The 100943-nt window shown below is 38.2% G+C and overlaps 3 protein-coding genes and 1 long non-coding RNA gene across 12 annotated transcripts; 1 reads left to right on the forward strand and 3 right to left on the reverse strand.

The window, feature by feature from the left end:
* Window positions 1-1368: 1368 nt before the first annotated feature.
* LOC136693842 (uncharacterized) lies at window positions 1369-4886 on the reverse strand. 3 transcript variants are annotated; one of them, XR_010802115.1, is made up of 3 exons: window positions 4639-4886; window positions 2228-2403; window positions 1369-2137 (listed from the first exon to the last, which is right to left on the reverse strand). It is a non-coding gene; the product is annotated as an uncharacterized lncRNA (long non-coding RNA). The 3 variants fall into 3 exon arrangements; XR_010802117.1 differs by lacking the exon at window positions 4639-4886 and adding an exon at window positions 2572-3179; XR_010802116.1 differs by lacking the exon at window positions 4639-4886 and adding an exon at window positions 2483-3177.
* An 87-nt stretch (window positions 4887-4973) lies between these two features.
* Window positions 4974-29181, forward strand: impdh1b (IMP (inosine 5'-monophosphate) dehydrogenase 1b). Of its 7 annotated transcripts, none has more exons than XM_066667037.1 (17): window positions 4974-5110; window positions 5214-5468; window positions 14483-14581; window positions 14660-14737; window positions 20146-20194; window positions 22154-22255; window positions 22365-22439; window positions 23056-23262; window positions 23361-23448; window positions 23737-23936; window positions 24628-24718; window positions 24795-24890; window positions 25291-25434; window positions 26147-26291; window positions 26419-26562; window positions 26822-26905; window positions 27569-29181. In XM_066667037.1, the coding sequence occupies exons 2-17, from the start codon at window positions 5290-5292 to the stop codon at window positions 27588-27590; spliced, it is 1803 nt and encodes a 600-aa protein (XP_066523134.1). In that variant the 5' UTR covers window positions 4974-5110; window positions 5214-5289; the 3' UTR covers window positions 27591-29181. The 7 variants fall into 7 exon arrangements, with proteins under 7 accessions (XP_066523134.1, XP_066523135.1, XP_066523136.1 ...); XM_066667038.1 differs by having other exon boundaries at window positions 14663-14737; XM_066667039.1 differs by lacking the exon at window positions 14660-14737.
* Window positions 29182-29263: 82 nt separating this feature from the next.
* Window positions 29264-68409, reverse strand: prrt4b (proline rich transmembrane protein 4b). The gene is made up of 5 exons (XM_066667035.1): window positions 68282-68409; window positions 68074-68181; window positions 60528-61890; window positions 42353-42466; window positions 29264-32178 (listed from the first exon to the last, which is right to left on the reverse strand). Exons 3-5 carry the CDS (start codon window positions 61813-61815, stop codon window positions 30155-30157), a joined length of 3426 nt encoding a protein of 1141 aa, XP_066523132.1. The 5' UTR covers window positions 61816-61890; window positions 68074-68181; window positions 68282-68409; the 3' UTR covers window positions 29264-30154.
* A 12884-nt stretch (window positions 68410-81293) lies between these two features.
* On the reverse strand, window positions 81294-82929 carry lepb (leptin b). Its single transcript, XM_066669941.1, has 2 exons — window positions 82783-82929; window positions 81294-81759 (listed from the first exon to the last, which is right to left on the reverse strand). Exons 1-2 carry the CDS (start codon window positions 82927-82929, stop codon window positions 81424-81426), a joined length of 483 nt encoding a protein of 160 aa, XP_066526038.1. The 3' UTR covers window positions 81294-81423.
* Window positions 82930-100943: the final 18014 nt, after the last annotated feature.

Here is a 100943-nt window from a genome sequence, read left to right on the forward strand (position 1 = left end):
GTGCAAGGTGCAAAAAGGCAAACCATCTCTAAAGACTGTAGATGCAGATATTGAACACAATATCCAATATTCAGACCGTGACAAAGACTAAAGAAAAATAAACACCTGTATAACTGTATTGTTCAACAGTGTCTGTGAGTGAAAGTCTGTTGAGCAGACAATTGGGGCAGTTAGACACTTTATTGGGGCCCTTGGTGTATATGATTCAAAACAGTTGTGGCTCTGAGGAAGAAGCTATTACTGGAGGAAAAAGCATATATAGCCTTATATCATCTGTTGTATATAAGGAGTTCAAAGAGATAAAGTGTGTGGAGTCCTTACCAATGTTGGCAACTTTTCTGAACCTTTCATTTTATATCAGCTTAGAACCAATGCTATATTTAAGCCAGTTTTTCAATCTTCAAAGGACCTGGAAACGTTTATCCATGCCTCTTGGCTGGAAAATTGTAATTCTTTATATTTGGGATTGACCTGTTCAACCTCCTTGACTATGAATGATTCAAAATATAGCTGCTAGAGTTAAGTGGAACTAAGTACAAACAATACATCCAGTTCCAGCTCAGTTCCATTGGTTACAAGTCGATAACAGAATTGATTTCAGGATTGTTATATTTGTTATATGTAATATCTTAATGGTTCAGCTTCACAATATATTACTGATCTGATTATTCCACATTTACGCCATAAGTCAGTTAAGGTCATCCTCAAACCAGCTTCTGTCAATGTGCCTAAGGTTGCCTCATGGTTTTTAGTCCAGTCATTTATTTAATTGATTTTTAAAATCTTACTCTTTAAATTTGCCATTTTTTCATTTCCATCCTTGTGGATATTTTTTTCTGAAGTGCTTTTCTTTTAATTTTCATTTGAGTTGTTATCTTTTAAATTTTCTCAAATTTCCAGTCTCAACTGGATAGCACTTTGGATCAACAACTGGTTTTTAATGTCCTTTACATATAAAGGTTATAAAGGTGACTTGACTTGAGGCACTGAGCTGTAGAAGAATGATCTTTTCTGCTGGACATGACACACTAAAGAGCTTTCCTATCAGCCGCTGTGATAATAAAATACTATACAGAGATAAAGTGTGTGATGCACTAGGTTACAGTCTTAGAAGCTCTAGGGGCAGCTTTCGGGGCAGACCAGCTTTTCTCAACATCTTTAAGATACACTTGCATTTTTTCAGATTTGGTATTTGAGTCTGAATGATTGCCTTAATTTAAACATTGCTCTTTAAAATGCAACTGATTATAATAGGATAAGACTTTTGAGTTATACATTTTTTTCATATTCTCTATATGTTTATAAGTCATTTTATCATCTCTGGGTTTAATTTCCGTTAGTCAGTCCAGATATGACTGACAATTTACATTAGATATATCACTGCTCTTATTGTTTTAAGTCACCTAAAAGTAGGTTGTTTTGTGAAGTTTAAAATAATACTGTTGTAACCATATAAAAAAGACACAGTTTAAATTCGTGACTGTCAAAAAACATGATGTTGGTTGTACAGCATTTATTTCAGTGGTGAAATGTTTTTAAACAAAATAACAGGCCCATAGTTATTTTCAACATGTAAGATGACCTGAACATCACATATATGCTAATCGTATTTACAGCAATGCAGCAACACTATGGATTGTGTACATTTTAAAATTCATGTTTAAAAAAAATCTGTAAGGGACTTTTTTGAATGTTGTAAAGACAACTTAAAAAGAGCTCATTTTGTTCAGAAAAATATAAAGATTATAGCAAATCTGCAACACAGAGACAGGCCAAAAAACAAAAAAGTGGTCGTCTAAGACCCTGCAGACAACACAGCAACAGTTCTGTAGACAATGCCGCTGACAATGTCAGCTCGTCCAGTGCAAATTTGAGTAAGAGTTTTAGTGTTCCTCAAAGGCGGAAGAACAGCGAGGGGAAATGTATCATCTCAGTCCGATGTGTTTTTTAGGCGAGCTCCTGGTCTGAATGGTAGAGAAATCGCCAACAGTGCATTTTTCCCCCGTGTAATGCGTGGGGGCAAACATGAGGCCACCGACCGAGTCCACCAGTCCGAACAGTGCCACCAAGGCAGAAACAGCAGTGCCGATGAAGTATATCTTCAACAGACTAGTAGAGGCCATTCTTGAGGTTTAAGCTGAGAGACACAAGACACAGAGAAACAAGCGTTAATGACGATAAAACTGCGCTCGCTCCAAAACACAAAAAGGTTAAAACATCGATTTACCAGTGTTCTTCTGAAATGTGGTTCTGCTGAGTGTTGTAGAGCCCGAAGAAAGCGGATTAGTAGGTCCGGAGAACAGCCAGTGCTCAGTTCCTCAGTCGGCGCTGAAATGAGTAGGGATTGTGCACACTTTCGATTTTATCACACTCTGTGGCGGTGGGAATTTCCAGACTAGACAGCTGTAAGAAAACACGCGTTGTTTTAAGAGTTTAGCTTCAAGAAAGGGACTTTTGAATAGGAAATGACTTCATAACATGCCTGAAATCCCAACGTTTTAGAAACAGATTAATTGAGACGAGTAGTTAAATATACTATTGCTGTGAGTTTGAAAAAATGCTAACACTAACGGTCCTTTCCGCCGTTAGCTCTCTATCTCTGGGAGATACGCTGGGAGTGATTAGTGTGGCGGGGGGTTTATTCCTCATGCTCTTATAATTTCAACACGAGGTCATTTTCATTCGTAAGTTTAATTCAAGCCTCATTCTCTTTAAATTGCGACTTCAGTTTCCATAATTATCGTTTCATGGTGCTGGAATGTCCAAGCAGTTACGGGTCAAAAAAAAAAAAATCTTACCAAACAAACCTTAATGAGAAGGGTACAGGTAAATAAATAATCATTTAATCAGTTTCCGAAATATGAAACAAACGAAATATAAAAACAAAACCCGATTTTTAAAATATCTTTTCACACATGGCAAGCACACTCCACAGTAGTGCAATAATACTACTTTTCACTACAGTTGAGTGGTGAAAGTCCGGTTGAGTTCACTAAGTTTTATTGTTATGTTCATAGTCAGTACTGTATTGAAAAGTCCCCGAGTCAGAGTATGTATTTATCAAGTACACGCCACCGCTAGATGGAGACAACTGCTGAATCTTCGTTGGCTTCCAATAACGTGAACTACAATATACTGGAATACGGTTTTCTTCTGTTGAAAAGGTGGTTTACAAACATTTTCTGCAGTGCCCACTTTTATAGATGAAGATATTTTCGAACCCCCACCATTTCAAAACTGGAGTCTTTTGCTTCCAGACTCCAGATAGAATTGATTTTAAACATTGTAATTCACACAAAACTGCAACCTCTTATTGAGCAAAACAAAATAAAGTGACTATTTACTTTAACATTGGAGTTTCTCAATCATTATTCTTGCTGTGACACCTACTTCGGGAACCACTGTATTATACAATGAAAAAAAATCCAACTCAGTAATGAAAAACAGTGGTCTCAGGTCAAGACAAGTGTCTAAAGACTAGTTAAGACAAGTGTCTTATTATTTTTTATTTTTTTTTGGTGCATTAAACTTTCAGAAAAATTTTATTTTCATTTAATTTAATGTTGGACAAATGTATGATATAAGTAGTATAATCTTGAAAAACAATCTAAGCTTGTGGATCAGATTGGCTGAAGTAAGACAGTACTGCAAATGGCAGAGCGTGGAACATATCCAATCCAGGCAGATAAAAGTGACTTGTGTTGTAAGTGTAATTTGTGGGACTTAATTATACTAAGTCTGAGCATAATGTTCTAATTTAAGGACAAGTAAATCAAGAAAAACCAGTAATACCTGACCATACAGCTGCTACAGTGTGCTGTGTGAACATGTAACATAAAAGGTCTCACAGGTCTTATTCTCATGAATAAACATGACATGTCAAATCCTGAGTTGCCAGATTGTTCTCATCAAGAGATGTTCTTTTCTGCAGTTCTGTTTATTTGTTTACTTATAATAATAAGTTGCCATGTAACTACTTGCTTTTCTGACAGAGCAGGAAAAATTAGTGTAGAAAAAAAACAATACAGCCTTCCTTTCAGATTTCTTAAGTTTGGTTGTGGTTAAGTGTGAAATTTGGTGGTGCAATCAGCTGATTAAATACACACAGGCAATCATAATACACAGTAATACCTACTCAGCCTCAGTTCCTTCTTCTTTGACATTAAGTGAAGACCTCTGTGTCACATGGCTGCATATGACAGACTCCATTAACAGAAAACCCATTTTCCACGTGAGACTAATTCTCTTTACCATGACCACATGAGGAATGAAGTGTAAAGGAATAGTGAACCAGACATGAATCAAACTCTTTCAGGTGGTCCTTTAAACACAATTTTGTGGTCCTCAGTTTCTGGAAGTATAACCGCTCTAGCCTGCTTTTACTAACTTAGATTAGATAGGAGAACAGTAGCAGTACGGAGAGAGATGTTAATCAAAGTCATGTTTTCATAAGTGAGAGCTGTATTTTGTAGCCACAAGCTTAACACTATTTGGGGAAGTTCAAACCTTATACAGCCAGCCATTCCCTCCTGGAAATGGTCTCTGTTTTGTTTAAATCTTTTCTAAATCCACAAACCCCTAGGTGTGTGTACACACACACACAATTAAAGGATATATAGAGTGAATGTATTTAAATACCTTTTCTAGGTTCACTGTACTTTAATTCTCCAATCCTCTTTGTGAGAATGACGTGTGCTCCTGACATAACAGCTGAAAGAGAGAGAGCACGCCTGTGATTGAGCACTCAGCGGGACAGAAACATTCAGTCTCCTCCTTTCTCTTGCTCCGTGTCCTACTCTTCAGCTCCCTCAGGGTCTTTTGCTATTTTTCTTTCTTTCCTCTATTTCCTTTCATTGGCCCAGCCATAAGCATTTGCTCCCACACCGACCAGAGGCTCGTGGAGGTGGAACTGTCTCCACGGTGACTTCCTCCTCCCTCGTATCCGTGTGAACAGGTGCACAGGGCAGGGATCCTTGCTTGTGAAACTCATTCTGACTGGCTGAGCTTGTTCAACATACAGGAGAAATGGGTCATGAATAACTGCTGTGTGGCTCTGGATTCAAAGGCAGTGATCCTGCTTCTCTTTTGGTGCATCGGCAGTGGCTCAGCTGTGAGTTTTATTATGTGTCTTTTTTCCCCCCTTTTTTGTTTCTCTCCATGGGCTGATTTGAATTATATTCATAGAGCTTTTAACATTTGCATTCTCTAACCAGACAGGCTCAGTCAAGCCGGGGGTGAAGAGACAGTGCAATTCAGTGGGGGTTGTGATCCAAGAGTATCCCAAGAAGCATGACCGATGTGGACAGTGTGTTCGTAGTACCAGAAGTGGGTCTCAAACCAGTGAACTGTCATGACATGGTGGACACCACAGAGCATGTCCTGGACCAAAAGTTTTACTATGGGAGACATGAGACTGTGGCCCAGCGCTACACAGCCACACGCATACAGGCCGGCTTCCCACCCAACAGGTGCGTCAAAGGGTCATGGGGTCTCATATACTCAGAGTTGCCTCTTTACTGTGTACATCCACAATCAATAGACTCATTAATCAGTTACACCTTTATTTACAGCTAATGACTAGCCAGGGCAACCTTTCTTTCACCCTGTAACTCATTCATCAAGGCGAAGGGACCACCTCCTTTTTGATCAGATATTATTTACACAAAGATCCTTTCTGCGATGAAAGTGGCTTGGTAGCATGTTTATGGTGTAAACAGATACAGTAGCATTGCTAACACCACAGCATGACAGCTTGGTTAAGAATTTTCTGAAATGTAGCTGGCAAAACTGGAAAACATTTTGAGCCGTACACACCTGTATGGTGCGTCAACAAAGTATGTTTTTCCAAATAAATGGCCTGTACATTCTTGTATTTAAGTATCACTGCAATATACTTTATTACTTATAGTAATACTTTGCAATAGCAGCTGGTGAAAATATTTCTAGGTGGGGCTGTGTGACACATTGTCAGTTTCAAGAGCATTCCAAGTACAGTTTAAATGTTATGTGCATGATTAAATAAAAAAAATCATTTTATACAATTCAGAGGATGTTTCCTCACTATGTGCTAGCTCTCTAGTCTGTGTTTGTGCTGGAAACCTGTCTAATGAGTTGACGAAGTCCAAGAGTCAGTAAATGGTTAAAAAAAACAAAGGGGCTCTGTCTGATATGTTAGGATTCTCTCCTTCCACTCACATTATAGTAATGGCTGAAAAGCATAAAAAAGATGAGGATGTTGCTCTGTTCATGCTCCATAGGTAGGTAAAAAGGTGGGACTGGCTTTTCAACTCCGCTGAGGCCACTAACTCTATGAAAGTATACACAGAAAGAAAATGCTATAAAACTAAACAGTTCGAGTTACAGATGGGTTTCAGTGGTAATTCAAACTGTGAATAAAAACATACAGACGAGGTAAACTTCAGACACCTACAAACAAGTCATTTTGTCCTCAAACATAGCATTCCACCTTAAAAAATGCTGAGCTTCTGAATGTAAACAAACGAGAGCCCAACATTTCCCTACAATTGTAGACAATTTACAATTTACAATTTAACACATGTTCTAGGACACCAAAGCTCTGTGAAAATAAGTAATTTTAAATTGATATAAAAATATCAGCAGGCTAATAGTAATCAAAATAATTGCAGCTCTAATGTGCACAGATACAATGTACATTATATGAATCATTACATTACAGACTGTTGGCAAAAACCAACAGATGTATTAGCCAAAACACTAATAAGGCCATGTATTCCCGGATCATATTGTGTCTATATACAGAGAAAATTGGGTTGTGTGTGTGTGTGTGTGTTTATCTGGACCATAGGTTCTTCATCAACATTCCTCTCAAATGGATTTTGGGGAAGAGAGAGATCTTTGTGAATCTTGTGCCCTAATTAATCACCATTAACCATCAGGTCTTTACTCCATCACTGACTGACTCTACTTATGGTGATAGACAGAGAGCCCCTGAGGTGTCAAATTCGAGGACACCGATTGGCTAAATATATAATGTGACATTGTGATGTGATATTTTCTTCTCAGCAATGGCTCTTGATTCGCTGTGCTTCTGTACTGACTTGGCTCTGAGCAGGCACCTGAAAGATCATTCAGTAGCGCAGCCAATAGAAACATTGTCCATTGGCAACATGAATGAAAAGGAAGCTTCTTTTTCTTAACATATTATGATACACATTGTTTTGTAACACTCATATCTCAGATAAGTAGTTAGTAATTATATAAAATTGTTTTTAAAAAAGGTAAAAAAAAAATAAAAATAAATAAAAACAACAAAAAACTTATGGCCAACATGGACTGCCCTAGCGCTCTCTATTGGCCAGCTACAACTGCTGCTGTGCTTAGTAAATGTTTTCTCATTGTTCTTGACATGATATCACATCTAGTCTGTAGAAGCAATGCTCAAGGTTGCCTTGTGACCTCTAAGATAAATGTTTTGTACACATTCAGTAACTTGTTGAGACTCACAAATCATGACTGATTCAAAACACTAATGAAGATTGCCAGTTCATTCATAGCCTGGCACTACAGCATAAAGGAAAAAAGAGTCATGCATAAATGAGTGACTTCAAATCTAATGCTAGGACAACAGAGTTGGCCTTTATGAAGCCTCTGAGCTATTTTTATCACCTCCCCCCATTAGTGTACACTCAGTAGTAGACAGTAGCTTACAAAGCCTGGGCAGGCAAAAACCAATTGGGTCAGAATCAATACCTAAAAATTTCTGACCCATTTATTTACTGACCCACATGTATAGTGAGACACACAAACAACTAGCATGCGTCGAGTCATCTTGCAGGGATGATAGTACAGTTTAAAAGGCAACTGAGGCAGTCAGCACTTTATTACCAGTTTTTTTACTACTAAGTGCGTCTTCGTCTCCTTTCATTGTATGCCCACCAGCAATATGCATCTGAACTGATGTCCCTGTACAGACCTTCTTTGAGAGCATTTCACAAAGTAAATAATTGACGTGATGTTGTAGAGACAGTGTTCTTCATGTTTTTGAAACCTTTTCACATTACAGCCACAAGAACAGATTTCTGATACTTACCATATCTCCTAAATGTCCCGCTGCAGTGTGTGTTATCTGTTGCTGACTAAGACATTGCTTAATCGGTTATTATCACAGATGCATATGGCCACCACTCTCGTTAAAGACAAAAGATTTAAAACCACTCAGTGTGTGTGCATGCACGTAAATAAATGACTACATCATATGCATTTTTGTCTGTTTTGGCACCAGTTACTGCAATAGCTAAATTAACTTATTTACCCAATGTGTTTCATTTCATTTCAATATGCTCTGATTTTGTGCTGCTTCATATATGTGGAGATTTAAGAAGTGTGTAATGTTCAAATGCCATGAAACAAAACTGGTGCAGAAAATAAGTGAACTGATTAAATATAAAGAAAAATAAAGAAAACAAAGTGAAAATTGCTTTTTAAAAATAAGCTTCTGCTTCTCACACTTTAGTACACACTCTGAAGCAGTGGCTTATTCTCACTTAAAGGAACCAGTGCTGAAACGAGCTGATCTGGACAGTCCTGCTGAGACAGAATGGTGCTTTGTTTTTTGGTACTTGTGGTATTTTTATGAAAGCATTTTCACAGGCATTTTATTAAGAGCCCATGATGCTGTGTTAATTTGTTTAAAATTGGTATATGATATTTATGCATACTATTTATACATACAATTACAAAAATATGTATAAATACAATTTATACATAAATTACCTTCTAAAGATAGTTACCTATATTGTAAACTCTGACACCAGAATTTCACATTATCATGTGATATGTAACTCAAAACATACAATAATAATAAAAAATATTAAAAATTGGAATTTTATTGTCATAAACCTTTACAGAAACATTGGGGAAAAAACACTGGATTTTGGTGCATCTTTCTCTTTTATACCTAAATACTGTGGTCCTGTGGTACCATCCTTTCCAGCTATCAATTACCCTACAAATATTTGCAGGAAGGTACAAGATCTTATTTGGGCTTACACCATCATAATCATACCACATGACATCAAAACTAAAAAGACTGGTTTCTAGGACAGAGATTAAACTCTCAGCAATCCAGCAAACATTCAATACAATGTTAAAATTAAGCCTATTAGACCAATTGTTTAAATGAAGTGTGACATGGCAAAAAATTTATTAATTATTAATTGAAATTTGATCATTATTTAACTGGAAAAAGACCTACATTAATCAGGTTCATTATACAAAATAAAAAAATGAATTACTGCAGCAAATAACGGCACTGACATAGATCTCAATGTAAATGTGAAATTGAGAACTGAAACTGACAAAAACAGAGAAGAGTAAGTATATTTTAGAATACACTACACTGTACTAACTTGGTTTATTAAGTGCATTAGAGCTTTAAAGCAGGAACTGATCTGGAACTGCTGTTTCAGAGGCCTTTACCTAAGGATTAATCTGAGGGAATGCAGTCTGGCAGGCTCTGCGACATAGTTCCTCATCTCTGGGTAAAGCAAACAGTTCAAATTTAATTGTTTACCCATACTTAATGCCTACTGACTTCTTACAAATGTTCCCTATGATCATATATATCGCAGTATAAAATGTGCCAATAACAATTATATGATTTTTAAACACATTTTCAATATCTTAATACGCAATATTCTTAGCATCTGTCACTGACTGACTTTAATTACAGGATGCTATCATCGGTTCATTGCTGTCGATTTTAAATTTAGTTTAAAAATTTTAATATTTACAAAGCAAAGAAGTTTGTTTCACTGTGATGTCATGTTACTTGTTAGTTCTTGGCTGTTTTTCTGTGGCTTTTATATTTTTCATATTGATATTGTTATTATATCGTATTGAGCAAAATTTGAAATATATATTGTGACGCAAATTTTGACCATATTGTCCAGCCCTATAATCATATATGAAACAACTCTGGCACTTCATGATATGCTATTGGAGATAGATCTGGACAGCAGACAGGCCAGTCAAGCACATTTCTATGAAGCCATACTGTTGTAGCACATAAAGAATGACGCTTGGCATTGTCTTGCTGAAATAAATATGGACCTCCTAGGAAAAGATGCTGTCTTGTTGGCCGCTTATGTGCCTTTAATACCCCATTATACACCAGTCATCCATAACATTATGAGCACGTTCTTGTTTCTACACTCGCTCTACTTCCTCCATCCTTACTATACAGGAGCACTTGGTATTTCTACAATTACAGAGTGTAGTCCACCTGTTTTGCCCACTTTCCCACCCATTACTCAATGGTTATTGCTACTATAACTGTCGACAGCGGTGAGACCCTGTGGCCTTTCAGAATTAAGAAGCTCTGGTGTGACCAGGCAAATGACTGCGAACTGGCCCATGTTCGCTGCTGGTGAGAGGCAAAGACGCTGCCTTTGATATACCCCAGGAACTTTATAGGCCCTTTCACACATGTATGGTTGCCCAGAAGTTTTTTTTTGGACTTTAGCTGGAGGAGTTATATGCATGAACACACCGCTCTGTCCCAATTCTTGTTCTAAGCCTCAAGACCTTCCTGGAAGTATGCACTTTGATGACACTCTCTAAGGGTGAACAAAAGGGGTGTGACGGTTCAAAGGGTCAGAGCAGAATGGAACATTCACACTTCTCAGGTGTTTACATACGTGTTAAACGCAAAACACTGAGGCTTAAAACCAAACTGGGCTCACCAGTACACGTTTTAAGTTGTTGAGACATTTTATTAGAGCATCTTATGAGTGTTTGCAGGCTGTGACCCACAAGCATTTACCTTTCTGCCTTTTTTTTTGGCCAATTCACCAATTCACTGGACACAGCTATTAATGCATTTCTGGCGAGTTCACCACATAATTTCTGTAAAACTTTATACAAAGTGCATTATTAAATCCACAATAAAAGAGAGAGAGTTGCTCAGTACATTTAGATGATTCTGTGACCTCCATAGAGCACCATATATCGATCAGACTTTTACATAGAAATGTACATATTTCTGCATAAATACCAGCTATGTCCTGTTCCTTTATAACATATATATTACTTCTGGATAATAAAATGGGGGGAAAAAACAACCACACACAAACCTTAATAAAATATTCTAGTTACACTTAAAGGGTTAATGTTTATAAATTTTGCAAGGAACATTGTTATTGGTTTCTGTGAAGAACGTAACAGGCTCACAGTAGAACAAGGTAATTCCCTTCACAGATGTGCTGTCGGATGTAGACTTATGAGATCAAGTATGCTCATGAGCACACTTGTTGAGGAAAATAAAAGAATTGGGACACCCTAAATCCTTGCATACACAAATGAGGGCTGAAAGGGCACAAGTGTGAGTATTGGAACAGGGTCCAGACTTTATCCTCTTAGTGACCTAGTAGAAACTCTGGGTAAAATACAGGTTGATCTATGTGTGAACATATTCACAAATCTTTCTGAACATCAGCAGTATTTTTACCGTTGGCTGTGTTGCCTCTAATATTTGTTCCATGTTTGGTGCGATGCTGGGAGGCAGGGCTACACAGAAGAATTCCCAGCATGCACTGCAGCCTCCTCTGTTAAGGGACTTTGTTGTTGTTTCTGTATCATTTGTAGTATGCGGTTAGTTTATGGTTTGTGTTTATGGGTGTTTAAGAGGTTGGTTTTATTGGAAGTGATTGTTCAATTTCCTTGTGTGTAGCCTCTCACTGTTACCCCTCCCTGGGTTTGTTTTTCGGCAAAACTGCAAGACTATTCTGAGCCTTTTTATATAAGCTGTTGTGAATTTACTGTTCAGAAAAGCATTTTTCCTGATCATGTATCCTCTTTGTCCGAACACTACACTTCAAGTAAATCCCCTAAACTTTCTGGGGAGAGTTTAGACTACATTTATGAACATTAAAAATGTGATTATATTCAAGAACAAGAACATAAATTAGATTCAGCGTTGATGTTAGTTCTCTTCATTTCAACCCATGTTGCCAGTTCTGAATGTTCTGAAGCAGTTCTGCTGCACCGTAGCCGAATTCTGTGGACTTTTAAGCCCGTCTGAAGGAGACATGGTATTTGGCATGCTGCCCTAAAGGCTCATGTGCAGGCACTTCAGAGCTGTGCAGGTTAAGCTACAAACGTTTAGGCATGACATGCTTGTGGACGTCTTCCGTGTTTTGTGTAAGAAATTCTCGCTTTACGCCATGAATTTGACGCAAATTATGCGGCTGCTTCTGGCGCCGAATACTTACCAAACATCTGATAAATAAGTCAGAAGTGTATGAAGTGCTATGGCTGCGTAAGGGTTAAGGTCTGCACCACGTGGATGCTAGTGCAATGTTAGCAGGCGGAGGATGTGACGCGACACAATCCCCCCAAACCGCCTTTGCACATAAAACCCATCTCACACACGGCACGGAAAACTAGCTTAAAGCGCTGAATCCGAGAGACCGCCAGGAGAGGAACAAAGAGACACTTACAGAAGGCTTCAGTCTAATTCCGTTTAGATATATCTGTATCAGTAATTGCATTTCCTCTCTCCTGAGCGCCCACCGCACAGGTTCAGTCCAGAGCAGCGTGCAGGACACCGTGCTCATCTTCACAGTCAGGTTGGAACTTCTATCTCATAATGTTACTTAAAGTCACTGTGACTTAAAATTGAGTTTAGTGCCGTTTGTATTGTGCTTTTTATTGGAACAGATAAACCCAGACTGACATGTTATTACCCAGGGTTTGAAGTAGTGGTTCGTAGTGTGTAGTGAACTAAAACAAATCTGGTGTAAAATGACTGGCTTATACTCAGTGCTGTTTTTTTATGTATTTACTTATTTTTTTACTTCTTTTTAAACACAAATTCAGTTTAAAAAAAGTCCTTCACCTCATGTGAGGTGCACTAGTTCTGAAAATTCAGGTTTCATTCAAACAGCATGGGGACGTGGACGTTTCACGTTCAGTGTTGTCTTTCCTGAGTGTTCTCTCTCGGTGTGAGCCCAAGGAAAAAAATAAAGAAAGCTAAAGTGTAAATATAGTGATGAATGTCTGAAAACATGCCGGCGGCGTTTCCAGTTTTTCACATTTATGTTTTCCTGTTCGGCGTCATGCTTTACTCGGGCAACGTCTCATATGGACTCTCGCTCCCTATTAGTGCCCTACGTAGGTCCTAAAGTAACGTCTTCGGTACACAAACAGTGCAATATATTTCCAAGCTGAAGCTAGTTATGATCAGTCATAAGCTGCACAACTTCCTAAATGTGGTATAAAATAACATTTAAGTGAGCTGCCTGCCCTAGTTTCATGACCGTACAGTGCACTAGATAGGGAGTAGGGGGCATTTTTAGAGGTCCAACTCAATAACTAGCGACACAGGGAAGCTAGTTTTGCTTGTAGCCAAGTTTTAAACCCAGTGTTGTTGTAACCACTTTAATGATATATTAAGCGCGGTGCGTTTAAACGAGCTTGTGTCTTTAGTTTGACTCCTGATATTGAAGAAGTGTATGTCTGTCAGCGATGCTGCTCCTAGATTAAGGCATTGACTCCAGTCCAGTAAAAGGGATTTCAGTTATTTTTATGGGCTGTAGAACGGTTTTAATATTTAATATCTGATCAATTTAATATTACCTTATGGCAGCAGACAGTGGTGAGACTGCTGTCTCCGGGGTGAGCTGCTGCTTCTCTTATGTTGTCAACACAGTCGACGTGTGTTAGCTACTGTGTACATCCCTGTGTGTTTACAATATGTAGGTCACCGGGCCAGATGGATTTTACAGGAGGAAATGCGTCATTTTGTGAAATAGCGTTTTCGTTTCGATTTTAACTGATGCGCGGTCAGACGACCCTCACATTTCAGTGAGTAAGGACCTGGTTTAAGGTGGGTGTGATCCTGAGCTCCATAACGAGATCTCGGGGAATGGATGAATAGTGGGTCATGGCATAGAATATATTTCTCTTTCAGTGAGATGGGGGTAGGTTGTATTCTACAAGGCAGGATGTCTCAGTTTAGTCACATAGTCGAATGTGTTCAGTATGAAAAGAGCTAAGGGACATGATTACTCAACAGTATTCAAGAGGAATTAGCAAAAAACACACCAAGTAATTTCAAGGCTTCAAGGCTAATTTTGAAGAACCAGTACCTCTTCAAATGCTAAATGCTTCAAATGATGGTTAGGATAAGAACTCCATATAGTTTATATCAGTATTTCAGTAGCCACCTACACATGGGACATGTTCATCTTTAAAATATTATGGGAATTCAGTTCAGTGCACAGTGGCTTTAAGTGTTCACTAGTAATCATTTGCAATTTTGGGAGTTATAATGCTCTTCTAATACAACGCAGTTGGGGTATTGAACGCCTATAATCTCCAAAATGCTCATAGTTGCAGTTTTGCATTGTGTAATTAAGTCTAAATGAATTGTTACTACTTTATTCTCATTAAAATCTTATTAAAAATGGTTTCACTGTTTATGTATTTAATTTTTTTTCAGCATGGCAGATTATCTGATAAGTGGAGGAACAGGGTATGTCCCGGAGGATGGGTTGTCTGCCCAGCAGCTTTTTTCAGTTGGAGATGGACTCACGTACAAGTAAGTGTGGTCTGTCTCCATATAGTGAGTTTCTGTTGCGCCTCGGCGCGTGTAATGGGCTGCAACGTTACATTTCAGCAGATCAGACCAGCAGTCTGTCCAAGACGGACTCACAGCGGAAGAGCTATGCTCTAAAGGGGACGGTTTGACTTACAAGTGAGTAAAATAGCACTTTATTTGATTAAGTCATCACAGTGAAATTCTGCTGTGTCATATGGGGATGTAAATAGCTCTTGCCTCAGCACAGATGATCCCCGCAGTCGCCTTGATTATAAAGAATATTTATCAAGCAAGCTATTTTGGTCTTGGGGATTTGTTTAAATAATTTCTTACATCTACAAATGGAGAAACAGCTGTCCACCAATATCAGATACTGACTCATTCTCCATGTCATTTTTGCATTAGGTCTCTGGACTTGTTCAAAATCATTATAGCTGTGTGTGTGTGTTTTTTTTTTTAAACAGTTAATGCCATAGTGCAATTGAATACTCTAAAACTTTTGTATTGTGTTACTAGATATTTCTAACTATTCTTACATCTCATAGACCTGTACATTTGTCTTTTTTCCCCCCAATTGAATTTGGTTCACTACATTATGAACAAAACAAATCATTCACCGCCAGTATCTATGAATGGTATTTTCTTCAAAAATAAATATGGCTTTCCTGATTTCTGAGAAGAAATGTTATGCATGAAACACTCCTGGACACTTCTCAGTGATTCTGTAAGTTGAACATTGTCTTTCTTTTAGATCTCATGCTGTCACTGATCACAATCTAAACCATTTACTGAACCATTTGGGTTGACTAGTTGTTAGTAGTTTTTATTCATTAATATCTATTAACTTTGTACAATGTACTAACATGTTAACAAACATTTTAAAAAAATGAAGTCAGTTGCAGATACTGAATGAAAAACAGTTAGTCCTGTTTGTGCTACACAAACTTTGTCAGCTTAGTAGATGGAGTTGGGCTTGGCAGAGAATGACAAGCTGCTTTTCGTGTAGCCTCATTAAAGGACTAGTGTTTCAGTTTGGCAGGGTTTCTGCATCACATCACATGATATGATTTGTGTGATGTGAACAGTTAACACCTTTTTCCAAACAGGTAGAATCTTTCTTGGTAAAAGTGGAAGTTTTAACAGGATCATTTGAAGACCCCAGTAAATATTTGCTTTACAAGAAAACTCCTCTTATCTGACTAAAGTTAGTTTTAATTTTCTGTTATTAAACAAGCATCAGCATGTGATTAGTGGGTCTATTTAGTATATAATGTGCTAAATCAGAAATTTTCATAGCATTAAGGTTTAGCATGCATTGAAATGGTGGTAGGCCATGTAAGTATATCCACATCAAGAGAGTGCAAAGGGTCAGTGTAAGTTTATGGAGATAATTGAATATTGAAGGCAGGAGTTGATGCGTTTGGCTTGGTTTATAATGAAATGCATGCAGGGACACAGTGTGGGCCTCATGACTCTCCTCAGTCTGGGTCATGTGAGAATTTTGAGAGTTGTGGGGGTGGGGTGTTAATGTACATTCAAGCGTATGTCTATACATGTGTAGAGTTGAAAAACATCATATATATTTTTTGTTCTTATGATAAGTAGTTTTCTTCTCTGAGCATGTTGTGGATAGCATCAGTACTTAAGGAATGTGGACCAGCTCTGTGTGTCATTACAAAGAGAATATTGTCTGTTTAAACACACGACTGGTCACACTATCTTGTGTATTATATGTATTATATCTGCCCCTTTTTTATTTATTTATTAATTTACACAGTGAGGGAAATTTATCAGGAACAACTGTCGTGCTCATAATAGTGTTATAATACATATTTGGAGCACAATTACAACTTTTTACCAGGTTACTATATGGTATGTATACTCCACACTGTTTGAGGTGTGGGGTGTGTTTTTTTTGTATGGTAGGTGATCATGTTAAATGTCTCACATGGGTGTGATGTCCATGGTCATGTGACACTGCTTTTTTTTTTTTTCCTTGAAGTTTTTAAAAATGATCGTTTCAATTTTAATAGACTTTTTCTCTTGTAGACAAAAACTTTTAGAAATAGACTTTTAATAGAGTTTTCTCTTGTCGTTTCAATATATTTCAATAATTGATGGACATAATTTATTTATAGCTTATGTTTTAGTAAGCTGACTCACTGTGTTCCCCTCAAAGTATTTGAATGCTTAATAATGCAAAACACCCTGAGGCAAACTTTGTATGTGCTGACAGAGAGGTTTTTTTCTTTTCTTTTCCTTTTTTTTAATATGTAAAAGCAGACAGGTTGGTTAGAACCATAACTGATTTTAGCTTTCATAAATGTTCTGTTTACTGAAGACTAAACAACACTTAACTCAAATGTGAGCACATAAACCAACTAGGCCAGCTACATGGCCAAGTGCAAACATACTCCTCCCATTAGTCTGGGAGTCCCAATGAGTCTTGCATGCTAGACGAGGAATTATGTAAATGTACAGCACGTTCTTGTGGCATTGATTCTATAACTACAGGCAACCCATATGTAAATTAAATTAATCATTGTTAAACTTGAATGATATCTACTGTCATTATTATGTATTGTGATGTTAATCATGAAGAAAATCTTAAACAATTTCAACAAGCCTGCACTAAGTTTTCTAGAGCACAGGATAAGGATATGTCAAGGTTTGTAGTTGCTGCAGTGGTGTTGGTACTTTTCTGTTGATTTATGAGCTCTGTATATTAACCAGAGTTTAGCCTCTCTCTCACCAATCCCACTTTATCATGAAACAGTCAGACAGCTAACTCAGAAACACTTCCTAATAAACATCTTTAATAAGTCTGGATTTCACTTTCATTTGTAGGCTAATCACAACAGCTATTATTTAACTTCAAAAAATGTAAAGCTTGCTTAGAAATTGTAATTGCTCTATTCAGCTGTGAGAGAGTTGTGGTGTTAAGAAATATGAGAAAAACAGATAACAGCCACCACAATAACTGGAAATATGGTCACTTAACACATTACGCTGGCTCACTGATTGACTCTTCTTATTACACCATTTTAAATTCATAATGGCCTTCTCTGTCACTGGGCCTTTTTTTGCCACTCTGTGACAAGCTCCGTAATAAAGGGTGAAAAGGCTGAAACAGTGGGTGGAATATTACATTTGCAGAAGGGGTATATTTTAAAGAAACTGAGCTGCAAATGAACATATTTGGACTTGGAGCACTTTCTGCTGTCTGGTGTTTTCTTGAAAGGCATCTTAATTATTGAACTCCCTGATGTGTGTTGTTTTTAAATTAATACTTTATAAAATCTCCAAGGGTATTGGAGAGCTGGAACTTCTTAAAACAGTTCTAAGATTTATGACTGGTCCTCAGTAGACATAACAGACTGGATGATGCTATATTTATAAAGACTTGCTCCTCCAGACAGACCAACGATAACCCACGCTTGTTTAGATTTGCTTGTATAGTATTTTAATGTTTCAGGACAGCACCTGCTTTTTTTTGTTGCCACTGAATTTTTAGAAAACAGCCACCTGTAATGGGTAAATAAGCCCTTTCTTGTGCTGTCAGTGGCGTATTAACACTTACATTTCCCCTCAAGGTGTTATGCAAGGCCTGTGTTGAAGGTTGAGTGTTGTTCTCTCACAGCTACTGGGTCCTGGAGTTGTGGGTTCAAACTCAACCTTGTGTGACTTACTGACTGTGAGGAGTGTGATTCTCCCTGTGTCTGTGTGATTTTCCAGCCTCAGTCCAAAAATAAATGGTTGTTGGTGGAATGCTATTTAGCCATGTCTATAGGTTTGAGTGAAATCATTGGCATATCATGCCCTGTGATGGACTGGCCCCCTGTTCAGGGTGTGTTCCTGCCTTGCACCCCTCCCAATGTTCCTGGGTAGGCTCCTGACCCACTGCACACAGAAGTGAGATGAAATAAATGAATGTTCTAGTTTTTTAAATATTTGATAGAATAATTGTACATGGCAATATTCTATAGTTTTAGTCCTAATGCTGTTTCCCATCCTTATTTGCTATAGTCTCAGTGTTTTAGGAAATCTGAGACACTGTTTTATTTTTACTTTGGACACTGTTTTTCTGAGACGTGAGTTTTAGTCTGTGGTCAGTATATTTGTTTGTAGACACACTCCTCCCTTTTCCCCTGTGGGAGCCCAGGCTCCCAATTGGGCCTCAGTCTGCTTCACCGCAAGTGTTGGAGGAGAAGGGAAGTCAATGAGATGAGTGTATAATGTCAGACAGGGCCGGTTCTTTCCAACATTTGCGCAAATGAGACAAAAGCATGCTTATTCTCGTTTTACTCCTCTTGCTGTGTTCTGCACTCGTCTGCCAAAAAGCTTTTCCTTTGTGTAATGAAAACAGTTTCTCTCTAAATTTCTCTCTTGCTTGTCTCTGTCTGTTCTGCCCTTGCGCAGGCAACTATTTTGTTTATAGAAACTGCTTACTAAGGTCTGCTGAATTTATACTGGACATTCCTGTGGGTTTCAGGAGGCTGGTGAAGTTAGGTCTCCCATTTTATGGCAAATGTACCAAAAGCCATGGCAGGTCCTGAAAGACTGTGAACATGGCCTGGAACATGTGACACCATCACTGTCCTCAACCTTCTATAATCAGGGCCATGTGCATTTATTCAAGGGCTGTTGTCCAAGGTCAATTAAATCATACAGCAAGAGCCAGGTTGCCACTTGTCTTTTTGCTGTGCTCTTTCAAACTTCAAGGAACATAAGAATTCTGCACTAGTCTTGGCTGATGTTTTATGTATGTCTATGTAGTAGCTGTACACTACATAGTTTTAACCATGCTGATAGATACACATGCATACCATTTGAGCAAATTAGCCAAATAATTGTGGACAAAAAATAGTACAGACCATTTTTGCCCTATTTAATGTTTTCATTCAGTTGAGAAACAATGTCTAAATCTTATTCACATTCATTGTAAGACAGCTGTTGTGTTACAGATTTTAAGTGTTGGAGCATTGTTTTCTTTACATTTTTGAGGTTATTTTCTCATCTGTGATCACTCCTCAGTACCACCTGTAAGAAAAACGCCCCAGATTTGTGCTGTGCAGAAAACGTAATGCGGTCTGTGTGGCATTAATCTCTGAGTTTTCTTCACCAAGTCTTCCTTATGTTTGATGCTTTGCCTAAAATGATTTTCACTCTCAGACCAGTAACAATAAACATATTATGAAGTATCTTTAAGAACCTTCCCTGTGGTTGATATTTAATTTTATCAGGCCACTGTGAAGTAATATATTGAAAGGTTCTCTTCTGGTTTGTCAGGTTAATATTTAAAATATGATATTTTTGTGTAGTTAAAGACGAGCAGGACAAGGTAATATGACATTTTATTTTTTAGCACGAACTGGTTCTTTAACTAATTAATGCACACTTAAATAGCATCTGATATTTTAATATGAATATGTTTTAATCATTAATTTATAATTATATAATACATTATTTAAATATATGAATTATCTGATGGCTTTTATTAATATCATAAGTTTTGAATGTGATGTAATGTGATCTCTCCCTGCCTCTGTGTCTTGCTCTCGCAGTGACTTCCTGATTTTGCCTGGCTTCATTGACTTCACCTCAGACGAAGTGGTGAGTCCCTCCTCCTCCAGTCTGCTCACATTATTTTTGTATTGGCTGTATTCAGTTAAACACCCACCAGTGTTTGTGCACTGTATATTTAACTTTGTGTATACTTCATGTGGTCCTGCAGAGTTTATATTTATGGCTGCCATAGAATAAGGATTTTACTGTGTAAATTATTCCCTACTGCATTCTTCTACATTTCTCAGAGAGCTGCTACTGAATATAGAGGATGATTAGTAAAAAAAAAAATATTAAAGACTGGGTTGAAGCCCTGCTCCGGGGGACTGTCTGTGAGGAGTTTGGTGTGTTCTCCATGTGTCTACGTGGGTCTCCTCTGGGTGTTCCTGTTTCCTCCCATGGTCCAAAAAAAAAAAAAAAACACACGTTGGTAGGTGGATTGGTGACTCAAAAGTGTCTGTAGGTGTGAGTGAATGTGTGTCACCCTGTGAAGGACTGGCCCCCCTCCAGGGTGAGTTCCTGCCTTGTGCCCAATGATTCCTGGTAGGCTCCGGACGCACCGCAACCCTGAATTGGAAAAGCGGTTACAGACAATGAATGAATGAATGAATGAATGAATACATTTTTATTCTGTTATGTCCCCACTGTGTGTTCATGTACTGTCCTTTTAATACAACACGATTCTGTCCCTCTCTGCCACATGGAAGCAACCTAAATGCTGAGGCTGACCAAGCCACTCGAGTGGCTAGTACCAAAGAAAAATGGTGTCTGTGATTTGGACGTGCTGTCTTTTGATTATAATTAAGATGACAGTGCTCAAAAAACAAGATCGGAACTAGCTCCCAGCAACATTATAAAATTATCCCATATTTAATACCGGAGCAAATTCACAATACAAGCCTTGTCACTGAAAACTCAAAAATACAAAAACAAAATAATGTTCATTAATTGTAATCATGGTAAAATGTACAATTAATCATGATATTGATTTGCACTCATATTGCCCAGCACTAGTAGTCAATTTTTTAAATTCACCCTCTGGTACTAGGTTTTGCTTTTATATTGAAGGCAATTTCTTGAGGAATGACATTAACTTTAAAATATGTATTGCCTTGTGAAAATTTCAGTAGTCAAGTCACTTTAGTTAAAGCGTCCATATGTGTGGGGGCAACATGGGTTGACTGTTTGTTTGTGGAGGAGTTTGAGAATTGTCATGTTTTGGGAAGCATTGATGGAAATGTGAGAAGCAGGTGGTCATGAGAGGAATGTTATCTGAGTGAGAAACACTTCTCAGGCCTGACAGTGTCTCTCTGAAGGTCATTAGGAGATCCAGCGGGGTGTTTGTCTTTAGTTTTTAAACAGAAGGTTCAGTCAAGCAACAAGCGTTTCATTTATTTCCTTTCAAACTGAATATGTATTTAACACAAGTCTTGTGTATTTAATTTCAGGATCTCTGTCAAAAAATAAGGTCATCTCTCTACAAATAATATGTGGTTACAGACTTGCCAAATACGATTAGGAGAGGCATTTGACGTCAGAGAACCATCTGCTGTTGTCAATTAGAATGCAATTTCCTACACCTTTTGTGAATGCCAGGTCATTTAGGAGCCCCCTGAAGACGAAAGACAGTGAATCTAATAGGGTTCAATAATGGTACCATGTCTTTGTTGAGAAAAATCACACAATACCTTTTTGTCATGTAGTATGCTAATCGTCCATTGAAGTTATTTAATCTTATTGTCCAGCTATTGAAAATCTGCCAGTGGAGGCATGAATGCACACCTGTGTATGCAAGTTAATGTCAGCTTAAATTTCAGTCTTGTTTATTGCTTTGTTGCTTAAACTCCATGTTGTCTACAGTTTCTTTGAGTCAGTACTACCCTCTTGTGGATAAAATTTAGTACTGCTCTCATGCCTAAACTTTTATTTATTTTATTGGGGTGCATTTTTATCAGTCTATGCCGATGTTAAAATGTTCTAATTCATTTATAATTCTTTTGACTGCAGGATTTGACATCAGCCCTGACCAGAAAGATTACACTGAAGACACCTCTTATATCCTCCCCCATGGACACCGTTACAGAGTCATCAATGGCCATAGCCATGGCAGTAAGTTCCGCCTTGTTCATGCATTTTATCTTCAGAAATTGATCATTTGAAATTCGTTTAAACTATATTGCTGTGATTTTTATTTTATTATATATTTTTTTTTGTCCAGTTAATGGGTGGAATTGGCATCATGCATCACAACTGCACTCCAGAGTTTCAGGCCAACGAAGTTCGCAAAGTAAAGGTACGGATTCTTAACCCAAAAAACAGGGGGAAAAAAAACCCAATTTTTTTTCCTCGTTTATAATGATCTAAAAATCTGATTGTCACTTATTTTATGTGGTCAAACGCTAAACTCTGTAATTGTGTAACAATTAAGTGCTAGTTTCTGTTAAATGGTGTCAGGTTTCTTTGTTAACCTAGTGATAATATGAACTGGTTTGGTGTTTTAGGCTAAAGTTGAGCTTGTGTTGTTTACATGTTGTTTACATCATTTACATCAGCATAATGATCCTTTGATGCCTTAATACATAGACACCCTTGTACATGACAAACATATTTTGACCAATTAAATCATCTCATACTATGTTAAAGAGATCAGATATCTACTGATGTGTTGGACCAAGGCTCATATTAACTTTCGTATTAAGTAAATATCAGGATATTTAATTATCACAATGTATATATTACAAGGTAGGGGCCTATAATTGATCTCTATGAAATAATATTAATAAATGTGTTGGTTCTAATCAAATTTGTTTTATTCTCATGATTAATGATTGTGAATATAGTTAATGTCTAATGCAGCTCTAACCTGTTGAGCTAATGCAAATAGAGGTGTGTGTGTGTGTGTTGTATAGAGGTTTGAACAAGGCTTCATCACAGATCCAGTAGTAATGAGCCCGCGCCACACAGTTGGAGATGTGATTGAAGCAAAGGTACGACATGGCTTTTCAGGAATCCCCATCACTGAGACTGGCAAGATGGGCAGTAAACTGGTGGGCATTGTCACTTCACGAGATATCGATTTCCTCTCTGAAAAGGACCACAACAAACCCCTGGAAGAGGTGTGTTGCTCACTGTGTGTGGACATTGGGGGTGTGTGTGTGTGGGGGGGGCTTAGAAGTCAGAAACATGAAACATGCTGTATTGTGTTTATCCACAGGCCATGACAAAAAGAGAAGATTTGGTGGTCGCTCCTGCTGGTGTTACTCTGAAAGAGGCCAATGACATTCTGCAACGCAGCAAAAAAGGTCAGAGCTCTGGAGATCCTAATAGAAACCAAGGCCACACAGACATACATAAACTGTTGGATGTGAAACATCATAATTTCATGCATTTGTTGCAGTTTTGTAGCAGAAATATGGCTTTAATAGTTCCAGGGAAGGGTACATGAAGTACCAAAACACAAAGAACCTCATATAATGGATAAACGCCATTATCTGCCTGAACACAAGAGTTGTTTGTATTGCTTAGATGCACACATAAATTAAAAGTAAAAATCCAGTCTAACATAACATGCCTGTTCCACGCTGTCTTAGGTAAGCTACCCATAGTCAATGACAACGACGAGTTGGTGGCCATTATTGCACGAACTGACCTGAAGAAAAACAGAGACTACCCCCTGGCTTCCAAAGACTCTCGAAAGCAGCTGCTTTGTGGCGCTGCGATTGGCACCCGTGAGGATGACAAATACAGATTGGACCTGCTCACGCAAGCTGGTGTAGATGTGGTAGTGCTGGTGAGTTCTACAGCTGAGCTATTATGCAAAATATACCTCATAGCACTTGCATTCAACTAGTTTTACACTCAATGTGCTTTCAACACATGATCAACAGTCCTGGCCCAATGCTGCATAGGGTAGTTCATGTGTAGAATATCTACATAACCTTGGGTGACATTGTCTTTTAGACTGAGGCATGTGTTAAACAGGCACACCTACATCCTCTTCTGGAAAGCTTTTAAACAAGATGTGGTAAAATTTCTGTGAGGAATTGATTGCATTCAGCAATTAGAACATAACTGAATTCAGGTGCTGATGCTGGATGATTAGTTCTGGACCACAAACAACACAACAAAGATCTCGAAGGTATTAGATGGAAATCCATAGCTGTATGCTTGGGGACCTAGCATTGTGGCTTTAGCTGCTTTAGTGTGCTATTCTTTTGCCAATGCTTTGCTAAGGAGATTGTGTGTGTGTGTGTGTGTACACCTCTGCAATGGGTGCAGTGACTGAATTCACAATGCCCACATGGTATTGCTGCCTGATTAAAATTGCTAATGAATGTAAATGCAAAGTTTGCTTTATGTAAAGTTACCCCAAGAACTCCCTGTAATGGCTTGGTTTATGTGAGGAAAGGTGCATGAGTGTGTGTCAAATGTTTTCTGCTTAAGTGTAATTTTAATAAGTGTAATCTTACTTCTCTTCTCAGGATTCATCACAAGGCAACTCTGTATATCAGATCAACATGATCCACTACATAAAGCAGAAATATCCTGATCTGCAGGTGGTGGGAGGCAATGGTGTGTCACTCTATCCTTCATTCTATCCTGCTAGTGCCTTATTTGCTTACATTAAAGGGATCTTTTTTTTGTGCAGTGGTGACGGCAGCACAGGCAAAGAATCTAATTGATGCTGGAGTGGACGCCTTGAGAGTGGGCATGGGCTGCGGCTCCATCTGCATTACTCAGGAAGGTCAGTGTGAAGCTTTTTACAGAACCGAAATGATCATTCTTTTATACTGTTTGTTGAGCCCTGTGTAATGCAGCTGTAAACTGCCAGCATTGGCTGGGTATTGTGCACCACATTTTACATTGCAGGGATCCTTAAAGGTCCATTAAAAAAAAATATATATATATATATAATAAATAACAAAAAAAAAACAAAAAACACATTGCTTTAAGTACAGTTTTTTTTAGCATAGATCTGGGCAAATTCATATTGGTTTACATAGCTAGTAGATAATTTTTCTGTTGTGTCAAGAAAGGACTATGAAATATGCACACTCACTATGTGCCCTTGACCATGAGGTTTATAAGGTGCTTGTATTTGGGGGTGTCTTTATGTTTGCTTGTCTTTCTTTCTCCATTTGCAGTCATGGCATGTGGAAGGCCTCAGGGGACATCTGTGTACAAGGTGGCAGAGTATGCGCGGCGATTTGGAGTGCCAGTTATTGCTGATGGAGGAATTCAGACTGTAGGCCACATTGTGAAGGCTCTGTCATTGGGAGCATCCACAGGTGTGCTTTGCTGTTTTTAGAGCGGTATTCACAATGCAGGGTTAAAGAGGCAAATATGTGCTTCAGAGATTAATATATATTTTAAACTCAAACTCTTGCCACACCAGTCCACATTCTCAATACCAGATTGAAGGTGCACAGATGATTTTCATAGCTGTGTGCACTTGTGTCTGTAGGGACCTCTTATAATTAGTGAATTTAGCTACTTATTTGGGGTTCACACGTTGTAGATAAAGGTGTGTACAAATTATTTAATCTGCACATGAGATTAGGGTGACCGTGCTCAATACCAAGTAACGTTTAGAGGATTATTTCCTAACCTGAGGCTTTGGAATGGTGGGAGTTTTGTTCTCTGGAATGATGGAACACCATCCAAAATCAGTGTACATGATCTCACTAATGCTCTCATGGATGAAGCCCATAAAATCTCACAGATGCCACCATCATAGTGGGACAAATATTTGATTGCGGAAGAAATCAAGCTGGATCAATGTGTCCATTCTATTTAATCTTTAGGATCAGATTTGAACCAATTTTTTATATGGTCCATAATTGGATCCAAACAATAAATGGAAATGCAATCATAATGGGAATGGTGAAAATTAGAATTGTATTTCTGTATAATTTATACCTAATATGATACTAGTTAAATGATGTCTCATATAAAAATTACCATCTCTCGAAATAATTCTTATTGTTAACTCCTCCACAGTTATGATGGGATCATTGCTGGCAGCAACAACGGAAGCTCCTGGTGAATACTTCTTCTCTGATGGTGTGAGGCTAAAGAAGTACAGAGGGATGGGCTCTCTTGACGCCATGGAGAAGAGCACCAGCAGCCAGAAACGCTACTTCAGGTATGTTTTTGTGTATACACTGACGCGTGTAGATATTATTTAGAGGATTACGACACTGATAAGCAGAGAAAATATCTTTCATACCTTTCTGAGACATCTTTTCTTTGGCAATTGTTTTGGTTGACAGTGAGGGAGATACAGTGAAGGTGGCTCAGGGAGTGTCAGGCTCTGTGCAGGACAAAGGCTCCATCCATAAGTTTTTGCCATATCTCATCGCTGGAATCCAGCATGGGTGCCAGGACATTGGATCCAAGAGCCTATCCATGCTGCGGTGAGTTCGCTAGCAAGTTCTAAAATTAATAAACCAAATGAGGGAATATATAAATATTATGCAAAATTAAAAAAATAATATGTAAATTTATGGTAAATTATATGTAGATTCTAATGATTTCATCTTGAAATATTGTTTCATCTAAAACGCAAGCCCCATTTCTAGTGAATCTGCTGTGTGAGTATTGCTAAATAGCAAACCTGGTCTTTAAGGTGCCACCCCACCCCCCCTCTTTTTTGTGTGTGTTTGTGTCTTTTAGTTCAATGATGTACTCTGGAGAATTGAAATTTGAGAAGAGGACCATGTCAGCACAAGTGGAGGGAGGAGTGCATGGTCTACACTCGTGAGTGAAATGACATCTCAACTATTGAGACAAAACCTTGTATCTTGTATGTTTTTTACTTTTGCAGAATTGGAATATTTTCAATGTGTAAATATTTTGTCATGAATAGACCAATTGAAACAGCCTTATGGATTCTGTTAACTTTCATTCAAATTTATGAAGAGACCAATTTATTGTGAGGTTTACAATTTTGGAGATGTTTTTCGAGGACAGTGGCAAAATTCTTGAAATATTAACTAAAATAATCAGCTTAGAAATCCATTCTAACACTGATTTCTAAAAGAAGATAAATGTAAAGAAAAATATTTAAAACATTTTTTTGTGATGTTGACATGGAGAATTTTTTTTCAGAATTAAATACATTATTTCTTTTTAAATGAAGTTAATGTAATGTAGTTTGTGAAATGCTTAACAGAAACAATTCAATTTCATTTGTAACATATACACTACTATTTTGTCATATTGCCCACTTATACATAATAATACTACTTACTTTTTTTTAGCGAGGGCGGTATTAAGAACATTACTGACCTGTCCAGGCTACCTCTTTGTAACCTGATTTATTTATTTATTTATTATAATTTTTTTTTTTGTGTGTGTGTATTTGACTCTCTCTCTCTTTAATTTGTCATGTCTGATGGAGCATTTCTTTGGTGTTTACAGTTATGAGAAACGGCTTTACTGAAGAAGGACAAGCATGTACAAGTGCAGGCTGGATGTTCTGACCCTGGCAGTGACCAAACACTTTTGACCCAACTGACAGCCCTAAACTAACACTGTTTTCCAGCCCAACTCTGCCCTGCCGTCCTGCACTGTCCCTCACATACAGAGAGAGGAGGAGGAAGAAGTGGAAAGGGGGCACTTAAACACAACTGGCCCTTACGAAATTTTGAAAAACAAAAACATGACATTTGCACTCATGGGGCATCAGGGTTTACCAAAAAGGCCTGACACAGCATCTCTTCAACCTGCGTGAGTGTGTGAGACGTGTGTGGGTGTATGTGTATGCAGTGGAGGTATAGGGTGAGACTCTCCCTGACTCTCATGTCTCAGCAGTGATTATATTATTCTATCTCCATTTACTCCACTGCAGACCCATCCTTAGCAAATCAAAGACAAAATCCTTTACTATACTCCCTGTGAAAAGACCTCCAAACAAAACAAGTGCGCTAGAACTATCGAGCCAAATATTGTCTAGTTTAATTTGGTAGTTTAAAACGTTTTTTTAAAGAATCAGTGATATTTTAGATTCCAGTATTTGTGCCCATTAAATTAGTATCTCTACCATGTGAAGAAACTACTGTACTTTTGTTTACCAGCCAGTGTTCCCAAGATAGGAACTATACATGATGGATGTCATTTAGTGTGGTTCTCTGTCGTTGTCATCTAACATTAACTAAGGCTATTACATGTTGCTGTTGAAGTACCTTAGCATTTTGCTTGACCATAATTTGGACCAAAAAGTGGAACTGGTGTGGAGCAGTGAGGTCAGTTACTAAATACTGATCTTTCTTGACTGGAATGAGCTAATGAATTGATTGGTTTTGTACAGAATGCAAGTGCGACTGGGTGCTAAGCTTGCATGAAGGGTTTTGATATGCATGCTTTTTTTTAAGCCATAATATGGCTGTATTTATACTTCTTTTTACAATATATGTACTGCCAAGTGCATTCGCATTTCCCTCCTTATATTATCTACCCCTTTACTAAAGCCAAAATAAATGTTTTCAGCACTGTTTGTGTGATCAGGGCCCCATACAAACTATGTATTTTCCTGCTTCGACTGAATCTCACCAACTTCTTTGTTTCTCTGTAAAACAAACGATGATGATGATGGAGAATACTAATCCATAAGCTCGATCCAAAAAGCACCAGTTGTTAGATCCACTTGCTCTGTTTGTTTATAGCTTCATGGTTCTATCAGATACACATGGGATTCAAATGTCTGATATTGTAATATGTGTTATTTACTGTGTACTTTGGCATCTGGGTTCTTGTCTTTGTAGACTACCATTGGAGGTATCTGGCTCTACACGTACAATACTGTAAATCACCGGCATACATATACACAACCATGATGTAAGTGAAATTCACTCTGTACAAAGACAAAATCTGCATCTTTCAGTTAACTGGACATTGCTTGCTAGTCTCTTGGACCACTGTTGGAGCCCTTACACCTGAAGTCAGCTTTGTTTACTGCAGTATACTCAACTGAGGTTGCTTATACCGTTGTTGAAGAAATAAATAAACAGAAACAGTAATTAACAAAAGCTTCTTTCTTCACTTGTGTTTGAAAAATATTCCTCAACAAATGACAAACATTAAGATGCAGGAAATGTATAAAAATTTATTTGCCTTTATTTTAAAATGCATGTAAGTGATGGCTTAAGACTCCACGGATAAATAAATTATTTAACTGTTGTTCTTATCAAACATCTTAAACATGGAAGATGGATGTCAGTCACTCAAGTGCTTGCATTTAATTGATGCTACAAAAAAAGAGCTTAATGTTTTTACTTAAATCTACCACCAGAGGGTGCTGCATTGACAAACGAATCCTCTAAGGGGCGTCGGTCACCCTCTGTAATCGTAAAAACGTGGTGATTAAATCACAGACGTCTCCCTCAGTAGAGTTAAAAGAAGCTGTAGAAGTGAAAGCCTAAAGCAAGAATATAATTTCTAAGGATATCAACTGTTATTGACACATTAAAAATATTTAAATGTTTAACATCTGTAGTGCTATTACAGTTAAAATACGTGAATTACAGTATGGTAGTCAGTAGTTTAATTTCACTCACAGTAGTAGCCATATTGACAAAGATTTGTGTATAGTACAGACCTGTACACACACAACACTTTTAAATTACTTGAGAAAATCCATAAAAGCTTTACAAATTTTCTGGACCCATAATAATCTTGAGAAATATTCTACGAAAAAAAAAAACCTTTCATAGCTTTTGGCAGCTGATGGCACTTAGATATTCAGAATGGAATAGTCCCACAAAAAAGGTTGTTTATCCCCTTATTGATAAATTCTTTCTTATCAAACATATCAAACATTTGGCACATTTTCATCTCACTAGACAACATTTGCTTTTAGGCCACAATCTGGAGCAGGCGAGATCAGCTATAGCACCTTAGTAACAGACAATCATCAACTCACTTCTTCACACAAACTTTTTTATAGACTTTTAGTCCTTTGCCTTCATTCAGTTTTGTACTCTTAGGCGCTCTATAAGAGGACTTTCTTTACAAATCAATAGTCTCACTGCAGACGCTGAGAGCATCTATCTGTCTGCACACACTGATGAACTCATCTTGCACTGACTGATTAAGCTCAGATTGCTGTTCTACATTTTCCTGGGAACTGGGAGTCCTGCATTGTCTTTGCTGGCTTGTGGCAGTGCATCCAGAGCTACCGCTGACAGTCGAAAGGGGTGGGTTGCGTCCCTCTGGGCTTGAGCAAAGCCCCAGGGAAGAGCCTGCCAGTGATGGCCTGTAGAGGGAGCAAGAGCTGGAGCTGCCTCTCCAACGCTCTGGAGAAGAACAGCAGGAAGAAGACAGAGAGGGAGATGGAGATGGAGAGGGAGGGAATCCCACAGAAGGGGCACTCTCCTGGGCTTGAACAGGGAGAGGAGGTTGGGGCAGCATCTCCACACAGGAGGAGCTCCGGTACAAGCCTGGATCGGATGGATCGGTGTCTCTGAGGGTTTGGCCACTGCTAGAACCCGTGTCCCTGCCTTCCAGTGAGTGGTCACTAGAAGTGAAAGGTCTCATAGTGCTGAAGAGACTCATTGGGAAAAGTGCTTCGCTGAACAGTGCTTCGTCAATACTGCGGCGCAAGTTGATCGGCGATGGAGGCCTCAGGTCTGCCGTTGAGTCACTGGTGCATGAGGAGCCCACTGAAGGGGCTCCGGTATTTACCAAAGTTTCAGGCAGGTCTAGGTCCAAGTCCCGATATGCAAGAGCTCGATTACTGTGGTATAGGAGGTCCAGTCCGTTCAGGCTGCCCATGCGATCATCCACAAGCGTGTAGAGGGGCAGACATTCTGTCTCACCATGCCCGATCGGGTCGCAGATTGCCAGCTTCTCCTGCTGTGTCAGGGTCCACTGATAGCTCCCAGGAATGATAGGGGACTTGGCCGCTAAGAGTTCCATCCAGCAGCTTCCAGGCTGCGGGAGGTGCTCAGAGCAGTAAACGGGTTGGGACACCACCAAAGCAAGTGTGAGGCAGATGACAGCCTCACATACTCGGCAGCTCAGCTGGAAGGCCCACCATGGCCAGGGCCGGAAGAGCTCAGCACCCCCAGCAACTCCCAATGCATGCAGCATGGCATAGAGCTGGAGGCCGGCACATGCGAGACAGAAGATGGCTGACAGGAACACGGCAACTGCGGCTCTGTCCCAGTCCTGGCTCTCTGCGAAGGGGCAGCGGTTGTAGCGCTCAGCTGGTGTCGGTGATGTGTTGTTTAGATGGTAAATATGCTTGGAGTCAGCACGGACGTAGCAGTAGAACACAAAGTAGGCAATAGATAAGAAAGTCGCTAGAGCCACAAAGGCACCTCTGGAGATCAGAGACAGGAAGAGGCAGAGCGGGGCTCCCTGCTGGTCAACCCGGAGGAGTGTGACGGGACCAAATGCTGCAGCAAAGTGCATCAGAACCAGACAGGCTAAGAAGCAGGGCCTCTGGAAAGCAGAGTATGACAGCTGCATGCGGGAGCGCATGGACAGGAGGAGGAAAACCAGGCCAAATGCTGCAGTCATACAAGGGAATGGAGCCTCGTATAACAGCAATATTGCCTCGGTGGAGGCCATGCGGTCCTGGTGTCCGTAAGCGTCATAGAGCAGAGCAAAAGCTCTGGTGCAGCCAGCTGCCAGCAGGAAAAGGCTGACCAGAGCAAAATAGCCACAGCCTGATGGGCAGCACAAAGGCAGACAGAGAAGGTTAAGGGCGGAGGCCAGCGAGATCAGACAGAACACAGAGCCCAAGCCATAAATGTGTGCCTCCCACGCCAAACCCCAGTCTGCCATGGCACTGTTCCAGTCAGAATACAGCGGTACAAACATGGGCAGAGATGGGAACAGAATGGGGGTCTGTGATTTGTTGGTGGAGCTGATGGTTATGCTATCATTGCTGCTGATAACTGTAGGGTAGGATGGGGCCCAAGGTTCACTGGTGTTGCAGATTCCAGAATGCTCTGCATTGCAGTCTGGGAGAGCAGACTCTTGGGTGAAATCTGACAGCCAGTCATCAGACACTGTGGTGGGCATCTCTGGAAAAGAAAAAAAAAAGACATAAAAACATTTAACGTTACATAAATGTATAAAACCATGTTTACATTCTGATAAAATTTATTCTACATACATTTACACTTAGTCAAGTCTCTGGGCAATTCATCTGAAATCTGAAGCTGTGTGGCACATAATATACCTCCTTGTTGTCATGAAACTGTGGACAAAAATGATTCACCCAAGCAGTAAAGGCTGAGATGATTTCATGATGCTACACAAACAAACAAACAAAATGTAACCCCTAACTGCCCCCATAAAAACCCCTATGAAAACCCTTATTTTTCAACATGATTAATATGTTTAAAATTACGTAAACCATGTGAAGGACTGGCGCCCCCTCCAGGGTGTAATCCCACCTTGCGCCCAATGATTCCATGTAGTCTCTGGACACAACGCGACCCTGAACTGGATAAGCGCTTACAGATGAATGAATGAATGAATGAATGAATGAATGAATGAAAAATTACATCATTTATTAGAATAAAAGTCTTTGTTTAAACTACGCTGAATATTTTTGTTTACATGAATTATGTTAAAATGTAAATGAAAATGCTTGATTCTCCCTTTTATAACAGTAGCCTGGTTTCAGCAATCAAACAATGTACCATTAGAGGGCAGTGCTGAAGCAATAATTCACATGAGGATACAAACTAAGGTTTGCTGTAAGATTGTTGTAAGTGGAAACTGTAAGCACTTAGAAGAGTCATAACATCTGCTCTTTCTATTTAAATGTAATTGAAATTGTATAGGGACAAAGTGGTGTGGGAAGAGGTTGTTTTGGATTTGGTGGCAGGCAAGAGGAGTGCTATGTATGCTCACAAATGCTTTCAGCTCAGTGTGATGAGTTGCCATTTTGAAGTCCAAAAAAATTCTCCCTGGAGCACATTTAGAACAAAAAATAAATAAATAAATAAAAAATAAAATTCTAGGAGCAAAACAGTACACTTAAATTCAAATGCCTGAAATAAATTGAATATTTTCTAAATTACTAAAATTAACACTTCCATAGTGATTTTTATTTAACTGAACTACAACATTCAGTTCTTATAACATTGGGATATCAATTATTAATTAGTTATTAAAGGGGCACTCTACAGATTTTCTTTAAAAATAACTTTCTTTTAAGTAAATTTATTCAGCATACTCAGATTTAAACATTTCTAAGTACAGAAGATACTTTTTTATTCTGCAGAGGCAGCTACTTTATTTATTACACATAATGAGGATCATTTTAAACGTACTATCTTCTCTAGAATGTATAATTTCCCGTTAAACCCGTCTGCTTTGCTTACTGTGTAATTATGCACATATTTGGAACAATCAGTGAAATTCTGCTCATACAACTGGTGCCTTTCATCTGTTTGTGACAACCACTTATGAGCTGTGTGAATGAAGCATGAACAAATGTAAGAACAAATATGGAACAAACATGTACAATCCACAGCACACAATGTGCTGTGTCCGTGAGTAATTTATATTAAATAATGAATGTTTGGACTTGTGCAATGGTGAGACACTATCTCAATGTAATGTTTTTGTTTTTTTAGCACACATCCATTAGCAAGCCACTTCCTGCTGCACCCACTGAGAAATGCATTGCTTTGTTTATGACGTTCCTCTTTTTTTTTTAAAAAAAAGGGAGCCGTCTGCACACAGCCCCTCCCAGAGGTGGGTTTGTTATTTTTTGCCCTGGCTTTAGCCTCCCTCGCTGATGACCACCACTTTCCCCAAAATAACCAGCATGCCTAGTCAGTGGTGAAAAGTGGCATCCATTAGAATGCAGTGTGGGCTGCTTTGAGGAGAAATGCATGTGCCACGCTAAGAGAGCAGAGTGGGGATAATCAAGCCTGCCCATTCCTGTGTGATTAATGGCTAGTCTGTGGCTGGCTTGTGTCTTTGAACTACCTCCAAATCTGGCCTGACAGCATCTATTCTTTAATCAAGAACACCATAACAGTACTCACTGAGAAAGCATATCAGATCTTTAAGTTAGTGTCAGGATGGTCATTCCTCAGTAAGTTAAATATCAGTTTCCACAGAGTCCTCTCATCTGCAGGTCTCATTAACCGGTGCCATGTAAACGTCGTCGAATGTCTTGAGTGTTTGTGTGCCTTTGATTCTGTGACTTCTTTAATAAAACTGTCAACTCACTGAGGTAACAGCACTCATATAGCGCCAGTGGGAGAATTCCTACTAACTTAGATATTCTGCCATTTTTATTTTTTCAATCATACTGGAGTGGAGCTTGTCTGTCTCCTGTGAGGTCCTTACTGATGGCGTCTGAGATGTGTTTCATGTTTTGTGTGCCTGCTGTATTTTTAATGATCACAAATGAGAGTTAAGTCAGTCCCCCGCAGTGTGGCAGCAGCATTACTACACTGTGCTGAAATGATTGATGATGAAATGATCTTAAGAAGCAGCTTGAGATAATTATTTTACCCAAAGGATCTGCAAAGAGGTCTGTCATTATTCAGAAATGGGTGATTGTTGAAACTAAGAAACTACAAAGACACTGATTTTAAAAATTATGTGTTTAATTTTTTTTGGTATCTGATTACCAAAGCATAATCTGACTTAGCATTAGATAATCATATTAGTGTAATGTAGGAAAAAGCTGTTTTATTCAGCAGTCAAAATGATGAATAATTACTCTCTGCATGCTTTGTCCTGTATGATTAACCAAGGCCTGGGAGTAATTAAAAACAAAGCACCATATTAGTCTGAGGAATGAGGACATGAAGCAGGCACTGACAAAGTGCAGCATGAAGGCCTGGCACCGATAAGAGGGAGTACAAACTGTGGCCTTCCTTATAGTTTACTTTCATCTGCTGATGGCCTTCATCCATGATGATGTGGAAACCATGACCTGCCTCTGGACACAGGCCAGAGATTCAGCCTAACAATCAATCAACTGCTTACAGAGATGAGAGTAAACTACATTTACTGTGTTCTGGTCACCCAATTTAACTCTCTATCGCAAAACACAACTGAGGATGAAATGCCTTGGGCACCAATCAAACCAATCACATTATCACAAGTCACAAGAATCACATGAACTATGTTTTCTTTCCCACCAACATTATTTTAAAATGACTCTACAGAGCCAGGGTGGGCAGGACATAGTAGGGGAGTGGACAGGAAAGTGTCTCGACTTATCCACAGGGGGTTCTATGAATTTCTTTCCATGGAATGTATATATAGACACTATTGTAGTCAGTGTTGCCCTGGTAGGGTCTTTCTGTATGTTTTGGTATGGATAGTTTCAGTGCATGTGTAAATATATCATTTACTATAGTTAAGGAAATATCGTATTTACACAGTTTTATCCTCCCCACCAATTCTTGATTTGAGGATACTAAGGGATGCCATTCCCTCTGTAAAAACACAAGTGATTCCTTTTGAAAAACAGGTCTAATACATATATATATATAGGCATCCCTGTCATTATATTTATATTGCCATCATATTTAAGATCATAGGGATCAGATTATTTCCAGTGCTTAAATAGGCAGAAATGTGTTTCTATTTCCCCAAACCAAATCCATCTTCACTGATTTGTCTTTACCTTTACAATTCAGCATCTGTTTGTGCCAATTAAAGTCACTAAGCCAAGATGTCCAAATTTGCATTAAAATTGTTGTCTGTACATTGTTACATAGCTAAAATTGAAGCCTACATTTTGTCCTTAGTTTTTGTTATTTTAATGAAAATCAGTATGTCTTACAGTGTCAAAAACCACATCAACAACCTGGGGTTTGAGAGCAGTGGTGAATTAGCACCACTAACCTAGTTGCCAATACTTCTATTACTTCACTGTAAGAAAAAAAAAACAAAACAAAACAAAAAACAGCAAAACTATGCTGTGTTTTTGATACTGATATGTTTAACTACCAGCAAGGGGAGCTGACATGCTGGCCACCAGCAAAACTAGTAATTGGATGTAGGTACTCCTGGCCAGACCAGATTAAACTAGCTTTTACCACAAGGCACTTAATTTTTGCTAGTTCTTGGGATGTGATAAGTTCCATATACAGGCTAGGAAAAACCTTTATTGAGTAAGAAACTGTGCTAATAGTTACACACAATAATTCCGTAGGATTTGAAACATTTTAAACACACTCTCCACATACTCCAAACAATGACAGGGCTGGTTTCATAATGTGTTCTTCTTGGAAGTACCTCTGTCCAAACTGCCCTTGGAGACTTAGCATAGAGAGCCAAACCATTACCTAATGCTACATAACCATGTTTTTTTTTTTTTTTTTGAAAAAAGCAAGTTTCATAAGACACTGCATTACATGGCCACATTACATAACCACACCATGCTTTTCCACTTCTCCCAGAAGCATGTTCTTATGAAGCCAGAGAAGGGCTGTGGGTAAAAACAAAAAGTCAGCTCAAGTGAATGTTTTCCAATTCTTGGAAAGTGCATGTTTTAATTAATTAGAGAGAATGTTTACAATTCATGCACGTGATATAATACATTCAACACTTCCTTATACTTCCTTTTTTGAGGGTCCTATTCCTAGTGGAAGCAACTGGTGTTGCTGTGCCCAGCTCACGCTTAGCTGGATATCTTTAAAACTAAACCATGACACCAAAACTGTGGATTTGATATCAGTTTGTCAATCTGCAGTGTATTCTGGCTCTTTAATAGCTTCAGCTAAAGCAGACCTCACTTTCAAGTTTCATCAAGATCGGTTTGTAGCTTGGTGTTGCTAATGGGAATGGCAGAGAGTTTCTGAAAAAAATGATCCTATGCCCAAATGGCCTTACCATGTGAGGCATGTGTGCGGAAAAAAGTGCTGACTGCTTTAGGCTATATTCACATTACCAGGCTGGACTGATTCAAATCTTGTTTTTTTAATCCCCTTAATGTGACACAGATCTGACTTTATTCAGGGCTGTGTGGACATGTTAAATCAAATCTTTCCAAATCAGATTTGAGGCACTTTTATACTGCATGAGATCCTAAAGCAAAGCCGATTGGATAGGTATCAGCATGCGCATGCATACTGTTCAGGGACAGATTCATACATGGGGAGAGGAATACAGTTGTCCTGTCTTGCTGATGTTATATTGACAGTATTCCCTCCTGCTGTGACAGATTTTGTCAGTGCAGCTTCACTTTCAACTTCCCCTCTTTATAATGAATGAATTGACAGTGTAACAGCTTCATACATATTGAGGAGGTCTTTGCTTTGTTAGCGCTTTTTTTTGACAGAAACGATATGCATCTATGAAATCTACATGCAGAATCAGAGAGTTGTGTTTGTCTGTCTATTAATGGAATTTAGGTTAGCCCGTTGAATGTGGGAAGGAGAAAGTGGGTTAGGTGTCTACACACTAACTGGGTCTGAGAGGCACCTCAGGAGGAGGCATGTAAAGGCAACACACTTCTGTCCGTACACTCAGTGGTGCTTTGAGCAACGCTTCACTCCTTGCTTTGGTTAACTGGGATGCCCTCAACAAGGGTTTGCCTCTGCTCCCTTTGGAAGCAATTACAGCCAGGCAAGAAAAGACAAAATTGGATTCAGTCAGCCTTATCACAGATAGATAGCAGGTAGAGGTGCTGGAAACTTATATTTAAATGTTACAGATGGGTAAAAGGGTAAGTGCATAACTGATGCTTGGTTTAGTACACCACATGCTGTAGACTATTGTGCATCATCAAATGCCAGTCAGTGTTTCATTGATAACACACACAATCTCCCAAATATAGCTGGCCATCCAGAATCACACCAAGGCTCCTTGCATCTCCAGATGGAACAATTGAGGAGTTGTATCTCATTTGCAACCCATATCATGAACCTGACTCGGTCATGCAGATTGCTACTGTACGACATCTGGCGAATCCAACCCTTTCTTTCTCCGGAGGCTGCCCAGGTGCATGTCCAGTCTCTAGTCATTTCAATGCTTGACTACTGCAACTCCCTGCTGGCTAGTCCTCCTCTGCAGGCCACCATGCCCCTTCAGATGATCCAGAATGCAGCTGCACGGCTTGTCTTCAGTCTATCAAAGTTCATCCAGGTCACTCCACTGCTGCGCTCTCTTCACTGGCTTCCTGTAGTTGTCCGCATCAGGTTTAAAACTCTCATCTTCCTACCAAGACAGGAACGGACCAGCCCCTCCCTACCTTATGGCAATAGTCTAGAGTCGGACTGCACCTTTGAGCTTCTAATACAGCTCGACTTGACCTGTCATCCTTAAAGTCACATAGAGGACTAGTGTCAACACTCTTCTCAGTACTGGCACCCAGATGATGGGTTAGGGTTAGCCTGTTCGAAAAGTGGACTCTCTTGCCATCTTCAAACGCAGACTGAAGACCTTTCTCTTTGTGACCCACTTAGGTGAGCACTAGTGATCACCGTAACAGACTGTAACAGCACTTATACTGCTTCTAAATCATTTCTTACCTTCTTTCTTTCTAGGTTTGAGCACTGACTAGATTCTCCTTCTAGGTTTGAGCACTGACTAGATTGTATTGTATATTGCACTTACTATGTTTTGTTCTTTCTAGGTATCAGCATCAGCCCTTGTTCTGACAAGCGTCTGAGCTCAGAGGGAATATGGACCCTAACCTATTTATACCAACACTAAGATAGTGAGTTCTCTGGATAAGAGGGTCTGCTAAATGCAGTAAATATAAATGTAAATGTAAAAATGAGAAGACAGCCATGGCATGTTTATGAATGCAACATCACCAGAGAGCCCAACACACAGAGTTTGGGAGAGAAGAAAGGCCATCCAACTCCCCCTTAGAAAGCAAAGCCGATTGGTTGTGGAGCTTTACAGGTTGTCACAGCCTAACTCAGTGCTGACTTAAATTGTGCATACAACTGACCTCTCCATCCTCTACCCACGAATGCATTCTTTTATAAGCAATGAGATTGGACAAGCTTCAAAATACAATGGAAGCAACATTCAACCTAATGAAAAACTGTAGCACACATTTTTTTTGGTCACGCATTCTAGTTGAAATTTGCATGGTGGCTAATACATCATTGCTTCCAGACAGCCAAGTTTCTGTTGCAGTAGCACAGCTTGGTCTGGTTTGGCATTATATAACTTTATACCAGGAATCCAACAGTGTGCTTCTCTGTGAATAATTATGCTATTTTTTTTATAATTCATTTTGGTTAGTGTTCTGTTAATTCAATTAGCTGTTTTAACACAGTATCTATAATCACAATGTTTCAAAGGTCTGATACTCTCCATTGCTTTAATTAGGTGATTCACATTCTGAGGCTGAAGCTTGATTGACTAGAGCAGTGTTTCGTAATCCTACTCCTGTGGACCCGCTGCCCTGAACTTCTTCAATATTCTATGCCACAGCACACTTGATCCAGCTCATCAGCTGATTATCAAAGCCTTCATTAAGGTGTGATGAGACAGGGAATAGTGGAAAGTGTGCAGAGAAGAGAACTGAATTTGTCTTGTAAGGAGTGGAAGTCTTGTTTAACAACGTGTAGAGTACCACATATAGAGCACCATGACATGTGCTAGGTGGTAACAGGGTAGATGTGTAGTGGATAATGTAAAATATGATCAAAATCAAGAAGCTCAATAAGTATAGCTGTTATTTTTTAAATATTATGGTTTTGTCTGGGCAAGTCTAAAATGTCTGAATGATCAGTGTGATCTGAGTCTTAATGGGGACATATTGTGAATTAAACACTTTTTTAATGAACATTAATTTGGGGATCTGGAGCTCTTACCAACCCACAAAATGTGAAATAAATCAACCCAGTCACAAATAAGAAGTAATAATGACTAAAATCCAGAGCTTCAGGGGTTGCACAAAACACCTTTAGTTAAGATTTTGCTTAACGTCCAAGTTAAGGTTTCCTTAAAAATATATCGGTTACACAAAATTCTCCTCAAGGTTTCCTTAAAATGTTCATTTATGTATTTAAGGTTTTTTTCCCCTTATCTTTGTCTTATCCCTTAATGAATCCCTGAAAATTCGTTAAACTGTTGCACAAAGCCCCTTAGCAACCAAATTTAGGAAAACAAATTAAAGGTACCTCTGATACTGTCTTAACCGCAACATGGCAGAGTTTATGGTGATAAATGATGGTATTCCGAGGAGAGTGTTCCGCGAACGGGAGAACCCACTGGATATGCTTAATGATGAGCAGTTGATTTTAAATGATAAATTTGATCGGCAGTCAATCCACGATTTGTCCAACCGTCTTGACTTGGATCACGCTACTTTCCGCAGATGTGCTCTTCCTGCTGCAGTGCAGTTAATGATTGCTTTTTGTTTTTATGCTACAGGATCCTTCCAATCAGTAAAAGGCAAGGAATTCATGTGAATAAATCAACGGTGTGCCACAAATGCCCTCGCCCGACTGCTTTTATTGTATTCCTCTAGAAGTATTATCTTTTCCCCCGCTAACCAATTTGGTTTTCTTGTTTTCTTGTTTCCATTTTTTTCTGAAAAGTTTGTGAGCTGGTGCAAGTGAGGCGATAAAGGGTATCACAGCGAGTGCAGGTAAACAATGGTTTCCATGGAAAAAATCTCCTGTAAAATCAGTTATTGCAGTAAATCCCTTACTACACTTCCTTACATAAGGAAAACTTTTAAGGGATACTTCACAACACCCTTAAGTAAATCCCTCAGCTAAGCCTTTTTAAGAAGAGTGTCATATGTAAGGGGAAAACTTTAGGTGTTTTGTGCAACCAGCCCCTACTCCTTACTACTTACTCCTAGGCTCTTGCACTGAACTGAGCTGTGGATTATTCAAATTTAAAAGTGCTAAAACAAGCTGATCTAAATATGGCTATTTAGAGGGGGGAGAACGGTGCTGTGTTGTTTGGTACTTGTGGTATTTTGACACAGATGTTTCTTTAAGAGCCCAGAGAACTGTGTTAAGTTGTGGAAAAGGGGTACAATATGTTCCCTTTAAAATGGATTATATGGTGTGCTCATGTAGTGACTTCTGTAGTACATACAGTCCCAAAATGAACAGCTGTTCTGAATCTCGAGTGTTTGTCGACTTGCCTGACTGCCATTTTATGACGGCACTTTCTGACATCACTAAATCAGCCTATATGCCTTTGAAGTTTTGTTGTCGTTTTCTAGTCGATGTTGAGCCCATATTAGAAATGCTGCCCCTAAGCCTATTCTCCCTAAGGAAAACATGAAAGCTGTTTTCAGAAATCACTGCTATTGTGCCCTGTGGTAAACAAAACACTTTAAAGCTGACATGTTTTGCCCTATTTACATTTTTCCTTACATGACCTACTTGCATCTTTCTTTACGCTGGATCCTATTAATTATGAGGTTGTTAAGGAGTCAAAACACAAATGCTGCTGCATGCCAGCTAACACTGCTGGGCACTGAATTAACATCGGAAAACTGGCAACTCCACCAAAATACTCCACACAATCCAGCAAGATTTTTCCCCTGTGCTAGGTGAGCCACATTAGCTGTAGTAGCTTACTGCTGAGCATGCTTATAGTTTATTTGTATCATGATTCTGTTATAACCCTATAATACAGAAAAGACCTTCTGAAGGAAAGTATACACCGGAAAAAATATAACTACTTTGGACAATTTTTGTTTAACCCAGGGTGATATAGCAGCAATTTCCTAAAAGGCTATTCATTTTCCCCATAGACAAAACCATAGACTTATGGGCTTCAGAGAGGTAGGAATTTGTACAGGCTTGCTGTGAAGAGTTACTAATCATGGTGTATACCCAAGCACTACCTACAGCAGCACCTAATTCCATTTCTAGTGTCTTTACAAAGAGTCATTCTCCAATAGGTTCAAACACTCATTATTGTGGCCTAGATGATTGTCACATTTAGGAACCATACATACAGCTGTCTAGATCATTCAGACTTGTTCACAGAGATCTTCTTTTGGCTGTAAATTGTCACATGTATCTCAAAAATAGTTACTTTACGGGAGAAAGTAAAAATAAAAAAAAAACCTTAACTTTCAATGGAAGTCAATGTAAAAATTAGATTCCAATGTAATTTTGGGGCATTTCTATTAGTCCATTCATCATGAAATGTTTATACAATGCGTAGGACAGCTGCTGTGTTCAAATGATGTATTAAACCCAAAATCGACAAAGATTAAGATACATGTGTTTTTTTTTTCGGTAGCGACAATATATTACATGAGAAAAGTGGAATCACCTGTAGTCTTCAGAGTTGTTCTGATGGTGGGTTTGTACTTTTCTATGCCTCTCTCGGTTGCTGTGAGTTCAGTGGTCTTTCCTGCAGTCTCTTCTGTCCTTTCTTTTTCTAAACCTGCAGAGAAAACCAGAGACATATGGCTTGAGACATGCAGAGTTAATCTCTTTAGGAAAGCTGATTCTTAACATGCATTATAGTTTGTAAGATGTAATGAGAAGAGGATGTTTTCTAACCCAGTTCTGTCAGGGACATCTCTCTCATGCACTTTAACAGATCCAGCCATCCATAGAACTGGAGCGTTTTCACGACCTTATTACATTGACTGTTTTGTTCTTGTGCCCGTGTGTGTGTGAAGCTGTGCACTACAAGTAGACATCCTTATGTATTTGTAACTTCAGCATCCTCACAATATGGGAGATTTGAACGGTTACAAATGACTACAAAATATGTGCCTGTAGCACACTGGAACATACAAAGATGCAGGGGTGTTAAATGTGTTTGTTTTTTATGTTCCACTAACTAGCAAAACGTATACTACATGGACAAAAGTATGTGGACAACTGCTCATCTGACATTTCTTCTTGAATTAGGGGTACTACTAGATAACTTGCCCTGCCATTGAACATTCTAGGAAGGCTTTGGAACATTGCTGTGAGAATAGGATGGCATTCAGATATGAGAACATTAGTGAGGTCAGGTACGGATTTTGGATTAAATGTACCATCACAGGGAGATCATTGCTAATGCACATACAGTCCGCTGCAGTTCTTATAAGTTGTTTTACATACTGTGTACATATTACACATCAGTCGAATGGGCGGACTCTCAGGACACCGATAATGTAAGTCACTACTCTAAAATGTACAACTACTGAATTAAAACCAAAATAATTTACATGAAACCTCTTCTTTGCAAAAAAAAAAAAATGTGGCACCACAAAGCCTGAAACACACAAAAAGGATACTAGCGCTTATGTAGATTTTCCCCTTCAAAACAAGACCAAATTGGAGTCAACCCACTCGTTAGTAGTCCTCATGTTTGTGTAAAGATGACTTGCAAAAATAAAGAAAAACAACAGTTCAAAATAAAGTACAACTTTTGGGGCAGCATGGTGGTGCAACAGGTAGTGTCGCAGTCTTCAATGGAGGTTGTGGGTTCGAGTTCAGCTCCAGGTGACTGTCTGTGAGGAGTTTGGTGTGTTCTCCCTGTGTCCGCGTGGGTTTCCTCCAGGTGCTCCGGTTTCCTCCCACGGTCCAAAAAACATCTGTTGGTAGGTGGATTGGCGACTCAAAAGTGTCCGTAGGTGTGAGTGAATGCGTGTTGCCCTGTGAAGGACTGGCGCCCCCTCCAGGTTGTATTCCCGCCTTGCGCCCAATGATTCCAGGTAGGCTCTGGACCCATCGCGACCACGAACTGGATAAGTGATTACAGATAATGAATGAATGAATGTTCCCCATGGATCTCCGCTATGGCCGCGTAGCTTGGGGTCTCAGCTTTAACGACACGTCCATCAAGTTAAGCTTAGATATTTTTTTTTTGCAGTAAAATTAATCATTTTCCTTATGGAGAGGTTGGTTTCTTTGAAGATTCCAAAGAAATATTTCAAAGAAGATTTCACATTAAATTTAGAAAACTGCCTAAAATATTTTGTTGTTTTGAGCATATTTTGACCACTAAAGATTCATTTCAGTATATTTAACACTTCATAAAATTGCCTCTAGTTTATTCACTGCCTCAAGATTTGAGTAGGTAATTTTAGGCGAGAAAAACAGGATCGAGATCATGATCCTGCGAAAAAAAAATGTGATAATGTATTTTTGCCATATCGCCCACCCCTATTCATCACTCACCAACTCATCCCAGAAACATTGATTGGAAGACCATCACCCAGTTCCACTGCCCCAAAGCTCAGTGCTGAGGGACATTTTACTCGACTTTCATGGCATTAAGAAGGGTGGCCATAAAGTCATGTGCAGCTGCTTCAGACTGTAATTCTATTTCATCAATTTTATTGCAGATAATACAGGCTGTCTGTGCACAATTTACCTTATGTTACCACAGTGGCTGGGCGAAGAAGGTGAATTAACTAACAATGTGTCTACTACTGGACATGTAGTGTATTTCAATAATGACAAGTGCACCACATTTTTTGAAAAACAGCCTAATGTCAATCACCCCACAGCTAAATAACAAAGTCTGCCTATGTTATTTCAAATTTGCTGCTACGTTTTCCCATGATTTTCCGATGAAATAAGTGGAAAGTTTTGCTTCAGCAAAGATATTCAATTATTAGTTGAGAGCAACATGACAGTGCCCTCAAAACTGGATGACTTCAGCCACACAGAAGAGAAGGCTGATACAATCATGACATAATATTGAATAAGTTACCACCTGCTGGCCACTGACCTCCAGAGACGTGGCTCTATTAAGGTGACTGCTGTACTGAGTCGTATACACAAGCACACACAGACACACAAATATTGCATTGCACAGTACTGTGCAAAAGTCTACTGAGGTATCTGAGAAAATGTTTTTTTTGGGCAATTGACATTAATTTATCTCAGAATAGACCTACTAAATTTAGAACAATATATATATTGCTTTGTGATATAATTTTGTATATATGTTAGTTCCAAACTCTCTTCAAGGAATTTTACAGTTATCATTTACAGTTACAACCCAATAAATGAGCAAGTTCATTATTCATTCATTCATTCATTGTCTGTAACTGCTTATCAAGTTCAGGGTTGCGGTGGGTCCGGAGCCCACCCAGAATCGCTGGGTGCAAGGCAGGAATACACCTTGGGGCACCAGTCCTTCACAGAGCAACACACACACATTCACTCACACCTTTGAACACCTACCATCGTGTGTTTTTGCACCCGGAGGAAACTCACATAGACACTGAGAGAACGTATGGAGGTATATTTGGTGCAAAACCCCTGAACACCCGTGACAGTGAAATTTGTAGTTGTAGAAAATAGTCACAGTGAAAATCTCTTCAGGAGTTGCAAACCTGTAGATTTTTTTCCTCTCCCACAAATACAACTTAACAGTTACACCTTTACGAATTCTTCATTACAGGAGCAAAAATCCAATTCCAAACACAAATCAATGATTACACCTGCTCGAATCGGCTACGAGTCATAAATGCTGTCTTTTTCGCTCACACTTCTGCGTGCTTTTACTTTTTTGCGGCAAATATCTCAGTCAGTGTGGTGCAAAAGTAAGTTGTGCATCTGTAGAGCCAGGGATGGAGGACTCGTTAGGCACGTGTCGAATGCTATTGGCTGAGGTCTCCTGGTTCTGTGACTGAGTGCCTCCTACGAAAAGCCTTCTCCAGAAAACAAACATTGTGGACCAAGGGTCCATGTAGAAAATGGAATGGAAAATGGGATTTTTTTCCAAGACAAAAACATTCTTATAGCTGAGTTAACGGTTTGAAATATTGTTATGGGAACTAAGGCTTTATTACAACAGTGCATATCAGAATGCATATCCCACCTTGTGCAATAGTTTGAGCACCCCACATCCCATTGCCTTCTATTGATTTTCTCTTTGAGTGAAAATTAGTCAACAAATGCACTGTGATGGACTGTGAAGTGTGTGATGCATTTATATGATGAGGTCTGATTTTGGATGTTACTCTCTCAGCTCTCATTTGCATGAGCATCAAGCTCTGCACCAAGTCAGACCAACAGCTAATGAGGTACTCCTGCTGGTGTGTGTGAATGTGTGCGCCTATCTAGTTTTCTCTGCTCATCCCTTCCTGGCAGAGTTCCATGCTACAGCAGCTAAACTGTCAAACAACACAACCCTCCCACTATAACCTGAAGGCTGTTCTCTCTCTCTCTCTCTTGCTCTCATATATGTGTGTGTGTGTGTGTGTGTGTGTGTGTGTGTGTGTGTGTGTATGTGTGTGTGTGTGTGTGTGTGTTCCTGCCTTGCCCACAATGATTCTTGTACGGGATAAAGCAGTTATAGAAAATAAATGAATGAATAAATCGGTTCAATTTGAGATATATTCACATGGAACTTTTAGCTATTTTTTAGTATTTCATAATAGTGATATTTGTTGTCACTTAATATGTACAATTTTTTGTGTCTTTGAAGCTATGAGCTTGTATTGGTATTATAGGCTAGGTACAGTAATTAGTAGAAATAGTTAAGCCAGAATAAATGATTGCTAAGATTTACCTCCGCAGAAAATGGGACATCCTGACACTGGGGCAAAATGCATTGGTTTTTTTTTGTTGTTTTTTTTAATTAAATGATTAAACCTATGTTCATCCTATGTTTAGCATGCTAAATCTATGCACACATGATTGATATTTTGTGTTCTAAATTCTACCCTATTCATCAATGGCACCACCACTGATCAGATATTATATGAGCAGTGCACTGTTCTCCACCTGCTGCTAATGAGACCTCAAAAACTGTACAGCAGTTGATGCAATCAAATGTATCCAATATACATTACCACCCCACGAACATGTTAAATTCCCTGCTGTTGTGAGTGTGGTCCAACATATAACATGGTCCTATGGTGGTTTCATTTTATTGTTGGATGTGGTGCAGCAAAAGCAATAGCCAATAACTTTAAACCTACGTAACGGTAGATTTTAATGCATGTCATTTAATGCATGGTGGCAACAGTATGGAAGCAAATCTGTGTCATCAGACTTTGAAATATTATCACCTTTGAATCTGTAGCACTGATTTTTTTGCACTGAAATTATGCATCTGAATATAATTGCTCTTGAATAGAACTCATGAATTTTCAAGAACACAATTTTTCACTGTCATTATTACAGTTAATAAATTCAGATAAAAAATTCAAGCTCAAAAAAATTCAAACAATATATTTCGAAGTTTCTCAAATTCAGTAGACGAAATTCAGATACCAAAATACGAGTTACAAAAAACTCAGATACACATCACCAAGGATGAGCAATCGATTCATTTGGATTTTCTCTTTCACCTTAAATGCTGCAATAGTTGCATTCTGTCTCCGCTATGTGGCGAAATACGAACACAACTTCCATACCGTGGAAAAAACTACACGTGTAGCTTCCTTCCGCGGATATTAGCTCTTTATTTTCAAAGTGTCTCAAAAATCTGAAAGGCTCACTAAAGACACAATAACAGACTATTGATATTCTGAAGATGAAGAAATTTTTCTGTGGAAATTTTTTGTAATGGCCCTCTGAATATAGTTAGGGCTATATGTTTAAATATTAGGAAAGGGGAAATTCTAAGAGAGCTATTCAGCAACGTTTTTCAAAGTTTTTGCCAAAAATGCTCGCAAAACTCAGGGATCAGACGCACATAACTCGGAGTGCTCCTGCACAGAACTCTGCAGCTTGCACACAAAACCGAGAGAGCACGTGCAAAAGTCATGGAGCACAAACGTCAGAGCTGGATATTTTGTTTGCAAGTTATAAGTTTTATGTTTGTGATGATTTTTTTTGTGCGATTCTTTTCGGCACAAATCTGATTCCATATTTTTCCGCCACTGAGACGGTGACTCATCAAGTCCTCAATCAGAGCTTTGTACTCGCGAGTCGAATTTGTCAAGTTTGTACAACTAAGTACGGCAGTTTATCTTCAAGTATTTTGTATTGAGAAACAGCAAAAACGGGGAAATGCAAAACCCTAGTGTGACCGGGGTTTAACGTTGCCAAAAAGAAAAAAGCAAGCCAATCAATGGGCACCGCCCCAATTTCAGGTCTCTTCTTTCAACCCACTGATTACCGCAATAAAAATTCTTGTCCCGTACTATATGAAATAGAATGAGAATGACACACTGGCTCATGTCTTTGCGATGTTGGTTGGATATGGCCCTTCAGACCCACCAACATAATGTTGAAGCTAAGGGCTAACAAGGGCACTGCTCTGTTGTTGAATGCATAGACCAGCACAAATTGCTACATCAAGCCCCAGGCTCAGAGACAGAACAGCTGACGGGATAAATCAGATAGATTTGTTTGGAGGATGGAGAAAGCTGTCACAGTGTTTGGTCCAATTCTCTAAAAAACGTATTGATACATCTAAATATCACATTTTGAACTTTTAAAATGCCAAATAATTACTGACAAACCACAATATTTCTAAGCTAAAAATGCAGAATTAGATTTTAAAAATTCCTGCTCCAACTTAAAGGACAGCGTAGAATTCACTTTCTCTTCAGAATTTCTGGTTCATTGTAAATGGTTCAGCAGTTAACATTACATTTAATTACTCCTTATTCAAAGTGCATGTCCAACCTTATAATAGTTACAATTTTGCAGTGGTTACACTCAGTCAAACACAATGTTATCTTTGTAATTTAATCAACCCTGAGAACAGTCATGCTAAACAGTGCTCTTTAGATATGGGAGAATGAGTATGTGTTTTTTGATCCTTGTGGTATTTTGACTGAAGCATGTAACAGACGTCTCATTAAGACCCCAGGGAACTGTGTAAACTTATGGAAAAAATATGTCTCACTGTAATGCTTGGTGTCGAAACAGCTCTTAGGACTGACTGTAAAACCTTTAAAAGTCTTCTGTGGATAAACCAGTCAGCAATATGCTATAAGCTCATATTTTTGGGCAACGTTTTAAAAGCACATTCTGAAGTGCTCTGTCACACATATGAGGGATTAAGTGTGTTAGTGAAGCGAGACAAGTGTTCCCTTCACTGCAATCCTTCAAGTCATGTGTGGTGGACTGTATGCTGATATTTATGAATGTGCATACAAAATATATGTCTTTGTTCATAGAAAGGTCTTCAATGTGAATAATTTGAGTGGAACACGCTCTTCTTCAGCAGGCTGTAAATGGGGCCCTGGGGGACAGTGAAAGGACACAGATCAGCAGTTTATCCTCACGCGGTGAGTTCCCATTAGTGATGAAAACAGAGATACTGAGAGAATCTGTATTCATGGTGGAAAACATCCCATTATCCTTTTATTTCTGTTGGATGTGACAGCACACGCCCAGGGCAATGCTGGTACTGAGCACACCATGTTAAAGATTGCCTCTAGAGTCTAAGGCAGGGGTCAGTCAATAGATATGATCCTTGCAGAACAAATGACCATTACCATATCACCATACTCCCATGTGCCCCTGACCTATTTGTTATATATGTGCATCAAATACACTGTACACCAACTGTCCAAATATTCTATACACTGCCTGCTGTGTCTGATCCACTGGTTCCAGCACAACACACACTGACGAATCACCACCATGTCAGTGTGACTGCAGCAGTGAGATTGATCCATTTGCTCTGTGGAGGCCTTACCATTGACGACCAGAATAAAAAAGTGGTAACAAATTATTGCAGCACAGCAGATGGAGAAACAAGCAATAGAATAAAAAGAAAGAACTGGTTTTAATGCTTTAATGCATCTTTAGCTACTTTGAGTGGCACCTATGTTCAATAAAGTATTGCACACTTTGTAAGATTTCCACAGAAAAGCAACATAGTATCACCATTCCAAGTGAGAACCAGCGGGGTATAAATCCTTGTAGCTGTGGGCTGTGCAACAGAATTGGAGTTGTTCCACAAAGTAGGTTTTATGAGTTTATAAGATATCTTAAGCCCAGAGTTGCAGACTGCCCAATAGAAATGTCCCTCAGCACCTTTCCTATTGGACACATTTGGCTAAACTGAGAAATCCTACTTTGTGGAATACCCGACTGGTCTTGTGATGCCAAATGTGATTTCGTAACAAGACCATCTGCAGACAGCCATAACAAATGTGACTAAATATGAAATCTCTGAACCAGTGTGATGCCTTGTAAAAGCAATGCTCAAAGTAGAGGTGCAAGGTGTATTTTTAAATGTATGTTGCTTATGCAGAGAACACATGACTTGGAATGAAAATATGCATAATGTCTTGCAGGAAAAAATATGAACTTGAAAAATATGAATATGAACACGACTAGAGACAAAGGTTGGGGGCAGGTTTTGGGGTGTGCACGGGTGGCCACAAAAATGTCACCATGGCTAATGCCAAGCATAAGCTTGAGGGATATAAGCCCCCAGCATTGGGCTCAGGAGCAGTGGAAGTGTGTTCTCTAGAGCAGACTTTCTCAACCCGGGTGCCATCAGGGTTTGTCAGGGTGCCATCAAATATATTTTGACATTGCTGATGGTAGCTAGGGCGGCACGGTGGCGCAGCAGGTAGTGTCGTAGTCACACAGCTCCTGGAGGTTGTGGGTTCGATTCCCGCTCAGGGTGACTGTCTGTGAGGAGTTGGTGTGTTCTCCCCCTGTCCGCGTGGGTTTCCTCTGGGTGCTCCGGTTTCCTCCCACAGTCCAAAAACACATGTTGAAGGTGGATTGGCGACTCAAAAGTATGTGTGTGTGTGTGTCTATGTTGCCCTGTGAAGGACTGGCACCCCCTCCAGAGTGTATTCCCGCCTTGCGCCCAGTGATTCCAGGTAGGCTCTGGACCCACCGCGACCCTGAATTGGATAAGCGGTTACAGATAATGAATGATGGTAGCTACAAAACTTATCATGAAAATGCAGCTATGACAGCTTCCATATTAAAGTTAGAATATTTAGAGAAAAGAGTCACAATATTCTGAATTTCATCTAAAAATTCTCAATGAGACATGTAAACTGTTGGCAGAGCTGGATGGTGGCTTCACGATGCGAGTGGACAGAGCAGATGCAGCCAAAAAAAGCAAGCAAATCATTCATAAAAAGAAATCCAATACGCTGTTGTCACAATTTTAATTTTAAGAAAGAACATTTAACAAAACTATAGGCACTGCATGTGACATAAAAAGTGTTTCTGTGTGAATGTGCATTTTGGCTGTAAAATGGGTATAGACAACGGTTTTTAGATTGGGGTGACTTGACATTTTACATACTTTTAAAGGGTGCTGTGATAAAAAAAAATGTTGGAAAACACTGCTCTAGAGTGATATTGATGAATTACATTTGTGATCTAAAACTAACTAATCATGCAAAAACCTGAACTCCCTAAAGCTCTTGTGGCTGAACACTGAATGTAATCAAACCCTCAGAGCAGAGTTCCTACCCTTCCTGCAGCAAAGGAGGAAAAACTCCTTAATATACTTGACTTAAGAAGAAATACTGATCAAGAAGGTGTTTTCTGTCCAGTGGTTTTTGCTCAGTGCTTATGTGAAGCTTGTTCTGAGACAATAAATGTTCTGCTCTGTGTCAATCAACATTTTGTGGTAGTCACTCATATAACACAAATGAGGAAGATAGGGGTTAGGTTGAAAAATGTCAGAGAGCTGTAACTCTTCTGTCTCCTAGCTATTTTAAATTACAAATTAGTTTCATTAATGTTACTGAATAATAACCCTGAAGATTAATAACCGAATAATAAACCTGTATGTGAAGAGGTTAAAGAATGACACAGCCTTAAAAGGTTTTCACTGCTAGGTCACTTCAGGCCATTTCCTATTCAGAAATATCTTCTGCTAATGGCATAGTGAATATGAACAGCCTCCATAAGAGGCATTATCTTCCGCCATGTGGCAACACAATATATGCAGCAGAATGTCATTAGATGATGAAGAATGTGTTCAGAGCACTCGTTTGTCATTCCTGTTCCTCTATTCTCATTTCTCTTTCTTTCCTCCCCCCACTTCCTATCTTCTCTCTTCATCAGCCTTTCCTCTTTCCCCTCTCCATCTTGTCTTTCCTGTCCTCTCTCTTCCCTCTTCATTAATAAAGTGGGGATTAGATCAGAATGTGTAATTACCTCCTCTGTACTGCACAAGATGCACCGTGTAATGGCTCTGTCTGTCCTTCATGTTCAAAAACACTGTGATATGGAGTATGCTGGTGATCTGGGCGAGCTGGATGGCAGAGACTGATATTCATAATCTGTACTTTATTAATATTAGATATGGGTTATATTACTGTAAGTTACCTTATTGAAAATTTCCTCTCACTTCAGCTTGATGGGGCCAAACAAACCCCTTCTGGCTTGATTTAGGTAGTAGTGTAGTTTTCTGGAACATCTTAAAGCATACAAATATTAACCTATTATGGTGAATATAAAATGCATACCATGCACAACTGATAACTCCTTTTGCTCCTGGTGACTGCATGGATTTCCTCCATGTTCATTCTCCCTCTCACACTCTGAGTGACTGGATGATTGTGAGCCTGGCGCCCCCGTCCAGGGTGTGTTCCTTGCTTGGGCCCAGTGATTCCAAGTTGGCTCAGAACCCACCACAAACCTGGGCTGGGTTTCCCAAATATATCTCAGAACAAAGGAGATTCTCTCTCTCTCTCTCTGTTAAGATGGTCTTAACATTGAGATGTTTTTGGGAAACTGGGCCCTTATTAGGATAGTTTGTTGTTAGGATGGGCGGCACGGTGGCGCAGCAGGTAGTGTCGCAGTCACACAGCTCCAGGGGCCTGGAGGTTGTGAGTTCGATTCCCGCTCCGGGTGACTGTCTGTGAGGAGATGGTGTGTTCTCCCCGTGTCCGCGTGGGTTTCCTCCGGGTGCTCCGGTTTCCTCCCACAGTCCAAAAACACACGTTGCAGGTGGATTGGCGACTCGAAAGTGTCCGTGAGTGTGTGAGTGAATGTGTGTGTCTGTGTTGCCCTGTGAAGGACTGGCGTCCCCTCCAGGGTGTATTCCCGCCTTGCGCCCAATGATTCCAGGTAGGATCTGGACCCCCCGCAACCCTACAATTGGATAAGCGGTTACAGATAATGGATGGATGTTGTTAGGATTAGGATGTTGTTGTTGATATTTTGCACTAGACTGAGGGGGATAAAATGGTACATTGACAGTTTAAACAAAGCAGGCAAGACACTAGAATTAAGAAAACTGATGGCACAGAGAACAAGATCAACGAACCGCAAGGCCATACCAAACTGACCAATCTTAAATAACAAAACCTAAAGGGATACACCCATGGGCTGTAGTCACATGACAAACTAACAGCCCACGGGTGTAGGGCATAGTTACAAGGGAGCAGGATATATCAATACAATACTATACGCTGATGTCTGAAAGCTACATAAGGCAGTTATTTTTGTGCATGAAATAAAGATGCACAATAATTCATTTGAACCTATGAGCCCCTTAGCCAAACACAGTGTTTTACTGTGTGCTGACAGTGTCTAGACAAATCCTTGATGTTTCAGTGGATCAGTTGATGAGTCAATATATTCATGAAATCCAGACTGGTTTTGATCAAAAGCAACAGGTTTTTATCTAAATTTTTAAACATATTGTCGCTGTCCATTGAAAAACACATATCTCCCATAACAGTAAATTAACATGTTTGGAGCATTTTTATTGGTCTATTTATCATAAAATTGCCACACAGTATGAAGGTCAGCTGCTGTGTTCAAAAGATGTAGTAAATTAAATTCAACAAAAATGGAGACACATGTTTTCAATTGGATAGCGCCAATATGCTATTTATTGCAGGGCATATTGCCCTTGCAGTATGTGGTAATAGAATAGTAGTATTGGTATTTTCTCCATACTGTGCAGAGCATGGGTTAGCGTGTAAAACAGAACAAGCATTGCTCTGTCTTCAGCCTCACTCTCCGAATAACATTGTTGCTAACATCACAGCAGCCACTCAGCTGTACCTCTAAATCCCTGGCACTTCAACTGCTTCATCCATTCATCTGTTTCATGTCTGAAGTTTCTGAAGTGGTCAGGTCATATTTGATCATTTAATGAAAGAAAGTGTGTAAATTTAATTCAGCCGTAAGGTCACATGGTCATAGATAAAGCTACCATTTAGAGGGGTGCTGAAATGTGCCATGACTGTTGTAACTAATAATATAATTCCATAATTTTTAGTATTATTATAGTAATTTAATAATAATGCACACATTTTATATTACCTGCATTACTTGTATATGATAATGTAGCAATAAATCCAATTTATGCAGTTGTGTTCTTTAAATATACATCTAGAGAATCTGTAAATTTGCAGCAGCTTTAAACTTTAACTTTTATTAGTTTTTATTTGTTTGGTGTCTATACGTGGAGTTAATTTCTTATGAAATGTATTGTTTTGACAGTTTATTTCCTACCTCAATGATACATTTACATAGATTTGTTCTGGTATTCCCACAATGATTATGTTCTATTATTCATTTATTCATTCATTGTCTGTAACCGCTTATTCAATTCAGGGTCACGGTGGGTCCGGAGCCTACCTGAAATCATTGGGCACAAGGAGGGAACACACCCTGGAGGGGGCGCCCCTTCCTTCGTAGGGTGACACACATTCACACATTCACTCACACCTATGGACACTGCTGAGTAACCAATCCATGCAACCTACGTGGGTTTTTTGGATCGTGGGAGGAAACCGGAGCACCCGGAGGAAGGAAACCCACATGGACACAGGGAGAACACACCAAACTCCTCATAGACAGGCACCTGGAGCTGTGCTCAAACCTGCAACCTCCAGGTCCCTGCAGCTCTGTGAGAGTTAACTTATCTTATCCAATAATTCAGAGGTATTAGGTCACTTGTATCAGTGTACCTACAGTGAAAGGTCTAAATAAATGTAGAAGAAATCTGAAAATATGTTACAAGCACAGTTATAAAAAAAAAAAAAAAAAGAACCCTAAATTACTGGAGAACTCACTGCCAGTGAATTACTGTGTTTACTATTAACATGTTTTAGCTTTTCTTTAGTTATTCACTGGAGCAAACAGGTAACATGACCACCATCTTACCACGGACTACTGCTGTGGAATCAGCACTTCTAAATAATTACACACATTTGGGCATGAAGGTATTGAGCTCCATCATTTGAGAGAACAACTTCCACTGTTCCATAGCCTAGTGCTGCAGGGCTTTAAACCCCTCTTACACTATGGCCTTACGCCCATGCTGTTGGCATAGCTGTTCTGTGGAGATTATACAAACTGTTTGTGTAATAAAACACTTGTGTCACCAAATGCATTTTACTTGATTGTCTGCATTAGGATTAAGAGGGAATTTATAAACATGAATTGTGCTGGAACCGTCACTTTAAACTCAGATATTTGCAGTCTAATTATATTGCATATGGATTTTCATCGAAGTAGGAAAGAGGGTGACACTAGTCTAACTCCTCATTTCCCTCTCTCCTTTTTTTCACCTCCCCCTTCTCTGCTCCCTCTCCTCTATCGTCCTCCATCTTTCTCCTCCAGATGTCGTTCGTTTTGCCAGTGTTCTTTCTCCCCTCCTCCACGGAGATAATTGACCTTGCTCAGACTGGGCATTGGAGGAGGGGGATATTCATCGTGCACCTTTGAGGTACAAGGTGACTCATGTAGCAGTCAATAATTTACTGTTCCACAGATAGAGACATAAACATAAAGACACACACTGCTTAAGAACACAATCGTGCAAATGTTTAGGCTTCAAAAAATGTTCAAATTTTAAAATTGGAAGATGCAAGTTTATCTCAAACAAACCATTAAATCTTACACACGCACAGCTTGTACAGTCTCCATAGAAAAACATTTCTAATAGACTAGGGTGGTTTGGAGCAGCTGAAGGTCACTACACTCAATGCCAAACATTGACTACAGACGTGTTATGCCCTCCAGCATAGAGCTGTAAAGCAGTGGAACTGTGCTCTCTGGAGAGATGGGGTGCCATCCAATATCTTAGGGGGGAAAAATGATCATCCAGCTTCAGCACCTTACCTCAGCAATATTTACGTGGATGAAAGCAATAAAAACCCCAAAGCAAGGAGATGGTTACTGCACGTTACTTGCTACTATTCATTAAAACCCTTGATTTTAGGCAAAATATCAGTATATTATTATATTATGCATTTCCTAAATATGAGAAAGCATCTTTTCGATCTGTGTTTCTATATGTACTACTATAAATAGTAAAAGCAGAAGAGCATCTCTTCAGTTTCAATACCACTTATTTCTCCTTAATATGTTTTTACACAAACACACACACACACACACATATAGAGAGAAAGAGAGAAAAATATTATCCTGTACATTATTCTGAGGACTAGAAAGTGGTATTGGAGTGAAAGAATTGTAGTAATAAAAAAGAGAAGAGGAAATAAATTCAAGAAAGTAGCAGAGAATGGGTTGTGATTTTAAAAATAGGTAGCTATGCTTGAAAGAGAAATAACAACGCAGGAGGGCTAGCCAAGGCTTACAGCCATACAGCCAGGAATGAAAGATAGTAACTAAATCACAAGAAGGGTATATTACTGAGAGAGTGAGGATGTGAGAACATCAGAGAGGAAGAGAGAACGAGATAGAGAGCGAGCGAGAGAAACTAAATGGCGAGAGCAGCATGTTCAGCATGTATGAACAGGCTTGAGGGAAACTGATCGTCCCCCAGGAATCATTGTTGTATGGCTGACTCTGCCATCTGAATACTGATAACAGGCCTTTTGCTGAGCTATCCACAGATCCACACTCCAAAGCACGGATACAAGCATAACAAAGAGGACGACTGCTCTTCAGTCCAGCTACTTCCATAAAACCATCCCCCGTATTCTCAGCAAATCCAACTACTCAAATCACATTTTCACCAAAATGTTCTGCAGCCTAAATGCTCAATCCTGCTCACATAAAAATTAGAAACTATCAAGAAGTACTTCTGAATAAATTTTGGTGTGACATTTTGACATTGGTTAAAATGTGAAATTAAGGCTTCAAAGAGGGATGCTACTGTTTATACCAGTGCTACTTACTTTGGCCCATTTGTTTATTTAATTTTAACATTATTGGATTAACATACATTGGATTTCATAAACTACAGTGAAATGTTTTATATATTTGTACAATTCTGTTTTTTTAATTCAGTGGTTTGAGGTTTAAAAAAAGTCATTCAGGGTGGTATGATACTAGCTATTTTCTTTACAGTGGTGACAATGGGAACCAGGAGTCTCAATGCCTACAACACAAATACAGAGATTTATTGTCTGTTCAATATGAGTAGTGACTCTAAGTGTGTTTTGTTGTGTTTATTTAAAGTTAATAAAAGTAAAACATGGTAAATCTGAGAAAATATGCTTTGTAAACATCTTAAAATTCTGTTCATGCACTTCTTGTCATGAAGGTATTTTAAATGATATACTTTAGTAAAACAGTGTTTCAGGCCTTAGGCAGTGCACTCAAGTCCATTTCATGTAATACATTTCTGTGATGTAGCTTTTAACAGCAATACTTCAGATTTATGGTTACTACCACTGCCATTGTATATGGAGCCTGTAACACCAAACCACATAAAAAAAAACTTCTGTTTGATTAACCAATCAAATGTTTATGAACATTTAGGCACTGCTTATTGAGGAGTTATAAGTATCCAGAAGCATAGATGTTAGCTACATTAGCCTTATACAAGAGACAGACATTTAACAGCAGCTTTTGGCTGATCAAATGTATTTTTTTGGAAAAATGTTTTCAATTAGATTTTTTGGAAACTGAAAACATGACACTGATCCTGGCCCTTTGGTAAATCTGTCTGAGATAAACCTGACAGACTATTTCAACATTTTGCAATGTATGTTTTTCCTCTGTTGGGGGGAGGTGTATTCCCACATTCATTATGCACACCCACATCAGATGAATTACAGAGCAGTAGAACAGGGGATAAAGTCACATAAATTATGCATTTTGCTGGGATTGCTTTAATCATGCTTTATGCATCAATTTATTGATTGAATGATCCCAGCTTGACATGATTATGGATATCTAAGCAGTCCAGACAATATAACATTAAGGAGCAGCCAGGTATTTTTACCACCAAAAATGAGCAAAACATAATGAAACAATAATAATGAAAATACTAATAATATATTTTCTATACATTGCAAATCACATGAGATGAAGAATCGCTTCATGATTTCTAAATAAAGAAGCTCATGCTACATAGTGTGTGTACCCCTAGCCATGGTTAAAATTAGTTTAGTAAGTCATTTCTAATATACATCCAGCTAAAAAATTGATTACTTGGAGAATTATTGCTCCTTTTAGTGTTAAGACTGATGGTGTTAAAGGGTGTTCAATTCTCAGCATTCATATCATGAAAATTACATTAAAATGAATATGTTTCTTTTTTAATGAAGACATATTATAAAAAAAATCTCTTAATCGGTGCATATTAATTGGCAGATGTAGAACATCTCCCAAATCACAAGCCAAAACAAGAAAACCCAGGCAGCTTTTTGTGTGTCTGGAAAACTGAACAAAAGTCTCTCTAATCACAATACCTGCATTTATGTGAGAGCACAAATAAAAGGTTAAACAGAGCCATCACTCTCAGAGCCAGGACTCTTGAGCTGAACTGAGCTGTGGATTATTTTCATTCAGTCATTCTAAAGAGGGCTGTTTAGACAGTGTGAAGATGATGCTGTGGTATTTTTGGCCAAAACCTGTCACAGACATTTCATTAAAGAAAATGTTCATGATTATAATAAAATTATAAAATTCTGAGGATATTTCCTCAACATTTGTAGCTCTCCTGACCTTCTGCATGCTGGAAACCTGTATAACGTGTTTACGAGGGCCCGATGTCTGTAAACGGGTAAAAAATACAAAGGGTCTCTGGCCAAAATGCTAGCCATTCTCTCTCTTTTTTATGCATAGAACTTCACATGTTGAAAATCTTGAATAGAGATGAGGATATTGCTCTATTCCTGCTCCATAGGTAGTTAATATTGACTAAGGCTAAGCTTAAACATCCTGAGTTCTAGAAACTGACAAGGTGCTTGCAATAGCAGTTACTAAACAACAGACAATTCAGATTCCTAGGCTCCAAAGTCTCTCCTTTATCAACAGAGATTTAAAGTGAACAGAATGAGGAAAGCAGTCTGAATGTCCTGCAGTCCCAGTAGCCCATACAGTGGCTTCTGACAAGACGCCAAGTGGCGCCACCAACACCGAATTCCAGTCACCTGGTCTTCCCTTCACTGAGGTACAATGTGTAGCCCCATAAAACTGGAAAACAACAGATGAGAAGGGCAGCTGTTGAATTCAAAAACTTCATTCCAGCGAATCTTCCCCAGCTCCTGCAAAACTACACACAGCCAGCTGCAGAGCCTCAGAGCTCTATTAGCCATCAGAGTATTAGCCATTCCTCATCCACAGCAAGATCCGATCCATGTTCATGAGGAAAAAATAGTAAGCAGAGAAGAGCTGCCGTAGCGAAAAAAGTGCTCTATATATCGACTCTGGAGTGTCCACTGCAAGTTAACTCACCGCCATCTTGGAAAAATTAAGGTGGAACTGTTGGCAAATTCTGTTAAATTAACTGCATGAAAGTAAACGCAGAATGAAAGTGCTGCAAAACTTAACAACTTGAGTTTCAAATGAGTTTCCATTTTCAGTGGATAACAATTTACAGACAAATTAAACTTCAGCCATGTACAGACAATAGTCATTAACAAATCTTGTATTTATGTTTGACTGCATTTTTCAAACTGTACCAACATATATTATTTTTAAGCTGATGTACAATGGAAAAAAATAGAGAGCAGCAGTTTCCCAGTGTTAACTTACAGAAATGGAATGTATGTCACCTTTAATGACTTAAAATGCATCTTATATCATTAACTTGCTTCTCAGATTACTGAAAAACGTAACCTCCCAACCTAACATGCTAACTTTGATTAGCAATTGTCTACAAACATTAGCATGCTAGGTGAACTTGTCTTCCATTAAACACACAATAAGAGGCATCATTTAGGGCAGTCAAATTCAAATTAACTACATTAGTAATGACTATGATTTCTGCCTATTGCAAACTCAATATCATAAACAATCACAAATTGATATTCATGTAATATTATGTGATACATAATGCAATTATGTGCTCCAAAAGGGTTGTAATTTGGTGCTTTGCATCAATGGCATTGTGTGTCACAATTGCAATATGTAGTAAAATAATCTCTACTAGCATTCTATCTATAGAATCAATCCAATAATATGATGACAATTAAAATGATGCACAAGAAAGGAAAATCAACTCTCAGATGCACCTCCCACCCAAGAATCCTTTAAAGTAGCCAAACAATAACCAAAAATTGTCATAATTCAGCACCATCAGCAATCAATAAATTCTCACATCAAACTCCCAGAGATAATTTCATGGCTCATTACTGTATTGATTTTATTGTCACTTCTCAAGTCTGTATCTGTCTGTATCTCAATATAAGTGAGGGCAGGGGTGGATTATCTTGGCTTACCTTCTGCTGATGAGACTGTGTTTAAGGGAGAGTGAGTTAAATCCAGGATGCTGCCCAGGCTTCCTCTCTCTTCCTCGTGTGTAGTCAGCACCACCCTTCTATCAGGAGGTCCGTTAGTTGTCTCAGTCCCAAGAGACATATTAGGCACAGTGACTATGTCTGGAATCACATTTGAAACTTGCTTGGTGACAATGGGAGCTTTTGAAGTTGTAATGTCTCCACGAAGAGATGAAGTAGATACAGTTGGCTGTAGGTGGGTAGTTGTTGACTGAATCCCTGTTGGTAGCGTAGTCAATAGCCTGGGCTCTGAATATGGTGATGGTGGTAAACCAGGGGTTGTAATACTGTTGCTTTTGGTGCTTTTAGTTTTAGAGTTTTGAAATTCAGCAGACTTTGTTGTCTCAGTCCACCTGTTTTCTTCTGTAGAGGAGGTTAGTATCTCCTCTGGAGTTGATGTTACAATAATATATCCATCAGTTTCCTGTGTAGTGACTGGAGGAGAAGTTGTCTGTGGAAATGTTTCTGTTTGTCGGCCTCCTGAAGGCCAGAACTCAAGGTCATAGTTTGGGTCAGGCTCAGACAAGGGCTTAACCTTCTCTGTTTGTCGACTTGCACTCAGCTGATTATCATGGGGTGGTTTGGTACCCCTGTGTGGAAGCAGAGTGCCTATCGGTGCTGGGGTAGTTGAGCTTTTATCAGACTGGGTTGTAATCTGGTAGGTGGAATTAGTGTGTGCTTCCTCAGATGTTGTATAGCCTTGTGTGGTGATGTTTGAAGTTCTTGTTGGCCTTTCTGTTGCTGGATTCGACATGGTTGTGGCAAGCTGCACCTGCACAGACACTGTGTAATCTTGTTTGGTGATACCTGATGTTGGTTGACTTAAATTTGTTTGATTTCTCATGGCTGTGGCAACCTTCACAGAGTCTGGGAAATCTTGTCCAGTGATAATGTTTTTTTGAATGCTTGTGGCAACCGGTGCTCCTACAGATACTGTGTAATCCTGTGCAGTGATGATGTTGGAACTTGTTGCTGGCCTTTCTGATGTTTGAGTTTGTAAGGCTGTGGCAACCTGTGGCACCACATCTCCCCCCAAGAAGTCCAATGGCAGTTTCCAAGCTTGAAATTTCATATCCGGCACCCATTGTGCCAAATAGGATACTCCCCATGTGTTTGAGGCTCCTTTTGATTGAGCTGTGGGCTGTGGTTTGATTCTGCCAAATAACCCACCTTTGACAGAGCTGAGGAATGAGAGTAAGTAGCAAACAAATGTCCTCTGCAGAAGAAGCATGCTGCCTGCCTTTTTCTGGTTGTATGGAGTGTCACATGGTGTCCTTCATCCAGCAGCCCTGCAGATTAAAGTGATCTAAGAGACAGATATAGAAAATATGTGAAGTGTCAGTTAAAAATGCTGTTTTATTCCCATGCAGTAAAAAAACTGAGGTAAAACTGCTTATTATCCAGTTCAGGGTTGCGGTGGGTCAGGAGCCTACCCGGAATCTCTGGGTGCAAGAAGGGAACACACCCTGGAGGGGGCGTCAGTCCTTCGCAGGGTGACACACACTCACACCTACGGACACTTTTGAGTCACCAATCCACCTACCAACATGTGTTTTTGGAACGTGGAGCAGGACCTGAACCCGCAACCTCTAGGTCTCTGGAGCTGTGTAACTGTGACACTACCGTGCCGCCCTATTTTGAGTTTATGTAGGTGCAAAATTGTACTAGTAGCAGTAGCATTAGCTACAGGTACACGAAAAACAAGTGGTTGGCAACAGCTCAGCTCACCTAAACAAATCATAATAACCTGCGGAAAGTTGTAAGAACACAACTCAGCGAACCTGATTGTTCAGAGCTGTTGTTAAAATTGTAAAATAACATTGATATTTCTTGTATTTTTGAAAATGGTCTGGAGTGCACCTGGAAATAAACATCTCATATAATGTCATGTTCAGTGCATGGCTTGTCTTTGTGTGATGCACACTTTGAAATTGTCAGTTAGATTTCTAAACAACTTGAATGGCAATCCAGGAAATTAGTACTATGTTCTATAAACGGACTGCTCAGCTCTCTTCTCTGCATTTCCTAAGTATAAATGCTGAAAATCTACACTTTATGCTTGTTTACCTACTATTTGGCCTGTCATTTTAAAATCATATATCCTTTTTTGTTCATGTTATGAAGAAAACTGTTGACCAGAGGCTTTTTGTAAGTTGTAATCAGTAGCTTTAAGGGTTCCAGTTAGAAGTTTGTGGCCCCATATCTCCTTTACTACTTTGTATTAACAAAAAGGCAGCCTTACAACCCTATTGTAGTTCCGGTTTTAGGGAGCTCTTTGAGAATATGAATGGGGGAGTGGAGTTCCTATGTGCATTTGGCTGGGTTGGGTGGATGGGCTTTTATTGGAGTGACGGGGGTAATTTAGGGGTTCAAAGCCAATGGGCTGTTGCCTCAGTGAAGTGAATGGGACACCCATGGAATTTCTCTCAGAACCTTCTCTCAGAAACCTGGGTGCTGGGCTTCCAACTTTTCAAAATGACCTCTTCCATCCATCCTCTTTTTTCTTTTTCTATTTCTCTCTCTCTCCCCCACTCCCTCTTCCTCTCTTTCTCACGATTGATTTCTTCTTTAATCTAGGATAAACTGTCTGAACCCTCACACTGGGAACCACATCATTTTTTGCAGAGTGTGCCAATAGAGGAGAAGCCATTTTAAAGCTTCTGCTCCATACATTCGCTCTCTCCACCTGACACGTTCTCATTCTGTTTCCCTTGGTGGCCTCACTAATAGAAATGCAGCCAGCACCATTAGCCTTAATTCTAGTCACTTTGTAGCAAAGATGTTTAATCTAGCCCCTTATCATTCTCATCTATGAGATGACCTTCCTCAAGGGCCTTGATGAAAAGTCATCTTTCTGATATGTGTCCTTTAGTTTGCAGTATATATAAATATACTTAAATGAAAGTGTTTATAATTAACAATTAATTAACAGTGGTAGTCCTTGTACAAAGCCAAGTTAGCATTATTAGGCAGCTTGAACTATGTTGGAATTTTTAGTAAAACACTTCAGAATATCAAATAACTTGCAAGGGGGAAAAGAGAAATTATCCTGTTTTTTTTAAAAGACCCTTTCTAGTGATAATCAAGTTTTCACCTTGTTAACATATCCATGTGGTGTTGTTGATATGCCAGAAGTCGTATTATGATGCACAAAATGGCTGAACTTTTCTCAAATGGACAAATTCAGCCAGCCAAGATTTTACACATTATAAGCCCAAAGAACCAATCCCGTAAACTTGTGAGATGGGGTTTTCAAGTGATGGGGGTGGGGGGGGGGGTTATATGTGTCTATAGGTCTATGTGTTATATCGAAACAACTTTAAAAGCTGTACGGGATTACTTGGAACTTCTAAATATGTCATTTTTATGAACAGAGATGACTTTTTAGGGGTATAATTGATGACAGCATATAATTAAAATAAAGTATCCATTTTCAGTAATGGTTAAAGTACAATTCTTTTTTAATAATAATTAATATATATATAACAATCTAGAGAAGGCATCGGTATTGATGGCTATCAGTATCAGCCAGTCAGCTTAATCAAATTCCATCTAGTTTTCCCTACTATATCTGATTTAGCATTTTCTAATAATATTGGTATAATATTGATACCCACTGATGATGACAGGTCATATTTGTTAATCAGTAAAGTAGGCCATCTAGCACTATACCCCATAGAGATATTGTGTGGTGTTGCACGGTTATTGTCATATTTGTCCCGGTGTGGTAGTAAAGTGTTTAAGTTTAATCATGCCTATATTTAGCTAGTTTGTTAATTCATTGATTTATTTATTTGTTTGTGCAGGAATGCTGTTAATAATAGCCTTTGACATTTTTTTCTCTTGAGCTACATGCCCCTGGACCCACACTAAAGGTTCCACTCAGGGTTCAGTGTTGTGTTGTATCTTTGAAAACAGGAGACTGTCCTCCACTGCCAGACTGAGTGAGTCAGAGTCAGATGCTCGCTGTAGCACTCACTGAAATGCACAGTATTGCAGGGAGCTCAAGAGTCAAACAGTTGTTCTTCACTGCAGGAAGTGTCATATTTGTGTAGTATGCGTCAGGAAATGTATGAATGGTGCGTGTGACACTTTAGAAATCTATGGAAGCCTACATGATATTGCCTGTAGTCAATAGGAAACGAAGAGGAGTGTTTATAATATTTACTACTTTCTCTCTCTCTTTCTCATTTTATTCTGTCATTGTCATTTTGTTTGACTGTGACAGGCCCAATCATAATGAGCTGTGTTCATTCAAGTGGAACAAGAGGCCAAATCGAAGAAGAACAAGATGAGGAGAGAGAGAGAGAGAGAGAGGTCAAAAAATGTACTGTAGAGGTATGTTTCTGTTTTTCAAGGTATAACAATGTCTGGGGAAATAGGTGTATATGTCCTCCCCTTCACAACATTTATATATATTAATATATATATATTTTAAATATTTAAAAAATATTTTTAAAAATGTAACAAAATTGAGTTTAAAAACAATCATATTTAATGCAGACACATGTATATGTGACCTAATGTAGTGCAAACTCTCCTTCTGTCTCTGGACAGGCACCTATGGCTTTCCACAACAAATCGTTTTCCTATCCAATCAAAATGCTTCATTTCTGTTTTGCAGACATCACAGTACTGAGATACATTGATTTGGTAGACTTTAAAACCAGTTTTCATTTACTTTTAAGGCATTTAGCAGATGTTCTTATCCAGAATGACTTACAATATATATTTCTACAGTCTACCTAGACATCTATACATCTAACAACATGTAAGAAATACCATGTGATATTTGATATCCTAACATAGACAGTCAGGCTACAATAACAGTATTCATTTGTCATTCAAGGTATTCATGTGTCAATGTTTTATAAGACAGAGTTTTATGCCTTAAAATGGTATGGTGCTGGTAATATTAATAATGTTTATAACATGCCTGGTTTAAAACACATAAACAACCTGGGAATAAATGCAGCTCAAAAAATACCTACAAAATAACATGGTGCAATTATGTTCCCTAACTAAATGTAGTCTAGATTGAGGGACCACCCCAGTGAAAAGACCTACCCCAGTGAAAGTTTAGCATGTAAAGTAGTAAGAAAGAGAGCTACTTTAATTAATTTCTTGAACTCTTAGATGTAAATCCCTCTCTCTGTTGCTTTATGTTGAAGAGTTTTGTATCTCTGTCTCCAGACAATGTTCATCCTTTGATTTTCTTTCTCTTTGTTTTCTAAGATTCTTTTTTAACTCTATTAATCTTCTTGTAGTATGGATCAGCAGCACTTACAGCCTTGCAATATTTCTCTCAGATACATTAAAGGACTCTTCTACAGTGACTTTAGTGCTTGATCTCATTGTCTTGCCGCACAATTTATTATTGTGCATTGAATTCTACATTCATCCCTTCACCGTTGTGGCTGGATTGCATTTTAAATGCTGAACAACGAGGGTCAATCAATGATTATAGGGTTTGAGAGAATCGTTAATGGGTCTGAAGCAATCGATAATGATTAAAATAAAAGAAGGAAAATCACACAGCAAAGAACTATTAGAGGATTGTAATGAGGTAATCTTGGAGAATTCAAGGACTGACCTCCACTACATGGAGTGTTTTTGATTAATTTCTAGCACTGAGGTTTGTCTTAAATGTTGATGGATTGACTTGTCATGACACCGCTTACTTCTAGCACATCTCGATAAGTGCACGGAGGCGTTTGGAATCAATTGCTTACCCTTCTCAGTAATAGCTAGATTTATGGGCTTCATGTCTTTCTCCGTGTGTGGATTCTCGTTCGTAATTGCAGACACAGGTGACCCTAAAACAATGTCAGTGTAAGATGGCCTCTGTGTTACCTTGTGCCCAGTGTTTTGACCAAATCCTAAAATGAAATATATTTTAGACCCCAACAAAGCACACTTGTTAAATAAAGCATGGCCTGGTGACTGGTAGTGCTGAAGCCTCTTGACATGATATGGGATCCATGATCCATGTGAAATTCTGTGTTGAGCTGCTACCATGCAACGAAGAATGGAAGAGGAGTGAGAACCACCTGCTGTGAAAATTATTCATGTCTTTCCACAAAGATGGCAATGCTGGTTTAAAAAAGAAGACAGCACAACAAATCCTGCTCAAGTCCCACAATAAGAAATAGCATTTAGACCAAATAAAAACATCTAAATGTTAACTTGCTTTCAGACCTGACATATTTAGAATTAGAAAATTATACACATTTACAGATATAGTTCAACTGGGGGTCCAGAAAAGAAAACAAAAACAGACAGAAATAGCATTTTAAGCCTATTTATTTTTATTTTACTCTGAAAAGGCTTTGAATATATCTGATCATTTGTGTGTTTTATATATTTCTGTAGGCATGTTGCTGAATGCAGCATATTGCAGTGTGTGCAGGACTATCTCCTGTCATCGACTGATGCTGGTTGTTCTTGTTTATCTCCTGCTGGGCTCTGCAGCGTCACAGTGAATAGAGAGACCCCGAAGGTCACAGCTACACTGATACCAAATGCATCCGTCAAAACACCCACCACTGACTTTAAAGCATCAATATTTTAAAGGTCCAGTGCAACCTGTTGATTGGGCGACTGCAGACAGTGTTTACATGCAGCATCCCTCCAGCCTTTAGTTAAGCCTCTACCCTGTACTCATGGAGCGTTCTCTGTAGCAAACATACGCGTGCACAAACACACACACCCACACGCACACAGAGTGCCACACCACAGCAAAGCAAGTTCATTATGCCTAGCTGTGAAAGTGTGATTAATGAACTGCCACATTAATGTTTTTATTGGGCGTTCTCTTGATGCAGCTGGATCACCTGATTTTTCTAAAGCCTGCCTACTCCACTGGCTGCCTTCACCATGGTTACCGGCAGAGCTGAATATGTCTGACTAAGGCATCCGACCGGGTCTCCTGAAAGCATATCGTTGCTGTCAGAAAATAACCATGTATCTCCAAATTGGTAACTTTAAAGAAGATACATGACCTTAGACACACACCTTTAATGGACATCAATTGAAAAACATGATATTCCAAGTCATTTTGGAGAATTTCATGCATTATTTTGACACAATGTAAAGGACTGTTGCAATTTTCAAATCATGTTGAAAAGTAGAAAATGACATAAATGGAGATACACATTTTTTACACAACAGTGTCTATATATGTAGATCTACATATATAGGGGTCACAGGAATTATAGTTTATAGCAGACATAAAATTCTTAGAGATGTCAAAAGACAGTAATTTACAGGTACCTGTAATAGCCCATGCTCCTTACACACACTGCTGGCTGGGCATATTTCTATCTGCAGATTTAACCCATACCTGATCATTCTGAGTGGAGAAACATGTTAGCTGTCTGTACTCTCATGTTATCTCACTCTCTCTCTCCTCCCTCCCTTGTGTTGCCTTCCCCAATAATGAGATTCTTAGCAGTCGTGTCTGAGCAGAGAAATAGTGTTGGCCACTCACCCTTTCCAGGCTGAGTAGAAGGAGGAAAGAAGGTAATATGGAGTCCTGCACTATAAGCAGTAGCAGCAGCAGTGCTCAGCTGCAGGAGGACAGATCAGTCGCCTGTGCCTGTGGGAGAGAAACTGAGCTTTAGTCCTGCTCTCTCTCTCTGTATCTCCCTCCCGCCCTCCCTCATTTTCACTGCCTGTTCCTCCCTCCCTCTCTCTACCTCCGTTTTTCTCTCCTCCACTCTGCCGCTGTTTCTCTCTCTGCTTGTGTCTCTCTCCCTCTTTCCATTGCCGGTGCATCTCTCACTCTCTCTCTCTCTATAGTTAAGTTCTGTTTTTCTTCCTAGTCATCACACACACACACGCACACACCACAACAACAATTTTAATACTTGTAATATTATATGATTTCTTTTGGTGTATTCATCATGGAATTTAATGTAAAATGTAGATGTTGTTTTCAGTTGGTGATTCTTAAAATTACATATTTAAATCTATAGAGAAATAATCGTAAATAAAAATCGTAGTATTTGAACCTGTGAAGGACTGGCGCCCCCTCCAGGGTGTGTTCCTGCCTTGCGCTCGGTGACTCCAGGTGGGCTCCAGCCCCACCACGACCCTGAACCGAACAAATTGTTACAGACAGTGAATTAATGAATGCATATTTATTATTATTATTATTATTTGATCAATTGTCTTATTTATTTGTCTATAATTTATTGATTGGTAAATCCCCTCAAGTTTAAACAAGAATAAACCTGCCATAAGATGATTTTTAAAGATACAATAACTTGAATGTCTAGAAATCAGTTTAAAGATTATCAGTATTATATCAATCATGTTGAGAATTATTAGACAGATTTTATCTCAGCAAGAATAGATGGACATATACATAATTCTGTGTTTTTGTAAGAATATTGCACTTCAATAAATGCCAATATGCAAATAAACTGGTTTAAAGAATATAGTTAGGAGATCACAAGTACTGTTCCTAACATTTTACAGCTGTACACTCATAAAATGGATCATCACCAGTACTGAAAAAGCGTAGGTAACTGAAAAAACTATGTTTATTTTTTTATGAGTGTGCCTTTGTAATCTTTGAAATATTTTCTTTTCAACTAATGTGTTGGCCAATATTCTGTGCCACCACCCCCACTTTCTTTCTTCTTTTAGCTCTTGCATCTGTAGTCTAGTGTTGGTTTCAACTTCACAATAGCTGTGGTCACACCTCAGTGAACAGATTGTTTATCTGCAAAAAGCGGCTGCTTGGAGGACATTAAGCAACACAGCCAGAGAATCAGACTAGAACATGCACAACACACTTCTACAAACGTCAGTGTGGCATGCGTTTTAAATGATTTTTTTTATCAATAGGCGCCAACTTGCAAAGCTCTCTGTTAACCTTGCTATTCTGTTCCCACTGAAATGGAAAATGCTTGGTCATGTCAGGATCATGTGATTCCTGGATTTATTTGCATTTAGAAACAATCCAAAGTGAAAGTAATGTAATTTCCTGATTGGCTGTGTCATGTCCAGGCTGAATTCCTACCAAATCTTTCCAACTTGAGGAGGCTCATAATTCAGAACTACCACACATCTGTTTTTAACATCTTTATCTTGGGTCAGCAAATGCCCAGAGAATAACCAGACTGAGATGCTTCCAGAACAGTTTTGAGGTGGGTGGTGTTTTGTTGGGTCCTAGAACATGGGTTGGTTATTTTTTATGTTTAACCAACCTGAGATGCATTCCAAGAAACCTAGAAAAATTCAAAAACTTTCCACATAAATTATATGGCACTGAGCCAACTTCATTAGCTAAATCTAGGAAAACAACATATAGATGCCTACATTCTTTCTTTGCTGTCTGAATCTGATGCAGATCATGCTGCTATATTCCAAACTTCCTGCAAAGCCAGAAGATCCTGCCTTTTGTACTGATGTATCAATTACTTTGTTTAATATTAAATAAGCTGCAAGACTCTGTGCTATCAAATTCAGAAAAACTTTCCCTCCACATTAAAGGAAACATCTATGATTGTGGGGAAACACAGTTCTAAGTTCTGAGAATTTTAAGAAATGACCACAAAAACTGAAAACTCATTTGCAACTTGAGTTGTTAACTTTTGTAACACTTTTAATAATTCAGGTAGCTGTTTCCCAAATTTGAAGACATTTCCGCCTTAAGTGATTCGACACACTAATCATTATTATCCACCTATGTGGCAGAAAAAGAAAAATCCTAATTTTGGTTCATAATTTCACATATTAGACCAGTTTTGATCATGCAAACAGACTGTTTTTAAAACAGTGTTGTTGTTTTTTTATTACAATTATAAAGGCAAAACACACAGCACATTTCTCCTTAGGGATAAGTACCTGTGATCATCAACTTCCACAACAACGTCAAGACCTCAGGTGCACACGATATGGCACACTACTAGATTTTGAAGCAGAACCTGCCTTTGCATGATGCACCACATTTTAAACCTCACTCAATTTTGGTCGGCTGATCTCCATTTGCTGCTCTATTTCACCAAGTGGTGGAATATTTTGTGGCAAGTCAAGCTCCTTTGCTCTATCCTAATCAGTACTCACACCACTGAAATGAAACATGGGCGGCACAGTGGTGCAGCAGGTAGTGCCGCAGTAACACAGCTCCAGGGACCTGGAGGTTGTGGGTTCGCATCCCGTTCCAGGTGACTGTCTGTGAGGAGTTCGGTGCGTTCTCCCTTTGTCTGCATGGGTTTCCTTCGAGTGCTCCTTCCACTGTCCCAAAACTCACATTGGTAGGATGATTGGCAACTCAAAAAGTGTCCATTGGTGTGTGTGTTGCCCTGTGAAGAACTGGTGCCCCCTCCAGGGTGTATTCCCACCTTGTGCCCAATGATTCCAGGTAGGCTCTGGACTCACTGCAACCCCGAACTGGATAAGCAGTTAAGGATAATGAATAAATGAAAATAAAATTTTTATGAACAAAACCGTTTCATAGAATTAATATGTATTAAGTTAAATATATTTAGTTTCATATAATTTATTGTAATTAACATTTATTTTGTTGCAACAATATGTTCTTGAAATTAATAAAATATTTTTCAGTGTTTTGTCATATTTGTCATTATTGACAAAATATTATTATTCCTTGACAATTTTGACCTTCAGTGAGTCTCCTGATTGTTCTCAGTGCCCCCAACCTTGGGAGGGTGGAGACGCATATGCTTCTTCCAAGACAGGAGGCCAGTCCACTGCTACTCGCATCAAATGCTGCACACCAGAGGAGAACCCAAACTGCCCAGATCTGTCACATCATCTGACAGATTCAGCAGAGACATGGGCGTGAGGGGTAGAGCTATCTGACCCACCAAAAAAGTGAAGCAAATTGTTCTCTCTACAACTCCTGAAATCGGATGGCTGAAGATGCATAAGAGATTGGCTTCTGTACATCTTAATGTACATTGAATAGTGACCACTGGACACAGCTCTAGCCAGCACCACAGTTTTGACAAATTCTGCTTTTCATAGTGTTTCTTTTTAGTTTTTATTTTGAAATAATTGTATTACAGTAAGATGCAGCTGCCAGCAAGAACCCTGCAGCCTAATCCTGATATGCCACTAGAACAAACACTGCCATGTTCCACAAGTCTCTAAAGAGGATGATTATTTCAGACATCAGTTGGAGCCTCAGAGACCTCCTGTGCTGATGAAAATTGTTAATCATTAAGCTCAACTCAGCAAATGGAGGCTCAGCACATACCATGCTTTTGCAGAAGAATATTTGAATATTTCCCATGGGCAAAATGTGCCTACTTTTGGTCTGTGTTCTCCAGCTCCCCTCTGTGCGTTCTGTTCCCACAACCAAAACGCAGAAAGCACTGTTCAGTTCATTAACACATTTATCTGATATCAAACTCAAGCTTGCACATTCGTGTATCAGTATGGCTTCTTTGATTGTCACATACGTTTTGTAGTTGAACCAACTGGGCTACAGCATGGGGATTTAGAACAGTGCTCCTCGCAGTGATGTAGATCTGAGAGTAATGATGTTTGATTGTTCAAAGCTTTAGAACATATCCCTTATTTTTTCACTGTTGAATTTTCAAAGGGTTGGAGAACCAAAAAGCAAAATCCATAAGCAAGAAATAAAATTTTTAAAGGAGAGAACTATTATTAATTTTAAGTAGGTTTCTGAACAGAATGTTTCTGTATTGAATAGTTTATTTTGTTTTTGGGCTTTTTATGGGCTTCTTCTCAGTTTTCTTCTCGCTTTTAGTTCCAAAACCTTCTCACTTTGGAATTAGCTGTTTCATTTGCAGTTCAAAAGGCTTCTCGCTTCTGAGCTCAGGCATTGTATTGATGGGAATATGGGATCTAGTCAGCCATTGATTGCTGGAGATTTAAGGATAGTTATATTATTGATTCTTGCACCTGCTTTAACACTAACTGAAAGTTTATTTCATCATTTCAACATTTTACTCACCCCTCGCCCTGCAGTTCACCATTGATACACACACTACTCTCCCCTGGCCCTGCAGTTCAGCAGAGCCACCATTGTCTGACACACACACACATACATAAATATACTCGACATATCCATATATATATTCAAAAGATTTTTTTCAAATTCGGCAGATGCTTTTGGTGTAAATTGTGAATTGTGAGTAGTTGTCAGTGTAAATATATGTTTATGGGAGCTGATAAAATGGACAATGACTATAGGAACAAGGAGGCCATTTTAAACATTTAGAAATTAAAATGTCAAAATATAAGTCTGTAGAACATTTCATTAATGTTACTGAAGGAACAAAGGGCTAGCTGTGTGACCTTTGAAAAAAGGCAAGTTATGGCTACTCTGTATGTAGCATTTTATGTAAATCACATACAGCAGTTGTATAAAAAGGCAAGTTTTGCTGGATTCACTGCCTCTGTCCTTGTTATAAACCTCAAACTGAAGAGACTGCTGTATTCAGAGACACTAATAATGACAAGTTTTGTGGCATTGGCCTCTAACCATTTACTATCTGCTGATATCCGAAAGATTGCTTTTCTGTACTTTATACTCAACACTTATCCTCTAATTAAATAAAATAGATAGAATTTGAGTTTGATATCTCACATCTAAAACTGGCAAATGTGAATGTAGATCAAAAAATCATTTGAATAATGAGCAAAATGTTAAGAATGTATAATTGTGGAAGGTGCTGGGAACGGCATTTATATTAATATATTTTCTTACAAGCAAACAGTGGGAGGCAGAAATAAAAATGTTCACACACAGTATGCTGCTATAGTACAAACATGATTTTCCTTAGTAAGAATCAATACTAGCACTCATCTGATCAGTTCATCTGGGTTTCAATGTTTTATAATTTGGAAAGCTTATGAAATAAGAACCAGGAACTCATCGGACTTTGGCCAATAGCTCGAAGAAAATTCTCTTTCTTTCACTTTCATCATCCCCTCTTTCTCTCTCTTGTTCTGCCTGTACACTCACAGCAGATGGAGTCTGAGGAAAAGCCTCCAATTTTAGCTGAGATATTAAATATAACCAGCATGGATCTGCTGGTCCCAGCTCACTTTGAAGCAGAAGCTGAATGCTGGAAAGTGTGTGGGTGCTTTTCTCGAGATAGTTGTGCATTGCTTCTTTTCATAGACCTTTAACCTGAGCATGTGAATGTCACGAGAGATTACATTTGTATCCACCGGCAAGTCTGTGGGTGGTCAATTGGTGAGTGTAAGAACTGTGTAAATTCAACAAATCTATGTCTCTAAAATGTTCATTTTAAATTTACAAGAGATTGTAAAACATTATTTACTTTTAATGGAAGTCCTTGGCAGGGTGACACACACTCATACATTCACTCACACCTATGGACACGTTTGAGTTGCCAATCCACCTACCAGCGTGTGTTTTTGGACTGTGGGAGGAAACCCACACAGACACGGGGGGAACACACCAAACTCCTGACAGACAGTCATCTGGAGCGGGACTCGAACCCACAACCACCAGGTCCCTGGAGCTGTGTGAATGCAGCACTAGCTGCTGTGCCACCGTGCCAACCTTGATATTCAGTATAAATCAATTAAAACCCATGTAATGTTCTAGGAGTACTTCACAAATATGTCTATCGAACATGAGTTTATTATACATAGTACATAGTACTATACAGTACATAGCAACACTAGCAACATGTACATGTGGTTTACATTCAAACATACGTTTTCAACTTTAAGTATAAACGTGTCACCACATTGATATTCTTTATTGGATTAGTGTACAGATTTCAGTTCTGTTGGTGTGGGGGAGTAGTGATTGTTGACATGTGTGTGTTGAGCAAGATCAATGTCTATAAATTTGTATCAGCTGTTTCTGTAGGGAGTACACACAAAGTTTACACAATAGTGTGGCATGAACTATAAACCTGTTAAATGTAAGAGCTTAATTAGAGACAAATGTGTGAAATGTTACTAAAAATGTATTAAACTGCCCAAGGCCTAGATGAGTTGTAGATGCTTATGTCATCTTTCTGGCACCATCACACTAACATCAACATCCTCACCCTCACTTTAACACTAGCCATAACTTCCCCACCATCACACTAGCCACAACTCCTCCACACTAGCAACAATGCATCCACCATCACACCATATAGAGCAACAACACCATCACTTTACACACAGCAACAATACCCCAACAACTGAATCAGCAAATCAATGTCTATAAATTAGTATCAGCTATAGAAACTGTCACACATCAGCATTACACTAGCAACAACAAAATTGAGAAGGTAAAAACCATTCGAGATAAAAAGACTTTTTTAGAAAGTTTGAAAGGGAGATTATTGTCAGACTATGATGAATTTCATTTCATTTCAGGTTTATATTTTCCACCTGGTGTTTTTTGTGCACTCTACTTTTGACATTGATGAGACACCATAATTAAAGGAGAACAATGACCACAGGATGGGCTAGTTTTTACACAGAGGAACTGCAGTGGGGTGGACCAGGGTCAAAACTGTGTGTGTGTGTGTGTCTCTTCGTTTCTGTAATCTGCCTCTCAAAGTAAACCTGCTGAGCAAAGCCGAGTCTCTTAAAGAATATTCCCCAATATACACACACACACACACACACACACACACACACATGCAGTATCACTCAAATTTGGGATTGACACGGTGGAGCTGCAACTCTGAAAAACGAAATTCCATCTGCAAGACTGTATTAATTCAACTTAATGTATGTTTGCCCTCTTATTTACAAATATAAATACATCAGTAGAGGAAAACGTGGGAGTTTATGCTGACAGCTACTTTTGAATAAAGTCTAAAGCAGCACTTTCATTACGGCAGAGAAATACAGGTATTAGAATATACTGACACCCCGTGGCACCCCGTGTAATTACAGAGGAATGTATGGCCATGGATTTGAAATATTTTGTGTGCGTAAAATCAAAATTAATTTAACATTTACTAACTTAAAAGTTACTTTGTGTTTGCAATGTTAAATTTTGTTAACGGCTAGATTGTCCCAGTGTGGAGGACTGTGTTTAACGTTTACAATGCACACGAGTGAATGTCTCTTTTGATTAGCAGACATCTATGGTCTTGTTTATGTAGCTAGCTTTGAGCTTTTGTTCTACCCCTAGCTGGGGGCTCCTCAATGCACTCCTAGCTAGAGAAGTCGGTTTGTTTTAGGTTTAGTTTTGGATCATGGTTAATAGTGAAAGTATCTCCTTTACTCATTGCCATCTTACATTTGTGTAAACCAGTCAAGGTCAGTTTGGAATTGATTCTGTTTGTATTCAGCAAGTTCTGCAATGCAAATGGCCATTAAATAATCTTGAACTTGAAGTCTAAAGATAGGTAAAACATTTATATAAATGGGAAATCATTATAATGTGAGTGAAATCAATTATCAATCACTTGGTAGCGATTTAGTGAAGACCTAGCTAATAGTGGAAATGGTAATTAATATAATTGGAGACAATATTGAGACCTTAAGAAAAAGAAAGGGATGATGTATAATGAAATAAAAAAAATCCATTAATCACATTACTTACTTTGAGCATCTTATCTGTTCTACATTTATCAGTGCTAGTGCTGAGACAGTCGCCACCCTTCCACTAGCTCTAATGTTCCACTGTCCAGAAATTCTCCCCATCTTCCAGAAAACTGTCATTAATCACAAACAGAGCTGAGGGGGGAAAAAACATTCCTGGTTTAGAAATATTGTGGAAAAAGTGAACTTGTGCCACATGACTGCTGTTGTTTCAAATGCCTTTTTGCTGATATATTGTGTAATGGAGTGTGTTTTTCTCCCATGCAATGAACAAGAACTGAAAACACATGAAGAACAAGTTTTATATAAATATGAACTCTAATGTGTAGTTTTCCATTACACATGCCATTATTGTAATGCCAGCTTTTATTCAGTTATAAATGACATATTTAGGCATGTACATGTTTAGTACACTGTATATACTGCTCAGCTTTGTGGCGGTACAGTCAAGGGTACATATGCTGTATCTTTAACTTGAGAACATTATTGTCCCTTAGCCTATTATCACTGTAGATTTTAAAAATGTGTTGATTTCATATGCCCCGTTTCATCTCCAGAACTTGGACATGTTATTTTATTTTAGACAGTTCTATAATGAAAGTTTACAAATATTCAACTCACATTTTTGAGAAGAGAATGTAATGTACCCTTATGGAACAAAACTGGATTTTAATAGTAATGGTGTACCTTAAAAGGTGCAGTTAAACTGTTTGTATTATAGTCACCAATAATGTACCTCTGCTGTAGCTTTTTTTCAGAGTGTATAAATGTTAAAATTGAATTACTACGCCCTCTGCTGACTACAGATGATAAATACAAAAACAAACTTAGGCATTCGCTTGCTGAGGAAACACCATAAAAGTGGAAAAACAAACTATCTGGTCCATGTGTTATAATCATCAAAAAGAAAACTAAATTCAACAACAGAGTGTCAAGGAATTGGGAGAGACAGCACTAATGTTTCAGCCACAAAGTCATGTATTACTCAACTCCATCATGTTTACCAAACTCAAATTTTTCATAGTAAGTTAATTTCAGATTATGTTTTGTAATATTTAGTCTGCATTTCTGGGCAGCATGGTGGTGCAGTACACATAGTGTCACTATCAGACAGCTCCAGGGTCCTTAGGTGTGTGTGTGAGATTCCCTGTTATGGACCGGTGTCCCATACAGTGTGTTACCCTCTTGAATCCAGCGATTCTTGGTAGGCTCTGGATACACCTCAAACCTGAACAATATGAACTGGTTAAAGAAAATTAATTAATTAATGTGAGTATTCTGAATGGCAAAAACAGTCTATTGTCAGCAATGAACATCTGTAGCTTTTTTGTGTGTCATCAGCTTTTTTAAACATTTAATAATACATGAATAAATAAAGAAAATACAACAATTACTTCAGTAGACATGAACATGAGAAAGTGCTTATGTGCTAAGCTGAGTGCCACTTCAGTGCAGCTTTTGGGAAGATATATATTTAATATGTGCCTAGTGTGTGGAATATACTTAGACAGTAATGATCCACACATGATCACCATTCATTCATTCATTCATTATCTGTAACCACTTATCCAATTCAGGGTCGCGGTGGGTCCAGAGCCTACCTGGAATCATTGGGCGCAAGGCGGGAATACACCCTGGAGGGGACGCCAGTCCTTCACAGGGCAACACAGACACACACACACACACACATTCACTCACACCTACGGACACTTTTGAATCGCCAATCCACCTGCAACGTGTTTTTTTTTGGGCTGTGGGAGGAAACCGGAGCACCCGGAGGAAACCCACGCGGACACGGGGAGAACACACCAACTCCTCACAGACAGTCACCCGGAGCGGGAATCGAACTCACAACCTCCAGGTCCCTGGAGCTGTGTGACTGCGACACTACCAGCTGCGCCACCGTGCCGCCCACTTGATCACCAGTACCCCAAAAAAAAAAAAACAAAAAAAGACTGAGCTGTGCATGAGCTTTATCATAGTGTAGTGGGTTTCAAAAATAGGAAACAAAGGGCAGAATAGGCATATAGGTGTACACTGAGAGTGAGGTAAACCTCATCCGGCATCTCAAAATATGAAGAGGAGAAAGAATAAGCTCACCAAAGCTCTCCATTCACACCGGCCAGAACACAAACACACCAGTATGCAAACAATATCCCCCAAACACACAAATAAGATCAAAACAAGCCCCCAAACTGTCTGAACCACAATAGGGGGCAGAAGGAATGCAGATGAGGTGCTTTTTGTGAATCTTGATTGGCCCAGGCCCCCAAAGGTCCCTGGACAACAAAAAAATATCTTGTGTATATGACGTACTTAACCACAGTAATACTTTAATTTATAGGACAATAGGTAAGTCATTTGCTATCTGGCTTAATTCAGTACAATATGTGATACAGCAAAAATTCTGTACTCTACTCACAATAAATTCTACTAATGTAATAAATGGTTTTGCTAATAGTTTTTTATGTAAAACACCCTACTTATAATTGAAAACCGAGCAAGAAATAAGAAAAGCTTGTGTTGCTTTAAGAGAGAGCTCTCTGTGGCTCTGCTTTAAAAATAAATAAATAAAAAGGTTATGGGCAGAATATCCTCGTTTTTCCATTTGAAGATATTATGACATTTACAACAAAAGCTTTAAAAGAGTCTGTGACTGTGTTCGAATAAAAAAAAAAAAGGTAATTAAAACAACCATTACAATGAAAATAATGGTAATAATGTCACATAATATTGCCATAACCATAATTACCAAGTGTTTATTAACTCAGGGACTACAAAATTATGTTCTTAAGTGGCACTTTACAGAAAAAAGTACCAAAATAAAAAATTACACCATAAGATACGTTTGATACGTCTTTAAATTGACCAACTTAAAACATGCTAATGTAGGGTGACCAGATCTGAGATGGTGAAAAAGGGGCGGGGGGGGGGTTGATGAGGTCACGCCCCTCGCTGCCGTTGTATGCTTAGCTGAACCTATGTGTGCTTTTAAGTCTTCCACCTGACCTTTATTTGCTACACAAAACATGGGAATATCTTTTTGAATTCATCCGAGAACGGCATAGCTTCTGCATAGCTGCTCGAGATGAGGGTAGGTACATGAGCTTTGCCTGACGTAAACAAGGACTACTGAGGTGCAGACTGACCAATTAAACGTTTACAGAGAAGTTTATCGACCAATAACGGTAACGCTACAGTCAGACCGTCCAATCAAGATTTTAGGCTACTTCACCACGCCCCCTTCTCACTCAAGCGAACCAATCGGTGTAGGGGAGGGCGGGACTTGTTTGTCAACGAAACGCTTCTCGAAAATCCCGGACGTTTGTGAAATTCCGCCCGGACATTTTTAAGTCTAAAAAAAGAGGACATGTCCGGGTAAAAGAGGACGTCTGGTCACCCTATTCTAATATTGCACGTCTTATTAAACTGAGACTGTATTCAACAATGTTTTTTTTTTGTGAGACATGTTATATTGAGTAAAATAGTCAGACAATCATACTCTAAATAATAATAATAATAATAATTTAAAAAATCTATTAAAATATGACCTAACTTTGGATCAGTCATCATGCAAATGATCATAATTTTACTTGAAAACCCTCTCATCGGGCTACTTCTATTCCTGATCTCAGTTTCAAAGTATTTGTTTATATTCACACTAGCTCACAGTCACACACACACACGAAATAAACTCACTCTACTGCGTGAGTCTCTTCGATTCTTCAGCCATAACACACACACACACACACGGTCGACAACTATAGTAAAACATCTGCAATTTTTCTCCCTATAGGAGTCGAGCAACCATTTTAAAACCAATCTAAAACGCTTTCCTTTGTAACATTCACAAAATACTGACTCCTATTCAGAACCTTTTTGACATTTGAAGTTTTTCAGCAGAAAGACGTCGTCATGAAGCTATTGTCTGGAGAAGCAGGATAATACTCTGTAAATTAACTCGTTCTTCTGAATGTAAATAGCTGTTGTGGACATGTTCATGTCTCAGTTTAGATCCTGTGTGTAGTCAGAGACGTAAGTTCTCTCTGAAGGACCTCGAGCAAACCTCTGGACTTTTGTTAAAGTTGTGTTAAATGGTCAAAGCCGTTTATCGTAAAACTGTTTTAAAACAATATTATAACGCATTAGAACTGCTGCGAAAAAACTACCGAGTAATATACAGACAAAAGTAATTATTGCACGCCTCCTTTTTTAATTGCACGCTTCTGAAGTTAATCTTTGTGTACTTGAGGCCCAAATTTCTCCACCTGTATTCCGTTGACCACCTTCAGCATTGTGATTGGCCAGCAGTTCATTCTCCGAATGCTCTGCATTAAGTGAATGAATACTATTGGTCAGCCTCTGAGCAGGGGCGGGACCAAACGCAATACGGGTGTGGACACGTTTTCAAGGCTCTGAATAACGGTCGCACTGGATATGAATCTTAATGGTGTGGTTTCTTAACGACACAAAAGTTAATGACGACATAAACACGATTATCATGTTTAATGATAAATAAATAGTATTTATAGTATTTATAAGTAAATAAATATCTAATAGATATAACATGTGAGAACTGAATAATCTAACTAATAATTACAAATATGATTTAAAAGATATGCTTGTTTATATTCTTGTCCTTGTCTGTTCTCTTTTAGTGGGTATCCTCTATTTTCATTCTGATTCTAGAGAAGTCACATTAATTAATTTTAGCTCTGGTACATTACAGAAATGCTTGAGAAAACATTCCACAAAAAAAATCTATTTTTAATTGCAGTATTTGGTTGAAAGGCATTTTTATTCATAAAAAATCAGGGACTACAAAATGTAATTGAGAACTTTTCCAACAAATATTCAACTAACATATAAAACATTCATTAAAAATTGCAGCTTAAATACCATGCTACAGTTTCATTTATATTAGGAATAATCACAAAAACATATCAACATCTGTAGAAAACCTTCAAATATCTTCTTTTTGAAAAAACAAAATTAAATTATATGGGCAAGAGTCTGCATGTAAATATAGTAATAAAATAATACCTCAGTGCCAAAATATTTTAAAGTTGTTCAGAATCTGAACTACAAAGCAAATAACTTGTAATATGAGTGCCTTTTTTAAATATAAAATAGTAAGATGGAAGCAATATTACCTCAAATAGAGAACTAATCCTTTAGGGATCTGGCATATGTGTGTACAATATGAGTTTACACTGTGTATATGTGCTTGTGCTTTAATTCTATGTGCAAGTATCTGCATACATTGAGCATTTCCAAAGCTTAAGATGTGTGCTGCTACTGGTGACGCTTAGCAAGATTTTAACTTGTCCAGGTTCAGACAAAGCTTCTCCAGGTACCATTGCAGCTCCAGCAGACACAGGTAATTGGAGGTGATTGGGAATGCGGTCTCGTCTTTGTGCAGGTTACTCCCAAGCTTTGGCAATGTGCAGCTCTGAGAAATTGCCATTCTCTCCAGGTTATTTAGCAGAGATTCTATGTCCAACTGGAGCTGTGCCAGGTGATGAGCAGGGGGCACCCTTAGCCTTAACTGCAAGTAGCCCAGATGTGTCAAAATGGAGGTTAATCCCTCAATAGGTGTGTCAGTGTCTGAGCCAAAGTCTATCTCAGGAGACATCTGAAATTGCTGATGAGATAAATTAGAAAAATTAAACAAATTGTATAATTTGGAAGGAAACTAACAGGAAAACTTTAACAGTCATTTTGATACCCTTTGTAATTTTTGTAAAGGTGCTGCCACATATGTAAATGTGTGAATCAAAATTGGAAAAATGCAATTTAAGTTTGAATATAAAATGCCTTATTTATATCTGGCTACAATTAGGAACCCAAATTAACAACATTAATGGATTGAGTTCATAACTCACCATGGGTTATACTACAGGCATCTGATTTAAATTTATATAACTGAAGTAAACTGCTCTACTGAATCACCTAAAAGCTGCTAAAAAAGCCTTGGCAAATACAAAGTTTCAGCAAATCTGTTCTCTTCTGTAATAAAGTTAATGGAAGGGATTTACTAATCTCGGATTTTAATTAGAAGACTGCAGCTTGTAAAACTAATGTTTTGCAAAATGCCTCGTCAGACACTAGCCAGATGGCAAGACTAGAGTTTAAACACTAACGCCAAAGTACTCATAATGTTTTTATTATATACAATAAATCAAACATATCTTATTTTTTTCACATATCATTTTGTAAAATGTTGGTCTGTTCATGGTAGCAGCTGTTTACATTATATATTAATGTATGTTTATTAAGAAGTAGTTAAGTAAAACAAAGTTTAGCCCAGATTTTCATTCATAGAATATAAAAAGGGAATTCAGTGACATTCAATACTATGTATGGATGTTCATATCTGTGTAATAATCCTTGTTCATTCTTTATAACTGTCGGCCGACTAATGGCACACATTCACAGCGCAACTGCAAGACGATATTAGCAAAGAATGCCTATAAAACAGTAGTAATCACACAAATCTAAAAAATACACAAAACTAAATGAAACACATACCCCTAAAGGTCATATACAAATAATTCAAATTATAATGGTTCATATTAAAATGTTAGATGTTAAAATGTTATAATGTAAATTAAATGCTTTGACATATTCAAGTAATATGACAAAGCTTCAGGACCGTAAATGTTACCTCAACTTTGATCTTTTTAATTCTGCCCACAGCAGTTCTTGCCATGATCCGGATCATATCAGTGGTGATTGCGGGATAGCAAGCTGTTAGAGCCATTACAGCTGCCATTATGGTACAGAGAAGAATCAAGGAGGAATGCACCTGCATTCTGCAATAAAGTAAATATCACTGTGTTTTCATACATACACTGTTTATATTTGTAACCATTTGCTACTATTCAATTTTGTATTATGAACAGTTCAAAAATTAGTAAAGTATTTCTGGAAAATATTGTAAAATCTTTTGTTTCAAAAGCAGTCTGCAGTAAAATAATAATCATAAAAAAACAAAATATAGATTTAACTAAGAGAAAATTGAAATTACAAAATTCTAAAGTCATTCTAAAGTGATTCTGGCCAATATCAGTCTTCAAATATCTGTTTAACCAGTGAATAAAACAGTTCAGCCTCCAGGTTGGTGTTGTTTCATTGTGTAAATGAGAGTGGCTTACCTCTTGATGTGTAGAGTGGGACATGAAGAAAGTTCATGCTTCATGCTTCTTTTATAGCCTTCAGTGATTGACTCATCGCCCATGTGAATCACCAGGAAAAGCCTTTTGAAATCACCAATGATGATCCCCTACCCCCCACTCCAACACACCCACCAAGAGATACACTCTTACAGAGATTTTCCCTGAGTCTACAGGTAAAATCACACTGCTGTGATGAAGAGGAAAACTGTTTTTATTTGGAATATGGGTGGATATATTTTCTCCTTTTCTGGATGTGGAATTTTCATTTTGGATCTCATTTTGAACCATACTTTAATCCTTTATGAAGAGTTCAATGCTTTTTCTGGCTTTTTATGTTCTTTATATGCACTAAAATGTATTTTTCTGACTTTATTCTGAAATATTCTGCCTTATCAGTAACAAGATACAATACATTTATCTTGTCTGTTTACAGGATTATGAGGTGAGTGTTTTCTGTAAAATGACTGCTCTAAATTTCATTAATTTTTTTCTACTCACCTATAATTCAAGGCCACCTAACCATTTAAAAATGTTTTTTTCCTTTTGTTAACTTCAAATGTTAAAGGCCAGAAAGTTTATTTAAATTGTTATTAGTTAAAGACTTAAAATGGATTTCAGTATCTCACATTTGTGACATTATTTGTAATGGTATTATTAAAAATATAATGTTTAAATGTGAAATTATTTTTCATTGCACAATGTATAATGAAATATGTCTTCTGCTTTAACACATCTGTGTCAGTGAACACACACATTAGGGACAGTAAACACACACCCCGAGCGGTGGGCAGCAATCCCCAGCGCAGGTGAGACACTTGAGAGTTAGGTACCTTGCTAAAGGGCACCTCAGCCATGGATTTTCAGAGAAGGACAGTGCTGTTCCTTCACACCCACTGCTCACAATTTTCCTGCCGGCTGTGACAATTGATCCAGTGACCTACCCGTCCTAAGCTCTCTTCTCTAACCATTAAGCCACGGCTGCCGCAGTATTATATCATGTTATAATATTATAGTATTAAATTGGGAGTAATTCAAAACTCACATATTTTATTCACTTGTTGGGGTTTAGCCCTCATCATAATTAGAAACAGCTGTTTTATGATAAAAAGACTTTTTCTTATTAGAAATGTAACAATAATATACACAGTGTTTCCGGAAAACTTTGAAAGATTGCAAAAAACACCCAAAATAAACAAAAAAAAAAAAAAAAAAAAAAAAAGCCTGTTATTTGTTAATTCTCTTAAATATTAATTTAATTGTACACTATATAAAGCAAACATTCCAGTGATCCAGTGATTTGACTGATTAATGTGGTTTTGCTTGATAACCATACAATAAATTTTGGTTTTCATGCATGCAAAAGAAAAAAAAAGAGTGAAATATTTATCGAGTATGAGTTACACTATTCTGAGACATACCACTATAAGGAAGTAAATGTAAAGGTATAAAAAGAGCATCCATCAAAGGCTCAGTCTTTGCCAGCAAAATTGTCATGGCTCCCCATGCTGTGCTGAACAGCCCGAGAGAATTGTCAAAGAGTGCAAAAAAGATTTATTTATGCAAATATCAAATAATTTAAGTGTTTCACATTCTTCTGTCCCTTCCTGGATCAGGGCCTTGTTGTTTGGTGACCTCATCTGCAGAATTCTCTAAGCCAGACCTCATCTCAGATGGTTTTATAGACAGTGTGTGCTTTGGTCAGAGGAGATCAACTTTCAGCAGTTTGCTTTTAGAAGTTTTCTGTGCCAAAGTCATAACTGACCATCCAGACTATTATTAGTGATAAATGCAAAGAACAATATCTGTCATGGTATGGGGTGCATCAGGGCCCCCAACGTGTGTAGCTTGAATATGTGTGATGGTACCATTAGACTGTCAATAGGATGATGTCTTTTAAGGGGAAGGCCATGGTTACATCAACAAGATAAAGCCAGGCCTCATTCTGCACATTCGTCAACAGCATGGCTTCACAGACAGAGTGTTTGTGCTGGACTGATGTGTGTGTAGCCCAGACCTGTCTCCTACAGCAACATGAAGAAGAGAATAAAACAACAGAAACCATGGACGTTTGATCAGCTGAAGTCAGTGGGTAAAAAATTCCTGCAAAAATTAGTATCCTCAGTTCCCAAAAGATTAAAAAATGTATTTAATAGAAAAGGTGATGGAACAAGGTGGTAATCAATCCAAAGGCCAACATTTTTTTTTTCTGGTGTGTGTTTCAGACCCAAAATCTACTATATTTTAAAAATTAAATCAGGATGATATGTCAAAATTGTGGAAAGTTTTCTTTGTGCCTGCGTAACATTAAATAAATGTTCAGGAGACTGGAGAAATCACAGATTCTTATTTCTATTTTTTTTTCTGAAAGAATTCTTCTCCAGAAAATGGGCTTGCATTTTAAATGGCTAAAGACAGCAACAAAAGTGTTTAATGTAGTTATGAGAGAAATTATTTTTAGGCCCACATACAAGGCTGATGTTTAAGTAAAAAATATTTATGATGCATTCTCATTTTCATTTATGGATTTATTAGGGATAAGGCTTTAAATATATTTTAAACAATCTTGTTTGATTATGCAGCTGTTTAGGTCTCAGTATTAATTACAAAGAATCAGTATTAATTAGTATTTACATTTAAAAAGCAGGAAACTCTTTTAGAATTTAATTAGTTAATTTTATTGTGATGATTTATTTGTTTGATTTACGATTTCCCTTTTAGTCATGACTGAGTTCATAACATAATTGATCATTGAGTAATAGTCATTTAGATCATCTGGGGGTTAAATAGAAAACCATAGGAGAAAAAAAATTTGGCAAGTCAGTGGAGGTATTACTTGAGTAACTAATTTTTACTCTGTACTAGAGATACTGCATCTCAGTACTAGAATGACCAGCCAATGATTAACATGTTCTAATGACAGGATCAACCCCCAAAAAAACTAAAGAAAACTACTGTATATTAACAGTAAATATCCTATAGCCAGTGACGTCATAACCTTTAGCTTTGGGGAGACCTCATCCTTGTTCTTATACTGGATGGGAATAGAGCAACAAAAATAAAACCATTTTATACTGTAATTATTGTATTTTTTTTTAATACAATAATATTCAGAATACATTAACATTCTAACCATAAAAAGCATTTTTTTTTTACATCCAGTGTCTTTACTGATCTTCACACATAATTACTTCGTGAGTGTGATTCTTCATTGTGGAAAGCGATACAGATGAATAAGTATGCAATGATTCATAGATTTTACGCAATGCGGGCTGTTTTTCCCCCTTAAAAAGGGTTTGATTTAGTGTGAGAGTTTTGTGTATTCCAGTAGGAAAGTTAGGCAAGTTCAGAACACAAAAGTGTGTAGCAGGCAGAAACTGGAGCAAACAGGCTAAGACATATGTGGGTAAAAAAAAAAAGTCTGTTCTTGAAAGAATCTGCCTTGAAAGGTTTTGCACTTTATGAATATTAAACAAAAGATTTTAGATAACTATTTTTCCCTTTCTTTCTGTTTTTAAAATGAATGTAATTTACATGTCACACATCTTAGGGTCAAGCTATGTGTTCAGCCACACATACCAGATGACACGGTATATTAAAACACACAGGTTTGCGCATGCGTGTGTATGTGTATGTGACGTCTGTTCATATTCCTGGAAATGACAGGTTTTGGGTTTCATTGGGACTGCTACAACTCTGCCTCTGTCTGAAAGGTGCATTTTTTTCTGTTTCTGTTCAAGTTAGTGCACATTACACATACAATGATGAAGAAAACAGACATGTGTGGTATGCAGTGTTTTATAGCATCATGTTCTGCAACAGTGTGAGTAGCTGATCTTGTACATAAATAGTAGTTAAAAAGATAGAAATGTGACTAATGCTGACTGCTTGTTTTGACCAAAACGCCTTGTATCATGCAGTCTTTGTTTAAAGAGGAATTCCATTCTTGGAAAAGTATTCTAGTTTAAAAAAAGTTCAGAGGTGGTAAAAGGAAGCCACATGTAAAGTTTTATAAACATATAAAACTGTCAAACAAGTAATTACATGAAATGCTTATTGATGGCTGAAATGTCTAATGAGAGATTTTCCATTTCTAAGAAATACATTTTTGGACGAGAAGTACATAAAAATAATTGTAAGGCTGAAAAATACATAATGAAATTTCTTCATGTTTTACCTTCATCAGCAATACATAAAATGTATAGTAAATAATTCATATTGGCTATATTTGTGTTGTAAACATCATAGCCCCTGATTACCATCACCAGTATTGTATTAAAAATCAGAGCCAGCTTGAATCTCTACAGTAAACTGCATCAGATCAAAATACTCTGCATGACTCTGCATTTTTCATTTCTTTCTTTTTTTTTAACATCATAACCCATAAGAGCCCAGACTCACCAAAAAGTCAAATTATGGGAAATACAAAAAAAAGGACACCCATAGAACACAATTTTTCCACATTTCTTGCTGTATTCTGTAATTATTGTCAGGTTAAAATCTTAATCTAACAAACTTCACAACAACCATTTTGTAACTGAATCAACATTTTGTTGTTATTTAAATGGGTTGAGAATGGGTCGTAGCTAACACTGAAGAGGTTGCTAAAGTATTAGAATTGTTAAAACAGCTGGAACACACCTTTTAGAAACAAAAATACGCTTTTAAAAAGAGCATTTCTTTTTATTTTTTTAATCACCAAGCACACTGTCCTGCTGTAAATGAGACCATGTGTTCACAAATTCACACATTGTCATGTGACTGCATCCAGAATGTTCAGTAAATGTTACTTAAGGACATCATGATTTAAGGTGATGGATAAAGCTGTGTAGGGAACTTTCCAGATCTTTCCATTTCACCATGAGCTCTTATGGATTATATATTTCAGGTATACACATTTTTGAAATATCAGGAACTTGCTATTAAAAATATTATTGCTAAACTACAAAAACATAATACAAATACTACACTAAAAAAATGGTAAATTTTACACATCAAACCAAATAATATTTAGTTAAGCTAAGGGAATACTAGTGTTCTTGTATACTTGTAATAGCAATGCAAGCAAAAGCAGTCTTACATTATTTGGAACAATTACAAAGTAATGATTAAAAATCTGCTTTTCTTATTCAGAAATTTGGATGATGTCAAACTTAAAACATGTTGCACTCTGCAGGACAACATCAGGCCCAATTAAATGAGTTAAAATAACATTTTTGTGGTTTCCCTCCAGGAAGAGATAATTCATCAAAATTCTACAAAAAAGAAAAAAAAAGACCTCCAGTGGTAGAGTGAAGTATGGATGGTTGATGATGTACACAAATAAAATGTTATAATTATAATATTTACATTGTGTGGCTGATTGTAATTAACCAAATGAAGACTTCAGTTATTAGCAATGAGTCATTTACTGTCCCAAACAGAGAACAATGACTCTGCACATTTTAAGCCAATCAAACTAGACAGTTACTGGAAGGAGCTGTTCCTCACGTCAGAATGGCTTTGTCAAAGTTTAGTCAGGCAGCAGACCCCTGCATTGTACAAGTATTTTACTGGAAACTAACTGTAAGCTACAGAGATTTTAGGGTCTTTAAGAACTATTTGTTTTGTTAAGAATTTGATGGAACTTTATGACAACATTGGGGTACCACTAAACCACATGCATTTTAACTTATGAGTATGTGCACACACACACGCACACACACGTGCGCACGCACGCACTCACGCACACACACACACACACACACACACACACACACACACACGCATGCATGCACACATAAATAGTACTAATTGGAATGGATTGTGCTTATTTTCAGCTCAAAAGTTTGATGAGTTTTAAAAGATTGTTCATGTCTTTGCGATAATGAGGGACATTGACCCTTTACTTCCTCTTACCGTAAATGGCTTGGTGTTTTCTCCCATGGATTCATGCCTCATTGAGAGTTACTTATGTGCAAGAGATGTTGGTGAATGTAACAATCTTACAAGGCAGTTGCCTTAGCTTTAGTCACTTGTTTTGTGGTCAGTGTAGAAGGCCAATAAAGGAGTGCGCCTGTGTTTGTTGAGTATGCCTCAGTAGCACATCACAACTGTCATAAGGGACATGAAATCAAATCCCAAACCAAAAGAGACTCCTTTAAATGACACACACACGCACACACAGAGGAATATTTCTGCATGTGCATGTGCACCCTTGAATGGCTGGCTGACTGCTGTAGCGTTTCGTCACTGATGGTAATCGCGTCTCAGTCTTTTCTCGTAAGCTGATACTTCATAAAGCCTCTGTTTTTCTTCCCCCTTTCAGTGCTGTGCATGGTCAGTTCCTGCCCAGCTTCCATTTTCACAGCTCGGCTTAAACCAAATCAGCATTGGGATGACTAGCAAACACGTAATCTACAGGGATTTGTGCAGTCATTCACAAGAGGTCAAATGTGTTATTCGTTCTTCAAAGATGCCTTTTGGCCATCATTTCCTTGCTAATAAACCACCGATGTACTGGCCAACAAAAACACAGAGTAGCAGCAATTTCCTGTTTTTAACAGCCTCTTACACATAACTTTATTGGATGATTTTAAACATAGATTCATCATAGCTGAGAACTGTAGGCCCCCCTGAAAATCGGAACTTATCGGAAGTGTGTGAATTATTCATGTAAATGTAGTTATGGTATATATCGTAATTATTAGGAGTGTAGTGTTTTCACATGGCATGCTATTCAAATTTAAGAGCAAAAAACATGGCGAAATCATTTAAAGGATTTTTGTAAGCCTTTGGATATCATCCGCTATGAGTTTCAAGTTTGGAAAACTGAAAGCCGCTCTGGCATTTTTTGCACAGTCAGCTTGGACGCGAGCTGTTTTATGAGTTGGACATTTACAAAGGTATTAATCCACATCTGGGAACAATTTAGCGGTAGACAGGAAGAAAAGGCCGCCAGTAGATTTCCACCAGAGTCTGTAGCTACAGCTGGCTGTGATCGCTGATCCTTCAGCCTGACGTTTGACCTGCTTTAATGTTAAATGAGCATTCCAATAGGGCCAGGGTTACGGGCAGCAGAGAGGAAAGCATGTGTTTCTGCACACAGTATATGACTCAGTGTCACTGAAGAAAATGAAAAGCCATTATATGGATGCCTACTGTTTGATGTTCTTGAATATTTCTGCTGTTAGCAATATCTTACAATTTTCTTCATTCATTCATTTGACAGTAGGTTTTCCTCCCAATTACACACTATAATCAAAAAAAATTGCAGAAAATTTTACATTACCAAACTGAATATTACATTTGTCAGTGAACTGATGCTGCAATCAAGTGGTGTCAGTTTTATTGGAAAAACAGGTTTGCCAACAGGAGTCACCATGGGAAAACCCTCTGAGGTCAGAAGCTTAAGTCAGAGGCTGATGTTGGACACATCAAAATTGTGATGTAAACATTCCCAAACAAACCACATGAATGCAACACGAAGTTGGAGGAACAACTTGGACCTCTAAGGAACCTGTCACCCAACTTACACTTGAAAGTAGTTTACAGTTGCATGGGTACATTTTATTATTATAACTCTTACAGGGCAGGAGACAAATATACAAACTACATAAACACATCCTGCTGTTAATTTTATCTGTCTGATATATCCTTAAGAAATGTAAGACAGCTGAAGACATGATTTGGAAACAAAAAAATTATCTGATGGAACTGCATGTAGACTGGTCAGGTGTGCAAAGCAATACCCCCACATCTCTAACAAGGTCCTAGTGGAAGAAGTGGCTGATGCAGGAATATTCATGCAAAGGCACACTGTGCAGTAATGTTGGACAAACATCATTTTCATGAAAGAGTATTCAGAGGATGTATGTGGCTTTTTCAAATGAGATTTTGGGTCTGATGAAAGATAAAAAGTGTTACAATTTAGCTACAATCACTGAAGATGTGTTCAGAGAAAAATTCACCTTGACAACTTTCAAGCAATAAAATATAATTTATATTCAGTGAAACTCATATAGTATATAGATTCATTATAAATAAAGTGATCTACTTCAAGAGTTTATTTCTTTTAATGTTGATGATAATGGCTTACAGCCAATGGAAACACAAAAGTACGGTGGCCGAGAGGGACAAAACAATGTACAAAACTAAAAACACATTTACAAGCTGTCAAACACTTTTACAAACGGCCAAAACAATACTATCAGAAAAACAATGCTACGCATTGACTCAAAACATGGTTTTAAATAACCTCCCAAACTCCATTCATTTCTTCCCCGCGAAGCAGTTTGACTGACAAATGTCAACAGCACTTCCTGTATATTGTACCTACCCTTTCCATCTGATTTGTCATTTATAAAATTGTTTTGGCCGTTTATAAATGTGTTTTGGGCAGGTAAAAGTGTTTTTAACTGTGTGCAAATTTGTTCTTATTTTTGTACATTTTTTTGCGCTTCTCAGCCACCATACACAAGACATTATCTCAGAAAATTAGAATAATCAATACAAAACACCTGCAAAAGTGTCCTAAGCCTTTAAAATTGTCCCTTAGTCTGGTTCAGTAGGTTACACAATCATGGGGAACACTGAGGAATTTGACAGATGTCCAGAAGGCAGTCATTGACACCCTCCTGCTGTATACAAACATATTAATGGAAATTAAAGGAAAAAGTGTGGAAGAATAGTGGAGAAGCACACAATCCAAAAGTTTCCACAATCAGTGAATGTTTGGGGGGCCATGTCATCTGCTAGTGTTGGTCCACTGTGTTATATCAAGTCTAGAGTCAGTGCAGCCGTCTACCAGGAAATTTTAGACCACTTCATGCTTCCTGCTGCTGACAAGCTTTATGGAGATGCTGAGTTCATTTTCCAGCAGGACCTGGCACCTGTCCACACTGCCAAAAGTACCAATGCCTAGTTTAATAACCACAGTATCACTGTGCTTGATTGGCCAGCAAACTCTCCTGACCTAATCCCAATAGAGAATCTATAGGGTATTGTCAAGAGGAAGATGAGAGACATCAGACCCAACAATGCAGACGAGCTGAAGGCCACTATCAAAGCAACATGGGCTTCCATAACAACTCAGCAGTGCCACAGACTGATTGCCTCCATGCCACGCTGAATTGATGCAGTAATTCATGCTAAATATTATAATTTTCTGAGATAATGACTGTTGGGTTTTCACTGGCTGTAAGCATAAACATCAACATTAAAAGAAATAAACTCTTCAAGTAGATCACTCTGTTGGTAATGAATCTATATAACATATGAGTTTCACTTTCTGAACTGAATTACTGAAATAAATTAACTTATTGATTATATTCTAATTTATTGATCTGAAATTCAGGAGACACAAAGATTAAGTCCTTGAAATGACCATCACAGTATCTGTGGCTACATTGTGCATGCAAGATGAAAAGTGTTTCTGTACTAAAGGAAGATATCTTACTACAAGAAACATTTGGGTTTGATTTCAGTTAAAGAAGATTTATTTGAATGTGTTGAATGTATGCTCAAAACATTTTGCCACATTTGGTATTGTGCGTTAGTTACTTGCATAAGTGGTATTTGAAAAAAAGAAAAAAAAAAATACACATTTTAATTTTCAAAAATTATTTAAAAACAAAAATATATATTATTGCATAAGTAACGTGGGGAATTGAACATTCTTCCAGTTTTTCTTTTGTTATGTACTATATATATTTTAATTTGAACCTTATATCTGTATATATACACAGATCTACATACATTTTGAACTAATTATTGTATTAAAAAAACAATAATTTATTGTTTCAAATCAAAGTAATTTAGATTTTTCTTGCAGTCCATAACCTTTATGGTTTAACATGGTCAAAAGTTTTCATGGTAAACTTGGGTTTGGATGCATTTTGCATGTTTTAACTATAGCGTTGTTCAGTTTACAAGATCATATACTGCTGGTGTTGAGATGTTCAGCTGATAATTGAAAATAGGTGGCAAAAATATGGGGGAATTAGATTCAACATGCATTGGAAGTTGCAATGTATTTTCTTTTCATGCTGTGATGTATTTCTGAATAAAAGACTTTTACAGTGGAGGTGAGGTCAGGGGTTGAGGGAGTGGGAGGTGAAATGTTATTAGCCATGGCTCATGATATCATGGCCAGGCAGAAGTCACTTGCATTTGGACTGAAGATATTCATCTGTCTTTATGTTATTACTGGATGAAAAGTGCATAATATGCAAGTACACCAAGGATGTCTCATTTCAGGTTGAAATTAGTAATAATAATGATAATAATAATAATAATAATAATAATAATAATAATAATAATAATAATAATATTCTATAGGCACTGCTCAAGTTCCAGGGGGTATACACAACGTAGATTTTCTCTTGACATTGATGAGGACCTATGAATCTACACACCCGTTGCCTATTTTTTTTTTTTTTACCTCTCTATGCTCTGTGATAAAACGAGACCGTAAGAGAACTGACAGTTGGCAGTTTGTTGTGCAGTTAATTTCCAAATCATGTTATTCTTAGCTACAGACGATTTTAGCCTGCTGTATGCTGTGCGCCAAAGCCTAGCATTGCCATTAACGATATGATGGACTAATTTTGTTGCCATCCACACTCGTTTTTGACACACGTTCAGCTGTCTTGCATAGTAAGTGTCGCATATGACTGGAAAGTTTTTCTTCCAGTTTTGGCGCTGCTAACAACCAAACGTAGCTGAGTCACGTGACAGCAGGGAACGGCACAGCCAACCACACTGGCCATATGTGTTAGGGGAGGTAGGACTCGAGTACAGAGAACTTGGCTAACACCAGTCCTAACTCTTTCTCAGATGTTACTGGTATTCAAATAGAACCTGCACAGCACATTGGTTTGTGTATCACCATAGAACACATGCCAGTCTGATGCTGTAGTTTTTGCTGTTCTCATATGCAGCTGATATTGTTTAATTTGAGGAGTAGACTTCCCTGTCTCTTTGGCCACAGGACAAGAGATATGTTATATTTGACCTAAAATTCAGTATGAGGATCAAATGAAAAATTATGTTCTCATTTCTGCTCCTGTGTAGTTCTTCACATATTAAAAAACAAACAAGCAAAAAAAAAAACATAAATTAAATTAAATTTTTGTGGGGTTTTTTATGTTTAATTTTTAAAAGGTGGAAAACTCTTTCTATTTAAATACATTAATTTATGTATGCATGTATGTTTATTTATATATGTTATGAAAATCAATAAAATATACTATGCTCTAATAATTATGCTCTGATATTTAAAGATTAGGCAAATACTGTCAATAACACAAAGGTATATGCAGATAATTGAGGGGTAATTGAGAGTTTTTTTTAATTAATGTTAAATAAGCACAAACATATCACTTCAGGCTGCTGATTTTTTTTAAGTGAAGCATATATAAATACTTAAGTTAAATAACAATTTGGAGTGAACTGTGTCTTTGGGTGATGGACTGACCCCCGTCCAAGGGCCTTTTATTGGGTGCAGTTCCCAGCTTGACCTCTAGGAGGATCTAGAAGCTCAGGGTTAAAATGCGTAAGAAAGAACCCAGCAGGCAAAGAATTATAGAATGAGAAAAAAATGTATTTTAAAGGTTTTAGGAGCTAATGGTTATTAACAATTCTATTGTTTCCCCCCAAATGTGTTCAAACGTTTCCTGCTTGATTATTGTTAATAAATATAAATGAAAAATATTAATTGATTTTACGGGCTGTTACACATTTAATAATATTTTGGATTGTTACTCATCTGCTGCCTCCCTTTAGTCCTGCCTACAGAAAGAACTAAAGATAAAAAAACTCTCTGTTTTCCAATATATATATATATATATATCATGCATTTTTTCTGATTAAAATTTGACTTAATTCAGGATCAGAATTATTTTTTCTGAATATGAATCTGACTCCTGAAACAATTTGCACAGTAGTAGATTATAGGTAATAAATATATATATTTTAATTAAGCCTGAAATCTCTATTTGTTAATTTTTTTGGCAAATAAATAAATAAAACAAAACAGAGCACATAATTATATATGGATTTCAATAACGATTAATCATCAGTTCTAATGTTCCCAAATTGAAGCTTCATGATACATCTATGCATTTTACACTACAAAATGCTGCCAGTGTACACCTGAAGTAGTGTCAGACATTTTAGTGGAGAGGTTGAGTGATTTAGGAAACACACCAGCAGGGTCCTCGGGCTGGTTATGCAGTCAGTGTTGTCAACAAAGGGTCACAGATACGCTTTACCCTTCCCCTAAATCCTTCCTCTCAAGTTTCTCCTGGAACGCAAACCTGCTGAACATGGAGTGCAGATACAGAGCTGATGTTTAATATAAATACTAGACATATACAGCAAATACATCTGCAGATGGCCATGCAATGGCCCTTGTTTATCAACGTTGTTTGCAGACACATTTGTTCATTTAACAAGCGCATGGGAACAACTGTTTTGGCATTTCGTTTTGATTTCATCTTTGGCCTCTCACTACAGTCAAACTCACTGGTACCCACTGATCAGGTACAAGTGGGTGTTAATTTGAGTCCAGTAGTTTATCAATGTGAAAAAAATGCTCTAATTGCAGTTAAATAATCACATATCAGTACAGTAGCAGAAATAGTAACAAATGACAATAAAGCCTGCACCTAATCTGTGTTCCCTTGAAGGACATAATACACTTACACTATTTTATATGACTGGTACTGCCTGGATAATAAATCATAAACACGACTTGTAGAACAAAAGAACTTTGAATTCTGACAACTGCTCGACATGACCATTAAGATTCTACCTTTTCATTTGTTCACTACCAAAACAATAGTGTGAATTAGGGCTATAGTGTTAAAATATATATTCTATATATAATATAGTGAAAATAGTGTTAGTGTGCTGATTTAGGTGGTGAACAGTTTGTATGTGATTTATTCATTCATTCATTCATTATCTGTAACCGCTTATCCAGTTCAGGGTCGCAGTTGGTCTGGAGACTACCCTGGATCATTGGGCGCAAGGCGGGAACACACCTTGGAGGGGGAGCCAGTCCTTCACAGGGCAACCCACGCGGACACAGGGAGAACACACCACAATCCTCACAGACAGTCACCTGGAGGTGTGAGTGAATGTGTTAGTGTGTGTTGCCCTGTGAAGGATTGGCGCCCCCTCCCGCCTTGCACCCAATGATTCCAGGTAGGCTCTGGACCCACCGCGACCCTGAACTGGATAAGTGGTTACACACAATGAATGAATGAATTCATTAATTAATGATTTCTAGCTAAAAACATCTCAGCATCTCAAATGCATGGACAACATAATCTGCACTAAAATACTTGTGCAGCTGGTCCAGGTTACACAGCCACTGTAAGTAACTGTTAGATTTTGATAGAGTACCATACAAACCAGAGATCATACTCCATCTTTATAGGCTAAATACAAATTTAAAAAGCAGACTTGTATAACTATTAGTGTCCATTCTTTGCTTTTTATTAATATTTGTGAGGTTTTTGTCTTTTTTTCTTCAGGAGACTTGTTCAATTCTTTAAATAAATCTACATAGATGTTTTCCTGTCCTTCCAAGTTGATTGCATTTTCTCACAGGTGAAGTCATTTCCAACACATTCAATGATGTTGAGGTCTTCGCTCTGGGGAGGTCACTCCATTGTTCTGAGAACCCCTGTAGCTTCTTTTTGAGAGATACAGATCCAGCTTTCAGACCCATAGCATGGAGCTGCCTTCTCACAGTAGATGGATGGACTGAAACACTTGTGATCTGTGAAGTGTAGAGATTACTTTCTCCCGTCTCTCAGATGAAAGCTTTAAAAACAACTGTGGTGTTCTTGCATGGTTGTTAGGAATGGCATTTCTTCTGAAGAATCTAATTTGTTCTTAATCATCATTGTGGACTGGGAATTATTATGGCAGATACTTGCAGGGTGGTCTTTGATTTTGCAGAGTATTTTAACTGCTTATGCTACCTTCATTCCTTGCTCTCGTAACTGCATAACACACATTCCATCTCGCTAACAATCGAACAAAGACCCTAATGACCCCAAAACACAGCATGCCTAAGAAATCTTAGCCAAAAATGTCCACACATATGAATGTGGGTCTCAGTCATAAAAGAAGAATATCATATGAGAATAAAGGCGCAACCAATTTCACAAACAGCTTTCATTCGTGTCTTGTCGGTTCAGTATCAAGATGGAGGCCCCAAAAATGCCTCTACCATGGCACCTCCCTCACTGACGACATCAATGAAGCACTGCTTTGTTTCCCAAGGCTGTGTGGAGACACAAATTATGTGCCATGTTCTTGGTTCAGACTCCACCCCCAACAACCTCCTGCCCAATATCAAACATAAAGGTCAATTAACCATTATATAGGCTTAGGATTTGGGGTGATCAGGGTTAAATCTGTGTAGACTTCCAAGCATCCTTTGGGTATGAGCTATTCATGCCTGATGGTTGGGTTTAGATGAGTTTGGAGATCGCAGCTATTCTATTCTTAATCTGAATGAGCATAAGTTACCTCTTTGGTTTTTTTTTCCTTGGCAGATGGGCATGCATGTGCTGTAGAGCATTAGCACATGGAGGAAAGCCTGCGGACATCCATGTCACATGACCAAAAGCACTCAGCTGGTGTCCTATTGAAAGGGCAGGAAGCAATAAGGATGAATGCTCCCGGCATACGTGTACAATAGCTAGAAGCCCGTTGATCTGGATGGATACAGAGCTTGCGTAACATACAGCTGTTACAGGGCCCAAAATGGCACCATTTACTTCACTGACATGAGGCTGTATACCGGGAGAATGCCTGTAGATATGTTACAATAGCACAGTGTGTGTCATTTCAAAGGACATATGTCTGCAGATAGAAGTGCACTGAATAAATAGGATGCACTGAATGTATGTGATTTTTGATATATATGTCTTGTCCGCGTAAACAAAATATGTCCCCACAGTTTTGTCTTTCAACTTGCTTACTTTGGGCAATAATTGAGAATGGAAACCAGACAAAACGGCCAGTCCCAAATGGAGCCTTAAACCTTGTGGTCATGCTCAAAGTGTACTCTTTGATGACGTCAACAACACACAAACCTACAGAGCAAAAGACTTGTGTGTTGTGCAGGGTCTACACCCGCCTGGTTGTACTTGTGTTTTAGAATGAGCTTTGATGATCTACACTGACTAAATATAATGAATCTGTCTGACAAGTTTAATAAATAAATAGGTGTATACATATTGTCACTGTCCAATTAAAATCATGTATCTCCCAAATTTGTGACTTTACAGGAAAAGGACAAAGCCTTCTTAACTCTCTAAGGAAGTGAATGTAAAAAGATTTTATTCCAAGTAATAGGAGCATTTCTTTTGGTTCTTTCGTTATGAATTTTTCACATGATGTGAAGAACAACTGTTCAAATGAGATAGTAAACTAAAAAAATGTTTTTGATTGGACAGCGACGATACACAACCCTTTATACCTTTCTCTCTTCCATGCTGGTCAGACAGCCTCCTAAAAAGTCATTTGCTGAACCTTCATTCTCACCCACCTCCACATTGTCCATGCTGTTTATTCCTGGGGAAATGATGTGTTAAATTGTATAAAAAAATCAATTCACCACATCACATTTTGAAGTTTTAAGTAGCACTATTTTTTGTTGGTCTTGGTTTATAAGGCTGTGTAAACCTTTCATTAAACTTATTAAAAGTGACATAAGCCTACGTAAACATCGATAAAGGCGTATTTCGTCAAATGTCATGCCTCTTTCTAGTGAAACTAAAGCAGTCTTTATGATAACTAATGCTTGCTGAAATAAGCTTTTATAGATGATATATTTAGGTCCATCTGTTTTTTAAAAGGCTGTTACTGATGTACAATTCTTATGAATAATGACCTGTAATAAAGAGTCACCTTTTTTTTTCAGCTGAGCAAGAACACAAGCTTCAGTGCCATCAAAAATCTTGGATCCGATGCTGAGTTTAGATGTATTCCATGGTATGTGTTGTTAATTCTGAAAACTCTAATATTTTAAACACTAAGAGTGACATGTCATACTAGAACAAACTGTCCAGGGCTGGGTTAGAACAAAGAAGATTCTTAAGTGGTAGAGTGTGCATCACACTAAACTCTCTCTCTCTCTCTCTCTCTCTCTCTCTCTCTCTCTCTCTCTCTCTCTCTCTCTCTCTCTTTCTCTCCCTGTTAATATGATGTTAACACTAAGAAGGAAACTGGGCCCAGTTGTCTTACGCCGTCAGTACTCTGATCACATGCCCCACACTATTTGTTATTTGAGTAGCAGAGCACACAGGTAGATGTTATCACCTGCCTTCTTTATCTCTCTCTCTATCTCTTTGTTCATGCTAAAAAGGGAAGAAGCATATCACCTCTCAAACTGTCTTCATTCCTTTCTCCCCACCTTTGGCTTAATTTTTGTGTTTGTAGTTTGAAACTATCAACTGTACTTTATACAAACAGTAGAAATGTAAATCCAATGTCTTAGATTAAAAAAAATAAAATAATAAAATAAAATGTACCACTTTAGAATAAGACTAAACTTATAAAGTTTTATAAATGGTTTAAAATCTCTTTATTAATAGTTGTAAATTATGTTGTTAGTAATGAATTATCAGTTATAACACATAGATAGAAAGGGCAACAGTGACCTATTATTTACCAAATAATGACACCATATCCATCTACACTGTTAAACCTCAGGTCTTGCCAGATACTTTGTTTTCTTCATCAGTCGGCATTAAGCTTGTTGGCCTCATCACACGTTTGTTTATAAGTTTAACCATTCAATGGATTAACCACCAACAGAGTGACTTTTTATACATCAGTGTTTATGTGATGTACCTTCACATGTGAAATGACTAAATTCACATTCCCAGATCTAAGCTTATTCTTTACATCTACATTTTCAGTAAGTTCAGTAAGTTATCTGACACTTTCACTAAAAAACAACAAAGAGGTCACTGTTTTTCTTTTCATCTCATGTGCTACAAATGATTATTGATGACCTTTAAGTTGTTTACAACCTAATTAATAACCATGTAATACAGGATTTTAAACAATTTATAATATTTTAAAGTGGCAAAAAAATAATATATATATATATATATATATATATATATATATATATATATATATATACATATCCCTCCTGAACACCTAAACCATCATAGATAATACCAGTTAACTAGTATACTAGTTAAATTTTCCGGTTATGAGCATATATAGCTATGTTGGTTTGTCAAAGCATTAATGTTGTTTGTAAAAATGATAATTTGTGCTTTTGTTTTTACTAATCGGAGTTTTTAATCTGAAGGTTTGTTGGCAGTGTGCATAATTACAGCTTGCTGTAAAAATATTCCCAATATCTAAATCATTCAAAATCAGTCCAGCTACTCGTAAGTGACTCTTCATATACAGAGTGTATGTGAGGTTTAAGAAAAATCTGGGACCTTAATTTAAACTGTGTACTGTTTATTTCCATTCAGACTGGATTTCAACTTATTGGACATTATCGTGTTAAACACAATGTATCCATACTATATTAGAGACACATGAGCAAATCAGGTTGGACGTTCTGGCCCTCTGCAGATACTTTTTGGGGTAAGGGCTTCCTGGCTACAGGTTCAAGGAACAGCAA

The sequence above is a fragment of the Hoplias malabaricus genome, chromosome 4 (genome assembly GCF_029633855.1).
Source record: "Hoplias malabaricus isolate fHopMal1 chromosome 4, fHopMal1.hap1, whole genome shotgun sequence".
Taxonomy (NCBI): domain Eukaryota; kingdom Metazoa; phylum Chordata; class Actinopteri; order Characiformes; family Erythrinidae; genus Hoplias; species Hoplias malabaricus.

Bases quoted from the DNA above. Each gene is read 5' to 3' on its own strand.
- lepb (XM_066669941.1), bottom strand. From the start codon at position 82,929: ATGCAGGTGCATTCCTCCTTGATTCTTCTCTGTACCATAATGGCAGCT. The intron at 81,760-82,782 runs GTAACATTTACG...TTATCTCATCAG, and splicing joins TTAAAAAGATCAAAGTTGAG to CAATTTCAGATGTCTCCTGA.
- impdh1b (XM_066667037.1), top strand. From the start codon at position 5,290: ATGACCGATGTGGACAGTGTGTTCGTAGTACCAGAAGTGGGTCTCAAA. The intron at 23,449-23,736 runs GTCAGAGCTCTG...ACGCTGTCTTAG, and splicing joins TCTGCAACGCAGCAAAAAAG to GTAAGCTACCCATAGTCAAT. The intron at 26,292-26,418 runs GTATGTTTTTGT...TTTGGTTGACAG, and splicing joins AGCCAGAAACGCTACTTCAG to TGAGGGAGATACAGTGAAGG.
- prrt4b (XM_066667035.1), bottom strand. From the start codon at position 61,815: ATGCTTCTTCTGCAGAGGACATTTGTTTGCTACTTACTCTCATTCCTC. The intron at 42,467-60,527 runs GTAAGCCAAGAT...TTTTCTCTGCAG, and splicing joins CACAGTCTCATCAGCAGAAG to GTTTAGAAAAAGAAAGGACA. The intron at 32,179-42,352 runs GTGATTCCACTT...TTTCTTTTCCAG, and splicing joins AACAACTCTGAAGACTACAG to AGATGCCCACCACAGTGTCT.